General features: G+C 41.1%; 2 protein-coding genes across 2 annotated transcripts; one reads left to right on the top strand and one right to left on the bottom strand.

The window, feature by feature from the left end:
• Positions 1 to 41,031: 41,031 nt before the first annotated feature.
• ABCG8 (ATP binding cassette subfamily G member 8) lies at positions 41,032 to 81,578 on the bottom strand. Its single transcript, XM_082249840.1, has 13 exons — positions 81,459 to 81,578; positions 74,472 to 74,576; positions 74,156 to 74,306; positions 70,029 to 70,267; positions 66,868 to 67,000; positions 65,582 to 65,851; positions 63,723 to 63,885; positions 61,380 to 61,475; positions 47,886 to 48,085; positions 46,712 to 46,788; positions 45,118 to 45,385; positions 43,599 to 43,726; positions 41,032 to 41,315 (listed from the first exon to the last, which is right to left on the bottom strand). Exons 1-13 carry the CDS (start codon positions 81,516 to 81,518, stop codon positions 41,178 to 41,180), a joined length of 2,028 nt encoding a protein of 675 aa, XP_082105966.1. The 5' UTR covers positions 81,519 to 81,578; the 3' UTR covers positions 41,032 to 41,177.
• Positions 81,579 to 81,782: 204 nt separating this feature from the next.
• ABCG5 (ATP binding cassette subfamily G member 5) lies at positions 81,783 to 143,051 on the top strand. Its single transcript, XM_082249841.1, has 14 exons — positions 81,783 to 81,889; positions 83,413 to 83,565; positions 89,350 to 89,471; positions 90,670 to 90,806; positions 91,402 to 91,500; positions 99,456 to 99,588; positions 101,325 to 101,464; positions 109,659 to 109,788; positions 114,917 to 115,130; positions 118,976 to 119,181; positions 125,665 to 125,803; positions 125,891 to 126,076; positions 141,264 to 141,376; positions 142,241 to 143,051. Exons 2-14 carry the CDS (start codon positions 83,471 to 83,473, stop codon positions 142,432 to 142,434), a joined length of 1,908 nt encoding a protein of 635 aa, XP_082105967.1. The 5' UTR covers positions 81,783 to 81,889; positions 83,413 to 83,470; the 3' UTR covers positions 142,435 to 143,051.
• Positions 143,052 to 144,179: the final 1,128 nt, after the last annotated feature.

The raw sequence follows: 144,179 nt of genomic DNA, 5'->3' as shown, positions 1-144,179 counted from the left end.
TTCCTAGCGGTATTCCCGAGTGTGACTCGGGGTAAGATTTTAGTGCCAAAAGTGGTAACCCCGAGTCACACTCGGGGTAGCGCTAAGAAGATCGCTGGATGCTGGAGGAGGTTTTACTTACCTTTTCTCCGGGATCCAGCGAAGACTGCGGGCGGTGTGCAGTGGCGGAGCTTCCTCCCGATCGTCTGCGAGCCCCGGCTTCCGTCTCCGGCGACGTGACGTCCGCCGGGGGGTGGAACCGGCGGCAAATTCAAATGTAAAATGCACCAAACACACTGATACCGTTCAAAATAAAATAAAATCACATTACATTGCCCCCCAGTGCCCTTTCCTGCAGTTTTACTGTACTTTTTATGTAAATATATGTATATATATATATATATATATACAGTATATATATATATATATATATATATATATATATATATATACACATATACATTATATATATATATATATATATATATATATATATATATATACACACACATATATATATATATATATATATATATATATATACATATATATGTATATATATATATATATATATATATATATATATATATATATATATATATATATATGTATATATATATATATATATATATATATATATATATATATATATGTATATATATATACACGTAATTCTTGTGAATGAGCAGCCCAAACCAACTGTATACATTATATATATATATATATATATATATATATATATATATATATATATATATATAATATATGTATACATACATACATATATATATATATATATATATATATATATAATATAATAAATAATATAATAATATAATAAATGTATACAGTTGGTTTGGACTGCTCATTCACAAGAATTACATGCAAAATAATGGTACCGCTTTCAGCACCTAAAATCCAAAAGAATCATACCGCCAGGGAGGTTAAGCAGCCAAATCCTCCTGGGCTTAAGTGGTTAAAGCGCAAAAACCAAAAATCGCAGAGGTGATCAAATACCACCAAAAGGAAGTTCTATTTGTGGGAAAAAAAGGACATCAATTTTATTTCGGTACAGCGTCGCACGACCGCGCAATTGCCGGTTAACCTCCTTAGCGCTCTGTTTCAGGTTCCGAATGCAGACAAAAGTTTGGGCCTATTTCGTCCCTGAAATAGAAAACAGGGACACACCGGACCCCCCTGCTACAAGCCGCATCCGTATTAGGTGTTCACCCAGCCTAAAGAAGTATTATGAGTCACTGGGAGAAATAATAGTAGCTGCAGGAGTGGAAGAAGTGTAGGAATGAGGACCCCTTCTTCTTTATAACACAGGAGAGATCATGGACATACAGGAAAGGCTAAAACTGGATTTATGCCATGAACCTTTCCATAGAATGTAGTTATATTCTTAAAGTTGAACTACATGCATTTGAGCACCACAAACCAAAAACACTATCTCATTAATTTTTATTATTCAAAGCAAACTCCCCTATTCATCCTTTGTTTTGTTAAAAAAATCACTTTAAAAAAAAAAAAAAGCACTTCTGGCTGTGGCCATCTTGAGGAAGGGCAGATGATTCATGTAGCATTTACTTCTTGGAATCCCTCTGCCTTTAGCTTAGCTATGCAGGCAGGAGGGTGTGCTTAGCTGAGAGAGCCCATCTTCCCTCCTGAAGACTCCTGGGATGTATGACATCATTTGCTTAGGCCTGGAAACCAGGAAGCAGATGAAAAAATGTAAAAAAAAAAGTTTAAAGCAAGTAAATATGATTTACTGTCCTACCTATTTACTAATGCTAGCAGCAAAAGGATTAAAAATAGTCGAGTGGAATATGAAAGTGAAGTTCCGCTTTAGGCACTGCTACTGGGACTGTGACCATCTGGTATTTTGCCTCAGATTGGAGAATTTTGGAGAGGCTTTAAATGGTACTGTGTAAGGACTTCAACACATAAATTATAAAAAATATATTTTTATTACAACAATTTTATTAAAACACATATAAAACAACAGTTATGCCTCAATAGGGCACTAAGACAGCTCTCTAATAACTGGACAATGGTACAGTGAAGGTAAAAGGCTGATACTTATAACCTATCACATAGCATGTATCCAGATCTTCTCAACAAACTCCACTTCTTCAGGAGTTTTATAAAGCAGGCAAATTTATCTGTGAGTAAAGAACAACAAACATTGTAACAAAACATACAGTAAATAAACAGACATAAAAAATAAATGTAGCCATGTATTTAGTCATAGAGAACCACAGAGGCCTTCCGTAAAACATGTTGAGAAGATCTGAATACATGCAAAGTGATAGGTTATATATATTAGCCTCTTGTTATCACTGTACCACTGTCCAGTTATTAGTGAGCTGTCGTAGTGCCCTATTGAGCCAAAACTGTTGTTTTATATGTGTTTTAATGAAATTTTAATAATGAAAACATATATTTTGTTATCATTTATGTGGTAAAGTACTTATACAGTACCATTAAAATCCATGATAGCCTCTCCAAAATTCTCTATAACGATTCTAGGACATAGGTACTCTACTGCAATACTTTTTGGCACATATTTTTTATATATACATTATCTCTCAAAAGTGAGTACACCCTTCACATTTTTGTAAATATTTTATTATATCTTTTCATATGACATCACTGAAGAAATGACACTTTGTTACAATGTAAAGTAGTGAGTGTACAGCTTGTATAACAGTGTAAACTTTCTATCCCTTTAAAATAACTCAACACACAGCCATTACTGTCTAATTCGCTGGCAACAAAAGTGAGTACACCCCTAAGTCACAATTTCCAAACTGGGCCCAAAGTGTCAACATTTTGTGTGGCCACCATTATTTTCCAGCACTGCCTTAACCCTCTTGGGCATGGAGTTCACCAGAGCTTCACAGGTTGCCACTGGAGTCCTCTACCACTCCTCCATGATGACATCACAGAGCTGGTGGATGTTGGAGACCTTGCGCTCCTCCACCTTCCATTTGAGGATGCCCCACAGATGCTCAATAGGGTTTAGGTCTGGAGACATAGTTGGCCAGTCCATCACTTTACCCTCAGCTTCTTTAGCAAGGCAGTGGTTGTTTTAGAGATGTGTTTGGGGTTGTTATCATGTTGGAATACTGCCCTGCGGCGCAGTCTCCGAAGGGAGGGGATCATGCTCTGCTTCAGTATGTCACAGTACATGTTGGTATTCATGGTTTCCTCAATGAACTGTAGCTCCCCAGAGCCGGCACCACTCATGCAGCCTCAGACCATAACACTCCCACCACCATGCTGGACTATAGGCAAGACACACTTGTCTTTGTACTCCTCACCTGGTTGCAGCCACATGCTTGACACCATCTGAACCAAATAAGTTTATCTTGGTCTCATCAGACCACAGGACATGGCTCCAGTAATCCATAACCTTAGTCTGCTTGTCTTCAGCAAACTGTTTGCAGGCTTTCTTGTGTATCATCTTCAGAAGAGGCTTCCTTCTGGGATGACAGCCATGCAGATCAATTTGATGCAGTGTGCGGCATATGGTCTGAGCACTGACAGACTGACCCCCCACCCCTTCAACCTCTGCAGCAATGCTGGCAGCACTCATACATCTATTTCCCAAAGACAACCTCTGGATATGACGCTGATCACAGGCACTCAACTTCTTTGGTTGACCATGACAAGGCCTGTTCTGAGTGGAACCTGTCCTGTTAAACTGCTGTATGGTCTTGGCCACAGTGCTGCAGCTCAGTTTCAGGGTCTTGGCAATCTTCTTATAGCCTAGGCCATCTTTATGTAGAGCAACAATTCTTTTTTTCAGATCCTCAGAGAGTTTTTTGCCATGAGATGCCATGTTGAACTTCCAGTGACCAGTATGAGAGAGTGAGAGCGATAACACCAAAGTTAACACACCTGCTCCCCATTCACTCCTGAGACCTCGTAACACTAACAAGTCACATGACACTGGGGAGGGAAAATGGCTGATTGGGCCCAATTTGGACATTTTCACTTGGGGGTGTACTCACTTTTTTTGCCAGTGGTTTAGACATTAATGGCTGCGTGTTGAGTTATTTTGAGGGGACAGCAAATTTACACTGTTATACAAGCTGTACACTCACTACTTAAATTGTAGCAAAGTGTTATTTCTTCAGGGTTGTCACATGAAAAGATATAATAAAATATTTACAGAAATGTGAGGGGCGTACTCACTTTTGTGAGATACTGTATTTTGCTTCAGATTGTTAATAGCCACTTTTTAAAAACATGATTTTACCCTTAGGAAACCCTTCAGAATATTTTTATTAGCAAATCACTACTCACAATGTTTACATCTACAGCTCATGTTTCATTGGTGTGATCTGAAAGTTGTAGATATAACAATAAATGAAATAATTTTAAAAAATCCGCTGTACAGTACATAGTCTGACACCTAGAGCAGATTATGATTTTAACAACCCCCCCCCCCCCCCCCCCCCCGCTTTATTTGACATGGTGGGAAATTAGTAGAACGCTTTTTACATTGGTGGTCAGTGGGAGGAATTCTCCTTAAGCAGGCCATACACGTTTCGAATATCGTACGATTTATCGTGCGATAAACGCAAGCGGCACTCGTGCACATCATCGAGTATACCATCAATGTGATGCGAAAATCATACGACAAAACACTAGTTTATTCTGCCAGTATAGGAAGTGATGCAATGTTGTCTTGACCTTTTAACCACACCTCCACTGGGCACTCCCCCTACAGTTAAAACTCGGATCGTGTCATTTGCGAACAGAGCAATCATTCGCCACAGCATACGACTATTCTCAGAAATAAAATGCCATTCAAGAGGTATAATAGGAATCAGAAAATGGCAGCAATGGTTATTGCATTGATTGCTTTGGAGGAGGAGAAGAAAAATAAGAAAAATAGAAGGAAGAGCAGAGTGTGGGCCAAAGACTGGCTCATGCAACGAGAGCAATTTTCCCATGTCAACCTGCTAACAAACCTCAGAGAAAATAATCCTGAGGATTACTGTAATTATTTGCGGATGACCCAGCAGTCCTTTGACATGCTATTAGCTCTTGTGCAGCCACATATCACCAAAAAGGACACCTGCATGAGAAAATCTATTAGTGCAGAGGAGAGGCTCATGGCAACCCTGCGTTTTTTGGCAACAGGCAGGTCTTATGAAGACCTGAAGTTCACCACTGGAATCTCTGCACAATCATTGGGAAGAATCATACCTGAGACGTGTGAGGCCATAGTGAAGGTGCTCCAGCCACAGTATTTAAAGGTAATTATAAAAAGTAAAACTTTAATTTATAAGAATATTACTGCAAACATAAGTCTAATTTTGTGAGTACATCAATTTTATTAAAAAATATTTAACTTCCTGTACACGGTTGTCTGAAAAAGTTTATATTTTCTTAAAACAATACATACCCATTTCCAAATCATCATTATGAAAATATAACATTATTATACAACTAGAAAAAAAAGTTCGTCGAGACAAACTTTAAGTTGGCTTGAGAAAGCTTGACCAGAAAGTTTGAAAAGTTTACATCGATCGATCGATAGAAAAGGTTTGAAGATCGATCGATAGAAAGAAAAGGTTTGAAGATCGATCGATAGATAGAAAAGGTTTGAAGATCGATCGATCGATAGAAAAGGTTTGAAGATCGATCGTTCGATAGAAAAGGTCGGAAGATCGATCGATCGATCGAAAAGGTTTGAAGATCGATCAGTAGATAGATAGATAGATTAGATGAGTTTGAATGAGTTTACATTGATTAGCATCAAAGCTTCATTGAGTCTAATGGGATTTGGAGCTTGGGTCATCTGAACATCCTGTCAATGAAAGTCTATGGGCATTTTTTGGGTTTTTAATTTTAATTTTTAGGAAAACCGTAACTCAAACCAGTCTGAAAAGATATAGCACACCGAGTCAGAACAGTATGAAGGTCTGTGCCGAGTTTGGAGTATGTAGCTTGAACGGTCTAGGAGGAGTTAGTGTCCAAAAATTTACCGCTAAGAAAAATAAGAAGAAGAAGAAGAAGAAGAAGAAGAAGAAGAATAATAAGTTTAAATACAATATTAGAAAGTTGGCTTTTGCAAGCCAACTTAATAACCAATAAAAAAGGAACAAATACACGAAAGAAATGCAATAATATTGAGCAACATATCTAGAAGTTTTTTTACAGATTGGTGTATTGGGGGCCATGAAACCAAGAACCTTGATGTGGTTCAGGACACACTGACCAGCTTGGGGTTCCCTGTGATTGAGACATAGTTGGGTGCCAATATTGGCCAGATGTTACAGGTGGAGCAGATGTTACAGGTGGAGCAGATGTTACAGGTGTAGCAGATGGTACAGGTGGAGCAGATGTTACAGATGGAGCAGATGGTACAGGTGGAGCAGATGTTACAGGTGGAGCAGATGGTACAGGTGGAGCAGATGTTACAGGTGGAGCAGAGGGTACAGGTGGAGCAGATGGTACAGGTGGAGCAGATGTTACAGGTGGAGCAGATGGTACAGGTGGAGCAGATGGTACAGGTGGAGCAGATGTTACAGGTGGAGCAGATGGTACAGGTGGAGCAGATGGTACAGGTGTAGCAGGTGGTACAGGTGTAGATGTACATCCCTGATACCCTATTATATCTGTGTTATGTGTAAGATTGCCCTTTAGACCAATGGCAATCATTTTATGCATTAAAGCTTCAAAAATGTCTCGTTGCTCCATGGACATTCTACGTAATTTATGTGCAACAAGATGACCCACAGCATCACATTCATCATCTTTCTGCTTCATGATGCATCCTTCAGCAAACTGGCAGTATCGTAGTCGAGATTTCTCTTCTTTCCTCTTTGAGTTCTCTGTGTTGATGTTCCTGGCTGCTCTGATACTGGGCTTGGTGTATCCTATATAAAATGAAAATAATTAATATTAAAATATGATCAAGAATTATCATTATAACATTTTTTTTTTTTTTCTATCTTGCCAACAGTTTCCTTCTAAATCTGAAGAATGGAAAGAAGTTGCCAAAGAATTCCAGGACATGTGGAATTTCCCCAATTGTGGTGGCGCAATTGATGGGAAACATGTGAGAATTACACCACCAGCACATTCAGGATCCTATTTTTATAACTATAAAGGGTTCTTCAGCATAATTCTAATGCCAATTGTGAATGCCAAATATGAATTTATGTACTTGGATATAGGCAAAAATGGAAGAAACTCCGATGGAGGTGTGATAGAGCGCAGTCCATTTATGCATCGATTAAAAGAAGGAATGTTGCATCTTCCATCTTCCAGTGAGACAGTTGAGGGCCTTAATTTTATGTTCATTGGGGACGATGCATTTGCCTTACATGAACACCTTTTGAAACCCTATCCCTTGCGCAATTTAACTGCTCCCCAGAAAATCTTTAATTATAGATTGTCTAGGGCGAGAACGGTGGTAGAAAATGCATTTGCGATCATGGCCAGCAGATTCAGAATTTTCCACACCGCCATTAATGTAACAGTGGAAAAAGTTGACATAATAGTGGAGTGCTGCTGTATGTTACACAATTATTTAAGAAGCACAACTGTGTCATATATGCCATCAACTGCAGTTGATATAGAAGACCTTACCAGTGGGACAATTGTGCCAGGTGATTGGCGAAATGACAGCAGCGGCATTGTAAATTTAGCTCCTGCAAGGCCTAGGCTACCAACTGCAAATGCACGGCAAAATCGCATTCATTACACAGATTATTTTATGGGTAGTGGTGCAGTTGCATGGCAGGATCGCATATAATCATATGTATTATCTTTTGTAAGAATTTACTTGCTCTAAATAAAGACAGCTTAATAAATCATATACAATATATGAGTGTTGTGTATTCTAGTTTTTGTTACATTCTACTATAACTGTCCCATGAGGCAGAAGGACCCCTGACCCTATAGTTGTTTCATTGGGCCCTCCAACCCCCCCCCCCCCCAAAGAAAAAACATTGTGAATAAAACGAAAATTTGGATATACCTGTGTCTGAGTCAGTGTCTGAGTCAGTGTCTGAGTCAGTGTCTGAGTCTGTGTCTGTGACATTTCCTCTGCTTCTGGGTCAGATATTAAACTGGAGTCTGATGCAGCACTTGCTGGCAGAGTGCAATGGGACTCTCTTGGATCATCGGTGTCAGCGAGAAACATCAGGTCTTTGAAGTACCACAAACGTGGGACATAGACATCATCAGCCCCTGCTCCAGATTTCTTGGAAGCTTGTATTTTTTTAAACTCCTTTTTAAAAACGGTGCGCAAGTTAGCAATCTTGTGCTTAACATATAGGTCAGTTGGATCTTTGCAAACCTCTTTACATAGCTCCTTTAGTTCTTTGATGGCCTCATCACGCTTAGATCTATTTGAATAATCCCTGGATTTAACATCCCATAAGCAAGAAAATTCTCTGTATTTATCAATGAATTGGGGAAGGAACTCAGTAGATGTGAATGTGAGAGGCATTTTCCTTTAAAAAAAAAAAATATATATATATATTTTACTAATGGCACTTTTCCACTGCAAGTATCGGCTAGTACCGGCTCGGCTCTACTCGGCCCTGCTTGGCCCGGTTTGCTTTTCCACTGCTGGTACCGCCTGGTATAGTGTCGGAACGGTTCGGTACGGTACGGTATAGGTTTGCTTTTCCACTAAAGTAGTACTAAAGTTAAGTGGGTGGGATAACAACGGGGTGGGTGGGATTCTCTGACCAATCAGTGGCTAGTAGTGACTGCATGCAAAGGATTGTGGGATATGGTACCAGTTTGGTATCTGTTGGAACCACAATCGAGTAAGTACTGTTTTTTCAGAGCCGTACCGTACCGTACCATTCGGTTCCATGCAGTGGAAAAGCAAACCTATACCGTACCGTACCGAACCGTTCCGACCCTATACCATGCGGTACCAGCAGTGGAAAAGCACAAAAGCGTGCCGAACCGGTACGGTTCCATGCAGTGGAAAAGCGCCATAAGTTACCTTGCAAAGCCTTGTTATACATGTGTAAAATAGAACACATAATGATTTTGCACATTAATAATGACAAAATAAGAACAATAAATAATACTGAAGACACTAGAACTAACAAGATATGAAAGTTTCATGCAGCCTGTTCATATAATGGATGAGCCATGTGCCATGAATTGTGACTCAGAAAAGTTTGCACAGGAGTGAGGTCTAATTTATATCCTTTTCTAACAGCTCCTATACTGCAAAAGGACTTCTATCGGTCATAAAATTGCATATATTAACATTAAAACACATTATTTCATTCGAAAAAAGTAAAATATGCAATGGAGAGTCAGCATTTTGAACTTACCTCAGGGATGTGTGTTCCGCGTTTTCTGCGCGAATATACTTTCCTACGTCCCGAAAAGTCGCTGCATATTCGTGCAATGCGCACGTGCGTTATATACCATGTACAGGCCCCGCCTCTTCTTTCTTTCGGGGCCTTGTTGGAGAACTCATGGCAGAGGAACAAGACATGGCAGCTTCTCAGAGCGAAAGATCTGGGACAGATGAGGAGCAGCAAATCGTGGAGGTGGAAGAAGGTCACCAGACAACCATAGTGACAAGCCCTAGGAAGAAGAAAGCCACCAACATGTCTTTGGAGGAGATGGTGGACATGGTGAACATTCTTCAAAAGAAGGATTATGACTGTCGCAAGCAAGTCTACCCTAAAAAAAATGTCAGAAAAGATGAAATTCTGGAGAAAGTTATACGTGTCCTACAGAAAAACCATGGTGTTGAACGCACTAAAGATCAAGTGAGAAAACGCTGGTCTGACTTAAAATCCAGAGAATCCCATCAGCTCAGGAAAATCAATAAAATAATTCAAAAAAGTAAGTATAAACTTTTAAACAAGAATGTATGATGTTCTTGGGTTTTACTGTGTGAGTGTATGTTCTGTATATGCCATGTGACATGTGCATGCAAAGAGTGCATACTACACACAGCTTGCATCATTGGAATTTTCTATGCATATCTATAGTGTATTTTTGTCTTCTATACAGAAATAATATGCATAGTTTGATTGCATTTAAATATATGTATAGTATTTGAATTTAAATACATGTATTTATTAATTTTCAAAGGACATTATAGAAAGGCACATGCAGAGGCGGGAAAAGAACAGCAGACAAGTGCACAGTCTGAGGTGACGACTGACACAACACTGATATGTCTCACACCAGTTGAAGGCAGTGATTGGAGCAGCATTGCCACCAGTTCAGATACATAACCAAATGTCACATAAACGTATGCTCATTAGAACATGTTTATACTGTAATTTTTATGATTTTTCATGTTTTCTTATAGGCTTTACAATGTCTACTGCTGGCAGTTCTTCATTCACATCTGCATCTGCAAACCGCATGATTGCTGATTTAATGCAAATCAATTCAGATATTGAGAAAGTTTGCACTAAAATGAAATCGTTTCAAGGCAGGATTTCTGATGTGATAGACCAATTAGCAAAGGTTTAAATAGTATTGATAAAAACTTTTTCTTTGTTATGCCATGTTTCGTTATGGCACTTTATAAATGAAAACTGGTTGTTATAAAGTAGGGGCCCATTCACACTGTCCGCATGCACCCACGTACTCCATTCTGCTGAAAGGGGGGTCCACCCCCAAATCCCTTATGAGCAGGTGTCTGACAGCTCTTTCTCTGCTCTTTGTGCAGAGTCAGAGCTGTCAGAACCCCACCGTTCTCTTTTGGGGAATCTGATGATAATGGACCACCTGTCCATTTTCATCATATCTATCCGATCCGCCTGACAGATGGAAATTCTAATTTCCATCTGTCAGGCTTTGATCGAGTCGGATAGCAGCAGATGTCAGTGGACATGTTTCCACTGACATTCGCTGCCCTATGGGGATGCATGGAACATTCCAATGAGGTCCGCCTGACAACATGACAGGCAAATCTCATTGGATTGTGTGAAAGGGCCCTTGCTCTGACTTGCACTTTATTAAAAATACAATTGCACTATGTGACTGTTTTTGTACTTTTGTACTGTTAAATTTTGGATGTATGTACATATTTAATAAGTATATTGATGGACATCTGTACAAGCTTTTAATATCCTAAATAGGGAAATGTTTGTGTGCTGGACATGCGCAACTACACTTTTTGTTTCTTGTTCATCAATAAATTGATGGTTATTTAAAAATTGGTTTCAAGTGTCTTTATTTCATGCATTATGTGATATCAACTGTATACACAGCTATTGATCTTTATGATAGTATAGACAAGGACATTCTCATAAAAATAATCTACTGTTAAAATGACAATTAGGATAACCATATGTTATTAATGACAAACAATATTGGAACATATACATCCTGCAGAAAGAAAACTTGCTCTACCATTTATTCTGCAGCTGTACAACAATGCAGTGGGTCCTTTTGTTGAAAAAAGGTGTTAAAAGTCAATTTGCAAAAAACATACTTTTGTGTTTACACTTTTCATGCACACATATTGGCCTCTTAGCAGAGTTTGCTTGAACCTATAATATTTGATGTATTGCGGTTTTTCTGACGAACAGTCGTCCGTGTTGATATTCTTTTTATTTACCTTCCGGGTCGTTCTTTTCGGAGTCATGCGCAGTTGTGTGTTGTTCTGTGGAATCGAACGACTCAACCACTAATGATACGAAAATTGGACAAATTTCGCATAAAAACCCAACATGTTGGATATGTGAATTTTTGCTGTCGTACGAAAATCGCATGTTTTACATACCACACTAACAATACGAAAATCGTTCGATAACACTTGCATTTACGATTTTCGGACGATATTCGCATCGTCTATGGCCTGCATTATTGAAATTCTCACATTCTCATGCTTTTTACATTGGTGGTCAATGGGAGGAATTCTCCTTAGACTGTGGTCGGTAAGAGGTGTATCCTTTACTTTGGTGGTCATTGGGAAGAATGCTACTTACATTGATGGTCAGTGCAAAGAATGCCCCTCGCATTGCTGGTCAGCGAGAGTAATGCTTCTTACATTGGTGGTCACTGGGAAGAGTGCTCCTTACACTATGGTCAGTAAAAGGTGTATCCCCTACATTGGTGGTCAGTGAAAAAAATGCTCCTTACATTGGTGATCAGTGATAAGAATGCCCCTTGCATTGGTGGTTAGTGGGAAGAGAGCCCGTTATATTGATGGCCAGTGGGAAGAGTGTTCTTTACACTGCAGTCAGTAGGAGGTGTATACCTTACATTGGTGGTCAGCGGGAAGAATGCCCCTTACATTGGTTGTCAGTGGTAAGAATGCCCCCTACATTGGAGGTCAGTGGGAGGAATGCCTCTTACATTGGTGGTCATTGGGAAGAGTACCTTTGCATTGGTGGTCGGTGGACAGAATGGTCCTTACATTGGAGGTCAGTGGGAAAAATGCTCCTTACATTGGTGGTCATTGGGAAGAATGCCCCTTACATTGGTGGTCATTGGGAAAAATATCCCTTGCATTGGTGGTCAGTGGATAGAATGCTCCTTACATTGATGGTCAGAAGATACAATGCTCCTTACAGTGATGTCCGCAGATAGAGTGCTCCTTACATTGATGGTCAGCAGATACAATGCTCCTTACATTGATGGTCCGCGGATAGAAGGCTTCTTACATTGATGGTCATCAGATATGATGCTTCTTACATTGATGGTCTGCGGATAGAATGCTCCTTACAGTGATGGTCAGCAGATACAATGCTCCTTACATTGATGGTCAGCAGATTCAATGCTCCTTACATTGATGGTCCGCGGCTAGAATGCTCATTACATTGATAGTCGTCGGATATGATGCTTCTTACGTTGATGGTCTGTGGACAGAATGCTCCTTACAGTGATGGTCAGCGGATACAATGCTCCTTACATTGATGGTCAGTGGATACAATGCTCCTTACATTGATGGTCATTGGATAGAATGCTTCTTACATTGATGGTCAGTGGATACAATGCTCCTTATATTGATGGTCTGTGGATAAAATGCTTCTTACATTGGTGTTTATTGGGAAGAATTTCCCTTACATTGGAGGTCAATGGGAAGAATTCCCCCTTGCATTGGTGGTCAGTGCATAAAATGCTCCTTACATTGATGGTCAGTGGATAGAATGCTCCTTACATTGATGGTCAGTGGATAGAATGCTCCTTACATTGATGGTCAGTGGATAGAATGCTCCTTACATTGATGGTCAGTGGATAGAATGCTCCTTACATTGGTGTTTATTGGGAAGAATGCCGCTTACATTGGTGGTCAGCTGAAAGAATATCCCTCATATTGGTGGCCAGTGGAAGAAATCTGCTTACAATGTTGGTCAGTGAGAGGAATTCACGCTATATTGGGTGTCCTTTTGACAATTGACTAAAAAAAAAAAAAAATCAGTGGTTATTACCTACGTTGAGAGAAAGGTTCCACTTGTCCCATGTCACTGGCTCTGTTGACTAAAGGTGTTGTACATTTTAACACACGCAGGAGACAGGTCAGCCTCCATGGCCGCCTTACCTCTTGACACCCAGCCTGGCAAGGAGAGAATACAAGTGAAAAATACAAAAATAGTTAACCCTTGAGGGACCAGTCTGCACTATTATAGCAGATAAAGAGTAAAGATTCCCTTTAATGGCCCAATATTACCAAAGGATACATCTTTGTATGCTAAGCATGCTTTCATGTTTTTGTAGTTTTGTTTTGTCATCTTCTGCTCGTATTTTTGTGTGACCCCCCCACCAGCACACACACACCTTTCTCTATACACCAGGACATCAAACCCACAACAAAACACCACTTCTTGCCATGTTTATGGAAAGAGAATTAGACAAATTGATTTGACTTCCGAACTCCGCAAAAGTTTTAACCTACTTTCTATTCAGGCTGACAATTTACCGTTTGAATGAATGCATGCATTACACTTCAATTAAATGATCAAAACAGCAAACGTACATATAGTTAAAAGCACATTCTTATTATGAGCCTCATAAAAATACTGTCTCAGTCATATGTTTTTAAAAGGTCTATTAGATAGCTCGTCTTGCAAAATACATTCTCTCCCTTAGACGGGCCATTCAACTGGTAATTGCAAATGATGATAACAATTCGAAATCTGTAATATATTTCAGATAAAATTGTAATTTTCTGAATTACATCTATTGTTAATTTCACTGAGCGATGCAGCCAACAAACAAAGAAGAGCCTATAATTTCAGATCTAATTATAATACATTTGTATTGAGCTTTTATTTTAAGACTTTTTCCAATGACACGTATATTCCGTGAATTACCTGGACTCCTGCTGGCCTGCCATTCTCCGATGGTAATGGTGAGATTTCATTCAATATAAGTCCAAAGAGAGCACAATCAGAACACTAGAGAGGGTTAAGCTGAGAAAATATGTGAAATGTGACATTAACCTGCATTTCTAAAAGAAGAAAAAGAAAGGGTCGACGTCAAATTGAAGCAAAGAGATTTTTTTTTAAAGATACTTGCGCAAAGGGAAAAAAAAATATTTGCTTCTCGTCTTTCTTTTAAAATATTTAAGAGTGTGCCAATTTGCAAGAGATTAGACTCCTTCCCAGAAGTATATTTCTGAGCAATTAATTCACTTTTATTAGAACTGTTTTTCAGGGCCATGATCTTAAAGTATAACTGGAGTATTATGAACAATGGCAGGTTTAGGGTTAGGGTTGGGCCTACTGCAAAAGTCAATTTCAGATTGTAAATATAGAGCAGTTATAGTGTGCACTAACTGGCCAGTAGGGCAAACAAAGTTGGGATGGGGGCTTGACTTGGGCCCTTTGGTGGCATTCTTTACATCGGTGCCTATAATGAAAAAGTGACTCTCATGGCTATCGTCCATGAAGTATATACAAAATAGAAAAAAAGAAAAATCAGACTATATAGGCCAAATAGGGAGTACAAACCATATAAAACCATTCAATGTTTACGTCCAAAAACACATTAACGATATCCCGCAACCCTTGCCCCAAATCTGCTAACACATGATCTACCCATCTTCCACCTCCAGAGGGTCCCCTCTTTCCTACCCCCTACCCTCCTCCCCTCCATGCCCCTACTCCCTTTCCCTCTATCTCTCTACCCCCCTTTCACCTACCCCCTTCCCTACCTCCCTGTCTCCCCTTCCCATCCCAACCTTCTCTGGGTACTCTCCTCTACTGACCCCGTATTTTTGGTCTTGCCGCTATGGATTATAACTCTACTCTTAGACCCCCACTCTCCTAACATGACTGTTCCCCCTATAGCCTACCTCCGGTTGTGTTGCCTTCACCCTATATCACAGTATGTTCCCATTAGGGGTGCCATGGGGTGTTTGGCAATGCTTAAACCTCCATTCCTCACTTCCAGATCAGTTGCTCCAATTCTATATGCATGTTACAATTGTTCTGGTCTACACACCTTCTCTGACATTGCCTGTTTTTTGACCATATGTGGAAGACTAACTGTTCCATTATAATACAGCATAGGTCTGTCTGTTTTTTATTTCCTACTGTTTTGTTCATACTTGTAAACCTTTTTGTTTCTTTTACGATTGCATGCGCTTTCAGTGCTATTGTTGTTATGTATGCTCTGCAATCTTTTCAATAAAATATTGAAAAAGAAAACCTCATAGTTTCCTTTATATAGGTATGTTGATGTCCACTCTCCTAGCCTTTCCATATGCCCCATTGCCCACCCAGGGAATAGTACTTACGCTGGTGTTAGTCTGGTGTTGAGATACACCCCACATATCATAAGAACGTGTAATAGTGTATAATTGTATACAGTTATTTTTTGAATGTTATCTCTTTTTTTAGGCAACTGTGGTTTGTTTTCATGCGTCCTGATGAAGCTATTTCTAGCTAAACACTTTGACTATGAAAATATTCATACATGCACATTTATCCTTTATGTGGTATTTATTGCTACATTACTAAATATGGTTAACTCAACTTATGAGCAAACACAATGCATTTGGCTTTTTAATTATAAACCAACATAACATATGTATGGTATATTAGATTGATTCTTCAATAAAATGTAATTGTTTTAAATGGTTGTGTCCTCCTTATCTGATTTTTCTTTTTTTATATTTTGTTTTTAAATTGCTGGTCAACGTTTTGCAATGTTGAGGAGGGGAATACTCATCATTCTTCCAGTCAACCATCACCTGCAATGCACAGTGACATTCAGAAGTGAGATCCAAAACCAGAAGTGAATTGACATCTGAACAGCAGGACCCTTGTTGCTGTATCACCGGGAATGGTGAGAAGACACTGCTGCCATGTTGCTGCTAGCAGAGACTTAGAACATGGAGATCACCCATCTAGCTAGCAATGTTATTTACTGCATGCAGACTTTTTTGGAACTTTACTCATGTGCACCACCATAAAGATTGGGCCCCGACACTAGCCAGTTGAAGAACAAGAGCTAATGACTGCTCACTCAGATAGCCGCTTCACAAGAACTTTGCCTATTGTCCATAGTAAGAGGTACCTCTTTAGGAAATCTTACATTTCATTGCTGCTATTCATATAGAGTGCACTGTAAAGTGGATATAGCCTACTGTTTTCAGAAGAATTATCAGATTATTGATTATCATTGCTGCATTACTTATTTCTGATTTTGCGGATTATCAGGTTTACTCGAATTTAGCTGCATAGAATTCCATGCTGCTATAGCCTAGTAAACATACTGTTTGGTGATCTGTTATTGACCTAATCCTTTACTTACTCATTTATGCACATACTGCTATTTACTGGAACCCATGATACCGAAAGCTTAGTTGTGTGCAGGGTATCTATATTTGTATTCCCAGTAGCACTGCAGTATCCATTTGCCAAACCTAGTTGTCAGTGGGGCTGAGGTTGTTCTCAGAGTCGAGGCAAATGCACATAAAACCCAATCCACCAAGCAGCTCATGCAGGGGTAGCACTACATATGCATTATGGTAATGCAGGGCAAAACATGCACTTTACCACTCGTGTTAATTTCATTGGCGAAAACATTTTCAGCAAATAAATTAACACTATTATAGTTTACTAAAATAGGACTAAAACTAAAATAATTCAGATGGCTAAAAATTCAACTCTACATGCAAAATGATATTTTAATCAAAAATATTAAAATAAATTGAAATTTGATGTCAAAATTACCATTGCACTAAAACTTAAGAAAAAATAGGGGGCATCTACTAAGCTGCTGAAAGAAAAAAAAATTTAGAAAAATGCATTTTTTTTTCTAAATATTTAATGTTGGTAATATATTCAGGCTATATGTGCAATTGCATTAAAGCCAATAGAGTTTACAGTTTTTTATATTTTAAAATTGCACTTCTGTTTGTCAAAAGTAATATTGACAAACAGAACTAAATCTGTGTCTGTAGTGCATGTTCAAACATTTACGTGATTGTAAATGATCACCTTGTAAAACAATCCAGCTTAAAATAGAAATGAAAGGAAAAACATTTTTGTATAGATACAAAAAACATTATAAGTAACTTTTTTGCCTTTTTTTTTAAGTGATTGAATTCTCTCTGTTCTCAGCTGCATAAGAACTGGGGGAGGAGAAGCAGCATTACACTGAGCTTGCCAGTGAATGGCTGTGCAGCGGGGGGGGGGGGGGGGGTCAGGACAAGTCTGATAATTGGAGGAGAGCAGGCTGAGTTCCCAGCACAGCTAGAGAACTGACCACAATGTGCTCCCCTGCTTAGTGTGGTCAGTTTTATTAGGAAAGCAGAGGAAATGGCAGGAACACCAAGGATTTCACACAAAGGAAGCAATACAAAGAGAACAGAATACTTTATAATACAAGTACATGGTACAGCAGGCACATATCAGGAATATGAAGTGTTGGGGTACTAACAAACACTTTAATACCATAAATATTACATGATATTAGATTTTTACTGAGTTTGGCAATTCTAGAGAAATGCATAAATAATGCATTACAATTTACCTAGACACATTTGATTTTAGTCGACTAAAATGTACTGGAGATTTTAGTTGACTAAAATACAACTAAAACAATTCAGATGGCTAAAATACGACTAAAGCTAAACTAGCATTTTATTCAAAGGACTATCACTAAAACTAAATTGATATTTGATGTAAAAATTAATACTGGTTACCACAAAGCATAGTTTGGTGACTGCATACAGGACCTTGAAAGTGAGAAGGAATCTGGTTGCCAAAGAACACAAGGTTACTCCTGCCTTTGGACAGTATTTTATCATTTTATCATTATCATTTTGAACCTGAAAATCTCAATCCAGAAACCTAATTGTTTTATTGTTCCAAGCATGTATTCATTAAATTTTGCTCCCCAATCAAGATAGACTTTCCTTCAGGGCCAAGTGCAGTTGATAATTGCTCCACTAGAAAATTGCAATATTATGACAACAATCAAGAGCAATTTAAGGTGAAGGCATTGATAACAATGCCAAGAGGGTCATCTCTTATTTACTTGCACTATCTCACTTGCCATTGCGACATGGTTTACATTGGCAGGACTGCATGACCGCTTACAGTTCACTCTGAAGCACACCATAGACTGTGATTAACTTTTACACCCTGTAAAACCAAGTTATGTTGTAACTGCTCTTCAATATCAAATCTATAGTAATAGAGTTTACAAATATCCTTTCATATCAGTAAGCAGTATAAAAGTAATGTTCTACAGTAACCTCTTGGAGGTTTAAATAAACCTCTAAAATTATTACAATGTGTGAGACTTAACCACGAACATAGCTGCTTGCAAATAAAGGAAATACACAACCCTTAAAAAGCAAAAAAAAATTTAAAAAATTGCAGCGCTAAAAATCATTCATATGAAAGACTATGAACACACTTAACGAACATATCTCAGGCCTTGTAGAAAATATGGTAAAAACATTAGTCATGAATACTGCGAGTTTCCTTCAAGACACAGCTGACTTTCTGAACAAGCTCAACAATATACAACAATTACCACCAAATACACTTCTAGTCACTATTGATGTAGAATCTCGGTACAGTAACATCCCTCACAAGGATAGGTTGGCTGCACGTCACAGATTCTTATCATCCTCACCAAACCACAAGTACAGTGCTGAGGATGTTACACAGCTCATCAAATTCATTCTTACACACAATTAGTTCACTTTCAACAATGACATCTATTTCCAGTGTATGGGTACTGTTATGGGAAGTAAAGTGGCACCCCAATATGCAAACTTTTTTATGGCTGATATGGAGGACAAATTCCTGAACAGCATACAACAAAAGCCATGCAGATATTATCACTATATCGATGATATCTTCATCATATAGACAGAAGGTGAAGAAAATCTTAAACAGTTTTTCTTATTGATCAACACCTTTTACCCATCTATCAAACCAAAATTGGGTTATTCTAACAGGCATGTCAACTTCCTTGACACCACAGTATACATCAGGGATGACAAGCTTCACACTTCAATATACAGGAAACCGACTGACCAATGCAGCACAGCTCCAGTTTTCACCCCCAACACTAAACAGGCCATTTTACACAGCCAGGCCATCAGATAGCACCGAATATGTTCAGACCCAGACGACAGACATAAACATCTCAGAACACTAGTAGACTCCTTCCGTAAGAAAGGTTACAAAGACAAAACCATCAACACCAGCATAAACATGAAAACCCGAAGAGAAACTCTTCTCCAATACAAAGAAAAAACAACAAATAACCGTGTACCTCTAGTCACCACATAAAATCCAGCACTAGAAGGGATAAAAAAGATAATCAAAGATTTACAACCCATCATAACAGAGGATGAAACTCTGAAAGGAATATTCCAACAACCCCCAATACTGGCTTTCAGACAACCACCCAACCTCAGACATAAACTAATCAGCAGGAAACTTCCTTCTAATTATGGAGTCACAAATAACGGAAGCAAACCCCGCAATAAAAAATGCTGCAAACTGTGCAACCAGATCAATCTGTCTAAAAGTGTCACACACACACAAATGGGACCTTCAATATCACAGGATCATACAGCAGTACCTCCAGTAATGTCGTTTACCTCATCCAATGCAAAAGATGTAGCAAAGGATCTTATGTAGGTGAAACAGGACAGAAATTGCAAGCGAGGATGAATTTGCACAGACATACCATCAAGGAACATAAAGAAGATAGTCTGCATACCTGTGGGACATCATTTCTCACAACCAGACAACACTATGGAAGACCTCAATGTTTTAGTTCTTAAAGGGAATTTCAGAACTATCCAGGAAAGGAAAACTTTTGAAATAAGAATGATTCTTCTATTTGACACAAAAACATTTAGATATGGGTTTCCTTACTCATTATTCTACAGTTTTACAACCCCCTCTGTAACTATGCCCCCCCCCAGTCTAAAGCTCTCTCTCTCTGTCTTATCTCACTAACTATGCTAGTTTTATTACCATTGCCAGGTACATTTGTATATGTATGTTTGGTTTTCTCTTTTTTTTTCCTTTGGCTTAGAGATTTATTTATTTTTTCTTCAAATTCTTTATTTAGTCAAACAAGTGCATAGAAAAGACAGTCAAAACGTACGTACAAACATGAGGTGGATTTGCGTCCAATGTAGCAAAAAGAAGGCAGGGCCCTCTGGAATCGAGAAATCTGTAGATTTCCGGGAGATTTGTTACACCTCCTTCCAATAATGTAGTAGCCTGGGGCAGCTCCAGAAAATATGGAGCATGGCCCCCAGCTCCTCTTGGCATCTCCAACAAGGGTCCGAAGCCTTTGGGAAATATTTGCGTAGAGCTGTCGGAGTATAGTACCAGTGATTCAACAATTTGTAATTGGTTTCTGGTGTAGATGGGGGACTTCAAGGTGAGGTGGATGATGTTTTGCAGTTGGGCGGGCACAAATGATCTATTGAGAGTCTTCTCCCATTTAGTAATGCCCGTTATGGTATCATAACCTGATGGGACAATGATAAGGGAGTACATCTTGGAGAGGGTGCATGAGAGAGAGCCAGAATTTGAACAATATTTTTCAAATACTGTTTTTTGACGGTAAAAAAGATGTTGGACCCGAGATTGTTTTTTTTTACCATTCTGCTAAAACTTTTGTGAATCAGTACTGCTTGGACCTTGATGAAGGGGACATACCCCGAAAGCTTGTCCTGAAAAATTGTATGTTAGTGCAAATAAAAAAAGTATCACAGACAGTACTCAAATGAAAGACTAAATAGTGATAAATATAAAGTATCACAAAGGTTCATAAATGACCACTCACCAGATTCAAATGCTGTCTCAACCAAGAGAACAGTACACATGCATAATGCAAAAAATTGCAGATACTGTAGATCCTCTAGTGTTGTCACTATGATACATCGTTTTGATTTTGGTTGCATGTGACATTATGTGGAGGAGGTAACAACGATTGACACCACTAGAAGATTTTTGCATTATATGTGTGTGCTTGGTTGAGACAGCATTTGGATCTGGTGAGTGGTAATTTCTCTCATTTTGTTTATCCAAGAAATTACTGCACTTTTAACGACTATAACTGTGGACTGTGGACTTTACTGATACACTATTTTAATTTGATTAGACTATTTGGTTGTTTTTTGGTCACATTCCTTCTCTTATCCCTTTTTAGTCTTTTTTTTTAATGATTTTTAACGCTGCAATTTTTTGTATTTTTAAATAAAGATCTACTTCAGGGATTCTTAACCTGGGGTTTCCGTTTGAAGTTATCTGAAGCATATATGGAGGACAGGACTGCTAAATAATATAAAATAAAATTAAACAAAGATTTGCTGCATTATTAATTGGTTGCCGACCAGCGGCCGCCTATTTACTGCGGCAATGTGGCTCTCCTGCGCAAACCGACGTAGGGCTACATTGGTCGCGAGCAGGAAGCTAGGGGGCGGCAGCGGGGAAGCCGATGCACGGGTCAGGCGGCTCCGATTGCCGCCTGACACCGGCTATCGTTCCCCGCTGAGACAGAAGAACGGTCAGCTGTTGTCTTCTATATAAGATCACAGGTCTCTATGGTCATTTCAGAAGCCACGCCCCCCCCCCCCCACAGCTAGAATCACTCCCCTAGGCTCACATTTAACCCTTTGATCACCCACAATGTTAACCCCTTCCCTGACAGTGTCATTATTACAGTAACAGTGCATATTTTTAGCACTGATTACTGTAGTAATGTCACTGGTCCCCCCAAAAGTGTAAAAAATGTCAGTTATGGGTCCGATCTGTCCGCCGCAATGTCGCAGTCCTGCTAAAAATTGCAGATCCCCGCTATTACTAGTAAAAAAAAAAAAATTATAAAAATTACATAAATCTTTCCCGTAGTTAGTAGACGCGATAATTTTTGCGCAAACCAATCAAAATATGCTTATTGCGATTTTTTACCAAAAATATGTAGCAGAAAACAAATTGGCCTAAAATGTTAAAAAAAAATTCAATTTTTTTTGAGAATGTTATATAGCAGAATGTAAAAAATATTGTTTTATTTCTGAATTGTCGCTTTTTTTTTTGTTTATAGCGCAAAAAATAAAAATCGCACAGGTGATTAGATACCACCAAAAGAAAGCTCTATTTGTGGGAAAAAAAAGAACATCAATTTCATTTGGGTACAGCATAGCACCACTGCGCAATTGTCTGTTAAAGTAACGCAATGCCGAAATTGCAAAATATGGCCTGGTCATTAAGGGGGAAAATCTTCCGGTCCAGAAGTGGTTAAAGTGGATGTAAACCACCACATATACCCAGTGAAGTGAATAGCCTCAGATTATACACAGAGATGAAACAAATCCTCCTACATTAAGTTTTCTTTGTATATCTGCTGTCTTCCCCTGTTTAAACCCTTTGAAAAGTGCAGATCGTGTTAAAAAATCTTTCTTCCTCTTTCAGCAGCACATAGGGGTGGGTGGGGTGTAATTTCACTGTCTGAGAGTTGATTAAAGGAAAGGGACACACCCCCCTCCACATAGGCAGATTAATGAAGAAACATTTTTATAAGTGAAGTGCGCTCTCATAAAATATAAATCACTAAGGAAAAAAATATATATACATGTAAACATAAAGTGCAAAATCATACATAACACATATATCCAATTAACGGATAGCAATATGTGACAACATATGTAGAACCAAGGTGCAAAGGAAATGCAAATAAATGCTCAGAATAAAGTTCCAAAAAAAGCTAATATTCCAACATAGTCCAAATAGTATGATTTTGAATGGTGCTAAGATCTAGTTCCTTCAAAGTGCTGCATGCATCACCCCCATGCTCAAATAGTGAATTAGCTGCTTACCAGACCCAATAGGTCAATGAGCGTGTAAACTGTTAGGGATTCAATCCATGGTACTGCAAACGGACACCGTCTCTGAGGTCATGGATGAATATATGAAGCAAAAAGGAGGACTAATAGTGCATTATCCCTTAAAAATCATAGTTTATTGTAAAAGAAAACACTTACAAACAGACGTGGAGATATAGCACTGTTCTAGTGGTAGCGCGGCAATGCGGTTCGTGCGTGCTGACGTCACGGCTGTCTCCATCCGATGGGTTTCCCCTTATAAGGCATCAACTGGGATTGGAGCTTGAGCCACGAGGTCATCACCATAGCTTATATAACGGAAAATGGCAAACCACAATTCATACTAATTAGAATTAAAAATATATATATATAAAAACAGCAATGAGATTATTTAAAGGATAAACTAATCCCAAAAAGGTATAACCCCTGTGGGGATACATGATAAAAAACATTAAAAAACATTGAAAAACATAAAAAATTAAAACAAATGGTATATTTACATATAAAATGAAATTAAATATATAGGGCAGTATGCAAACGATTATTGTATATTACTGACTCCTTGCAAAATCACATAAAGGTGGTTTTTACAAAAATATTTTTGCCTCATATCTCATAGATTATTAAAAGGTATTTTTCTAAACAATTCCTTCTAAGAAATTTTCTCCAAAAATTTTCAAGTATAATCAACCAATAGTGAAAATGGACTCAAGGAGAGTAGAAATCGAATACTTTCCATTACTATGTTTACGATTCAGTAAACACAACGGTAAAAAACAAAAAAAGGACTAAGGAAAAATTGAAAAATGAAACTAAAAATGTTGGAAATGAAATAGTTAGTGTCATACCTAATGTCATAACCAACTGGTTCGTCTAGTAAGGATCTCATTTACTTATTGTTACTAAAAGAGTTGATATCCCACTCTACATTGAGTCCATGTGGGCGATAACACTGTAAATTAAAAAATTAAAGATTCACCGCGTTCCTCTCCTAGAGAGATTTCTCGTAATATTACTCCCTCGCCAGTGTGGCATATATTTTTCAATGGCAACTACTTCCAATGAGGTAGGACCTTTGTAGTGACATCTGGTGAAGTGCTTGGACAGACTATGGCCAGCAAAACCCTTTCTAATATTGGACAGATGTTTATCCACCCTAATGGCTAAGGTGCGTATAGTTCTCCCCACATATTGAAAACCACATTTGCAGCGAAGTAGATAAACAACTCCGTGGGTATGACAGGTTATAAAACTTGTGATCTTAAATTCTTTAGATGTAACAGATGACCTAGAGGAGGAAGTTTTCAGATTCCTAGAGTTAAGGCAAATGTTACACCTTCAGCATGGGTAAAAACCTTTAGATTGCCGAACATCACCCGTTGTATGAGTTTATCCACTATATTAGGGGCAACCATATCCCTTAAAGTGTGTGAGTTTCTAAAGATAAAGTTTGGTTTCTCAGGGAGGGTAGGTCCCACTCCCAACACATGATCACTTTTCAAAACCTTCCAATGTTTATTAATAACCTTATTACCCATCTATATTGGTTCGAGAATGTTGTCACAAATGCAGTGTCAAACCTGGGGTTATTGTCATTTCTTCCCTTACAAATTAGTAAATCTTTTCAATCCAGTTTGGCAACAAATGATGAATGATAAATCGTTCCAATTCACTTGGGTCATACCCCTTCTGCAAAAATCTATCTTTCAATGTACTGGCCTGCTCTTGATAATCTTTTCAATTTAGAACAGTTGCGACTTATTCGTGTGAATTGGCCTTTGGGTATAGATGTTAACCAAGAAGAGTGATGACAACTGTCCAATTAAATTAAGCCAAGGTAGACAAGGTAGTTGTGGCAACCAGAAGCTTTCAGAAGCTCCCGTGATACTTCCACCGTCCCGCCCGGCTTCCTGTTCATCTCCTCGGCGTCACTTCCGGTGACGTCATTCATGCGCCATTTACGGTCCTCACGGAGGACTCGGCTACGGAGAACGCATTGGCCCCGGTTCAGTGCAGCGGCCGCACACAGGACCGTGTGAGCCTCTACCATTGGATGCTGATAATTACCATCAGGGAGCACCTTTCTTCATTTTGGGTTACCCGATGTCATTGGATTCCCACAATTACCACCAGGGATCCCCACAGCACCCCAAGGAGACTGGGAGGTTTCAGGGATTGGTTTGGAAGTACATTTATTTATTTTAATCCTTTTGTGTTTATTAAACCTTTAAGGCTCACTATGAGACTATTTTTGGGGTCATCATTTATACTTGATTAACCACATGTGCACACAAGAGCGCCATCCTTCTTTTTTGTTTCAATTAAAAAATGTTTTAGTTACAAAACTATTGCCCTTCCTCGAAAAAAACAAATCCAAATAACTCATAGATTCAAAATTCCAAACTGTAATAGCTCTAAGATGAAACGCTTCTCTTTAACGGGAACCTTTTCACTCAACCCCAGAAAATATTCTACAGCTTCATATCCTCTTTGATGTGGAATAACAGTATATAAAGAGGCTACATCAGCGGTCACCAATAAAATATCCCCCTCTACTATATTATGTGATAATTCATTAATACACTGGGTCCTGTCCTTAAGATAGGCAGAAGTGCCACTCACCATTGGCTGTAAGAAAAAGTCAATGTGTTTCCCTATCCGGGAAGTGACTGAATCTATGCCACTCATTTTGGGTCTACCAGGGGGGCTATCTAGACTTTTATGAACTTTTAGCAGATAATAAATAATCTCTTGGGGCTTGTGGTATGAAAAATTATTTTTCTTTTTTATCTATAATCCCCTCCTTATATCCTCTGACGATAACTCGTTCTAGTTGGAATTCAAATGAATTAGTGGGATCTTTTTTTAATATTTCACACGTGTTAATATCTGACAAGAGATTAGACATCTCTTGCAGATAATCTTCCTTATTAGCCAAAACGATCCCACCCCCCTTGTAAGCTGGGCAGATAACCAAATTATTTTGATCACCTAGGGTCTTTACCCCTGACATAAGATCTCCCTGGGCTCTTTGTTTAAAACGAGCCTCTTCCAGGTCTTTAATTACGATATCCTTACAAATATTGACATTCCCACCTTTATGTGGATTAAATAAAGAGGCATTCCGCAAGCCCGTATGAGCATAAGGGTTGTCTTGATTGGAAACATAGTTCCTTTCAGCAGCATTTAACATGAAATGTCTTTTAATATTCAGCTTCCTAATGAACTTATGCACTTCAATAAAGGTTTCAAATTTATTTAAAGCTTCCTTCCTTATCTCCCTCTAAGCTCACTCCTTGACACAAATTTTGAGCTTATGTTATCTCATGAGCAAGTATTTTAAATTATAGAGTGTATATGAGTGTATATACACCCCTTCACGTGCAAGTGACTTACTCTCTCTCTCCCATGTGACTTTGCTATCAAATAACCATGGGGTAGTAGTCCATAGCAGTGTGTGAGCTCAAGTCAGGTTGGACCTTACTCATGGCTTCCATTTCATTGTCATGGTACAGGAATCGGGAAAGGTAAGAATATGTTGCTGGGGGTGGGGACAATAAGTAAACCTTTTATGTTGCTATGCATGGACAAAGGAAATGTTCGCTTTACTGTGGACCTTCACTGTATCTGAGCAATACCAACCAACATTGCTATTTCCCGTTATATCCTACTAGTTATGTTGGGCTATCGGCTTCCTTAAAAGCAATACTATTATTACGCTTTGGATTATATATATTTATAATTACATATTATACCCAATATGCCGACCCCATTGTACCTTTCCAATTACCCATTTTATTCCCCTTCCCCTCTATATATATTGCTATGTAATTCATTTTTAATATTCAATGCAAACTCCCCCATCCATCCATGTCTCCATGCTGAATTTTGCTGAGAAATCACTTTGAAAAACAGCCCCTAGAATTTTTGGCTGTGGCCATCTTCAGTAAAGGCAGATGATTCATGTAGCATTTACTTCCTGGACTCCATCTGCCCTTAGCTCAACGCATGCAGGCAGGAGGGTGCGCTTAGCTGAAAACAACTCCTTCTCCCCTCCTGAAGACTCCTGGGATGTATGCCAGCACTAATGTGAGAGTAAAGCGTTTGCTGTAAATAAAGAGTCCACCAGTGAGTCAATTCATTGAAATGCCAATGACCACACTCCCCATGAGAGTAGGATGTTTTGGTTGAGTAATATACTTTGCCTGGTCCAGGAGTATTATAAGCAGCTCAAGTCTCTTCGGTAAAATGGGTCTCCCTAAGGCCAGCAAGGGCAGGATGGAACTTACGGAGACAGGAGGTGATCATAGTGAGTTTCAGGGGATTATTCACTCTGTGGACATTTTCCTTGTCACTATTGATGTAGCTGTCATGAGTTGTGAGGAAAGTGTACCAATGGGCGAGTAACTGCACTTGTGGGAGACCCACAAATAAAGGATGGAAGCTGCCACAAAGATCATAGTCTGCGTTGGTGAGGCAAGACCCCCCAAAGCCTACTCCATGAGATGCTCCAGGCTGCAGTCGCACAATTACATCAAGAACAATGCAGGGTCAATAGCAGTGGTGTATTTAGGTTTTGTCCTGCCCTAGGCTTTACTAAACGAGTGCACCCCAGAATTTAAATATGACCCACCCCTTCCTGTAAAGGCCACACCACTTCCTGTTTATGACCCGCCCTGTCATCTGTAAACCACAGACCACAACCACAGTCTATCAGTGCCCTTTAGCGTAGCCTCATCTGTTCCCATAAGTTCCGCCTCATCAGTGCAGCCTCATCAGTACAGCCCCATCAGTGGCCACCAGTGCAGCCTATCAGTGCATCACATCAGTGGCCATCAGCGCAGCCTCATCAGTGCTGCCGTATTTTTTTCATGCGGGAGCCAAGAGAAGGCTTTTTTTTTACATGCGGGAGCAGAGTTTTTGCTGCCCCCCCTTGCAAAATGCCGCCCTAGGCCTGGGCCTTGTCGGCCTAGGCCAAGATACAGCACTGGTCAATAGCCTTGCATTGTTTGTAAGGACATTAAAGGTCCTCCCACAACCTGGAGCAGAGAAGAGCACCGGAGCCTGCCAGAACCAGTTGTAAGGTAAGTATTACACCTTATTTCTCTACCCCTAGACCTAACAAGTATTTATTGCTTGCATGTGGAAAAGTGGTGGGAGGGAGCACTGCAAAGATAGTTTTTTTTTGTAATTCCTGGAATTGGGCTTTAATAATTTCTAAATCACTGTAACTGTATGCAGATCAAGAACGCTGAAAAACAAAAATTCCTTGTATGTACACCAATTCCAGGTTTCAAAGTATTAAAACCAAAGATCACAATGACAGCTATTCTCCAAAGTAGATGTCAACAATTACCTACATTTTCTCATGAAAGGTTTATTTTATAGAAAGTAAATATTGTACTGTGTATTTTTTCATTTTTTTATTTTTAGGTTGTAAATGGTAGAAATATTTTTTATCAGGTTTATATTGGTTTACAACCATGCCGTGTTGTATAATAGACAAGCATCTTTTACCAAGGTCGGTAATAAAACATATCACAGCCTCAATATTAAAAAAAAAAAAAAAAAAAAAAAAAAAGTTACCTGAACTTACGCTTTGTGATGATAATGAGTAATTACCGAGAAAGTAGGTGAAATTTTTCGATAAAGAGGTTTAGTTAGGTTTGTGGTGATCATTTTTACACTTTCCACTTAAAGGGTCTAAACACCCTAAATTTTAAACAATTAAAATGTATCTAAACCCATGAACAAAAATGTAAAATGTTTTAGCTTACCAGTCCCTGGATGTGATGGCTGCATTCCTTTTCTTTTTTTTCAGACTAAAATATTTTCTACAAGTAGAGAAAAATACCTGTTGGTCCTGATAGAAATTCAGTGTCCTTGTAACTTCTTGTGCACTGAGCTGAAATCTCTAATGTTGTTAGCAAACTATCTTGTGTGAACTACACAACCCCTCCTCTCCATGTAATTGAGATGACAGGAGGGGAGGATATAATGCAGTCCTAACAATCACATGTTAGCAGGGCTCCTATTCACTGTCAGCAATGACCATGCTAGGCCCTTTCACCGTTTCCCTGCAAAGGAACGAGATAAGATACAAACACCTGTAAGGTGGAAGAATTTTGGCATCTTATATCCTTCTGGTATGGGGCCCACCTCCAGAAATAAGAAATGTCCACTTTTTCAGCTTTTTAAATGTTTATACTGTAGCAGAAACATAATGTACAGTTCTTGGCCTAAACACCCTTCACCTCCTCCTCTTAAGTCCCACCACCAGTAGCTCTCCCTAGTTCAGGTTCAGCCTTAACATACAATTGTCACCCAACTCTTCCGGTGTTCTCATAGTAGGTTCCCATAGGCTCTTCCAGCTCTAGAATATAGGGGACTAAGCTCACCTCACCAACCATATTCACCCAGGGGAGGGGTTTCCTTAAATGGGGTACTAACCCTTGCTCACAATCATGTTTTAACCCCCACCCAACTGCAAGTGTAAACAAAGCTTAAGGCTCCGTTCACATGTTAGCGTATGGATCGCGGGCAGAACCGCCACGATTCCGCCCGCGATCCGGAGATTATTGCAAATCGCGGGACGCCCGTTGATTTGCAATAGCCCCCCAAACGCCGAGCGATGTTGCCGCGATTTCCGCCTGCCGAATCGCGGTAACATCGACGCAATACGCTCCAAAGAAGCTCTTGTACTTTTTTGGTTGTAATGCGTCCCGCGATTTTTTTTGCGCGATGTTACCGCGATTCGGCAGGCGGAAATCGCGGCAACATCGCTCAGCGTTTGGGGGGCTATTGCAAATCAACGGGCAACGCACAGGCGTCCCGCGATTTGCAATAATCTCCGGATCGTGAGCGGAATCGCGGCGGTTCTGCCCGCGATCCATACGCTAACATGTGAACGGAGCCTTAGAGTCACAATCTTTGCACCACAGTCCCTTTCAGAAACTCCTGTTGAGTACCCAAAGTCCATATACACAATCCTATAGGTAGCTTTGGAACATAAAACAAACTAGCTACTATGTAACAGTTTTATAAGGTTACAACACTAATATAATGTGCTACTTGTATGTTCAAAGTACAGAAATGTTGTTGTAAGCCACTAAGGTTACTCCAGTTACTTACTGTAAAGGTAACTTTATGACCGAGGTTACTGTAGGTCATATAGCAACAAACTCTTGGCTTATTCTACAGTAAGTAGAAATTAAAATAAGGGAACATCTTCTGATGAAATACAGGGTCCTTATTTTATTGTTTCACTGGAAGGATTGTGATGTCATTATTGCCGAGGTGCTACAGCTACAGGCAGAAACAACTGAGGGCAAAGTAAATATATTTATTCTAATATTTTTTTCCAGAGTTTTTTTTTTCTTATTACAATTTAACCAGTTCCCGCCCGCGCTATAGCACGAAAGACGGCTACAACGTGGGCTCTAATTTCCGGGAGGCTGTCTTTAAATGGCCTCCCAGTAACAGGCTCCCCGCGCGCTCGCATCGGGGGAAATCTGTGGCGGTCGTGTCCCTTGGACACAGCCAATCACTGATCGTGGTGGATGGCCAATCACAGCGGCCATTTGCCACGCGATCGGAACATCCAATGAGAGATGATCTCAAATGTAAATATATGAGATCATCTCTCATTGCCAGCTCTCCTTCCGGCTCACAGAGACTGCGTGTGAGGAAGAGGAGAGCCGATCAGCGGCTCTTCTCATAGGGGACACAGAGAAATGTAATCAGGGCACTGATCACCAGTGCCCTGATTAAACAAGAGGGAAATAAAATGCCATAACTGCCCACCATCAGTGCCCACAGTGCCTGCCATCAGTGCCCCCCATCAGTGCCCACAATCAGTGCCCATAGTGCTGCCAGTCAGTGCCCATCAGTGCCTACTCATCTAGGCACTGATGGGCACTGACTAGCAGCACTATGGGCACTGAGTGTGGGCACTGATGGTGCTGCCCATCAGTGCTTATCAGTGCCGCCCATCAGTGCTTATCAGTGCCGCCCATCAGTGCTCATCAGTGCCACCCGTCAGTGTCCATCAGTGCCACCCATCAGTGTCCATCAGTGCCGCCCGTCAGTGCCGCCTCTCAGTGCCCAGCAGTGCCACCTCTCAGTGCCCAGCAGTGCCATCTATCAGTGCTCATCAGTGCCTCCTATCAGTGCTCATCAGTGCCGCCTATCAGTGCCACCTATCAGTGCTCATCAGTGTGGCATATTAGTACCTCCTCATCAGTGCCACCTCATCAGTGTCCATAAGTGCCACCTCATCAGTGCCCATAAGTGCCACCTCATCAGTGCAGCCTATCAGTGCCTATCAGTGCCGCCTCATCAGCGCACATCAGTGAAGGAGAAAAATTTATTTATTTTCAAAATTTACTCACAGAAAATAAGAAAAACTTTTTTTTTTCCAAAATTTTCTGTCTTTTTTATTTTTTTTTTGTAAGAAATAAAAAACCCAGTGGTGATTACATACCACCAAAAGAAAGCTCTATTTGTGTGAAAAAAATGACAAACATTTCATATGGGTACAGTGTAGCATGACCGCGCAATTGTCATTCAAAACGTGAGAGCGCTGAAAGCTGAAAATTGGCCTGGGCAGGAAGGGGGTGAAAGTGCACTGTAGGCAAGTGGTTAATAGTGGCCGTGGGTGGATCAGAGCGGCCACACGCGGCGACCCTCTCAGCCTTCCTACATTGGGCATTGAACGAATTTTCCATCCTCCCTCGTCCTGCATTTGGGCACACTGTCACCACCTCCTCACAGCCCAGAGTACAGCACAGCTGCCCCACGCTGCTGCATCGTCCCTGACTGGTTCCATGCCTTCTACAGCATGCTGGATGGTCACCCATTTGTGAGTCTTTAATCCCTCATTTGGCTTCACCAGTGCAGAATAAGGGGGTATTTTTGCATAAGGTATACTGCTGTCTTATACCAATGATTAATATTTATGGAACTACTTTTAAAATTAAACTTTTTATGTTTTATTCACCACACAGAGCTTGGCATCATTTATGACCACTATTGTTGTTGCCATCACCCATCACCTGTTGGGTTCTTATAGCGATTATATGTGGTTATTCTTTGATTGACTGTGTTCTGATGCTTTTTTTCCACATAGCTGCTTATTGACCCCCCAGGTGTTATTTGTCATTCACTATGGAGGGGGCACTGGTCCTGTTATATTAGCACCGGATCTATTCGTGTTTACAGTGGCTGTAGTAGTGGTGCCTACTACAGTGATTTCCAGCTTCCACATGGATCCCACAGATATGAAAGCTACATACAGTGGGTACGGAAAGTATTCAGACCCCCTTAAATTTTTCACTCTTTGTTATATTGCAGCCATTTGCTAAAATCATTTAAGTTCATTCTTCTTCCTCATGAATGTACACATAGCACCCCATACTGACAGAAAAACACAGAATTGTTGACATTGTTGCAGATTTATTAAAAAAGAAAAACTGAAATATCACATGGTCCTAAGTATTCAGACCCTTTGCTGTGACACTCATATATTTAACTCAGGTGCTTTCCATTTCTTCTGATCATCCTTGAGATGGTTCTACACCTTCATTTGAGTCCAGCTGTGTTTGATTATACTGATTGGACTTGATTAGGAAAGCCACACACCTGTCTATATAAGACCTTCCAGATCACAATGCATGTCAGAGCAAATGAGAATCATGAGGTCAAAGGAACTGCCTGAAGAGCTCAGAGACAGAATTGTGGCAAGGCACAGATCTGGCCAAGGTTACAAAAAGATTTCTGCTGCACTTAAGGTTCCTAAGAGCACAGTGGCCTCCATAATCCTCAAATGGAAGACGTTTGGGACGACCAGAACCCTTCCTAGAGCTGGCCGTCCGGCCAAACTGAGCTATCGGGGGAGAAGAGCCTTGGTGAGAGAGGTAAAGAAGAACCCAAAGATCACTGTGGCTGAGCTCCAGAGATGCAGTCAGGAGATGGGAGAAAGTTGTAGAAAGTCAACCATCACTGCAGCCCTCCACCAGTCGGGGCTTTATGGCAGAGTGGCCCGACGGAAGCCTCTCCTCAGTGTAAGACACATGAAAGCCCGCATGGAGTTTGCTAAAAAAAACACCTGAAGGACTCCAAGATGGTGAGAAATAAGATTCTCTGGTCTGATGAGACCAAAATAGAACTTTTTGGCCTTAATTCTAAGCGGTATGTGTGGAGAAAACCAGGCACTGCTCATCACCTGTCCAATACAGTCCCAACAGTGAAGCATGGTGGTGGCAGCATCATGCTGTGGGGGTGTTTTTCAGCTGCAGGGACAGGACGACTGGTTGCAATCGAGGGAAAGATGAATGCGGCCAAGTGCAGGGATATCCTGGACAAAAACCTTCTCCAGAGTGCTCTGGACCTCAGACTGGGCCGAAGGTTTACCTTCCAACAAGACAATGACCCTAAGCACACAGCTAAAATAACGAAGGAGTGGCTTCACAACAACTCCGTGACTGTTCTTGAATGGCCCAGCCAGAGCCCTGACTTAAACCCAATTGAGCATCTCTGGAGAGACCTAAAAATGGCTGTCCACCAACGTTTACCATCCAACCTGACAGAACTGGAGAGGATCTGCAAGGAGGAATGGCAGAGGATCCCCAAATCCAGGTGTGAAAGACTTGTTGCATCTTTCCCAAAAAGACTCCTGGCTGTATTAGATCAAAATGGGGCTTCTACTAAATACTGAGCAAAGGGTCTGAATACTTAGGACCATGTGATATTTCAGTTTTTCTTTTTTAATAAATCTGCAACAATGTCAACAATTCTGTGTTTTTCTGTCAGTATGGGGTGCTATGTGTACATTCATGAGGAAGAAGAATGAACTTAAATGATTTTAGCAAATGGCTGCAATATAACAAAGAGTGAAAAATGTAAGGGGGTCTGAATACTTTCCGTACCCACTGTACATACATTGTGCCAAGCTGGACCAATGTAACTATGCAAAATAGCCATACCTGGTCATGAATATTTATCTTAATCACCCAATCCCAATGGTTTGGGTGGATCTCCTGGGAGGAGGCCTGTGTATAGAATTGCTGTCAGGGCCTGGCCTCAGCATGAGCCATGTGTCGGGGACCCTAGATATCAAGCAAATTCTTTAATCATGCCTGAAATTGGACTAAAACAGACATAGAGGCCTGAAAAAGGTCTTGAGTTGGAGCTGCCATCCGGACCTTGGAAGAGGGATCTTTGCCCATGGGCTAAGGTATTTTTGTCTTCTTACAAAGGGGAAGAATCAGATTCGGAAGCAAGGAAACACTGAGGTTGGGTTCACACATATGTGTCCACGGGTTTGTGCCTGGGGTCTCGTGCGTCCTTGTTCACTGATTCAGGTGGGAATCAGGTCCGAATTTTTACCTGAACTTGCACCTGAATTGGACCAGAAGACACACAGGACCCTTTATCAATAGGGACCGCAGCCACCCAGGAGCTGTGTGAACCACCTCCATTGAGAGCCAGTCACACTCGCCTGTCATGCGAATTGGATCCAGGTAAAGCCGCATCCAATTAGCATACGTGTGAACCCGGCCTGACTGTCCCAAAAGGTCACAGAATAATCTGGCTATCTTTTGTTTATCAGCATCTGCCAGGAACCATAGCCCTGAGGCACATCTGTGCACATGTAGAATTGGGGGGCAAACATTACTCTAGCTGTGGCTAAAAAAATCTAAATGTGAGAGCAAGAAGGGAGAAGGCAGGGGAAAAGACAATGTTGTAACTTTTAGGCTCTCCTGCCTGTGATAGCCATGGGACAGGCAGGAGAACCCAAATATTTCCAACAACTCCCTAGAGATTCAGCGTTTTATACATTAAAATTAAGCTCCGAGCACAGAAACGTTTATTTAAAAATTTTCCTAAGAATCTACAGAGGATCAAAATCCATTTTGTGTGCACCAAATGCCTTCTAAACCTTGGAGGGGCAGAGACAAGACCAGTCACCCTGCACAAGAAGAGAGAGCAGCAGTGATCAGTCTTTATTAAAGGAAGCTCCTGCACAGAAGGAAAGTCTCACACTGGATTACTGCTTTAACCACTTCAGCCCCGAGAGGTTTTACCCCCTTAATGATCAGGCTGTTTTTTGTGATTCGGCACTGCGTTACTTTATTGGACAATTGCGTGGCCGTGCATCGCTGTACCCAAATAAAATGGATGTCCTTTTTTTCCCACAAACAGAGCTTTCTTTTGGTGGTATTTGATCACCTGTGCAATTTTTAGTTTTTTGCACTATAAACAAAAAAAAGCGACAATTCTGAAAAAGTTTTTCACATTCTGCTATATAACATTCCCAATACAAAAAAATATAAAAATCAAATTTTTTCATTATTTTAGGCCAAATTGCATTCTGCTACATATTTTTGATAAAAAAAATCCAAATAAGCGTATTTTGATTGGTTTGTGCAAAAGTTATTGCGTCTACAAACTAGGGGAAAGATTTATGTCATTTTAATGATTATTTTTTTTTGTTACTAGTAATGGCGGTAATTAGCGATATTTTAGCGGGACTGCGACAGTGCGGCGGACAAATCGGACCCCTAACTGACATTTTAAACATTTTTGGGGGGACCAGTGACATTACTACAGTAATCAGTGCTAAAAGTATGCACTGTTACTGTAACAATGACACTGGCAGGGAAGGGGTCAACTCAGGGGTGGTTATCTAACTGTGAGGGGGATGGGCTTGTGGAATCAACACAGAGACCTGTGATCCTAAATAGAAGGATCACAGGCGCTCTGTGCTGACTCCTGAGAGAACAACGGCAGACCGTCGTTCTCTCTCTCGACGGGCAGTCGGCAAGTATTTAAGGAAAAATATACACAATTATTGTATTTAGAAAATATTTTCTTATCCCGGAGTTCAGCTTTAAAGTGATTGTAAAGTCTCGTGTTCTTTTTTAAAATAACAAACATGTCATACTCACCTCCTGTATGCAGTTGGTTTGGCACAGAGCAGCCCAGGTCCTCCTCTTCTCGGGTCCCCCGCTGGCACTCCTGGCCCCTCCTTTCTGTTGAGTGCCCCCACAGCAAGCAGCTTGCTATGCGGGCACCCAAGACACGGAGCTGCCATTCGTCCCTGCCCCCTCACTCTCCTGATTGGCTAACTGACTTTGATTGACAGCAGCAGGAGCCAATGGTGCCACTGCTGTGTCTCGGCCACTCAGGAGGGAGAGTCCTGGACGGCCGAGGGACTTGTGGACATTGCTGGATAGAGAGGGGGCTCAGGTAAGTATTAGGGGGCTGCTACACACAGAAGGCTTTTTATCGTAATGCATAGAATGCATTAAGATAAAAAGCCTTCATACTTTACAACTCCTTTAACCCCTTTCTGCCGCCTGTACACATACATACCTGTGGCCTCACAGAAGTCGGTCTTTATCTATGGGTCACATATATGCATACCTGTGTTGGTGCTGTGAGTACAATGCACAGCATGCTCCCAGCACAGAGACTAGGGTCTCACCAAGAGCCCCAGGTTTCGTACTAAAGATTGGAAACCGGGAGTCCCGGTTCCCCATCATCTGATTACTGTTATAGCCTCTGACTGGCTACAACAACGATCAGTCATTATATATTCCACTCTTCTTGAATGTGTAAAAAAAAAACAAAAAGAATAATCACAATAATAATAATAATAATAATAATTATCATAAATCAAAGAAAAATTAGCTAGATCAGTGCTTCATCTAGGTAAGATTCAAATTTTTTTTTTTAATTAGTGTTAGTGTCAGTGTGAATGTTAGCGTGTTTTAGGTAAAAAAAAAAAAAAGCAAATAAAACAAAATGCACACTATTGTTTCCTGACCCCACTATGGATACAAACAACAAATAACATGCAAATATGTGGTATCGCTGCGATCGCCAGGAGGAGTTTTCCTTTGATAATAAAAAAAATTCAAAAAATATCTATTACCATTTACCACCAGATAAATGTAGTTGACACCTGTAAGAAGGGGAAACGCATCGGACGGAGCAACTGCGCTCATCACTCTCGCACGGTCCGCACTGCAGGTGGCCGTGTCTGTCATTTCGTGAATGCCCTAATATTATGTGTTTGATGTAAGCGCACTTTTTAGCAATAAATTTGGATTGTTTAAAGGTAATGCAGCTTCCTTTTTTGTACATGTTTTCACAGTTTATGGAGAGTACTTGTTGCCCTGCTATAAACCTTGGTTCTGGATCATGACAGATATTGGAATTTCACCTTGAGCCAAATAATTGATTTATATCCTGCTGCTTGTCCGCAGCCTTTTGGTAAGGGTCCTTTCACACGGAGCACCACCCGACGAGGTCCGTTCTCTGCTCGGCGGGGGATCGATCCGCCGATCCCCGCTGAGCAGGCGGATGACAGCTCCATCTCCGCTCTGTGTGCAGAGACAGAGCTGTCAGATCCCCGCTCTCCTCTATGGGGAGATCCGATAGGAACGGAACGCCAGTCCGTTCTCATCTGATCCCATCCGATCTAATCCTCCAGATGGATGGAAAATAGAGTTTCCATGTGTCCGGATTTCATGGACAGGATTGGAATCAGATAGCAGTGGGTGTCCGCTGGGTGTCCGCTGCCCCATTGGGATGCATGGAGCATCTGATCCACCTGAAAAACTGACAGGCGGATCGGATCGCCCATGTGAAAGGGGCCTAAAGCCTCGTACACACGCATCGATAGTTGGCCGACCGATCAGCCGTCTTTTGTCCAGAGTTGTGTTTTGTTGGTTGGAATGTGCCTAGACTGCACACAAATTTTCTCGGCCAACAAAAACCAACTTCAGAAGTGATGTCATGTGCTGGTTTACTTTCCGTGTGTTTTTTCTTCTCTAAGCATGCTCAGTCTTGCTCATCTGATTTTTGTCTGCCGAAATCTGTACTGACTGACGGAAAATCGGCCGTTCTGTTGACGGCCAACGAAAATTTTATAGCCTGCAGACCAGATTTTGTTCGGCCGAAAAGTCGGAGTCGGTTGTCAGAAGCACCATACTAACAAGCCGAAAATCGGCCGATCGGACGTTGGCCGAAAATTCACGGCCAACTATCGATGCGTGTGTACGAGGCATTAGTAACCATTATCTTATTCCACACTTGGGTGGATTTGTGAGCACCTGGAGAAGTTTATCTTAACCAGTTTACCGCTGAGTACCGTAGTACTACTGCGGCAAAGTGGCTCGTTATCGTCTGACGATGTAGACCTACGTCGCCAGACTCCTCCCCCTGTAGGCGGCGCTCGCGCGCCGCCGGAGGCGCGCTCCCGCTGTTTTCATTCACAGCGGGAGTCGGGCCAGGGGAGGAGCAGCGGCGATCGTCGCTGCTCTGCCCCGATCGTCGGGGAATCCAGTTTGGAGATCCGCCCGCCTGTGTAAACAGAGCGGGCGGATCTCCTCAGTGACAGGGAGTGACAGATCGGAGTGTTCAGCATAGCTGGACATCCGATCTGTCCCTGACTCACTCAGTCACCTCCCCCCCCCCACACGTCAGTAAGCACCAGGCATACATTAACCCCTCCCTCTCCAATAAAATTAACCCCTTCCTTGCCAGTGTCATTTTTACAGTAACAGTGCATATTTATAGCACTGATTACTGTAGTAATGTCACTGGTACCCCCAAAAGTGTCAAAAATGTCAGTCAAGGGTCGGATCTGTCCGCTGCAATGTTGCAGTCCCGCAAAAAAAAATCGCAGATCGCCGCCATTACTCGTTAAAAAAAAACACCAAAAATTACAGAAATCTTTCCCTTAGTTAGTAAACGCAATAACTTTTGCGCAAACCAATCAAAATACGCTTATTGTGATTTTTTTTCACCAAACATAGGTAGCAGAAAACAAATTGGCCAAAAATTTTAAAAAATTTTGATTTTTAAATTTTTTTGGGGGGGAATTTCATATAAAAAAATGTGAAAAATATTGTTATTTTTTCAAAATGCACGCTCTTTTTTTGTTTATAGCGCTAAAAGTAAAATTCGCACAGGTGATCAAATACCACCAAAAGAAAGCTCTGTTTGTGGGAAAAAAAGGATGTAAATTTCGTTTGGGTATGGCGTCGCACGACTGCGCAATTGTCAGTTAAAGTCGCACAGTGCCGAATCCCAAAAAGTGGCCTGGACGTAAGACAGCAAAATCCTCCGGTGGTAAAGTGGTTAAGTTAAGTAGGGGAAGGCTAGAACCCCTGTCAGCTTTTTATTGTTGTCTGGTTCTATGTTGCAGATTTTCCTCTCTGGTAAGACACACAAATACACAATAATGAAAAAAAGAGTATTTATTTTTTTTTGTAATTGTTGGCCTGCAACAACTATAGAATCATACTGCCCTCCTGTGGCAATTGGCTAAAATACATATGTAATGCTTTCTGCAATTCATCTATATATATATATATATATATATATATATATATATATATATATATATATATATATACATACACGTAATACAGATCTGTCCTTTCTAAATGAAAATATTTAAAATACAATGGTGTATTTTAAAAATACATCTTTGCTAATAAATGTCCAGCAAGTTGAAATATATATGCTTACTGTGTTTAGCAACATGAAAGTATAAGCAGCAGGGTGAGAAAGCATGAATGTAGATGGTGGTGCTACAAGTTTAGAGCAGAAACATTGCAGTAAATCACAATAAACAAGGTATTATTAAAAGATTCAAATACTCTTTCCGACTGAGAACTACATAATTGTAGGTAAGATAAAAAAAATTTAAAAACATTTTCCTAAAAAATCAGAACAAGGGACAGTTCCTACATTTATTGAGTGTGCCTTGTGCTGGTGCTGTCTGTCCTAGATGAAATTTTCCATATTCTTCCTCTCATCCCAACATCCCTGCAGTGGTAATTGTTGAGTGCTGTGGGGGTTAATAAAGCTGCTGGACTTAGGCATTGTAGGCGCTCATTGAAGAATGGCAACTATGTCCACCCTTTCTGCCCCCTTCCATTCATAAAGATGTACTATAGCTTCCATCAGTGATAGGAGCTCTATAAATTAGCTCTATGAGCAAATAAAAAATAATTGATAGGTCTGCCTCCATTCAAAGAGTGCTTTTAATTGATGGAAGCTACTGTACAGTTTCTTTGAATAGAAGAGGTGGGCGGAAGGAGCGGGCATAGTTGGTACTCTTTATGAGTGCATATGACAGATCATTTTTACCCCCCAAAGCACTGGAAGATTACCACTATGGGGTATGGGGGGATTCAGAGGATGGAAGACTTCAACTAGAACAGCTGGCACCAGTACAAGAATCTCATTCACGCTTCACTTTTGCTGATTTTTTTAAGGTTTTAATAAAATTAGGCTTTAAAAGGTTGGCCTACCCAAACATGATAAATTAGACCTGTTGGGTGGACTCATCCTCTCATATCTTATATATATATATATATATATATATATATATATATATGTGTGTGTGTGTGTATATATATATATATATATATTTGGGACTCCAAGGGTGAGATCCTCTTATCATAGTCCTGGTTGTTTTTGTGCCTACCCAGCAGTGTTGGGTGTTCCAGTTCTCTCTCATTGCATCCTCTACTAAATAGGATTAAATAAAAAATACCTCAACAGAAAGAGCAGGGACCTATTTTAAAAGATGTAAAATACATCTTTGTCTCAAGAACAGCCCTGCCCTGGTGAACAACCACAAATCGAAATCGAACTTTCATTGTTCCTCTAAGGGGCAGGATTGAAACTAACTGGTGATTGTCATGGAACACCTCTTAGAAAAGTCATATAGAGATTCCGACTTGTTCATAATAAGACTTCACTCTATCCTGCATATATCCCCATTGGACTATTGTCAAAGGTTGTCTCTTTCATCGTTGCTTCCCTGGCACACAATGCAGCATTCGTTTTTTATGTATACAAGTCCATAGAGGAAACTGATTGCCGATCACCAATCTTGGCTGGACTTTTGCTTAATGAACCGGAGGCTCAAGTAATACAGAAGAAGGAAACCAGCAATGATGCCAATGAGTGTAAGGTAGCTGGCGTAGAGTGGGTAAGTGTCCATCGCCATACTTTTCACAATCTATAAGGAAAAATAAAAACAATGCTCATTATCACCACTCATCCAAAATGACCATGTGGTTGTTCACTTATTTCAGTCTCATTTCTCATCTTTGAAGATCAAATCTACACAACATATTTACAGTCTCTAATATACTTGCTGCAAAGTTAATGTACATCAAGGTTCAGGTTGCATTCACACCTTCACCTAGCGGAAACAAGTGTCCCTACTCGCAATTTTGTTTTAGCGATTTGCACACAGTTTTGTGTGTCGCATAGGGCCAGTGAATGGGCTGCCCTATGTGTGTTTGTCGCCCAAAATGAAGCTCCTGTACCTTTTCGGGTGACAAGCTTCACTTGAGTTTTAAAGGTGCAGTTTGCCGCCATTCCAGCACGATCTAGTATGCAACTATGGCAACAGAATCACATTGCCTTTAGGGTGCCATTAAGGGATAATGGCATCCAATAAGCATTATGTCCTTGTGTATCGATAAGTGTGAACTGAGCCTTAAGGTTTAAATTCATGCAAAGCAAAACTTTTTTTTTAATTTCTAAATAGAGTGAGGGAGTTTAAAACTGTGGTCATGTTTTTATTGCTCAATGTCTGGGATTTGCTTTCTCTGTTTGTCCTGGTGATCATTGTATTTGGCCCAGAAGGTGATGGAAAATCCAAAATTTTAGGGTCGTAACAGGAACAAAAGAAGAGGGGAAATTTTCCAATGGGAACACTTGTCATGGTGACAACTATCCAAGACCTTATTTCCCTTTGCTTTGGAGAGATTTTCTCTCACCTGCTGATGGGTCTCTAGTTAAGAAAGTGAAGGAAAATCCTCATGAAGGGACACATACAGCAACAAAACACATAACAAGGGGCTTCACCAATACCAATATAAAATATAACAATTGGCTTCTCCTGTTGTTTCATAGCATGTGGAATCCAGAGGGCTCTCAGCAATAGAAAGCTTTAAAATGACTGATCATTGATTACCTTCCTGCACAGGGTCAATGGGGAAGGTGAAATGAAGACAGATACTGTGAAAATGGCCTTCACCCAATATGCATCCAGAGGCTGCAAGGCCAAAAATTTCACCATACAAGGTCTGTGGTTCACTCTCGTCCTTTTTGTCTCCGTGCCCCTAAATGACTTCCCTTGGGGTGATATTGAGCACTTTCAATCACCACCAGTGCTCATTATCACAAACCAAGATTTTTGGCTTGCTTGGTGCTCTCTGTATGATATGGTTGATTATTTATAAGAAGAAGAGAAAAGAAACACATCACCAACGATGCACCATTGCTGTCTATAAGGTGGATTGTAACATAAGTACAGTGGGTACTGGTGCATTTGAGGACAGGTAGATGTTAGACTACTTGTTATTCTTGAAGAGACATCAACCTTTCAATGGTCATGTAAAAAAATGCTGTCCACAAACAAAATGGCTGACTTTTTTTCCTTGCCCTTTATCTTTCCATAGCCTGACCCCAAAAATTGTATCAGGTGCCTAGCCTACAGTGTACAAGCTCTGAGAACAGTCTAGGAAGGTTCAAAAGGATGCCCTAAAGCAGGGGGTCTCTAAACATTTGCAAATTAATTTTTAAAACCTATGTGAATTAATAAATTTTACTTGGATCAGAGTCCCCATTAGCGTCCCACTTACATAAGATTTTTTTTATCACAGCAGGGTCCCCATCAGAGTCCCCCTTACATCAGTGTTTCCATCAGAATATCTCCTCACACCAGTGTCCGCATTGGAGTTCCGCTTTACATCAGGGTCCCCTTTACATTAGTGTCCCCATCAGAATTTCCCCTTATATCAGAATCCTCATCAGAGTCCCCCTTACATTAGGGTCTATAAACGGGTTGCCCCCTACACCAGTATTCTCATTGGAATTACTCCTTTACAAGGCAGGCATTTGGAGGCAGACCAGGTCTGGATGAAGGAAGTTCCGTCTTTCTATGAATGCTGGGGCAAATGCGTTATTGGTTGCTAGGCAATGAAACAGTGCAGTGGGGCGTTGGGCAGTACCTGCAGGTGGGGATGGGTGATGGGCATTTATCTGAATAATGTGCACTGAGCCTGAGGCCTGCTGTTGACAGCATATAAACTAGTGGCCTGTGGACTGTAGTTTGCAGACCCCTGTCTTAGAGTGAGGGAATCAACAGCAATTTCTGGCAGAAAAGCTAGCCGCTAACTTCTTCTGCCCTATATATATTTTTTTTCCACTTATACAGTGTATTTTGTTTTGGGATTATATGATCAAGTGAAAGAAAACTTCAAATATTTCAGCTAAGAAGATATCTTACCAATTCTCCAGGAATAGTGAGAGTGATATTTTGGGCCTGGACCTTGTATGTTGTACCCATAAATTGAACTTGCATGAGCCCGGCAAAGCTCCAATGCATGAAGGACACAAAGGAGATCCAGTAAGGGACTGCAAATAACACAAAGAAACATTTAAAAGACGGTGAGTCAAAAACATTTCTTATAAGAAATGACTTACTGTATAGCCAGCAGATAATAAAATTTATTGTACAAAAGAATTCCTTTACAAAAAGGAGCAAAATGTAGAGTTTTTGCTTTGCCACAATTTTGATGCAATGCATTAGAGTCAATGGGAAGGCAGAAATTTGGGCAGATTTTGTAAAAATGTTCTTCATCAAAAGTCCTTTCTGCTATTGAAGAGACTTTTTAATAAAGTGGAAAAAAGAAACCGCACAAAATTGCAATCTAAAATTGCAATCTAACAGAAATCGGAACTCAAAACTACTGTGTTATATTTATAAAATTAAGATATCAACCCTAGATTTACACAAATAAAATATTTATTGGGGAAAACAACACCCCTATTAAGGCTAGCTCTGTTCAATATCATTTGACAACCTGCAAGTTCTCCTTGTTGAATATAGTTAGATGGGGTACTAGGAGAGGTTGGGGTTAACTTTTTGTCAAATGGTAAATTCTTCAAGCTGCCCTGAACCCTCTCATAGGATATATGTAAACTCACCCTGTTATGAGTATAGGGAAAACGAGGGATCAGGCTGCATGCATAGAAATGGATTTCCCCAAGGCTACCAGGCATTCAATTATACTATCAGGAGTTGCCCTCTTGACAATGATCCCAGGGTCCATTTACAAAATGTAAAAAAGGCAGCTTGAGGCACTGCCTATTGGCAGCCCGGGTGGCCATCTCCCGCCACTGCCAGAGTACATCCCCCACCCTTCTTGATTTGGTTCAGATCCTCAATGACATTAGGGCAGACCCTAGTTGCAGAAGATAGTACAAATCCTGAACTTCCTGGACATGCTGGCAGGCCTTTAGTGACTCTATGGCTTTTCTTGCCCTTATCCTGCACTATATGTCCAACCTATCTGACTCCTAATTACTGCTGAGCATCTATAGAATGGCAATAATAGATCAACAATTCCCATTCTTTTTTGAACCTTTGGTATTTCTTCCATATTTCCTCTCTTCTCTTTTTTTATTAATGTTATTGTTCTTTTTTAGTTCATATCTAATGTCATGGCCTTCCATCAGTTAATTAGGACGTACTACTTGCAATCTCAGGATTTCTTTCTATTTGAATGTCATGTGACAATTTAGTTGCCATTACTAACATTGTTTGTTGTACATCTCAAAGTTCTCTTTAATTTTCTTGAATAATGAGTTAATTGACACAATTATATCATCAGGAATACAGTCATAAGTACTCTATACTTATCTGTTCCCAGTCCTCTATTTGTAGTTTTAACTGCCATTACTACCCTTAATTAAATAAGAGTAATGAATAATGATGTAAGTGTCCTCTAATTGTATAAACCTACTTGTCCAGAGATTCTCCAGCCTGATAATGAATCCTCCAGTCAGATAACTAGATGTGAAGATGGCATTACTGAGGAAGGAGGACATCTGTAGGGTGGGGAACGTTGCGGACATCCACAGGGCCATGGTACGGCTGCAGTAAACCACCAGCCACATGAGCAGGAAGTTCAGCAGAAAGCTTTCTGCTAAGGGGTTCAGGTTTGCCAGCCAGTATATGGGCACGCTGTAGAAAATAATAAAGACCATGTGTTCTGGGAGCTCACCAATGACCTGAAAGACAAAGTGGAGAACAGCTATTAGAAAACCTAGGACTTCATCATTTTGCTTTCCTAAAAAAGCTAGATATGATTCTTATAGACAGTATGATATAGGAAAGCCTAGGATCACCATTCACGTAAAAACAAGAGAAACTAAATAATTACTTCTGCAAAAAACAAATAGTCCATACACTTGTGGCTCAAATACAAAGATATGATACATCAAAAGAAAAAACCTTGTCCCATGCAGGGTTTAAAGTCCCTACCTGCTCCAGGGGTCCCAAAGAAGAGGTCTACACAGTTCAGCAACACCGCTTCATTGGGCCTTTCCAGCCCTCTCTTGGAAACTGAATATTCCCTACAGCAGTGGTCCTCAACCCTGGCCTACAGGGCCCACTAACAGGCCAGGTTTTAAGTATTACCTTGGGGAGATGCAGACTAGAATACTGCAATCACTGAGCAGCAAATGATATCACCTGGGATGTATTTCAGTTATCTTGCAAACCTGGCCTGTTAGTCCTACAGGACTAAAATACCTGTAATTGGAGGCTCTTTGCCACCCAAAATCTCTCTGAGCTTCTGAATTCCCGGTCTTCTACCAGGACTTAACAATCCTGGGAAAACAAAGTAATTTTCCCCCTTTTTTCTGAATCACCACGGAACCCCTCACCCCCGCATTGGTGAGAATCCCTGAGTACTCCCAACTACTTATTTTCAATCCTGTACAGCAGACAGAAGACAACATACACTGGGGATATGTATATTAATTGTAACAGGCTAAAGTGCAGAGGGTCCCAAATTATTTGACCCCCCTCCCTCCCTTGACATTTCATTCACAACATAATTAGAGGACTATTGTGATAGCACTTTGGTCATGTTACTATTGACCTGAGTATGCCTAAATCAGAGACTCCTTGTTTTTACAACATTTTTGGGAAATGAAAACTTTCTTTTCTACTAATCATGGGGAAATGTTACATTACTTCATTTGATATACTAGCCCCATTTAAATCCCATTCCATGCTACAAACTATAAACAGCGGAAGTATAAAGCATTTTCACCAAAATTGGTGTAACATTTAATAAACTTTATGCAAAACCAAAATTACTATTTTCGGGCTAGAATAAAGAAGGCTTAGAACTCCTGTTAGCTTACTGTCATCTGTTTTCACACTGGGAAGATTCACCGCCTCTGTTTGTCCTTATGACCGGGATAGAAACTGATGGCACAGGAGTTTAACTTGAAGACCTCTGAGAATCTTACTTGTCTTTTTAATATTGTCATTCGTAAAAAAAAAAAAAAAAAAAAAAAAAACAGGAACAATGGAGTTGAATTTACCTTAGCAAAAAAATAGGGAGTAATAGAAAACAATCCATCTTCCAGCTCATGGTAAAGCATAGCTCTTTCTGAATGACCTGAAACAAAGATATTTAGAATAATTGTTATTCTAGATTTTATATGTACAGAGCAGAGTTTACCATTTAATCTTTTTTTCCATCTTAATATCTAGTACTCTATAAATGTGGAAGGGTCAATCAACAAGATGTTTCCTATGCAAACAAAAAGGTAGTCACACCTCCAAATGCAAGCTCTGAGCCAGTAAACCATGTGAAATATACCAAAAAAAGCTGATGCATTTCACAGCTGGGCATTTAATTATACATGAGGGGCCTAGATGCTCTGTTTTAAGGGATAGAGCAATATATTTTTCTGTGGAATTTACAAAAAGATCCATGGTGCACCAGTTATATTTTTGGCCAGGTACCTTCTCTGGTAGGAAGGTCAGATTCCCAACCGCTCTTACCTCCCTATAGTAACACTTTCATTTAGTGCAGAATGTGTTGGGTGCTGCAAAACTACCCCCCACACTAGAGCTATGTAGGGAATTCACAAGGTTACCATGGAGCACAGTGATATTTCCCTATAAACCCTCTGCACCTGGTCATGTGATATCCAAGATCACACATCCAAGTACAAAGGTTCATGGGATAAAAGTTTCTCTACTCTGCTCCTTTGTATAAATGTATGTGTCTGGCCAGCAGAACACTGCACTAAATGCAAGTTTTATTGTGGAGCAATAAAGGGACATACAAAAAGCACCATGTATGGGGGGGGCAGGACCCAGAAGAAGGATGCTCATCTACACAAACCATACACCTGTATGTTCTTTTATCAGTTATATGTTTATATTGTTCCCCTTAGAACCCCCAAAATGCATTGGCTTGTTTCTTTTTCTATTTTTTTTGTTTCTTATACTATAGCGAAAACTATATCTTGGATTTTGACCCAATTTTTTGGTCTTCTCCCAAAGACATCTTTCTGTTTAAGAGCATCATAGACTAAGTCCCTGCACATCACTTCATCCATTAAAATATAATGGCTGCTTGTGATTCTCAACAATCTCCAACTTCCCAGTCAAGTTAAATTATAAATTCACTTCTTCATTTTCTTTTGTAAGAAAAAAATTAACTTGCTGGTATGATAATACCAACTGCTTACTCAAACTACTTACATTTTGCAACTACGTCTAGGACAACAGCAAAGGGCGTGAGTGAGCCTTTCATGAAGAGCAGCGCAACTGTATCTTGTATGGAGAGTGGATTTCCACCTTGTCCGTAATACAGAAACCCAATTAACAGCGCCATCAAAAGAGCCTCAATGCCATGAATAAGCAATGTTGTCAGATCCCGCAAATCATTTGAAACATGGCGACTAAAGAGGAGAAGAATACAAAAGGAAAAACTCTTACAAATCTTTACTAAACATCAAACTACAAGATGAAAACTGACATTCATAGGATAATTTCCTTTTTTGGAGAAAAAATACTCACACTACGAATAGAAGTTCGGGTATCACTTAAACTATATAAGTCCTATACGAATAACTGGTAATGGTGAAGAAATAAAGATATCTGATTGGGAACACACAATACGTAAAGATATCCGATTGGGAACACACAATATTTGCTTTAAAAAAAAATTACAAAAACACTTTTTTTTTTAAACAAGTATTGAGTGTTCTGTTGGTGCATGAAAAATCCCAATCCAAACTTTTTATTTCTGTTAAGTATAAATGGGATTGCGGCACCCTGGCAATAATCAGAACATTACAGAAAAAAATCTTTCCTGCACTTAGTTGTGGTGCTGAGGGTATGTTTCTTTATGTGTATGGTGCCAAAGGTTTTGCTAGCCTCACAGGACTTAGGAACACTGGAACAAACAACAAAAGAGAGGGCTCACCGAGCTTGTGCATTACCAACATAACAATTTTATTTTAAAAAGTAAAAAGGAATCTACTTACAAACGTGTAACAAATGTGGGCATTTACACTGAATGATTAAAATTAGCGTCCTGATCAGCAGTGCTTAGCCAGTGGTGTGGGAAGTTCTCGTAGTGTCCAAGGGCTTATGTGTTTCGAGGGCCAAGCCCTCTTCATCAGAGCCAAAGACAGTATGTATGATTCTACACCAACTTGTCAGGGTACCAGGAAACCAGACCACACGCAATGCAGGTAAAATAAAGCAGTTTATTGGCAAGCAACAATAAACGCACAGCAAGGGTGAGGAAGTGAGAGCAGGAACAAGCCGGGGTCAAGTCAAGAAGCCGGTAGTCATCTAAACCTGGATTGAGTTCAGAAGCAGGTAGTCTGTAGATGCGGGGTCGTCTGCGGATGCGAGGTCATCTGCCGTTGCGGGGTAAAGAGCCAGGAGAGTCATCAGCCAAGTCAGATCATACACGGAGGAACACAGGGAACAGAAGACTGCTAGCAGGGATGCACCTTGGAGCACAAATGCAAGGGCAAGGACTGCAACCCATCAGGTAATAGATATAGTCAGGTGTGCAGCATCATCCCTGTGCGACACCCAGGCAACAGGCAAGTGATGATAAAATCAGAGTTTATAAGGGGCAGGAGTCTGCACATGTCCAAGATGGCTGCCAACAGGAGGGCAAGGTAAGACCTTGGCACAATCTTTATATCATTCAGGCTGGATTAGTTACATAGTAGTTGAGGTTGAATAAAGACAACAGTCCATCCAGTTCAACCTGCGCAGGTGTGTGTGTGTGTCAGTGAATTCATTTCCCATTACCCTGAATGTTGTGATGTTTGAGATGCACGTCCAAGAGTCTTTTAAATGTAGCCATACTCCCCGCAGCTACCACCAATCGTGGAAGAGAGTTCCACAATCTTACTGCCCTTACTTTGAAAAAACCCTTACGTAGCTTAAGGTTAAACCGCCTCTCCTCTAATCTCATTGTGTGGCCATGTGTCCCCTTACACTCCTTGAAACTAAATCGTTTTTTTTCCTATGCTGAGATCACCATTGAGGCATTTGTAAATCGCTGTCATGTCCCCTCTCAGGTGTCTCTTCTCCAGGGGAATAAATTAAGCGCTTGCAAACGCTTCTTATAATTAAGGCCCTCCAACCCCCTAATTAGTTTAGTTGCCCTTTTTTGGACTCTCTCCAGTTCCAGCACATCCCTTCTGAGGATTGGTGACCAGAACTGGACAGAATACTCCAGATGTGGCTAGACCAGGGTTTTATTAAGGTGATTCACATATAAGCAAATTAAATGCCGCTTCCCCCACATCCAATTTGCATGACAGGTTAGTGTGAGAGGCTCTCAATGGAGCCAGTTCACACATGTCCAGGACGGCCATGGGACGGATTGCAGAAGATTCCTGTTAACATTTGGGTCCAGTTCATGTGCGAATTCAGGTAAAAATTTGGACCTTAACCACTTGCCGACTGCCTAACGACAATTTACGTCGGCAGTCAGCCCCTCACAGGCAAAGTGACGTAGATCTACGTCGCTAGCCTGTGAGGGTCTAGGGAGCGAGCGCGCGCCGCCGGAGGCACGCTCCCGCTCCCGCGTGGTCACGGACCCCCCCGCGCGTGTGACCGGCGGACCCGATGTCCGCCGGTCACTCTGCGATCGCCGCTGCAGAGGGAGAAAGTCAGGCGGCTAGTGTAAACAAGCCGCCTGTCATTCTCCCCTGTGTAGAAACTGTGATCACACAGTTCTACTATGTAGGACCGTTGATCCCTGTTTCTACAGCTCAACCCACAGCCAATCACAGTTAGAATCACGCCCCTAGGGACACACACAGCCCCTCCCTCTCAAATAAAGTTAACCCCTTCACTACCAGTGTCATTTTGCAGTAACAGTGCATACAGTATGTATAGCACTGATTACTTCAGTAATGTCACTGGTAACCCCAAAAGTGTCAAAAATGTCAGTCAAGGGTCCGATCTGTCCGCCGTAATGTCGCAGTGCCACAAAAAAAATTGCAGATCGCTGCCATTACGCGTTAAAAAAAAAAAACAACAAAAATGACAAAAATCTTTCCCTTTGTTAGTAAACGCAATAACTTTTGCGCAAACCAATCAAAATACGCTTTTTGCAATTTTTTTTACCAAACATAGGTAGCATAAAACAAATTGGCCGAAAATGTTAAAAAATTTTGATTTTTACATTTTTTGGGGGGGGGGAATTTCATATGAAAAAATGTGAAAAATATTGCTATTTTTGCAAAATTGACGCTCTTTTTTTGTTTATAGCGCATGATCAAAAAATCGCACAGGTGATCAAATACCACCAAAAGAAAGCTGTGTTTGTGGGAAAAAAAGGACGTCAAATTCGTTTAGGTACAGCGTTGCACGACCGCGCAATTGTCCGTTAAAGTCACGCAGTGCCGAATCGCAAAATACCCCCTGGTCAGGAAGGGGGTAAAATCTTCCGGGGCTTAAGTGTTTAATCACAGACATGCACTGGACCCCAGGCACGAACCCGCTGCCGCACATATGTGAAACTATTAGCCAAGGTATGTCAAGTCCACTCACCTCAAACGAGGTGGGGGTCAGGGGTGGGGCAAAGACCACGCGAGGTCATTGGTGTATAAATTAATATATGAAAATGATAAATAGAGAGAATATGATAATTTATGATAAAAATCTTTGCCACAACCGACCCGCTGACAAACAATGGGCTCAAAGATGCCCATAACAGTGTCGCAGACATGTGTACATAATGTTGTTTTAAAGGTAGCCTCCTAGATCTCCTTATGTAAGGGAATCTGGTGAGTTATGGAGGCTACCCTTACCACGGCCTCTTGGAGCCTATTGAAATTTTCAGTGGGTCGGTTGTGGAAATGACTATTATCATGAATTATCATCTTCTATCTATTTATCATTATATTTATCATTTTTATACATTCATTTATACACCAATGAGCTCATGTAAGGTCGGTGGACTTTACATATTTAGGCTAATAGCTTGAATGATATAAAGGTTGGTGTGGAATCATACATAGTAAAATTTGTAAAAAAAAAAGTATGTGCTCTTTCAGTGAAATTTAAACAGCCGTGTGCAATAAGTGTAGATATAAGGTTCACCAATAACCAATTATAACAAAAAAACAGCGCTAAAATAATAACAAATGGTCTACGAAAATGTGACCATAAACTGAATTTTGTCAAAACGACAAAAAAAAAACAGTTCCTATTGTTATGGGAGTAAAACATATAAAAAAAACTCTCTTTGGCTCTGATTAAGAGGGCTTGACCCTCAAAATACATACGCCTTTGGACACTATGAGAACTACCCATACCGCTGGCTGAGCAGTGCTGATCCGAGGGCTGTCTCGTCTGCATCCCTGTTATGCCCAGGTTTGTTACACGTTTGTAAGTAGATTACTGTTTACTTTTTAAAATAAAATTATGTTGGTAATGCACAAGGTCAGTGCATCTTCTTTTTTGTTGAATGATTACACCATTTTTTGAACAGTTAATGGCGATTACCCCAATTCTCTATAATTATTATACAGTATACTATATAAATTCTGACTTATTGTAAACATATAAATGGTCTCCTTAATATTGCTAACCATACAAAAACTTTACTACATACCAAATAGATCTTTAAAATATTTTAAAAGCATTTCCGTTTCTGCAACCTCATGGGAAGAAAATCTTTGAAAATTGATCATGTTTAATTTTGTAACCTAATTGTCCATTTGTTCAATTGTAATTATTTTTATTGCACATGTTTTATCCTTTCATCTCAGTCCTTTTCTAATATATTCCAATTGCTCTCTTATCTTGGAATTAAAGATATTACATAAAAGATCTTTTTATAAACGTTTGAAAACCTAAAAAATGTTTTAAATTATGTTGGATAAAAACCAATAAAAATGTTCTTTAAGCTACAATTTTTAAAAAAGTGGATGAAAGTGTTCGTTCAGCTGCAACTGTATTTTGCTTTGGACAGAGCAGGAGGGACCTAAACATTGTGGATTCTTTTTTTTAATACCAAGTGTTCTTGCTTTTTAACATTTGAAATCTTTCCCACTCTCTCCAAAACGAAAAAAAAAAAAAAAATGTACTTCAATTATGCTAAAAGCTAAACGTATGCCACGATTTTGTCTATGAAGCCAGCGGGAAGGTGAAACGCATTAGAGGGGAGTGACGTGGGAAGAGACAAACTGCATCCAACAGTTACACTAGGACTGGGCTGTCTGTTGGCGTGCGGTTGTCCATTTCCTACATAGGCAGTTATAGCATGTCTGGGCGAGCTCTTACTGGATGCCAGCAACTGTTAGCAGTGGAGTCACTGGACTTGTACATGTTGGTGCTTTGAGCAGTGCTCCATGGGTTGCTTTGGGGTCACAGTAAAGCCAGACTTAGTTTATTTCATTTTGAATAGACCTCAACATTTTGAGTTATCACCACAAAAGGAATAAAGGGGAAATCTGACAATGGGGACATCTTTTTGGTGACAACGGTCCAAGAATGGATTTTGAGTGATCTCCTCTGCCTGTTGTATCTACAGAAAATAAAATCATGGGAAATTAGATATATTTTTGTACATTTATGGAGATGTGTTAGTGGAATTAGTGGATGCTAACCACTTGCCGACCGCCACACGACTATCTACGTCGGCAGTCAGCCCCGGCCAGGCAGAGTAACGTAGGGCTATGTCGGCACTTCCCGCCGGTCCTGTGCGCGCTCCCGCGCCCCTCCGCCGCTGCCGATGGCTGGATTGGGTTCAGAACTGATCAGTCATCAGGTCCAGGCCAATAATTTTTGGCCTGGACCTGTAGATTGGTTCGGCCCAATCAGAATCAGAAATGTAAACACAGGCTCAGAAAAGATGTGCCCTCCTCTCCCATGATCCTTTTCGGATTCATCTCGAGAGGAGAGCACATCTAACTGTAAGTAACTGCACAAGCACACACTTGTACACTTAGATAGGCACATTTAACCCCTGATCGCCCCCCCCCAGTTAACCTCTACATTCCCTGTCACAACACACACTGTATACAGCATATAGCATTTTCCTATATACCTGTATAAGTGTGATTTGTGAACAGGTGTAGCGCTTGCGACCCCCCTTTTTCACTTAAAAAACCCACCACCCCCCCAATAAAGATTTAACCCCCTGATCCCCCCTGATAACCTCTACACCCCCTGTCACAACACACACTGTATACAGTATATAGCATTTTCCTATATACCCGTATAAGTGTGATTTGTGAACAGGCGTAGCGCTTGCGGCCCTCCCTTTTTCACTTAAAATACCCGCCACCCCCCCAATAAAGATTTACCTCCCTGATCCCCCCTGATCACCCCCAGTTAACCCCTCCCCCTGTCACATTGCACACTAATACAAAGGTAATATACTGTGTTTTTGTATTTTGTATTAGTGTGTTTGTGACCTGAATTAGCGCTAGCGACTTAGTTTCTGTCCCAAAGGAGGTTTAGGGTCCCCGCCACCCCCCCAATAAAGATTTAACCCCCTGATCCCCCCTGATAACCCCTACACCCCCTGTCACAACACACACTGTATACAGTATATAGCATTTTCCTATATACCCGTATAAGTGTGATTTGTGAACAGGTGTAGCGCTTGCGGCCCTCCCTTTTTCACTTAAAATACCCGCCACCCCCCCCAATAAAGATTTAACTCCCTGATCCCCCCTGATCACCCCCAGTTAACCCCTCCCCCCTGTCACATTACACACTAATACAAAGGTAATATACTGTGTTTTTGTATTTTGTATTAGTGTGTTTGTGAACTGAATTAGCGCTAGCGACTTAGTTTCTGTCCCAAAGGAGGTTTAGGGTCCCCGCCACCCCCCAATAAAGATTTAACCCCCTGATCCCCCCCTGATCACCCCTACACCCCCTGTCACAACACACACTGTATACAGCATATAGACTTTTCTATAAACCCGTATAAGTGTGACTTGTGACCAGGTTTAGCGCTTGCCACCGTTCCTTTTATACTTAGGATACCAGTCACCCCCTCCCAATAAAGATTTAACCCCCTGATCCCCCCCTGATCACATCCAGTTAACCCCTTCCCCCCTGTCACATTGCACACTAATACACACATAATATACTGTTTTTACTGTATTTTGTATTAGTGTGATTGTGACTTGAGTTTGCGCTAGCGAGTTAGTTTCTATCCCAAAGGAGGTTTAGGGTCCCCGCCACCCCGCCAATAAAGATTTAACCCCCTGATTCCCCCCTGATCACCCCCAGTTAACCCCTTCCGTGCCCTGTCACAGTGTCACTAATAATAGTGTACAGTTTTTTTTCTGATCACTATTATTAGTGACACAGGTGACATTAGTGTTAGTGGCAGTCAAAAAAAGCGCAGATCCCCGGTGCATAGTTAGAAATAACCCCTTGATTACCGCACACACACACACACACGCACATACACTTCCATTACTAGTATAGTCTTTGAACAGATCAATATCTGATCTGATCAGAACTATACTAGCGCCCCCATAGTTTAGGGTTCCCAAAACGTGGTGTTTGCACGATCAGCACTGATTCCCGCCAGCACCTGCGTTTAACCCTTTCACTCAGGCAAGTGTAGTAATCAATAGATTACTGTCACTTACAAAAAAACAAAAAAACGCTGTGTTAGCAGAGTCAGGCACTTGAAATATTCCTTGACAACCAGGTGCTTTTATTACCCGTGAGTCGCACTACTGTACCGGTAAATTTAGTTACCAAAATGACCAAACGTTGGTACAGTGGTGAAGAGGTATATAGTATAATGGCCATGTCAGATGATAGCGATGGGGAAGCTACACTGGAAGAATCAGGGTCAGTATACGAACCTGATGACGGCAGTGGCTCTCTGACAGATAGCTCCAACGACGGATGGGTCCCTGTTAGACCCAGGCGTACCCGACCCCATTATGGAGTTGTTGAGATGCAGGAATCGCAGGGTGCTCGTATGGAGCAGAGTGTGGTTACTAGTGCCGCTCATCCTTCTGGCGACCTAGCAAGCGCCAGCAGCCTAGTACACCCTGGACCTAGTACAACCAGCACTGCAGTAACACTTGGTGACGTGGCGAGTCCCATAAGTGCAGTTGAAGCTGGTGCGGTGGCTAGCACGAGTAGTGGCCCGCAGCCATCGCGTATCCGAAGGCCCGTAGAGCCCATAGTGCCCTCCCTTATGCGCTGGCATATCCCAATTGGCAACCCACTGATTCTACAGCGCCAGTACTTTCCCCATTCACTGCCCAACCTGGAATCCACGTGGAGACAGCTGGTTTTACGCCCCTGAACTTTTTTGAGCTGTTCTTCACGCAAGATCTTTTCAGATCTATTGTGGATCAATCAAATTTATATGCACAACAATTCATCGCCGCCAACCCAAATTCACCCCTTGCCAGACCATTCGGCTGGAAATCAATAATGGTTTCCGAATTTAAAATCTTTCTGGGCATAACCAAACAGAGTGAATTGCGGCTATATTGGTCCACTAGCCCACTTCACCATATGCGCATGTACTCTGCCTCCATGTCCAGGGGGAGATATGAGCAAATTCTGCGATTTATGCATTTCAGCGACAATGAAATCTGTCGTCCTCGGGGAGACCCTGCATATGATCGGCTCCACAAAATTCGGCCCCTCATAGACCACTTCAATCAGCGGTTTGCAGCCTTGTTTACTCCCGAACAAGTTGTCTGCGTTGACGAGTCCCTGATTAAATTTACTGGCCACCTTGCTATGAAACAGTACCTCCTCAGCAAGCGTGCCAAGTACGGGGTCAAGCTGTATAAACTGTGTGACAGGGCCACATGCTATACAGTTAGTTTCCGGGTCTATGAGGGAAAAGATAGCACTGTGGAGCCCCCCAACTGCCCAGACTACATAGGGAGCAGCGGCAAAATTGTTTGGGACTTGGTGTCACCCTTATCCGGAAAGGGGTACCATTTGTACGTGGACAACTTTTACACAAACGTGCCACTATTTAGTCACCTGCTTGAATTACAAATTGGCGCATGTGGCACCGTGCGACCTAATCGCCGGGGCTTCCCCCAATGGCTTGTAACATCCCGTCTTAGTCGGGGGGCGAGAGCCTGCTTGAAAACGGACAAATTGCTTGCGGTGAAGTGGAGGGATACACGGGATGTTTTCGTTCTGTCCTCCCTTCACGCAGACACGACGATCCAAATTCCTACGGCAACTGGCGTTATGGAGAAACCCCTCTGTGTCCACGAATATAACCTTAATATGGGAGGGGTGGACCTTAACGATCAGCTTTTGGCACCGTATTTAGTTGCCCGTAAAGCCAGACGCTGGTACAAAAAAGTGTCTGTTTATTTATTCCAATTGGCTATGCTGAACGCCTTTGTCCTATACAGGGCGTCAGGACGAACTGGATCCTTCCGGGAATTCCAGGAAGAGATCATCCTTGCCTACCTGTACCCAGGAGGCATGCCTGCCCAACTTCCCCTTCCAGATGCAGTGAGCCGGCTGCATGAGAGGCATTTTTCACATGTCCTCCCGAGTACCCCTACCCAAAGACAACCCCAAAGAAGATGTCGTGTCTGTAGCAGGCGCGGATTTAGGCGTGACATTTGTTATTATTGTCCCAAATGTCCTGACCAACCTGGTCTCTGCATTGGGGAATGTTTTGAGCGCTACCATACACTAGTGGAGTTTTAGTGTAGGGTACAGCACGACACAGTGTAGGGCACACAAACACAGGGTCTCAAAAGATGTTGGATGTCCATCGACATTTTGAGAGACCCAAGCTGGAAAATCACAGTCCCAAATCGAGAAACAACAGTTAGAAAAATAAAAGAATCCAAAAACAGTTGTTTTGTCAGTCATTTTATATGTTCTTCTACTCTTCCTACTGTACATTTAATGTAATTTGTTTGTTTTTCATTCTTTTGTGACCTGTTTCTCTTGCAGGTACTCGTCGGCTGCCACATTGATTTTATATATTCTGACACAAACAGCGTTTGCGCTCAGCATATATGGATACCTTTGCTGACAGTAGCTGTGGTGATTTTCTGATTTCAGCACTGCAGTTAAAATCCTATTTTGGTATAGATGGAGTAGTGTCGTGTATACCCATAATTAAATTAAGTGGGTGGATGTTTGGACAGTTAATGGTGGGTAATACTACACATTATTCCTGTGCTGATTTCTGATAGGTTCTCTTTTTTTTCGTTCAGCCCACAGGCTGCATGAAAAAAAAAAAAAACCTACACTACAGTATATGCCAAACAAGGACCATCAATGTACTGGTATGTTGCTGGACTTTGAGTGGTTATACCAGGATGATGCCTGCAGATTTAGGCATCATCTTGGTATCGTTTTTTACAGCCAGCGGTCGGCTTACATGTAAAAGCAATCCTAGCAGGTAATTGGCCTCTAGACTGCTTTTACATGCAGTAGGAGTATGCGGCATAACATCATCTTTTAAATTTTACCAAACAAATTGGAATTATATAGTGTATTTGTGCAATAAATTAAAAAAATATATATTTTTTCGCAGAAATTGCGTTTGGAAAATCTGTGCGCAAATACAGTGTGACAAAAAAATTTGCAACATCCACCATTTTATTCTATAGGGCCTCTGCTTTAAAGAAATATATAATGTTTGGGGGTTCAAAGTAATTTTCTCGTAAAAAAAAATATTTTTTCATGTAAACAAAAAGTCACAGAAAAGGCTTATTTTTCAAGTGGTTAGAAGAGTGGGTGATGTGTGGATAAGATTGAGCATAAAATGCCGGGACAGTTCAAACACCCCCCAAATGACCCCTTTTTGAAAAGTAGACACCCAAAGCTATTTGCTGATAGGCATACTGAGTCCATGGAGTATTTTATATTTTGCCCTAAGTTTCGGGAAGATGACAATTTGTTTTTTCTTTTTTTTTTTTTTTTACAGAAAGTTGTCACTAAATGATATATTGCTCACACATGCCATGGGTAAATGTGAAATGACACCCCAAAATACATTCTGCTGTTTCTCCTGAGTACAGGGATACCACATGTGTGAGACTTTTTGGGAGCCTAGCTGTGTACGCGATCCCGAAAACCAATCCCCATCTTCAGGTTTTCTAATGGCGTAAATTGCTGATTTTACCACTGCGCTACCTGTCACAGTTTCAGAGGCCCTGAAATTTCAAGATAGCACAAAACCCCCCCAAATGACCCCATTTTGCAAAGTAGACACTCCAAGCTATTAGCTGAGAGCCATGATAAGTCCATGGAATAGTTTATATTTTGCCACAAGTTTCGGGAAAGTTATTATTTTTTGTTTTTTTACACAAAGTTGTCAGTAAATGATATAATGCTCTCACATGCCATGGGTATATGTGAAATGACACCCCAAAATACATTCTGCTGCTTCTCCTGAGTACAGGGATACCCCATGTGTGAGACTTTTTGGCAGTTTAGCCGCGTACAGGACCCGGAAAACCAATCCGCACCTTCTGGCTTTCTAAGGGCGTAAATTGTTGATCTCACTCCTTACTACCTATCACACTTTTGAAGTCCATGAAATGCCATGATGGCACAAAACCCCCCCAAATGACCCCATTTTGCAAAGTAGACACTCCAATCTATTTGCTGAGAGGCATGGTGAGTATTTTGCAGCTCTCATTTTTTTTTTGGAAAATGAAGAATAAACAGGAAAATGCATTTTGTTTCCTCTTTTTTCAATTTCCAAAACTTTGTGACAAAAAGTGAGATCTGCAAAACACTCAACATGCCTCTCTACGAATAGCTTAGGGTGTCTACTTTCCAAAAAGGGGTCATTTGGGGGGGGGGGGGGGGGTTGTGCTGTCTTGGCATTTTATGGCCTCCGAAACTGTGATAGGTAGTCAGGAGTGAAATCAACAATTTACGCCCTTGGAAAGCCTGAAAATGGGGATTGGATTTGGGGTCCTGTACTCGGCTAGACGGCAAAAAAGTCTCACACATGGGGTATCCCTGTACTCAGAAGAAGCAGCAGAATGTATTTTAGGGTGTCATTTCACATATACCCATGGCATGTGTGAGCAATATATCATTTATTGACAACTTTGTGTAAAAAAAAAATATATATATATATATTTACCGGAACTTGTGGCAAAATATAAAATATTCCATGGACTCACCTTCCCTTTTCAGCAAATAGCTTGGGGTGTCTACTTTCCAAAATGGGGTCATTTGGGGGGGGGGGGGTTTGTGCTAGCTTGGAATTTTAGGGCCTCCGAAACTGTGATAGGTAGTCAGGAGTGAAATCAACAATTTACGCCCTTAGAAACTGTGGCAGGTAGTGCAGAGGTGACATGCACAATTTACGCCATTAGAAAACCTGAGAGTGTTGATTGGTTTTGCGGTCCTGTACACAGCTAGGCTCCCAAAAATGGGGCACCCCCATACTCAGGAGAAGCGGCAGAATGTATTTTGGGGTGTCATTCCACATATACCCATGTCATGTGTGAGAAATTTATCTTTTAGTGACAACGTTGTGTAAAAAAATAAAAAATAAAAAAAAAATTGTGATTTTCCCAAAACTTGTGGCAAAATATAAAATATTCCATGGACTCACCATGCCTCTCAGCAAACAGCTTGGTGTGTCTACTTTCCAAAATGGGGTCATTTGGGGGGGGGGGGGTTTTGTGGTATCTTGACATTTCAGGGCCTCCTAAACTGTTATAGGTAGTGAGAGAATGCAATGAAAAATGTACGCCCTTTGAAATTCTGATGGTGGTGATTTGTTTTCGGGCTCCCGTACACTGCTAGGCTCCCAAAAAGTCTCACATATGTGGTATCCCTGTACTCAGGAGAAGCAGCAGAATATATTTTGGGGTGTAATTACACATATACCCATGGCATGTGTGAGCAATATATCATTTCAATGACAACTTTGTGTAAAAAAAAAAAAAAATTTTTTTTTTTAGTCATTTTTCAAACACCTGTGACAAAAAAATGAAATATTCAATGAGCTCAACATGCCTCTCAGAACATTCCTTAGGATGTCTACTTTCCATAAAGTGTTATTTTGTGGGGGGGAGGTTTTGTAGTGCCCTGCCATTTTAGAACTTCATGAAATGAGATAGGCAGTCAGGAATTAAAGCTGCGTAAATTTCAGTATTTACACCATAGTTTGTAGACGCTATATCTTTTGCGCAAACCAATCAAAATACGCTCATTTAATTTTTTTTGTTAAAGACATGTAGCTAAATATATTTTGGCCAAAAAAAATGACATAAATTGAGTATATTGGATATTTTTTAAAAGACGAAGTTGAAAATGTAATTTTTTCGCAAAATTTTTGCTATTTTTTTTGTAATATCGCAAAAAATAAAAAAGGTGGTGATCAAATACCACCAAAAGAAAGCTCTGTTTGTGGGAAAAAAAGGACGTAAATTTTGTTTGGGTACAGCATTGCATGACCGCGCAATTGTCAGTTAAAGTCACGAAGTTGAAAAAAGGGGTCTGGTCAGGAAGGGGGTAAAATCTTCCAGGGCTTAAGTGGTTAAACCTCACATCATTATACAGTTACATAGTTAGTCAGCTTGAAAAAAGACACAAGTCCATGTGGTTCAACCAACAAAAAGAAAAAAAAACAGGATTGAAAACCCAACCATACAATCCTATATACACAATCCTGTACTATATCTTATTAATATATTTGAGCAACATTTTAGGGAACTCAAAATATGAATATATTGTTTATAATCCAAAGTTACATACCTTATCAGTACTGAGAATTGGTGAAATCCTTTAGGTAACTCATCCTTTTCATGTTTATCGATAGTAATTGCTTTATCCATTGGAGGGATTGGCATGCTAACAGAGAAAAAAAGAGGAAACAGAAAATAAGTTTGCTCAGAGAACTAGGCATAGTTAATGCAAATTGTGAACACAACCCTTGATACCCTATTACAATCGTAATGTCTCAATATTACTGGCTTGAAAATTCTTCCAATTAACAACTTTAATTTTTATTATGAAAATTATTGTTATTATTATTTCATATTGCAATGTGGTGAAAATAGACCAACACTCTGGAGTCAGATCTAGATCCTGATTTTATGGAAAGGCCACATGCCATAGCTTGGGCAATCAAAGTTTAGCGCAGCAGCAGACAGAGCTTAGTTGATTATCCAGTCTTGTTAGTTAAGGGCCACACACACTTGCATGGAAATACATCTTAAAGGGCAAGTAAACTTTCAAACAAAGCTGCATACTTACTGTTTCTTGCAGCCTACTGGCCTTCATCTTCCTCCCACTGTCCACATGTGCGCAATGACTCCCTATACACTTTTAATGGACCATCTGTTGAGTGACTCCTGGCTTGGAAATCAGCTCCAAAGGGGTCTACAGGATTCTATTGTGTATGCATGGACAGTGAGACAAAGATTCAAGCTGGCAGGATAGCAAGTGGTAAGCCCTGTAGCAGACATTTACCTGCAAGAATGTAAGTCATTTTACAGTTGGGTGGGGGAGGGTATGTTTGTTAAGCATTGTTGGTAGCTGCAAGTAGGTTTAATTTCAGGCAGGAGGGGATGATATACAGTGGGGAAATTAATTATTTGATCCCTGCAGACTTTGTACGTTTGCCCACTTACAAAGAAATGGAGGGTCTATATTTTTTTTTTTATCAAAGGTGTATTTTAAATGCTCAAGACAGAATATCAACCAAAAATCCAGCAAAAACACATGATACAAATGTTATCAATTGAGTTGCAGTGCAATGAGTAAAATATTGTATGGTATGGATATCAGCGCTGCTCTTATTTACAAAAATGATTCCTCCCAGTGAATAAATAAACAATGAATAATACACACTAAAATGATTGTGTATAGACAGTGAAAGATAAATGAACAATGTCACTTTCTAAAAATGATGTGTTTCTTATAAAAGGCTGCTGCTGATATAAAGGTGGTGTGTTCCTTTAAAATAGACAGCGTGTGTATCAGCGCTGCTCTAAAATAAATAAATAATTCTGTGATAAATATGAAAAAAAAAGTGATAAATATAAAGTGCCAAGTGCAAAATTAAATAATGAACAATTCATAAAATAGCAATAAATATGAATAAATAAATGTTCAACAATTCATGAATGACAAATATGCAAAATATAGTCCTTGTGATAATATAGATATAAATCAATTGATTGAAGTGCCAGTACTAGAAATCAGGATAATATGTGAGTCACACTGTTCTCCCCTCCTGTGTCCCCACTCACCAATTAAATGGGGAAATTGAGCATAAGTTGTTGTTCAGCATTAAGGATCTTTGCATGTCATTTTTCTTCTTGGTATGCTAATATTATATGGAAGGTCTTCGGAGTAATAACTCCCAAGTTAGGATATATGTAATTAAAGAGAGATCTCTATAGCGTAAACATGTAAGTTTATTCAAAAGGTTAAAACAATCCACTTACATAAAGGTTTGAGACAATCTGCTTCTCCTGATAGTGTGGTGGGCACCGCTTCCGCATGCGTTCCAACCACCAGAAGTGGCGTCAGACGGTAAGTTTCTGCTTTACGCGTTCCGTCCCTCCCACTGGGCGTCATCTGAGTAAAATAGGTATTTGATCCCCTAGCAAAACATGACTTAGGACTTGGTGGAGAAACCCATGTTGGCAATCACAGAAGTAAGATGTTTCTTGTAGTTAGTGACCAGGTTTGCTCACAAGTACTAAGTCATGTTTTGTTTTGCTTGGAGGTCAAATACTTATATTACTCACTGAACTGCAACTCAGTTTATAACATTTGTTTTATGTGATTTTTTTCTGGATTTTTGGTTGATCTTCTGTCTATCATTTAAAATACACCTATGATAAAAATTATAGACTCTTCATTTTATAAGTGGGCAAACTTACAAAATCTGCAGGGGGTCAAAAAATAATTTCCCCCATAGTTAAGAATATTGAACTTGGTATAGACATTTAACCAGTGTTAGCTAAAGCCACTCTCACGCTATCATATAAAGCAGCCAAAACACAGGAGGACAGCCAATGCAACTCAACAGGCCTGCAACTGAAGGCCATAACTGGACAGCCAGAAACTTCAAATACACAAACATACCGAGTCTCACTGGAGGTTCGTTCTTTGTTTTCATCTTGGACCTTCCACAGAAAATCATCAAAATCCTTGACTTTTTGTTGGAAAATATCAGCCAGAGATCTGGTTCTCTCCAAGCATTCCATCTCCTGATCTCTGGATCGCTGGTCAATGCTGGTGAGATCAACTAATAAAGAGTAAGAGGGATATCACTGTACACAAGGTGTCAGGGCACACTCATATAGTCAAAGGGGTTGAAGGCAAGAAGGCTGTTCACTTTGCAAGGTAATTTTCCCCAAAGCTTAGCGAAGGAGGTGAAGCTCTGCTGACTTCCATCATCTAATCATTTACAAGCAAAAATTCTGTTTTTTTATTTTTTTTTTATTTGCCTTGTATGTGATTGGGTATTATGAGCAAAGTGAAATATCATCACAGTCACTAAGTTCTTGGTAAATTCCCTTGCAAAGTGCAACATCCCTTGCAAAGCAAACAGTCAAGTTGTCTTTAGTCAAATAACCCCAGAATATTTTTGTAACAGGAAAATTCAAACAGACAGTTTTCAAATTACTGTTTGGAGTCAACCCCCCCCCCATACATTTCTTGTTTAAAGTTAGTGATATGTTTCAACAGTCATCTAACTATGTTCAAGTTCAGTTACAGTGGATATAAACCCTCACATAACCCAATGAAGTGAACAACCTCAGATGATACACAGAGATGAAACCAATCCTACTACATACTGTAAGTTTTACTTGCATATCTGCTGTCTTCAGCTTTCTATATTCTTTAGAAAGTGCACAGTGTGTTAGAAATGTTTCTTCCTGTTTCAGCATTGGGAGCAGAGTCTAGGCATACACTGTGTTTGAGCTGATTGGAGGAAAGGCACAACCCCCCTCCTCTACAAAGGCAGAGGAACGAAGAAACTTACAGAGCTGCCTGTACTGTGAATAGACAAGCTCTCTGCTTATCTGTTTCTAAGTCCCTTCCCTGACACAAATTTCTAGCTGCTTTTATCTCCTGTGTCGGAGAACTTGTAAGACGTTATCATGCTGATAACAGAGGAACGGAGCAGCAGAAAGATACAGGACTTAGGGCTTTGGAGAGAGTCAAGTAAACACTACAGATCTATGTGCCCAGGTCAGATTTCATGAATTCACTTTAGGATCGACTCTCAGTTGGAAACAGAAACTCTCACCTTTGCGTATTGAGCTATGTCAGCCAAATATGCTTAAAAATACAATCTACTGTGTTTTTTTTTACCTGACAGGTCGCCCCAGTGTGAACGGGGTCTAAGGAGGTTAATTGGGGACCATTTGTGACACAAAAACAGATGTAGGATACTTGATAGGATTTCCTCTAACTCTAAGGAGCCATTTAAAGACAATTGCACCAATTTCGCCTCCCCCAGTTGACTCTATACCATTTTTCCAACTTCTGGGGTAATAAAATCTCTTCATAAACTTTGACCACCTTTAATTGACTCTAGCATATTGGAGAAGGGTTCAAATCAGTTTTAGGTATATATTGCTATTGGTGTCCCTGTCCAAAGATTTCTCCTTCTTCCTGTCCTACTGACACTTTATCCCACCCTGATTTATGTGGTATCATCTAGATAAGAAGTGAGGGAGATCTCCTCCAGACACAGAAAGCAGAAAGAATGACATTTCTTCTAACCTTTTTCACTCAAGTAAGTTTTTTGCTGTTTTTTGACTCCACTGTTTTTTTGTCTCTCCCCCAGCCCCGATGGCAGGGAGTGGAAATCTCTTTAAGGTTCAAAAGTCTTTTAAAACGCTAACGAATGGGGGCTTGCATTGTACTGTGGAATAAATCATCTGTATTCTAGCAGCCAAAACTGAATTGATGAAGATTGTAAATTGACGTACCATAGAAATCGGCAGGGTTGCTGTATCTTGGGCATGGATAGCCTATAGAAGTGAAATACTGCACCATGTCTTTTGCTGTTCCAGAATAGATTGTGGCTCCTGATGATAGTAGGAGAACCAAGTCAAAAAGTTGGAATATGTCAGAGCGGGGCTGATGGATTGACAATAGAACCAAACGGTTTCCCCTGGCGAGCCTGGACAAGGTTATTACAAGATTGTGAGCGGTAAAACTGTCCAAGCCAGAGGTAGGTTCATCAAGAATCAAGATGCCTGCAAGACAAAAGAGGAATGAACTGAAAGTGGTTGGGGTTGGAGGTTTTTGAGATGGTAAAAGAATACTGATGATCCTTAGTATACAAACTTTTAAAATGCACTTCTGAGATAATTGGGTTGATTTACTAAAGGTAAATAGGCAGTTGACTGCAAGGGAATTTTCACTTTCCAAGGGAATTTCCCCTTAGCTTATTGATGGAGGTAAGGCTCTGCTTGCTGACTTTAATCATCCTATCATGTACGAGCAAAATACTGTTGTTTTTTTTCTATTTCCTTGCATGTGATTGGGTTTTCTCTGCAAATAGAATTTCACCACATTCACTAAGGAAAAGGCTCCTTGCAAATTTAAAAAAATAACTTTAAAAGTGAACAGCCTAGCTGAATTTTGTAAACCAACCACAATGACTTCAATGCTTCTGCTTTAAATTTTGAAGCTGGATTGCTCTACAGTGTTTGCAGCTACAAAAGCCAATGGAGGCTTGTTTTAAGGCTCATTTATTGTTGTCACTGTGAAGGAATTTTCACTTTGCAAGGGAAATTGGAGGGTTTTTTTTTGTTTACTATTTTAATTGTACTTGCATGTGATTGCAAAGTGAATTTTCCCAGTTTCATTAAGCTAAGAGAAAAAGTCCCTTGCAGAATGAACAACCTGATTGCTTTAAGTAAATCGACCTTAAAGGTTTCAATGGTTTTGTTGTAAAATTTGAAGACTGATTGTTCTACAGTGGCTTTGATGCTTTTTCTGTGAATTTTAAAAGTGGATTCCTCTACAGTGCCTGCAGCTTAAAGCAAATCAATCCCAATGGCTTTAATACATTTGCTGTGAATTTTAAAGACTGATTGCTCTACAGTGCCTGCAGCTACAAAAGTCAGTGAGGGCTTGTTTTAAAGAATATTTACTATTGGCTTGAAATGTGTAATTACTTGAATGTCCATAAGTTGACAACGGATTCACTTTAAAGCAGTAGCTGGTTCATAACTGGTAACATAATTGCTAACCTGTAACTTCTTACCAGGGTTCCAAAGAAGTTGGACGGCGATGCTGACTCTTCTCCTCTCTCCTCCAGACACTCCTCGTGTGTACTCATTCCCCACTTTAGTGTTTGCACATTGCCGTAACCTGAGCTCTGCTATAACGTCTTCCACCTTGCAAGAAATTAAAATATCATGTTCACAAGCAGCACTTAGGGGTTTAAGTTAAAGTTACCCTAGAAAAAAAAACTTTTTTAGTTTTAGATAAAGTGTGGAAGTGGTAAACCCCCTGGCAGGTTTTTATTGATCTTTGTTTCCCCGTTGGGGTGATTCTGTCTCTCTGCTAGCTCTGGTGCTCATTGTCAGTGGGTCAGATTTTAGTGTAAATTTCAAAATGTTATGGTTATGTTTAAAATGCAGTGCAGATTACTGCCCTGGTTTAAACAAGTCCTTTGAGTCTGAAGGGGACAGATTTTATTCTAAAGCTAAAAATGTGTTAATTTTATTTTATTTTTTTGCTATGCAGCACCAGGGACATAACTTACCTTCAATGAAGTGTGTCCCATGTCCAGCTGGCTGCTGCATAGCATAGACATTTTCTCCCAACTGCAGAAAGGTCCTTCCCAAAGCACAGATTGTCTGGTACTGCTGGGGTTAACTAAACTTCAGCTTTAAACCCGAAGCAATATTTAGATAACTTAGCCTTGTCAGGAGATTCTGCAAAACGAACATTGTAGTAGGAAAGAGAAGCTCTGGACTACTAGGTGTGCTTGTGGAGATGAATACACCGATGGTCCCTGTGGATGTGTAGGCAGCTCTCATGTCCCAAAGAGTCTTAGTCTTTATAGAATTGTGAACTAAAGGTGAGGCTTGAAAGCACCACTCCACTCATATGTGTCCAAAATAATCTTTATTTGATTTAATTAAAAACACCCATCGTGTTCCAGGGGTTCCCCTTCATCAGGGCTGCAAAATAAGGGGCTAATGGCTGAACTAAGATGATATGTCTGTGTTACAAACATTAGAGACAGACCTGTATAGCTTCAGTTTCAGCTCATATTAACATTGAAGTTGTGTTTTATACATTGCACAACTTATAGGCTTGACCAAAGTTCATGCAGGATGCTGTATTGAACTCGTGGGTTGCACAAATCATAAGGAAAAAAGCTTCTTCACAAGCACACCTAAGTATAGGTATAGTCAGGGACATATCTATTGGGGGGAAAACAAGGAGTTTGCCTTGGGTAGCATTTTTGTCAGGGGGGGGGGGTCCCCAGGCTCCCTCTCCTTGCCACTTCACCCTGCTGCAATGATTGCCTGCCCTCGCACACCCGATTTTCTGCAGCTGTCAGCTTCCCTCCTCTGCCCTCCTGCCAACTTTGGGAGCTGCAGGGCAGCCATAGAGGGGTGTGTTTGGCCAAACAGACCCCCGCCCCTGTTGATTAGACCCCCCCTTCACTGCCCCCTACCTCAGTAAGTGCTGGGTACCCCCTCACACCGAAGCTACTGGCTGGCTCTCCCTCCTCCCTCCTCCTACCGGCTGCAGGGGCTGCTGCTAGTGTGGGATAGATGGAGAGCGGGGGGGGGGGGGGGGGGGAGCTTGTAAACATGTTTTTACCAGCTCCCTTCCTTTCCTGAAAGAATGCAAACAGCGATCACAGTACTGATTGCTTCTGTATTCATTAATCACTGACATATAGTAAATTGTGTTTAATATTTGTCAGTTTGTGAATTAAATATACACCGTTTACTATATTTCATTTTATGAATGAACATGAGTGTCTATACAGACCCCCTATCTCATTCTATATAGTGCAGCTCAGGCTCAGTCCCTTTCTCTGTCTCAAAAAAGAGACATTAGAGGTCTGTTTAGATGTAATGTCTCAAAAAAAAAAAAAATAGACATTAGAGGTCTGTTTAGACCCCTGATGTCTCTCCAAACCCTCCCCCCCCCCCCCCCCCAAAAAAAAAATAAGCTAAATGCATAAATTACATAAATAATATAAAATGTAAAAAATACAATTTTACCCCCAAAAAAAAGTTGTAAAAAAACATTAAAAAAAAAAAAATAGTAAGAGCCCTTTCACATGGACGGGCTCCACATAAAGTGAATCTGACTGCCAAGCAGCTGATCTGTCCTCTATGCTCTCCTCTACTCCATCTCCATCTGACTGCCATCCAATCCAATTTGCCAGACAGGTGAGGAATAGACCCCCTATCCATCTGTTTTTGGTGGACAGGATCAGATTGAATGGCGGCGGGTGTCAACGGACAGGAAGGGATGAGACAAATTTAGATAGGGGGTGCCCGATTTTAGGCTTGCCCAGGGCAGCACAAAACCAAAATACACCACTGGGTACAGTCTTGTCTATTATTCACCTAAAGCAATAGGCATCACAAGCTGCGGGCACTCCTTGATAAAAGATCCTACAAAGTAATTAAACATCAGCCTGTGATGCCTTTTGTTTTATGTCAAAAAATGACAAGACTTTAACTATACCTAGGTGTGCTGGCGAAGATTCTTATTACTAATTTTACTGAACAAAAATAAAGTTCTAGAAAACTGTCAGAAATCATATGCCAGGAATCATTTCTACCTTCACATCTCCATGACCACAAGTGTTAAAGGATATTTAAACCCAAGAACAAAATTTTACTATATTGGCGCTTATCAGTTTTTAGTTGTGGTGGCTACATTTCAAAGAACATTTTTAGCAAGCACAGAAGATACCTGTTGATCTTGCCAGAAATGCTGTGTCCTTGTCATGTGTCCTCTGAAATTAACAAAAAGCACAAACATCCATCCAAGCTGTCTTCTATAAACTACTGATTCCCCTCTCTCCATGAAGTGGAGAGGAGATGACTAGAAAAAGACATATTTGTAGGCCAGATCAGGGGAGCAGCTTGGAAGGAAGCCATGGTTCCTCCATTGATACAGTGCATACGTGTAGCCACCCAGGGACAGGAAGTGTTTCATTCAGAAGTTTGCCACATAAATATAAAATATAAAAATGGAAAAAAAAAAGGGAATACAGCCACCACATCTATGGACTGGTAGGCTGCAATATATTACATTTTGTACATCTAATATATAAAAAGGTAAAAAACAAAAAAAATGTAGTCTGTTAATGCAGCTAAAATTAAAGAACGTACATAGCTGAATACACTTAAATGGTTGTATTCACGTAAATTTGCTGCTCACCCGCTTTTGCCGCTGCTCATCTGAGAAGGATTTAGGGAGGCGGAGTTTGGCTATAAATGACAGCGTTTCTCGGACAGTGAGATGCGGCAACAATTGATCATCCTGACGGACATGAGCAACGCACTTCTTCACTAAATTCCTTGTGGTTAGTTTCCCATTAATGAGAATTTGTCCTGATTTAATCTTCCCACCTTCATCCTTACATGTAATGATGTCTAAAAGAGTTGTCCTTCCACACCCTAAACCAAAGAAAAAATAATTTAAATATATTTACAAAAAATTCTCTTTGTCTTGCAGCAAAAAAAAAAAAAGAACGATAGCAAATGCCTGGAAGAAACACTCTTTATCTTTCTCTGTAATGCAAATTAGAGTAAAAAAAGATTAAATGAAAAAACGTAATCTCTAAAAGTAATAAAAACTGACCAAAACATTACAAATGGTGACTTCAGGCCCAAATGCACAGGGTTCAGAGTATGCTGGCATCCAAGCAAATAAATAAAACCAACAAACACTTGAAAAGCTGTCTCTATGAATCCTGTACCCTATTAACTAATAACTCAAATATCCAAAAACCATCTATGTGACAGTATTCACCGTCACTGGAATTTAAAGACAGATAAGTAATGGTTTGGATTGCTTCATATTTGTCAGCAATATCTCCATATAGAAATATTAAGATTTATTCCCATTTGCCATGAAATCTGTAACTCCTAAATGCTGTGTATATTACATATCTTTCAATGTCCGAAAGGTTTTCCTTTTGTTTGTGTATTGGGAGGGAATGTGGATTGCCCTGTCTCATTGTTAAGTGCTAATGACTTCTCATTGTTCTGTCTGTCTGCCTTAAGAGAAATGTATTATGGGATGTATAAAGATATGTGGATTGGATGCTAAGGGGGGGGGGGGGGGTTGTCCCACATTGTATATTTTTGTGTACACTCTATGAGAGTGTAAAACTCTGCTCCTGTTGGATGGTGGGTGAATTTTCGTCCAATCTTCATCAAGGTCCACCTGGGTGGTAACCTTGTGGGTGAAAACTGTATATAAGTCTTGTTCAATAAAGTTGTTCTAGAGTTAGTTCTTCACCCTCAATCTAGAGCCTTGTCTCTTATTGGGGGAATCTGCTGCAAGGGATTGCTATGGTTCTCCGTACTCCCTTAGAGAATCACTAAGCTCTTGTAAGAGCTAGTGTAAGAGCTTGTTCGTGCGGCACTCTCTGGGGAAAGGAGGTTCGCCCACAGGAACCTGGAGCCTTGTCGTAGATCCAGGGTGGGTAGGAGATTGCGAGACCCTAACCAAGCTGCGGCAGTTCGTGGGGTCTGAAGTGGTTACGGTGTCTGGTGGAGTGCTTGGAGCTCCTCGGGAAGCACTAGGAGCATCTGTCAACGGAGGTACCCGGTTAGGGTTGCCCTGTTTAGTTACACTATCCTTATCAATGCACTCGGTATATATACTCTATATACAGTATATAATATACAGTATCTCATAAAAGTGAGTACACCCCTCACATTTTTTGTAAATCTTTTATTATATATTTTCATGTGACAACACTGAAGAAATGACACTTTGCTACAATGTAAATTAGTGAGTGTACAGCTTGTATAACAGTGTAAATCTGCTGTCCCCTCAAAATAACTCAACACCCAGCCATTAATGTCTAAACCGCTGGCAACAAAAGTGAGTAAACCCCTAAGTGAACATGTCTAAATTGGGCCCAATTAGCCATTTTCTCTCCCCGGTGTCATGTGACTCGTTAGTGTTACAAGGTCTCAGGTGTGAATGGGGAGCAGGTGTGTTAAATTTGGTGTTATCGCTCTCACTCTCTCATACTGATCACTGGAAGTTCAACATGGCACCTCATGGCAAAGAACTCTCTGAGGATCTGAAAAAAAGAATTGTTGCTCTACATCAGTGGTTCTTAGCTCCTGTCCTCAGGACCCACTAACAGGCCAAATTTTAAGTATTACCTTGGGGAGATGTAGACAAGAACAATGCAATCACTGAGCAGCAAATTATATCACCTGTGATGTATTTCAGTTATCTTGCAAACCTGGCTTGTTAGTGTGCCCTGATGACAGGAGTTGAGAACCACTGCTCTACATAAAGATGGCCTAGGCTTTAAGAAGATTGCCAAGACCCTGAAACTGAGCTGCAGCATGGTGGCCAGAACCATACAGTGGTTTACCAGGACAGATTCTACTCAGAACAAGCCTCGGAATGGTCGACCAAAGTAGTTGAGTGCATGTGCTCAGCGTCATATCCAGCGGTTGTCTTTGGGAAATAGATGTATGAGTGCTGCCAGCATTGCTGCGGAGGTTGAATGGGTGGGGAGTCAGCCTGTCAGTGCTCAGACCATACGCCGCACACTACATCAAATTGGTCTGCATGGCTGTCGTCCCAGAAGGAAGTCTCTTCTAAAAATGATGCCCACAAACAGTTTGCTGAAGACAAGCAGACTAAGGACATGGATTACTGGAACCATGTCCTGTGGTCTGATGAGACCAAGATAAATTTATTTGGTTCAGATGGTGTCAAGCGTGTGTGGCGTCAAACAGGTGAGGAGTACAAAGACAAGTGTGTCTTGCCTTCAGTCAAGTATGGTGGTGGGAGTGTCATGGTCTGGGGCTGCATGAGTGCTGCCGACACTGGGGAGCTACAGTTCATTAAGGGAACCATGAATGCCAACATGTACCTTGACATACTGAAGCAGAGCATGATCCCCTCCCTTCAGAGACTGGGCCGCAGGGCAGTATTCCAACATGACAAGTGTAATTACTTCAGTGTTGTCACATAAAAAGATCAAGATCTTATAGCTGAGTAGAATATTGTGCTGTTATAGACTGGGATTGAGGGTCCCCCATCCTATAGGGTGAGGAAGAAGGACAGCTGGAAAGTCAACTTAAAAATATAGTAGTGAGAAACATTTTAGAATCATGTGTTAGAAAAGGACTACCAGTAGCTAAGTGTGGCGGATTCCAAAAATAGATGTCACAATCCAGTAAAAAATATTACGAGGTAACATCCGTGCAATGCTCGAGTTGCCCATTCGTAGCAGATCCCCATGCGGTCCTCTCTAGTGCAAATGGTGGTTCTTTCCCATTCAGACAGCTGATAAATAACCAGACTAAATTTGCGATTTATGTCATCCTTTGTACCTCTTGTAACCTACAATATGTAGGGAGGACCACCAGGCAACTGTATGTTCAAACGAGGGGCCACTAGTTAAATGTTACCATTTAAAAAACTGCAAATGTGGCAAGATGCTTTCTGCATTGCACATATCCAATTTGCAATCCCTCAGGGTACAGATCATAGAAAGGGGGGATCCCCCTAAAACGGGAGGTCATCGTCGCTCAGTTCTCAGTAGAAGAGAAGTTTTTGGGATTTCTAAGTTGGATAGTCAAATCCCTAAAGGCATTAAATCATAAATGGGACATAATGCACTATTATGTATGAGGTACATGTGCTCTTTCCCTTAAAACAAGAACCATGGTTATAATAAACAAAATCTTTATATCTATTTTGCTGTTTCAGTAACTTGCAGTCGTTTTTCTTGATCTACCTTATTAACATAATCAGTTTTAACCACCTGTATGAAGTTTCTTCCTGTCTCAAAGTAGTGACTCTTTTATCTGTCTGCTGTCCATTATTCTACATGTATGTTTAATTGATTAGAATTTTTAAAAAACATAACGTTGAAAAAAAAATCTAGAAATACATTACGTTTTTCACAGAAAAAAAAATTTCAAGTAAAAATGTGATATCTTACTGAGAATGAGAATCATTTAATAATAAAAGCTGTCTGCCTATATTCCTGGACCACTGTGGAAAACTTACAGACCTCTGTCATTCTATCTCCTGCACTTAATACATGACAACAAGTTACATTTAAATTAAATTATATCTTATTTGTAAAATCAATTTGACTTGCCTGCCTTAAATTATGAAACTTGTCTGAAATGTGCCAAATGTTGGAATTAAAAATGCTGAAAAGTGGGGAAGGATAGACACAAGAATAGGCAGGAAGGATGTAATGAAGGAATGAAAGAAGGCAGACAAGAAGGATGTAATAATATCATATTTAAAAAAAAAACAAAAACAAAAAAAAAACAAAAGAACCTCTTTACCTGAATTCCCGATGACTGCTAACATTTGTCCACTACTGACTCTCACATTTAGGTTTGTCATAGCCGCAGTTTCGGATCCTTTGTTCCATTCCCAGGGCATTTTAAACTCAGCAAGCTTTTCATACCATGGAATCTGAGCACTTAAATTAACCTTGAAAAAACATATTTTACACATTTTTGAGAATTGTTCAGTTACCTGAACGTGTTAATTATTAAAAAGTACAGATATTTAAAATGTAGTGCCCCTGTGCTTTATATAACAGGTTCACAATGTCCGATATGGTAAAGTATATTACTCTTTTCCCCACATCCTTACCTGATAGCTCAAATCTTTAACTTCAAGGACATTTGGTGGTCCATAGTATGTAAAATACAAGCTATTGTCCGCTTCAGGCACAAATAAGTCCGGGACTATGTCTGACTGCAAAGGAAAACAGGCATATGTTGGTCCAAAAACTTTCTTAAATAAAGGGCACTAGGAAAAATAAAATAACATTTTACATTTAAACTCAAGAACAAACTTGTAATATACAGTCAGGTCCATAAATATTGGGACATCGACACAATTCTAATCTTTTTGGCTCTATACACCACCACAATGGATTTGAAATTAAACAAACAAGATGTGCTTTATCTGCAGACTTTCAGCTTTAATTTGAGGGTATTTACATCCAAAACAGGTGAACGGTGTAGGAATTACAACAGTTTGTATATGTGCCTCCCACTTTTTAAGGGACCAAAAGCAATGGGACAATTGGCTGCTCAGCTGTTCCATGGCCAGGTGTGTGTTATTCCCTCATTATCCCATTTACAAGGAGCAGATAAAAGGCCCAGAGTTCATTTCAAGTGTGCTATTTGCATTTGGAATCTGTTGCTGTCAACTCTAAATATGAGATCCAAAGAGCTGTCACTATCAGTGAAGCAAGCCATCATTAGGCTGAAAAAAAAAAACAAAACAAACCCATCAGAGAGATAGCAAAAACATTAGGTGTGGCCAAATCAACTGTTTGGAACATCCTTAAAAAGAAAGAACGCAACGGTGAGCTCAGCAACATCAAAATACCCGGAAGACCACGGAAAACAACTGTGGTGGATGACCAAAAAATTCCCTTCACACCCTTCACAACAGTTGGCCAGATCAAGAACACTCTCCAGGAGGTAGGTGTATGTACAGTATGTCAAAGTCAACAATCAAGGGAAGACTTCACCAGAGTGAATACAGAGGGTTCACCACAAGATGTAAACCATTGGAGAGCCTCAAAAACAGGAAGGCCAGATTAGAGTTTGCCAAACAACATAAAAAAAAGCCTTCACACTTCTGGAACAACATCCTATGGACAGATGAGACCAAGATCAACTTGTACCAGAGTGATGGGAAGAGAAGAGAATAGTATGGAGAAGGAAAGGAACTGCTCATGTTTCAAAGCATACCACCTCATCAGTGAAGCATAGTGATGGTAGTGTCATGGCGTGGGCATGTATGGCTGCCAATGGAAATGGTTCTCTTGTATTTATTGATGATGTGACTGCTGACAAAAGCAGCAGGATGAATTCTGAAGTGTTTCAGGCAATATTATCTGCTCATATTCAGCCCAATGCTTCAGAACTCATTGGACGGCGCTTCACAGTGCAAATGGACAATGACCCGAAGCATACTGTGAAAGCAACCAAAGAGTTTTTTAAGGGAAAGAAGTGGAATGTTATGCAATGGCCAAGTCAATCACCTGACCTGAATCAGATTGAGCATGCATTTCACTTGCTGAAGGCAAAACTGAAGGGAAAATGCCCCAAAAACAAGCAGGAAATGAAGACAGTTGCAGTAGAGGCCTGGCAGAGCATCACCAGGGATAAAGTCCAGTGTCTGGTGATGTCTATGCGTTCCAGACTTCAGGCTCTAATTGACTGCAAAGGATTTGCAACCAAGTATAAAAAAGTGAAAGTTTAATTTATGATTGTTAATCTGTCCCATTACTTTTGGCCCCTAAAAAGTGGGAGGCACATATACATACTGTTGTAATTCCGACACCGTTCACCTGATTTGGATGTAAATACCCTCAAATTAAAGCTGAAAGTCTGCATTTAAAGCACATCTTGTTTGTTTAATTTCAAATGCATTGTGGTGGAGTATAGAGCCAAAAAGATTAGAATTGTGTCGATGTCCCAATATTTATGGACCTGACTGTATTGTAGAGTACCACTCCTTTGATGTGGAGGCTGAATTCGTTTTTTTTTTTTTCCAGATTTTGTCATCTTTATTTTCACCTGTTGATCCTGCCATTCACATTTAATGTCCTACCTAGATCAACAATGCTCGTTCACTCACTGTACTATATCTATGGTGTAGCAGCATTGTAGTCTTAGGCTGTTCTGATTTGGACTACAAAACACTTCCATAAAACATCTCCATAAAATAGAGTAATGCATGCCATGAATTATGTATATTTTTTTCTTTCCACCAAGGCTGAAGTACAGAAAACTGCTTGATTCCCCCATCAACAGTCAGTGTTGACAGGGGAATCCCTCCCACAGTGCTGTTGTATTCTGCCGGTGCGGAGAGCAAGGAGCCTTCGCCACCTGCAGAGTACAGCTATAGCTTACGATAGTGATCGGATCGGCCAAAAAAAAAAAAAACAAACAAACAAGCTGGTTGCACTGATGTTGGTTGATAAATCTGCTTCAGCACAACCAGCCTGCCCATAGATTAATCAGAATTCAAACCAGATTTGAATTTTGATCCATCTATGGCCAGCTTGATGGAGGGTGGATTGGGAAAAGATGGGGGGAGGGTTATGGCAGGTGACAAGAAGTTTCCCATGTCACAAACAACCATTGGCAATTATAGTAGTGTTTGAACTGCTAAAAAAGTGCAAAATGTGACAATAAATAGGTGTTTGTTTATCAATGCCAGAGATCTGCCAAGCAAAAAAGGAATGTTGGAAGCCTTGGTGCATGAGGAGAACTATGATTTAATTGGGATTTCTGAATCTTGGCTTCATTCTTCTCATGCTCTCTTTCAATTAAAGAGGGTAAAACAAAAAGGTGGCTGTGTCTGCCTATATGTGAGAAGTGATCTCAAAGCGCATATGAAAAAGGACCTTGTTAATGGAGAATGTGTGGATGCTGAAGAATTATGAGTGAAGCTGTATATGGGTGTTGGTTTTTCAAAGTTAATTGTTGGAGTTTGTTACAGGCCATCCAGTGTTAATGAGGAGATGGGGACTCAGCTCCTTGCACAGATAGAAAGGGATGCAAGGGGGGCTTTAGCTGTCCTGAAATTGACAGGAGTCATGGCACTGCAGGGAAAGTAGAAGGATGGAAATGTATAAACCTATAACAAGGCGATTTTAATAAAGAACATCTGGGTAGCAGTTACCAAAACACGATTTTATTTAATATTAGCTGTAAAATACATGCACATAAATAGAAAGATAAAAACACTTCATTTAAGAGAACACATTTTCCAAGGCTTAGGGCAGCTCTCTAAGATTTAGACTGGGAATTAATGCTGTTATTAAAGAACAGAAATGGGAATGTTTTTTAAATCAACTGTATGCAAATACCCTGTAAAATATTATCTCATGTGCCCAAGTTTAAAATGCTAAAAATCAAACCTATGTGGCTCATGCACAAAGTTAAAAAAAACTATAAATGCTAAGAATAAAAAGAACATTTAAAAAATATAGAAATGAAGAAACACTATCATCATTTAAGAGTTAGAAAGAATATAATAGAATATGTAAAAATCAAAAAAATCAAAGCCACAAAAACTGAATACAAACGACAGGTTGCAAAAGAAAGTAGGACAACCCCCCAAAATTGTTCAAATATATTCATATTAAAAAGGTCAGGTCTGAGCATGTAGGCCCTTTATAAGATAATTTTGAGTAGGTGACAAAGAAGACAAATCTATGAAATACTTTCTTCAGCTCTGTATAAACAAAGGAAAATGTGGGAGCTCAGGTTTTTCATTGGGGCAGGACTGAAATAGCCCCTGATGATCCACAATGGCTCAAAATGTATATGGTCCAGAAACACTTTGACAGAATAAAGGTGAATAAAGCACCTGTACCAGATGGCATACACCCACAGGTCCTCGAATAGTTAAGTTCTGTATTTCTAAGCCTTTTTTTCTGAATTTTAGAGACTCTTTACTGACTGGCATAGTACCACTGGATTGTCGTAAGGCCAACTTGGTGCTCATATTTAAGAAGGAATCAAAGTATTTACCAAGTAAATACAGACTGGCTAGTTTAACTTCTATAGTCAGGAAGATACTTGTGATTTTGATATCCCCTCATAGAAGAGTTTTTACTAGAAAGAAATATTTATGCAATAGTCAGCACGTATTCATTAAAGACCAAAGTTGTCAAAAAAATCTGATTTATTTTATGAGGTAAGAAAAAGCTTAGACAAAGGAGTGGCTGTGAACGTAGTATATTTAGATTTGAAAAACGTTTGACACAGTTCCCCACACAGGGCTATGGACCATGCTTTATTGTTCTTTTTTCCTTTGAATTAACTGTGTGTATAGGATTGTGTATATGGAGGTTTTCTATTTAGTTTTTTTTCTGTTGGTTGAACTAGATGGACTAGTATCTTTTTTCAGCCTGACTAACTATGTAACTATGTAACAAGCTTTCTAATAGGATCAATAAGACTTTTTGTGTACGTATGCAGCAGGTTGGATGCGGGTCACAAGGAGGTCAACTGCTGGTGAAATGTACCTGACAATGAATTCTGAATGATCTCAGAAGCATATTAAACTGATGGCATCAACACAAGCCTAAAGCCCATTGAAACCGGCTCTTTTTTTTTTGGGAAGCCTGAAATCCACTTTTTTGTAATAAAGATCCAATAAAATTGTTATATACAAACATATAGGCTACTGAAGTTTTATTATTTAATATTTAATATTTTCCTGCCTGACTTCTCACTTTTACGTTCCACTATGACAATGTACTGTAACACACAACAATTTGTACATTGTTGTGCCTTTAATTTAAAATGGTGCTCAATGAACAACTACATAAGGGCATGACTGCGCTCTATAACATACATGCCATACATTTTGATGCACTGCATTAAAAAGATTGAATTTGTTGCTCAGCATTGCCAGATTATTTTAAATTAATGGGCTTTCTTAATGCAACACAAAATAGTGCACATTAACAAAACGCAACAGATCCCTATTGTGTGAAATTGCTCTTAAAGTAAAGTTGGAAGTCAAGGAATCCCAAGCAACCTCTGTGGGGAACACTAGGGTTCCACTTACCCTGATTACATAGTTACATAGTAGTTGAGGTTGAATAAAGACAATAGTCCATCCAGTTCAACCTGTGTAGGTGTGTGTGAGGACATATTCATTTCACATACCCCTGAATGTTTTGATTTTGGAGATGTATGTCCAAGAGTCTTTTAAAAGTAGCCATACTCCCCGCAGTTACTACCATTTGTAGAAGAGAGTTCCACAATCTTATTGCCCTTACTGTAAAAAAACCCTTTGCGTAGCCTGAGGTTAAATCACTTCTCCTCTAATCGCATTGTATGGCCTTGTGTCCTCTTGCACTCCTTGCAACTGAATCGTTTTTTTTTTCTATGCTGAGATCGCCGTTGAGGTATTTGTTATTCGCTATCATGTCCCCTCTCAGGCATCTCTTCTCTAGGGAGAATAAATCGAGCGCTTGTAAATGCTTCTCATTATTTAGGTCCTCCAATCCCCTAATTAGCTTAGTTGCCCTTCTTTGAACTCTTTCCAGTTCCAGCACATCCTTTCTGAGGATTGGGAACCAGAACTGGACAGAATACTCCAGGTGTAGCCAGACTAGAGTTTTATAAAGTGGGAGGATTATAGATTTATCTCTAGAATATATCCCCTTCCTTATGCATGCCAATATTCTGCTGGCTTTGGCAGCTGCAGCTTGACATTGAATACGATTGCTTAGTCTATCCTCTACCAAGACTCCCAGATCTTTCTCCATTCTTGATTCCCCCCAGAGGTTCCCCCCCTAATGCGTATGGTTGAGAATGGCTGCTCTAGAGATGGCACACGCCTCCAAAGCAATATAGACTAGTACTGTGCATGTGATACCAAAATGTCATATATATTAGTTTAATCAAAGAGGTACGTTCATTATTGAATCAACAAGAACAGTCTCATGAGATACTAAGTAACATGCACAGTGGGAATTCACCATCCATATGGCTCATTGAAATGGATAAATGCAGCCAATAATGCCTTGCTAATGTTGCCACCTTAACGCAAAGTTTTCTGATTATTCTGCTTTTTTGTGATAAGCTAATTTCATTACCCAGCAGCAAATGTACAACATTTTTTACATCTAACTTAACATTGTGTTCGTATTGCTTAGCAAAAAGCAAAGTAGGGATAGACTGACACGGAGTCAAATTCCCCACTGACTTTGTAAATCTTTTTCAAGCTCCAGCAGTGATGAGACCTATAAGTCAGAGTTTCAGGCTCTGCTTCATCCCAACACACAGAGACTAACTTTTCCTGAGGCAGCATTCTCCATAAAGCAACATCAAAAGTTCTACAGTGAGAGTAAGACCCTTTTGTAATAAGTGGTGGGTCAGGATCAGAACTCAGGTGAAGAGATAAAGACTGGGGAGAGCAACTTAAGGTTCACACATTTTTTATCTGTGATTGTTTTATACTAAAAATCTTTTGTTAAAGGGTTCAGAACTAACCCATCTGGGCATTTTTTGGTTCTCTTGGTAAAATGTCTGTGCGAAGTTTAGCGATGGCCATTATGAAAGATTCCCATTTGTGGATTTTTATTTTATCAAAATGAGTTGGAACACACAAAAGTAGGTGGGAACACCAAAAACTTCCAGGGGAGCTGGAAAAGATTTAGCAGAAAACTATGGCAGAGAAATCTTGGAAGTCAGAATATCCAAGACATATAAGACTTTAGGGATTGTGGACCTCTACTTGGACTTCAAACTTAAATCTTTAATTTTGTTTGTATAATATTATATTTAATTTTAATGTCCCTTCTAGTACTACTAATTACACTAAGAGTAATAAAATCCCTGCTTTGTAATAATGTTGTTATATTGATAAGCACTACTTCGTTTATCTAACCCCAATTGTAAACTTGTAAAACTCAGTGGTGACATCTCATAATATTGAATGCATTAACATCTACATAATTGAAATGTTTCCTTTTCTTTATTGCAAAATTAAATATCTAAAGGTAAGATGCCAGGAACTGACTCACCTAACTCAAATATCACTTTTGAGTGGACTTTCCATTTAATTGCAATAAAACAAAGGTGTACGTACCTTTACAGAAGGAAACCGAGTTTGCCTTTTTACCAGCTCAATGCCACTAGACCCTTCCATTTTCTCTTCTGGTCTAGTGGCACAAATCTTAGTCCTGTTGCCAGTGATTACAGTGTCTGAGTTGAGTTCAGCTCTCTCGGAGGGGGTCACTAAACTCTGACAGCTGCTTGCGCTGCATAGACACTAGTAGGTCATCCCAGCTCTGCTATATTAAACACTCCCTTTCTAAGGCAAATGTCAACTTATAAATTGCTTTGTCTATTTAGAGTCTAAAGTATTATCAGATAAGACAATTACACTTCCCAGCCAATTCCATGTTCATGAAAGATAAATGCTACTGCAGTGGAATAGAGTGAGTACAAGCTTTAGGAGTCTTCCCTGGGTGATTTCATGAAGACGGCAAAGGATTCCTTGCTTGACCACCTTTACAGGTGAGCCAAGGTGGTCATATTCCACAAGTTCAATGTGTTGAGTCATTGGGGGGGAGTTATGGGAGTTAGCTAGAGTTTTTTTCAGATGAAGTACACAGAACTCACACATTTGTTTGTGTTTGAGTAAAAAAAAAAAAAAAAAAATGACTAAATGTAAGATTTTTTTTAGCTGCATAGGCATAAGGGGTAACCTACCACCAGGTCTTCTGCAGGTTACTAAGCAGTGCTATACAATAACATGTGTGACATCAACAATAGTGCATGCTGCAATTTTGTGCATTAAATTGCACATGGGTGATTGTGCATGTTGCAGCTTTCTCCAATTAATTTACAGAGCTGGACATAGCTTTCTGTATGAATTACCCCTCATCATCTATCATGCACTCTAAACACAGGGAATTTTTTTAAACTGTCTTACAATACTTGGGCGATAGGGAAAAATTAAAGTACATCGACTCTGTTAACTTAGCCTAGACCATGCCTAATATGATTTCCATTAAAGAAACCATTTACAAACATATTTATGTTTTAATTTAATTCTTTAATAACTCAATCATTTGAATATTCTGTTCTTCAATTTTCCCATCGTTTTAGCATTACTATTATAATTGTGAAAATTCGAACCATAGTGGACTTCTATTATTATTTTTTTTTTTTTAAGACTGAATCAAAAAGGAGGCAATTAAGTTAAAAAAAAAATTGTATAATCTCTAGTTGGGTGTTGTAGAATCAATCATCTATAAGTGTGTTTGTTTTTCCCATTCCGTCTTTTGCAACAAATTTGACTGAATTAAGAGTTTTTTTAATGGCTGAATGTTCAGAGATTACATTCTGATGAAAAGAAAATGTTACACAATATAATTAAATACTGTGTGCATGTAATATAATATAATTGTGTGTTTGTAAAAAAATGATGTAATGTGTGGCCAGCATTATGTTAAAAGATATCATTATATTACATTTAGAGATTGGTTGGAGATGAGGGTCATTCATAGCTTGACTGCAAAACCAAAAAGGACATAGCAAATAAAGTAAGGAATGCGATACCTCTTAGTTGTAGTATGCTCAATCAGGGGAAGCAGAGTGATCTCTCTCCTTTTTTTAAGTCACCTGTATGCCCTTGGTTTGAGCATCCAAGCCTCTGTAGGTTCCTCTACACCTTCATATTTGATTTTTTTTTTCTCTATTTCCTTTAATTTTGCTTTCCTGGAGTTTATACTCTTCCTTCTGTTTTTGCCATAAAATTAATCAACTTTTTACATTTCCATTTAATATATGCTTATTTCTTAACCTGTCCTAACTATAGGTTCAGTATAAAAAACACAACCAGGCTTTTACTGTATTTAAAGTTTATATATAGTAAAATTATTATTATGTATGTAAAAATGATAATGCTACTTTTTAGACACTGAGTTGTACTTTTTAATTGTATTTTACGTTCTTTTTCTTTATTTCTATGCAACTTTTCAGCTTTGTTGTAAACCTAGCCATAGTACAGTACAGTGATAATGTTTTCTTTACAGGTGATTTGGGGTAGATTCCTGCAGAAAAATTGCTGGTTTGAGCAGTGCTAAAGGATTAATGGAGGGCACTGAAGATCCTCACACTGTTACAACAATTTCAGGAAAAGAAGCCAGCTGCAGTATAAGTGTACAAAACGTCTGCTACACAGTTAGGTGAGTAATTAGAAAATTATAATATAATATATTATATTATATTACACCAACTGCAAAACGGCTCCAGTAATTTCAGAGATTTTCTTGCAATGGGGACACAGCAAGAAAAACCCAGAAAAAAGTCTCTCCTACCCCTGCTGCTAATCAATGAATTGGTTGACTTGCTACATTTTAAATATGCCATGATAAAGACTGAGTATCATCATTTGGCCTGTCTGTGGTTTTATGTTTGGAATAACGTTTTAACTGGTATCATCGTAAAGGCCCGTACACACGATACGAAAATCGGAAGTAAAATTTCGTCTTATGAACGATCTGCCGATTTTCGGATTGTTAGTATAGGGCTTTCAACAGCCGATTACGAATTTTCGGATGACAAAAAATTAATGTGCAGGCTATAAAATTTTTATCGTACGTCAACACAACGTCCGATTTTCATTTAATTAGTAGAGTTTTCGTCCGAAAAAAATCGTAAGAGCAAGACTAGGCATGCTCAGAAACGAAAGAACACATACAAGACAATTCAACACATGACATCACTTCTGAAGTAGAATTCCGTCGTACAGGAATTTTCGTATCAAAGTAACCTCTTCACTTTCCATATGAGACTAGCATGCAAAAAAAACTAAAGAAAATTTGTCTGATAATCTGATTGTGTATACAAGGCTTAAGTGCCCATTCTGTGGTTCCATCTGACGCAGTAGTAGGTGGATCATACCCTTGGCATAAAGGATGACGTACTCTGCCGAGTGTCAGATTTTTCTCTTTACCACACTATCCTAATTCAAAAACAGAAAACAATGTTTTGGCTTCAAGCTGGGCTTTAACACAATCAGCTGCTTTTCTGTTAGACTAAAAGCATATCTACATTTAGGAACATAACTGGAAAATATTGTAGCTTACTGGTTCCTAGATGTGATGGTTGCATTCATTTTCTTTTTCAAGAGCATCTTCTGCAAATACAGAAAATACCCTTTGATCGTGCCAGCAATGCAGCATCCTTGTCGCTGACTGTGAGCTGAACTGAAAGCATAAATCTTGATAACATCTTTCTGTAAACTACTAATCCCCCCACCCGTCATGTAATGGAGATGAAGTGAGGCAAGTCTGACCTGTGTGACAGTCATGGCTCCCTCCATAGATACAGTGCAGTGTGTATATATAGCCCCTCAGGCCCCCCATTCACACCTGAGCAATTTTCTGCTTAAAGCTTGTAGCTCTGGGTACTACTTAACATCGCTTAGGTTGCACAGAGCGTTCCCTGATACCTCAAACACCTGCTGGTGTTGCCAGTCGGATGCCCCCACCTACGCTCACATGATATGGCACTGCCCGCCCCTGCAATCGTACTGGTATGCGGTTCTAGACTTTATTGCTAGCTTAACAATGGTCAGTATACCACCTAAGATCGAGATCTACAACCTGGGACTTGTCAATGCGTTGGCCCACTCTGTAGCTGTTCGCACCCTGTTAGGTCTCCTGCTTTTCTATGCAAGGAAACTGGTAGTGATGCGATGGTGAGAGACTGGGGCTCCCACTTTATCCCAGTGGAAAGCTCTGGTGAACTCAGTCATGCCACTGTACAAAGCAGTCTACACATACAGAGGTTGCCTCAATAAATTCACTAAGGTTTGGGGTTTGTGGCTGGAGGCGGAGGACACTACTGTCAACCAAGAACATGCTACTGCTACTGCACTTTGATCCTTTATTATTGCTGTTGCCCTTTGGCCCAGGAGGTGGCAAGGTCTTGCACTCGTTGGCCTATTGGTATTTGATGGACCCTTTTTCCCTATCCTTCCACTTTATAGTGAGGCATGCACATAATCTCCCCAAAGCAGAAGCCCATGGTTGGGGTTTTGTTTTAGTGGTTAAGTTCTTTATTTCTTTTTGTTATGATGTTTTGATTGAGCCAGGGTATGCCCGAAGGCTCTGTTTTTGTACCTTGTTTTTGGAAAATTAATAAAAAGAATTTTCAAAAAAAAAAAAAAAAGCTTGTAGCTCTAAAATGCTGGACAAGCCAAATCCCATTCATTTCAATGGCCCCTGTTTACATTTGAACATTCTGTTGCCTGAAGCTCAAAAAGTGCATGCGCTTCTTTTTGGCAGATAATTAGTGTTTAGAAGTGTTTTTGGCCCCATAGACTTCAATAGAAATACCTGACTAGAGCGTTTTACGAGCATTTTCTGCTCAAATAGCAGCTCTCCTCCCCTGTTTTCCTCTCCCTCTCCTCCCCCTAGTGCTTCCTACTGAACAAAAATGCCTGAAGCTGTAATGTACTTCTAAAACGCTTTAAAACGATTGTATAAAGGTGCAAAAAAGCTTAAAAAAACACTGGTAAATCGATACGCTTTTGTGTAAATGGCGCCTCAGGCACAGGAGGTGTGTTATTTGCAGGATTACCAGGTGAAAATAAGGGGGGAAAAAAGCTAAAACTAATGTGACCACCATATCTACAGACTAGTAAGCTGCATTATGTTACATTTTTGAGGGGTTTAAATATGCTTGAAGATGTACCAAGGTACGTTTTTAAACATGCTGTTATTCAAAGAGTTAACAGACCACTGCAGCTGTGAGCTTGGTACTGTTTTCTGCAGCCGGTGATCAGCTGTCATGTAGAAATGATCTTGAGGGGCTTCAGAACCGCCACTGCTCAACATGGTTCCCAGGCATTCCTGTTCATCCAGGGAACCCAGGCATCGGTAAACCACTTTAGAATGTTGAGCAAGAAGATCTCAATGAACACCCATTCCCCAATCTCCTCTGCAATGAATGAACCCACAAGTGATGAAATGCTTCTTTGCTTCTGGGTTCAGAGCTTTCATTTCCTGACTGCTGTAGCCATGGATGCAGCTATTCAAGCCCAATTTCTGCTTGGTTATCTGCACTGGAAGGCAGGGGAGACACCGGGGATCTAATAGACCCCAGATGTCTCTATGAAGAGTACCTCTCGCCTGCCCATACCGTCACATGGGGGCTTGTTAGCCCCCTTGTGATAGCAATAAAAATGTAATAAAAAAAATAAAAACATTTAAAAATACCCCTGCCCCCCCCCCCCTGCACATACATACCAATGCAAACACGTGCATTGGGACTGCACATATATGTAGACAGCAATTGTGCCAAACATGAGGCATATTGCCATGAACATCTGACAGAGAGAAATCATTCTAGGGATATAATTCATAATTACTTTGATAAGCTGTAAAGGATTTAAAAGCTTTACTTTTGATACATTTTAGGTACCATAGTTTTTTCCTCATTTCATGGCACATGCAAATTTGAGTCTTGACATGTTTAATATGTATTTAATTAATGCAACATCTTTCTTTATTTTACCAAAATAAAATAATGCATTTGATAAACAGTTGCACAAATATCATGCAACATAAATAATTGTAACTGCTAAAATTTTATTCTACAGGGCCTGTGCTTCAGAAAATATATAATTGTCTGTGGGGGGGGGGGGGGGGGGTTAAATTCATTTTTTAGAAAGAAAATGCTTAAGTAGAAGAGTGGTGCAACCTAAAACCTTTTTGTGTGTTTTGAATAAAGGGTAGGAAGGACTGCTGTCCCTCTACCTGTTAGGGTGGATTTACAGTGATATTGGCCACTAATGGCGCTTTTCCACTGCATGGAACCGAACTGTTCGGCTCGCTTTTGCGTTTTTCCACTGCATGGAACCGAACGGTACGGCTCTCTAAAACAGTACCACCTCGATTGTGGTTCCAAGAGGTACCATACCCGGTACCATATCCCACAATCCTTTGCATTCAGTCACTACTAGCCACTGATTGGTCAGAGAATCGTTGTTATCCCACCCACTTAACTTTAGTACTACTTTAGTGGAAAAGCAAACCTTACCAAACCGTACTGAACCGTTCCAACACCGTACCATGCGGTACCAGCAGTGGAAAAGCAAACCGGGCCAAGCAGGGCCGAGTAGAGCCGAGCCGGTACTTGCAGTGGAAAAGTGCCATAAGACAGGGAGTGAGAGTAAATCACTTCAATGGAGACAAATGCAGCAATATATTTTTTTTATAGAGTAAATGAATATGAACTTCTGTCTTGTTTTTATTGATTTTATTATAAACCTGATGAAGATTCCCTTTCCATACTTTCAAAATGAAAAATAAAATAGTGGCTGGTATTATACCTTAAATAATTGTGTTTTAAATTATGCATAAAGGTTTAGTATCTCTCATTTAGGAGGTTTAAACTATCAAACTCTCTCTATCTACTATTGCATCTTTAAATGGTGCTTTAGTTAACCTGGACTTTCACCCCTGGTTATGAACTAAGTTAACCTGTATATTTAAATGCCAGACACTTATCTATGTCCGTATATAACCCATAGTGGACAATGTTTTTTTTCAATAGAATATTCTGTTTCAAAGTGGTCCAGACATAACAACCCCCCCTGTTCTATTGGAATTTCCATGTTTTGAATACTTGTGGACTTTACCTATTACTTTTGCTTTATATTTCAAAGTTTAACTGTTTTCTTATCAGAAAATAGGATAAAGGACATAGGTCATATGGGCACCATTAATACTAACACTAACAGTTAAGCTGGATACACACTATCCAAATTTTGTGGTTAGATTTCCTTCAGATTTACCTTTTCTATGTAGTGCCTGCCAGATTGCATACAGATTGAAAGTGTTTAGGTTTGACCTCATATTATATGGTTTGGGTAAGTCTAATTAGATGCACCTAAAGGGAATGTAGTGTATATTTTTTTAGTGAGCAAATATTTGAAATTATTTTGACGTTAAATTTAAAAAAAAAGAAATGATTACTGTATTGTCATACATGGCATATACAACAATTTTACCAAACAATAGGTGTAACGTTAATTCTTTTTTAAATACATGTTGGCTTTATTCTTGTAATATAACAGAAATTGGTAGAGTAGCCACTAGAAAGAGCCCTACAATCTACAATCCATAAATAAATGTCCCTCAGTATGATCCAATATGCAGGATATACATTTGAAAATGTCCCCCCTTTGAAAACCAGCAGTCGACGTTGTGTACCGCTGGTGGTTGTCAATCTTGGTGATCTCCAGGGACCGGTGATTTATTGTTATATGATCACTATATCAGCTATAAACATAGTGATCCAATTCACACTAAATGATTAATAAAAAAAATTTGAAGACTTTGACCTGCAGATGAACATTGCCATTTTAAGACCGCAGTGGTATTTGCAGTGCTATCAGTTTGAATTGTAAGCGTAATTGTCCAATTATAAAAATGTTTAAAGCAATAGAAGAAAGCAAAAAATCATTTTTGCACATTATTAATTTACTTTTAATTATATGGGAAGTTTGGATTACACCTTTTTACCTGCTGCTGAATTCATAATTAGCTCTAACTCCACATTAAAACTTTTATATATGACCATTGGGAACAATGGGCATTTATCCTCCCTGCTCCGAGGATATCACCCAATTCCATGCAGATGTTCCCCAAGATTGCCGAACTCCTTTTCTATTTGTCAACTATGGTCATATCTCAGCAAATTTCCCATATGTGGTAAACCCAGGGGACTGACATGGTTAGTTTGGGGGTTTTAAAAAAATGGATAAAATATCCAAGATGGACTACTGGTTTATTAAAATTACAGATTTTTTTTTTTATCACATTTGCATATATGTGTGAGGTTCACTGGGTTAATATATACTCATGACCCCATTGTACCTAAAGGCCGCATGATAAACGTGTTTCAATTTATTGGCGATTATTTCCTGCTCAGCTATTGCTCCTTCATTCTTTTCTTAGAGAGCGAGTTGGGCCATGGTGGGATGTACAATCATATTACAACAAATGGACAAGGCAGATTTTAAGAAATGTGTCCTTTCATATGGAAAGCGGTCAGATTATGGCAATATTAGGAAATTCTGGTGAGTAGAAGATCGCCCCTTTTCCATTTGATGCTTAATAAACCTATACTGCCCTATAGTGCTATATATAGAGTTTAACGTATATCTAATGATCGCACTTTTTTATCGTTTTCAATAAATTAGAAGTGTTGAAACCTTTTTTTCATTAATGTATTTACTTTTTATTGCTGCTGCCTGTGTTCACGCAATGGGGATTCACCCTCCCTATTTGTTCCAGTAGTCATTGTTACAGCGATAGAATGTGGTGGAAAATTCAAAATGTTTTACCGGTCACTGAAACAGGAGGTGAATTGGGACATCTGTTCCAGTGACAATTTTTTAAATAATAATTTCAGCCCACTTTGGAGATATTTACCATGTTGGGTTTTGTGTTCTTAGAAAAGAAGTTCCCTGCAGATACACAAGAAAAATTGTGACCAAAGTTCTGACCATTGGCTAAAAAAAAAAAAAAAGTTTTGGCTTTAGTCGTGCTGTACATTAGGTATGACTTGTGAGTGTGGCTAATAGGTTAAGTTCTCCAACTTAAAGCGGTTGTAAACCCTATAAAAAAAAAAAATAAATAAATAAAAACCTGCAAGACAAAGGCATAATGAGCTAGTATGCATCGCATACTAGCCCATTATGTGTAACTTACCTTAAAACGAAGCCCCGACACGGACCCCCGGACATCGCTGCGGGCGCTGCCATGATCCCTCGCCGTCTCTTCCGGGTTCGGCGGCTCCGACGCGCTGATTGGCCGGAAGAGACGGCTCCGGCGCGATGATTGGCCGGAGCCGCGATGACGTCACTCCCGCGCATGCGCGCGGGAGTGATTTTTCCGGCAAGCTCTGGCAAACATAATTGAAGGTCCCCCCGGACCTTCAGAGCGCATGCGCCGCTCGCGCTAGCGGCTGCATGCACTGTAAATATCTCCAAAATCGTACCGATTTAGGAGATATTATTTGTACCTACAGGTAAGCCTTATTATAGGCTTACCTGTAGGTAAAAGTGTCAAAAAGCGGGATACTACCGCTTTAAATATTTAAACTAATTTTGACTTTTGTGTTTAGCAGAATTAAGGAATTTCATATGGTCACTGTTTTAAATAAAAAAAGTAAAAATTTCATGAGACGAAAAATGTATGAATGTAAAGAAGAAACGTGAGAATTGCTAGTTAGATGTCCTATTTAACAATAAAAAGTAATCCATTTTTTTTAAGGCTCTGGAAAGACAACACTTTTGGATGCTATCTCTGGGAGGATAGGAAGAAAAGGTACATTGCTCGGTGAGGTTTATGTAAATGGATCCCAGCTAAGGAAAGAACAATTTCAAGACTGTTTTTCATATGTCTTACAGGTATAGTACTATATTCTGAAAATTTGAAAAAATAAAAATAAAAATTCCTGCATTTTCCTTTTAGAGTCCATTGCACCCATTAAAAAACACCATAAACCATCTTATTTTGCCTTCCCTACTGACTTTAATGCATTTAACCATAAGGGCTGAAATTTCACCAAATTCTCACAATTTTCACAAATTTTTCATGGAAATCATAACTGTTAACTTTGCTTATACTTTAGCACATCTATACTCACAGAGATGCCAACACCTTTTGGGTTCAAAGATCTACAAAAAAACTTTTCAGGTTTTAGCAGTAGAAGTTTTTTTTAACTGTTTTTACAAAACAATTCTTATTTATTTTTTGTATTTTTTAATATATTTTGCTTTTCATTCCCATTCATTACTCTTTATGGTGGTTAGTTTCAGTTCACAAGTTTAGAAGAATAAAGAATGTAGAAATGTTGAAATATCATTACTCTCATAGACAGAAAGCAAAATTAGAAAATGCAAGTATATTCAATATACCCTTTCATATATAATAGTGTATGCTATTTAATATACAATATTTAGAAATGTATTCATGGGTTTATATTTTTTTTCCATTTTGCAGCATGACAGTCTGCTTGCTTACCTGACGGTTCGGGAAACCTTAACCTACACAGCATTGCTGGCACTTCAGAAACACTCTAAAGATGCCATAAAGAAGAAGGTTGGTTTCTGACAATGACCCTAAACAGTGGTAAAGTATACTGCATGTCTGCTTATACAGAGACAACTTGGATAGTGGGGGTATTTCAATGATGAAGCTGCTTTTAAGGTTCCTCCCTCTATACTGTAGCTGATGAATCCAAGTCCCAAGGGGGTTTATTAGAAATGTTTCACTCAAAGCTGCAGCTCTTCTTTTAGAATAATTTAATTTGTATAGATTTAAAAAAAAAAACCTAATGCCTTGCACCTCTAAGTGATACCAGCTTGGTATACAGGCTAAAGTACTAGTATCTGTGTTGTTAGAGGACCTCTGAGCTTGTGGGTTGCCTTCTATATTGGTAGCTTGTCATCCCTTGACTGGTGGTCCTTTGTCAAGAATGTTTTAGAAATCTAAAAGTAGATGCCAAATTCTGTGAATAGGAGAACATTGGTCAACTGAATTCATCTAGTAGGATGCTTAACAGCAAACCACATTTTTTCAACAATCAGAACATAAGATGTATAAAATCACAAGATCAATTATGGGACAGTTCCTGAACCTCCACTTCTTAATGTTTAATTTAAACAACATGTAAACCCTAATTCTGTTTTGTTTTTTTGTATGTTTGACATTATTCAGTACCTCAATGTATACAGTTGTTTAAATTATTTTTTTTAAGCAAATATTTATTTAATGAAATACTCGGGTGCATGGAGTGACCCGATCAGGTCCGCCTGAAAAACTGACAGGTGGATCTAATCTGAAAGCCTGTGTGAAAGGGGCCTAACAGATTTTCTTCCAAGATTGCTCTGTATTTGGCTCCATCCATCTTCCCATCAACTCTGAATAGCTTCCCTAACCCCGCTGAAGAAAAGCATCCCCACAACATGATGCTGCCACCACCATGTTTCACGGTGAGGATGGTGTGTTCAGGGTGATGTGCAGTGTTAGTTTTCTGCCACACATAGCTATTTGCTTTTAGGCCAAAAAGTTCAATTTTGGTCTCATCTGACCAGAGCACCTTCTTCCACATGTTTGCTGTGTCCCCCACATGGCTTTTCGCAAACTGCAAATGGGATTTCTTATGGCTTTCTTTCAACAATGGCTTTCTCTTCCATAAAGGCAGATTTGTGGAGTGTACGGCTAATAGTTGTCCTGTGGACAGATTCTCCCACCTGAGCTGTGGATCTCTGCAGCTCCTCCAGAGTTACCATGGGCCTCTTGGCTGCTTCTCTGATGAATGCTCTCCTTGTCCGGCCTGTCAGTTTAGGTGGACAGCCAGGTCTTGGTAGGTTTGCAGTTGTGCTATATACTCTTTCCATTTTCGGATGATGAATTGAACAGTGCTCCGTGAAAAGTTCAAAGCTTGGGATGTGTTTTTTATAACCTAACCCTGCTTTAAACATCTCCACAACTTCATCCCTTACCTGTCTGGTGTGTTATTTAGCCTTCATGATGCTGATTTTTCACTAAGGTTCTCTAACAAACCTTTAAGGGGTTCATAGAACAGCTGTATTTGTACCGTGGTTAAATTACGCACAGATGGACTCTATTTTTATTTTTTTTAATTATAAAAGTTTTATTGAAAAAATAAAGTACAGTACAGATCATAAAACATCGTGTACATGTAAAGCAGGAGAGATACAGTTCTATCAAGTATATCTGTACACACTTAGATGAACTCTATTTACTAACTAGATTACTTCTGAAGGCAATTGATTCCATTAGGTTTAAATTAGGGGTATTAGAATAAAGGGGGCTGAATACAAATGCACACCACACTATTCAGATATTTTTTTGTAAAATATCTTGAAAACCATTTATCATTTTCCTTCCACTTCACAATTCTGTGCCACTTTGTGTTGATCTATCACATACAATCCCAATAAAATTCATTTACATTTTTTGTTGTAACGTGACAAAATGTGAAAAATTTCAAGGGGCTTGAATACCTTTTCAAGGCACTGTAGCTGCTGACTTTTAATAAACATAAACATGACTGGAACTCCGCTTTAAATTCTGGCAGCAGATGGAATGTTGCCCTTGCTGCAGCAGGTTTTCAGTTATTGTTACTAGTATATGTAGCGTATTTTACTACAGTCTGTTACCACACACACAGCGGCCACATTCTTCAGTAATGGAAATAGTTCATTTGGGCCAGTTTGGCCCAAAATAACACTTTTTTTTTAAAATCTTTATTTATAAGCATATTGAAAACCCAATGATACATCCTGAGAAACAACAGGCTGTAGTACAATCCAATGACCGATGTGAGAAACAAGTCTCACTAGGATGGTGTCCAGGCAAGAGTAAATAGCATATAAAACCCAAAGACATAGTACATAGTATTTAGTACAATAACATTTAAAACCAAATAGTACAGAGGGTTGTGTGAAAAAGAAAGGAATAAATGATAATAAAGATCCAAGTGAGGGTCTAATGCCTTATCCTCCTGGTTCCAAACCAGACTGAGACGTACAGAGCCTGAGCACAGAGAAAAGCAAGAGAAAGAGGAGAAAGAGGTAGGAAATATGAAGAGGAAAGAACATAGGGTGGGGGAAAAACAGCACGTTCAACATTGAAAACCTTAATTCCCCCATGAAGTATCATGAAATTTGTGTTAAAAAATATATATAATAAAGTGTGCATATCACAATTCACATCCATGAAAAAAGGGCTTCACACCATCAGCTGTTGTGTTTGTCAGAGGTAGTGAAATAAATCCACAACGCTCAAGTCCCATAAAACTGAGAATAATTATCGTCACATGGATACCACCATTCCTCTGCTGATTTGATTTCCTGTATCCTAAGAAACCTCTCTCTCCTTGTGGGGGCTCCTGAGGATTTTCAATGCAGGGGTATCAGGCTCTTGCCAGCAATGAGGAGGTGGGGTATCACTGATCATTTCCAAATTAACTACTTAAAGTGATATGAAGGGTGTAGTTCTACTTTAGGACTTCTGGTCTTGTGATACTAAAGATGTGGGAAGAAAATGGCCAACACAAGAGAGCTGCCTGAGGGAGGCAGGAAGTAAAAATCCAGTTTTGATTAAGAGTTCCCCCCCCCCCCCCCAAGTTATTTTATTGGTTGCCTGAAGTTGCTTTTTTTAAGTCAATAAACTTTAGTTCATTTATAAAACCTTCTGCTTACAGTCCTTATTGGTATCAGCTGACTCTATAAGCTTTTCAGTAGATATATTGCTCTGATAAATCTATGAAACTTTTTCTGCGGAGGGGATCCACTCACGCTCTTATCGCAGTGATATTACTCAGCCAAAGGTCAATATGGAGAATGACAGATGGTGGAGTGGCACATCCTATAGTCAGGAAGGGAGTGTAGCAGTCATGTGATGATGTAAGTTACAATGTAAATGACTAATAAACCATACTTTGAATTCATAGTCATAAATGATAGTGTTAAAGGAAACATGGAGCAACATAGAGCAGTATTTCTTAACCTTTTTTCAGTCAAGGCACCCTTTAAAATGATGGACTATCTCATGGCACACTCTAAAATTCTGGACAGTCTTGAGGCACCCCATTCTAAAATGTGAAAAAATATTCTATGAGTTTTACATAACCTAGCAACATCCACACATGTAGGACACCTAACGTTTGAGGTGATTTATTCTTCCACATCCAATACACTTTTCCACATTGGTACTGACTAGTATTCCAATGTTTCTCTTCTCCCTCAGTTTTCTACATCACTCAGCTAATGTGACCCTAGCGCTGACAGAGAGGGGCAGGGGAGGGTCATTGGGCTTTAGGATGCTGGTGGCTAGAAAGTCATAATGGTGCACATTGAAAACCTGTGGCTTTGTGCAACTAAAAATCAGGTTTCATCTATCTGTATACTTGTATATATATTTGGGCCAACTTTTAGAGATATTGCCAAGGCACCCCTGAAGAAACCTCAAGGCACCCTGGTTTAAAAAAACAACACAGAACACAAGAGTGCTTGAAGACACACTTGTAGGTGAAATGGAGCTCTATTGGCAGTAGTCATTGGTAACTGTACAGAAACAGGCAGGAACTCCATGGTAGATGACATAAAACCAGTTTTTATTATGACAACTGCTGAAAAGTACAATTAAAATCATCTTTCGGCTTCCGGCTCCAGTTCATCGGCCATTCAGCCATGGAAATATTTTCATACCAGCCCCATAGCATTATTATACCAGCCCAACAGCATAATGGCATTATTTTCTTGTTCATAAAAGGGAAAACCATGCATTTTAAAGCACATGTGAAGAGTGTATTATAGGTAAGACCGATATGAAAGCATATAGGGCTTTATATATATATATATATATATATATATATATATATATATATATACTGTATAAGCAAATCCCGGTTAAAAGTGCCAACATGGTGCAGGAGGTGGTCATAGGCTGTGTGGGCACGGTACAGGATATGTCAGAGGCTGCAGACATGGTACAGGAGATAAAGAGCCTGCGGCATGATACAGGAAATGCAGGGGCTGCGGACATGGTACAGGAGATGCAGGGGCTGCGAGCATGGTACAAAAGATGAAGAGGCTGTGGACATGGAACAGGAGATACAGGGGCTGCAGACATGGTACAAGAAATGCAGGGGGTGCGGGCATGGTACAGGAGATGTCAGAGGCTGCATATATGGTACAGGAAATGCAGGGGCTGCAGGCATAATACAGGAGATGCAGGGACTGCAGACATGGTACAGGAGATGCAAGGGCTGCGGACATGGTACAAGAGATGCAGAGGCTGTGGAAATGGTACAGGTGATACAGAGGCTGCAGACACGGTACAGGAGATGCAGGGGTTTCAGACATGGTACAGGAGATGCAGGGGCTGCGGGCATGGTACAGGAGAGGAAGAAGCTGTGGGCATGGTGCAAGAGGTGCAGAGGCGAGTGCATACAGGCTTTCCAGAGCGGTGGCAGCGCATGCGCAGTGCGCACATGTTTGCCCGACCGCTGCTGATGTTCGGCCAGCCCCAGGGCAGGGGGAATTGCCGGCCTACTGGGAAATTTCCCGGTATCCCCGTAGGCCAGTCCAGCCCTATTGGCAAGGATGCAGACGTAGCCACAGTGACACAGTAAGGATTTCCATCTAGGCTGCCATCTAATGATTTTAATTGTATTTTTAAGCAGTTATAATAAAAACTGGTGTTTTATGTTATTTACTGTGGAGTTCCTGCCTGTCTCTTTACAGTTACCAATGACCACTGACAATTGGACTCCATTTCACCTACAAGCCTGTCTTTAAGCACTCTTGTGTTCTGTGTTGTTTTTTGGCCATTAACTCTCCTTCCCATGGAGGTGCTCCTGAGCAGCTAAGACTACCTATGCTGTGTTTTTTCACCATCATCTTCTGAGCAGGCCCCAGATATTTTTCTGTGGATTCACCCTGTTTGAAAAAGGCTGACTTAGAATTATATTTTCTGTCTTGTGCTGAGGGATACACCACAACTATCATTGGTGGCTGTCTTTCAAAATGCTAGTTGCCTGACCGTCTCTGTCTTCAATACTCTTGCGTATCTATGACCTGAGGCGTATATACATGAATCAAAGATGGAAATCAAAACTCCTGCCCTGCATACCTTCTCCAGGCGAGTGAATATTAAAGCCACCGGATCAATATAACAGCCAGGCAATCAATATTTCCATCAGAGGTTCACAGCATTGTAATTTATATCATGGCCATCATACTTTCTATTCACTGACCTGCAAAAGGGATGCTGCTAGTGAAGTCAGAGGAAAGTCAGTACTTTTGATCTGCATAGTGGTTTCTTTCCCTTTGTTTTAAATAATAAATGAAAGATGACATACAACCATTATACAGGTAAAGTGTTACTAAACCAGCACCCTGCATTTACTATATCTGGTCCCCCACAGTACACAGAACATGAAAATGCAATTATTTTAGTAAATATACCTTTTCTCATCAGCAGTATATAAAAGTCGTATGACTTCTATCAGTGTCTGGTTAAAGCTTGTAGGAGGAGTATTCATTCATTCTTCTCTGACTGTCATATGAGGCTGCCTTGTCTAACCCCTAAACCTCTCTCTGGACAGTGCTAATTTTGGTACTCTTTGCTAATCTTGATATAAAGGATTGTGTTGACCATGGCTGATACACGTATCCACAACCTTCTAACCTTGGGGCATGTCCACAAAATATGTTTCATATCATCCAGCTCTAGACAGCCTAGAGGGGAGGCAGCATGCAATCCTGGCGAGGGTGTAGTACCAATGGGACATGTCTTTAAAATAATTCTCCATAGCTAGTACCTTACCTAAGTTTTGAACAACGCATCCCACATTTTATTCCAAGTTTCCCGGGGTAAGGTGGTGCTGAAGTCGCTCTTCCATTGCAAATAATATGCCAGAGGTTGTGAATTGATATAACCAATAATAGATGAGTATAGAAAGGTTATTAGGCAATTTGTTGTCAGGTTTGATTGACATCTAAACTTGAATTTTGTTAAAGATGGGAGCCGATCATAATTCTTAGTCAATGATCGCACTAAATGGCGAATTTGCAGGTAGCGGAACATTGCATAGCATAAGACTCTCAAAGCTGTTGGAAGGAGTAATCCCCTGCCCTGTCAGGAGGGAGTGCACCATCGTGAAGCCATGGGCGCACCATCATTGAAAGCTCTGAGGGCTATCCGTCTCAGGAGGGAAGAGGGGCAGTTTAATATCTGCATGAGTGGCAGGTGGGGGGACATTAGGCCAGCTGAGTATTTAATTGAGTCCCAGAATGCTAAGGTATGTGTTAGCACTGGATAAGGGTTTTTGGGTCATAGCGAGGGTGGGATCCAAGGTTTAGAGGAAAGGGGATGGGATCAGTGTCTGCATACTGGTTTCAAGCAAGTCATTTACATAGATAATATTGAAATATTTGGATCAGCATAACAGAGAAGTAGCATATTCAGAGAAGAGCTCAGTAATGGCAGCCCATGTTTTTTACTTAATACTTTTATCCTTTAGGCTGACTATACAGAATTTAATTGTCAGCCTAAAGTTTTGGGAGTCACCGCAAAAGTTGGGTGACTGATGTTAAAGCTGAACTCCGGGCATTAAAAATGTATTTTAAATGTATTCCTAAATAGCCACACAGGATGTGTAGCATTCAGTCATATACTGTAAATATGACCACTGACAGGTAAAGTGAAAAACATTGATTACTTGGGGAAGAGATGGCACCAGAATGCAGTATGGAAAAAAGGCAAGCTGGTGGAGGCAATGTGATGCTTTGAGCAATATTCTTCTGGGAAACCTTGGTCCCTCCCATTCACGTGGATGTTACTTTGACATGTTCCATCTACCTAAACATTGTTGCTGACCAAGTACATCCTTTCGTGGAAACAGTATTTCCTGGTGGTAGTGATCTCTTTCAGCAGGATAATGTGCCCTGGGACACTGCAAAAATGGTTCAAGAATGGTTTAAGGACAAGTTTGAGATTTTAACTTGTCCTCCAAAATCTCCAGATTTCAATCCAGCTTCTGTGGGATGTGCAGGGAAAACAAGTCAGCTCCATGGAGCCCCCACCTTGCAACTTACAGGACTTAAGGTATCTGCTACTGATGACTTTGTACCAGATAGCACAGCATACCTTCAGAGGTCTAGTGGAGCCTCTGCCTTGAGGAGTCAGGGCAGTTTTGGCAGCACAATGGGGACAAAAGGGGGTTGGTTGAAAAAGATGGACCTACTCAACCTTATGTCATGTTATGGCTGTTGGTGTAAATCTGCTTTGTGTGAACCAAATGCCTTTGCAAACTAGATATTACCTCAGGTCATAAAGTGTTGGCAGCTAAATGGTTCATTAGGAAAAAAAATAGGAATTGCACCTGTTTAATATTTAATTTGGTGGAAGTACCTATCAGATGTAGGGTATGCTGTACCTGCTCTTATGTCTCATCTAACAACCCCCTCCCCCCCCTGTTATACTGGATATACAGTGTGTTCTTCCCCTATGTATTTCAGGTTGATTCAGTCATGGCAGAGCTGAGTCTCACTCATTCTGCAGACACAGTAATAGGAGGACGTGTTTTCAATGGCATTTCCAGTGGAGAAAGACGTCGGGTGTCCATAGCAGCCCAATTGATTCAGGACCCCAGTGAGTATATCGTTATATATTGCACCATTTCCTATATAAATATGGGACTTGCTGTTTCTGATTGAGGAGCAAACTCAGGGCTATTATCCTCATCCATGTTTTACTATCTAGTAAATCAGTAACTGGGACACTCAGTGCCTCTCTACACTTTTACGCTATCAAATTATAAGAGAGAATGAATATGGCTGTCTGCTCTCCATTGTACCCTACAGTATAATACAATACTGCAGCCAGAATTTTGCTCCTCATTCATACAATGCAGGCTGAGGTGTTGAGCCTACATGTATGAAGGGGCCACGAAATCTAGACTGTAGCATTGAGAACTCCATGATTGGAGGAGAGCCACTCGTGACTTTGACAGGTTATGTCCAATAGGTAAACAGAGTGGTAAGGCAGTGCTGGGAAGGTATCAATGAAAGGGAACCTGTCTCTTGTTCTGAAAGCTGAATTACAGGTATGGCTTTTCTAGCAGTTACCACCATCGGCCAATGTATGTAAGTATGCATCTGCCATACCTGTGGAAGATGGAAATCACTATAGTACTCTCCGCTACAAGGGTAATCACCGCTGACCTACAGCTGCCCTTCTGTATAGTGAACAAAGGGGATTGTTTGCTTTGGGGAGTGTAATTCACAGAATGCCAGGCATGCTCTGATTGGACTAGATGGAGGTTTTTACGTCACTGTCCCACCTTTCCATCTAGCCCAATCAGAGAAATACTTGCATGGATCGAGAAAAATGCAAGCGTTCTGTGAATTGTGCCCATGCAAAGCGATCCTTCCCTGTGTTCACTATGCAGCAGGGCAGCTGCATGGCACAGGACCCAGAAGACAGCAGCGATCACTGTAGAAGCGGCTTCCACAGGGATATTACAAGTATTGGATATGCACACTTATAAACATTGGTCCAAGGTCACCAATGTAACTATGTTAGGAAATCCAAACCGGGAATTTAGCTGTAATGGCCATATTTGTTAAAGAGGTTGTAAACCCGTTTAAAATTTTTTTTTTTTTTTTCACACCCTGCAAAAGAAAGACATAATGAGCTAGTATGCATCGCATATTAGCTCATTATGCAATACTTACCTCAGAACGAGCCCCCGCCGTGCCGCTCACTCACCTCTATGACGGGCGACATGTCTAGTCGCCCGTCTTCCGGGATCGCGGCATCCGGCCATCTGATTGGCCGGAGCCGCGGTGACGTCACTCCCGCGCACGCGCGCGGGAGCCGACAGTCACGGCACGGGGCTCTGAAGGAACGGCACGATCGGCCGTTCCTTCAGAGCGCATGCGCCAGTGACGTCACTGGCGACATGTAAGGTAAATATCTCCTAAACGGTACATGTTTAGGAGATATTTACAGTACCTATAGGTAAGCCTTATCATAGGCTTGCCTATAGGTACAAGTTGTAGAGGAGGGTTTACTTCCTCTTTAAGTGTAATTTGAGTAAGTGGGAATATAAAAAAAAAAAAAATATATATATATATATATATATATATATATATATAGCATATATATATTGCAGGCTAATACATTTGGAATCATGGCTGTGATAGATAGCCAGCAAAAGATAACCACCACTCATTGTTTGCAACAGTATTTTTTAGATTATGCTAATTGCGGCAGAGATTAAGGTAATCACACAACATAATATGGGGTATAATGAGTATCACTGCGCTGATTTCCATGCTTCACACTCCCTTTATTTCACTCACTGACTCCCCTGTCTCTCATAGAAATAATTTTACTCGATGAGCCAACTACCGGTTTGGATGCAATGACGGCCAATCATATCGCGTTACTGCTTTCTGAGCTGGCTCGAAAGGATAGGATAGTGATTATTTCCATACACCAGCCACGATCTGAACTGTTCAGAGTGAGTAAAAAACAATTGTACATTTCCTGCCCTGATTCTGCTCTACACCCTGATATTACTATGGGAAGTGTTATCCGGGAAAAGCAAAATCACATGGTGGCTAAACAACGGTTCTTTGCTATGTCTGCTTAATCATAACAATAATTTAGTTTGCTTTACCACCATTATTATTTGTATTTTGGCAAATATTTGCAGAACATTTCTCCATGGCAACAAACATAAAACGACAGTTAAAATCTTTTATTTCTGTTCTTTCTTTAGTTGAAATCCAAGCTAAAAAATATTGTTTAAATAAAAAAAGTAATATGTATACTTTCTTTATTTTTGATGTTCTTTGGTACAGTACATCTTACAGATCTGTGAAATAATCCAGTAAATTCTGTACTTTTCCTCTGTGTAGGAATTTCCTATAATAAAGACCAATCACTGCTTCTCTCTCCTCGTACAGGGTAACTGGTCTTGTCTCCGCCCCCTCCTGTAGCTTTTGTTTGTTGCCTGTAGTGGATGGACCTCCTGGGTCCCACCCACAGCTCTGTGCTCTATTTAGGCTAGTGATGGTCAGTTTTCTTGATACAGGATGCCTCAAGTGCGGCCCCTGACGTCACCAAAGGACTGCACATTAAATTCAGTGAATATTCAGTGCCAGAGACACACAACAGGATATACTCAAAAACTATGTGCATAATAGAAGAGATGCTCAAAGTAAGATTGCGGACATAATACAGGAGATGATCAGAGACTGTGGCATGATACTAGCTAGAGATTATCAGAAACTGTGGACATGATGCAAGAGATGGTCAATAAACTGTGGACGTAATAAAAGAGATGGTCAGAGACTGCAGACATGATACAGAGGATAGTCAGAGACTATGGACAAGCTGTAGGAGACTTTCAGAGACCATGAACATGCTAGAGTTGTTGGAACCTGTGGACATGCTTTAGGAGGCATCATAGACTGGAGATTTAGATTGCATTTACTGAGGGCAGATCATGTCAGACTAATCTGATTGAATTTTTTGACTATATTACCAATGTTTTGGACTAGGGTAGTGCTGCGGAGCATATCTTGATGCAGAGGCGTACCTAGGGTCTCCAGTGCCCTTGGCGAGGAACTGTATCGGCGCCCCCCCCCCCGAAAGAGGGAGAGGGGGGGTTTTAAAGAGAGAGGGGGGGGTTGACAGAGAGAGAGGGGGGGTGACAGAGAGAGAGAGGGGGGTGACAGGGAGAGAGGAGGGACAGAGAGAGAGGGGGTGACAGAGAGGGGGTGACAGAGAGAGAGGGGTGACAGCGAGAGAGGGAGGGTGACAGCGAGAGAGAGGGAGGGTGGCAGCGAGAGAGAGGGGGGTGACAGAGAGAGAGGGGGTGAGAGAGAGAGAGAGGGGGGGCGACAGAGAGAGAGAGAGTAGGGTGACCGAGAGAGAGGGGGGTTACAGAGAGAGAGGGAGGGTGACAGCGAGAGAGAGGGAGGGTGACAGTGAGAGAGAGGGGGGTGACAGAGAGAGAGAGGGGGGGCAGAGAGAGAGAGAGTAGGGTGACAGAGAGAGAGAGGGGGTTACAGAGAGAGAGAGGGGGTGACAGAGAGAAAGAGAGGGTGACACAGAGAGAGGGTGACACAGAGAGAGGCGGGTGACAGAGAGAGAGAGGGGGGTAATAGAAAGAGAGAGGGGTGACAGAGAGAGGGGGTGACAGAGAGAGGGGGGTGGCAGAGAGAGAGGGTGACAGAGAGAGAGAGAGAGAGAGGGGGGTGACATAGAGAGAGAGAGGGGGTGACAGAGAGAGCGGGAGTGACAGAGAGAGAGAAGGTGACAGAGAGAGAGAGGGGGGTGACAGAGAGAGAGAGAGGGGGACAGAGAGAGAGGGGGGTTACAGAAAGTGAAAAAGGGTGACAGAGAGAAAGCGGGGGTGACAGAGAGAGAGAGGGTGACAGAAAACAGAGGGGGTGAGAGAGAGAGAGAGAAAGAGAGAGAGATGGGGGTGATAGAGAGGGGGTAACAGAAAGAGAGGGGGGTGACAGAGAGAGGGGGGGTGACAGAGAGAGAGAGAGAGGGGGGGTGACAGAGAGAGAGGGGTTGACAGAGAGAGAGAGAGGGGTTGACAGAGAGAGAGAGGGGGTGACAGAGAGAGAGGGGGGTGACAGAGAGAGGGGGTGACAGGGAGAGAGAGAGAGGGGGGTGACAGAGAGAGGGGGGTGACAGAGCGAGAGAGAGGGAGGGGTCTTGATGTCAGCAAGGCATTTGATACAGTTCCACATAATGATCTAATACAAAAGTTGTACAAGCTTAACTCTTGGGTGGTTCAGTGGATATGTAGTTGGCTAAAGGATAGATACCAGAATGTGGTTGTAAAGGGGGTTCACTCAAAACAGAGACCAGTTACTAGTGGTGTACCACAAGGCTCTGTTCTAGGTCCTAATAAATATAAAAAAAATGCAGCCCCAATAAATCAGTAATATAAAACAATAAAGTGAATCTAAACCAGATAGTAGACCACCTGTTTTAGAGGTAGGCCAGCTTTCCACTTTAAGAAACAAATCAGTGTTTAACCCTCAGAATACTGATAACAAGTTTATTGAAGTGTTTCGGATATATGGTATCAGAAGATTTGAAGAATTTAAAGATCCATAAGACCCCTTATCCTCATTGGATTAAAAGAGGCATAGCTTAGATCTAGAGAATGATAAGGATGTGGTTATACATCCAGTTGATAAGGGGGCTGGATTAGTGGTTATGAGCAAGGCCTACTATAGGGAAGAGATGGAAAGACAGTTGTCAGATGATGCAATCTATTAGCTGCTGAACAGGAACCCTACTGTTCAATTTAAAGGGTAATTGGCAAATTTAATAGAGAGAGATTTGAAAAAGGATATATTAAATAAAAAAGAGGCACAATATCTGAACCCCTCAGCATGTAGGATCCCCATTATTTATTTTTTACCTAAAATTCATAAAGATGCAGTCATACCCCCAGGCAGGCCCATTATCAATGGGATTGAATCAGTCTGTTCAAGACTTGGTCAATATATTGATTTTTTTCTACAATCTCTAGTGTCTCAAACAGAATTCGATACCAAGGACACGAAACATATTATCCAATGTCTTGAAAAATTGGTACCGAGAACTGTATATTGGCTTCTGCCAATGTAGGTAAATTATACATGATAATAGGGCACCAAGCCCTAAAATTGACTAAATGGGCCTTACAGAATTTAGAGTTAACCCATCAACATAAAAAGTTTTTGTTAAAATGTTTGGATTTCTGTCTTAAGCATAATTATTTTTGGTATGACCATTAGTATTATTTACAGGTGAGAGGTGTTGCTATGGGCTCAAGGTTTGCCCCGAATGTAGCGAACCTCTTTATGGCCTGTTGGGAAAATTAGGAAATTCTAAGAGAACGTTCAATGGAACTTCTATGTTAGAGATGACCTGTTGTTAGTAAAGAAATGGGATCTTGCATCCTTTACTAGATTTAAGGATAGGATGAACAGAATAAATAGGAACATTAAATTATCATGGACAGTTAGTGATCAACAGGTAGTGTTTCTTGATTTGGAAATTTTTAAGGAGCAAGGTAGGCTATATACTGTAATCATTTTAAACCTACTGATAGGAACTTCTTTAGATAGTTGCCACCATAAAACATGGCTATGCAATATTCCCAAAGGTCAGTTTATTCGGATACGAAGGAATTGTTCTAAGGAATCTGACGATTTAGTACAATCGAAAATTCTGGGGAACAGATTCCTGGAAAAAGGCTATGTTAAAGAGACAATTTATTTAGGTAAAAAGAGAGGTATGTGAAATGAATAAGGGATCTTTGTTAGCGGAAAATAAAAAATGAGAGGTCAACAATTTTGAATATACTGTAAGTTTATTATGGACTTAAATGTCCAGCATAAACAAGTGGAAAAAATTATTATTAGACATTGGGAGGTTTTGAAAAAGGATAGATTACCTGGTCCAGTTTTACCTGCCAAACCAAAATTTATTTACAAGAAAGCACCCACCCTTAAAGTTTGGGTAGCCCCAGGAGTCATATATGCTCATATGACAAGGAAGGACGCACTTTTCTCCTTTATCATGGGTTTTCATGCCTGTGGTAGATTCTCAGCATGCCGGCACGCAGTAGGTAATATTAAAAAAGAGGAAGGAATTTACATCTAGAAGTACTGGCAGAAAGTATAAGATTAAGGATCCTATTACTTGTGCCACTATGGGTGTTATCTATATGCTGGAGTGTGGATGTGGGCTCCAGTATATAGGACGTACATATAGAGTGTCAGGGTAGGTGAACATGTTAAAAATATAAAAAAGGGGACTATCACGCACAATGTTTCTAAACACTTTAAATTAGTTCATAACAAAGCTCAATTGCGATTTTGGGGGATAGAAAAAGTAGAGAGACATTGGAGTAGGAGAAAATCCTATTGGATTTTTGAGGCCAAAGTTTTGTCGACAAGGGGTTTAAATGTTGAGTTTGATCTGAACTGTTTTATTAGTGACAAATAAAAAAAATATATTTTTTCCTTAGGGGAATAATATTGTTGGGATATTATAAATAAAATAATAAATATTTTAAATATTTAAAAAATATTTTTTATTTAGTGTTTTACCATGTATCTTATATATATTTTTATATGTATTTTAAATAATTGTTATGTTCAATAATGGATCTATTTATTTAGGTATTAGTTGATTATTTACTGATGAGGCGACCAAGAAGGGGGTAGAAGTGGGAAGGCTCTATTTCTATTTTTATTCACAATTTCAATCTTCATTTTGTTGTTTATGAATTGTGCCTCTCATATTGGTGACTCCCTTCCTTTTGGTATTACTGCATCCGATGTTGAGAGCACCGGAATATGGTGTTGTGGGGGAGTGATCAGCTAATATAGGGGTGGGCATTGTTGTTATGATGAGGTACATAATGGATGGGATGTTTTGCTGGCTCCACCCCTGCTGACAAAGTCTTTGTTTGACGTAATGTGTATGGGGGCAGAGCTTGCCCATGGACTCCACACCTTGGTCAGTCTCATGCAAGCTGTAAAGAGGAGCCTGTTCTAGCCCGCACTGCTGAAGTGCCTTGATTGTAAGTGGATCTTGTATATTGTATGATCAAATAAATCATTTTACAGAGAGCACTAGAGGGTGTCTTCCTTGTTTTTCATATCCTTGTGTAGCACCCTACAAGGTAGGTGCTAGGTAAAAGCATAATGGGCTTTGGCTGTCTAACAGCAGGACCATGATTTTAAGCTGGGCTGTCATGTGTCCCAGGTGTGACTGCTGAGAGGGGAGTCTCCCCACTGGCTCCATGAGAGGATTCTCATTGGGCAGTGGAGGAAACCCAATCAGTGGCTCATTCAGGCCTGTATCTACCCCAGAAGGCAGATTCTGCCGCAGAGGATTCTGGGAGTGGGTATAAGTTTGAGGGGAATGCATGACGCAGCATCTTTGGCAGGAAGCAGAGTCCCAGGAGGGAGGGTACGGCTGTCTCTCCTCCTGTCAAAAGGATTGGGTGTCTCAGATGGCCGCCTGAGAGTCCAGAGAGAGAGCTGAGCTGAGCTGCCGAGAGGACCAGTGGAGATAGAAGGGTTCAGTTCCAGGAAAGCATGCCAAGTTCCCGAGTACTGTGAATTGCCCCTGAGGTTCTGCCTGAAGTGTAGAGGGGATCACTCTGGTGAAGGTCCCAGCGATCCAGGAGCCAGCTAGTGTTAAAAGGGGGTGCCTAGTGAAGAGGACCCTGAAGTTTTAGAGGGCGTGCCTAGTGAAGAGGACTCTGAAGTGTTAGAGGGGTTGCCTAGTGAAGAGGACCCTGAAGTGTAGAGGGGCTGCCAGCGGTTGGGCCCTGAAGAGTTAAGTGTACAGTGTGAAGTGTACAGTGTTAAGGGTTGCAGCAGCACAAGCAGTTACAAGGAGCTACCTCAGTCCGTGAAGGGCTGGAGGGAGCTGTTCACCAGACTTTTGAGCTAAACAGAGTGTCAGGAGTCAAATGACTTACAGTCCGGGATCTTCTGAGTTAATCTGAGGATTAAAGTCGAAGTTTCAGCCCAGTTCAGCAGAACAGAATCTTTAAGCTCCAGGAAGCGTTGGCCGGCATTCAGCTGGCGTCAAGACAGCGCTAACAGGCATTTTTCTGTACAGTGTCCCAGTTGAACCTAGTTGAGCCAGAGGAGTATCCCACTCATTCCCTTCTCCCACCCCCATTACTAAATAAACAAAACAAACCAAAGATGCCAGAATGGTCATTGTCTCAGTTCCCACACTTGGGTTTTCAACTTAAATGTGTTGGAAGTGTTACCGGTAACGATGGCAGGACCATATCAGGCCCCATGCCTGGAAATATTGCTACACTTGTTTATACTGTGGAGCTGTGTATCCCGGAGTAAAGAGGAGGAAGGAGAGGAGTGATGGTTTACCCTATCTGACACCTCTAGGTGTAAAGCGTGTTTGACTCATTGGAATATATGAGTCAGACATTAAGGTGAGCTGCGTGTGAGCACAGATTGGAGTGCACCTTATCACCTGTTTATGTGGATTGATGCACCAACTGTCTATTGGCACGGCACGGAGTGATTTTTATGTCTAGTGTCTTATGACACATGCTTTATATGGACTTTATTTAATGTGTGTTTATGCACTTAATTGTTGACACATATTTTATGGATTTTCACATGGTTATTTATTTATTTATCTATCACTTATTGTATTCCCATGCACAAGAGTATATAGGTTGATATTATTGATTATTATTGATATCATGAATTATTACTCAATATTCATTTAATTGTTTTATATTACTGATTTATTGGCGCTGCATTATTTTTATATTTATTGGCTCTTTTGTGTTGAGTGGAAAACACTATATGTAAGCTGCCATTGGGTTCAGTTCAGTATATTTTTTTCGGGATTGCTCTGATTTAATTACTTATTTTCTCTGTACTAGGTCCTGATCTATTTACTCTATATGCAAGTGATATAACTAAAGTTTTGTTAGGGAAGTTATGTATTTTTGCTGATGATACAAAGGCGTGTAATAAGAGTGGTATCCCTGGAGGTGTCTGTAACATGGAACATTAATTTGGTATTGCTAGAAGATTAGTCAAAGCAATGGAAACTACAGTTCAATGGTTCTAAGTCTAAAATAATGCGCATGGGGAAAAATAATATTTTGAGAGAGTACAACATTGGGGGTAAAGTGTTGGCCAGCAATATAGAGGGAAAACTATTTGGGGGTACTTATTTCAGATAATTGTAAAATAAGCAAACAGTGTGATCAGGCAGTGAGGAAAGCAAATAGTAAACTAGGGTGCATTGCTAGAGGGATTACCAGCAGGAGGAAAGAGGTCCTGATTCCTCTTTATAGATTTTTATAACACTAGAGGGATCACAAGCAGGATCAAGGAGGTCCTGATTCCTCTCTATAGATATTTAGTGAGACGTCATTTAGAATACTGTGTCCAGCTCTGGAGACCTCACTTACAGAAAGATATTGATAAAATAGAACGAGTCCAGAGACGGGTAACAAAAATGGTGAAAGGTTTGGGGGATAAAACATATCGAGAGCGACTTTGGGACTTAACATGCACAGCCTGGAGGAAAGAAGGGAAAGGTGAGACACGATTGAAACCTTTAAATACATCGAGGGGCTGAATAAGGTTCAGGAGGGCAGTATTTTTAATATGAAACCAAAATCAAGAAAACAGCACATGACCTTAAACTAACTGGAGGAAAATTCAAAACCAATCTTAAAAAGTAATATTTTACTGAAAGGGTAGTTGATGCTTGGAATAAACTTCCAGCAGGGGTAGTAAGCCAGTCAACAGTAAATGGCTAATGGCAAACATGGTTGGGACAAACAGATCTATACTTAGACAAAAAAAAGTGAATGAAAAAAAAAAACAAAACTAACAAGACATGTAAAAAACAAAAAAACAAAATGGGCAGACTAGTAAAAGGACTACTTTGTCTTTTTTCTGCCATCGCTTTTCTGTTTTTCTATATATTACATGAGACTGCTAGAAATCATTTCTATAGCAGGGCCATAGGGAAACAGATAATTGTCTGCAGTGGCCTGAGGGCTGCACAAAAAGTGCCAAAAGATCTTCTTTAAACATTTTAAAAATTAGAGGAGGCTACAACTTCACTCATCAATATTTTCTCTTTTTGATGAACATTTCTGATTTTTAATTGAACAGATTTTTGATAAGATTGCTATCATGAGTTGCGGAGAGCTTGTTTTCTGTGGTAACCCCCAAGAAATGATTACATTTTTTGACGACTGTGGATACGAGTGTCCAGAACACTCCAACCCATTTGATTTTTTCGGTAAGAACAAAGTTTATGTATTTATTTATATATTTTAACATGTATTTGTATAGCACAAGATTTTAACATAGAACATTTACCAATTTACATTTCACCTAGACTCGGGTCCACATTTCTTCACGGCCAACATAAGCTGTGACATTCAGAGACCTTATTCTTGTACAATAACCTTAAACTGGAGACTCCTGCGCTGGGATTTTTGTCTAGGAAGGTTAGTCTTTCCTGGGGAGGATTCTATCACAGAAGAGTTGAGAATGCAAACAAAGGTTTAAAAGGGACCTAGATTCAGGCATCCTTATCCTTTGAAACAGTTTGGCACAGTTCTGGATGGTGCAGCTCATTCATGTAGGCATTCTGCAGCTCCCCCTTTTTTTTTTTTTTTTTTTACTGAGGTCCACTTTTCATCCATTGTGCAGTACTGTGCAGTTACCATAGTAGTGGAGGTGTGAGATAGAACCAGGCCAACCCTTCAGCATCTAGACCTCCTAATGACACACTAAGACCTCATTCACATTTATAATCAGGAGGTGTTAAAAACATACAGCTGGGATGCATATTTCTCTGATGTTCATTGATGGACACAGCTCCTGATCTTCTTAACCATTGAGTCATACTGCCCCCTACAGGAGTACTATAGGCAGAAAAAAAGACTGACTACGCACATGGGCAGTTCCAGGAGGAATACTCCCCCTCTCTGCTATAGGTACTCAGTTTTGTTATAAGCAGTTTCAGAAGAAATACAACTCCACAGAGGGGTGGGCGCTGTGCCTTCAATGAACATCAGAGAAATAGATTTTACGGTAAGTCAAAAATCCCATTTTCTCTTTTGTTCATTGACGGACACAGCTCCTAAACTTCTTAACCATTAGGACGTCCCAAAACAGTGCCAAACATGGGGAGTGGGAACAGCAAGAAAAAGTTCCCAAGGTTCAACCGTAGCCAACCAGGTAACAGGATCTCAACCAAAAAAACAACTGGAGCCCACCTAAAAACTTTAAACTCCCAAAGAGGGAACAGGCCTTCTAAACAGCAGCCTACAAAACCTTGCAGCCAAAAGAAGCATCGGCAGATGTCAACACATCCACTTTTTGAAATTTTGTAAAAGTGTGCACCGACTACCAGGTGGCTGCTTTGCAAACCTGCATCACTGACGCCAGATGATGGAAGGCTCAAGAAGCACTGAGCACCTTGTAGAGTGCACCTTGAAAGGAAAAGGCCTGAGTCACCGCCTGTCTGATCCATCTTAAAATGGTCGCAGAAGAAGCGGACAGTCCTTTCCGAGTCCCATCCATGAGCACAAATAGTGACTTCCTAAAAGACTCCGTAGCTGTCAGGTACACCCGGAGTTCCTGGAACCACATCCAGGGCATGCAACCCCACTTCTCCAGGATGGTTCGGCCTGGGACACAGGGAAGGCAACACAATGCCTTCAATCAAATAGAAATCAGAGACAACCTTTGGAAGGAACGACGGACAGGGGCGAAGAACCACCTTATCTCTTTGGACCACCAAGGAAGGTGAACAACAAGATAACACCATCAATTCTGACAACCTGCGTCCAGAGGTGATTGCCAACAAAAAGCCCACCTTCTGGGACAGCATAAGCAGGGGAATCTCCCAAGGATTTTCAAAGGGAGGCTTCTGGAGAACTGAGAGCACCAAGTTGAGATCCCAAAGCAGTAATAGAGACCGCACTGGAGGAGCCAAGTGTCGAACCCTCTGAAGAAAGGTACGCACCAGGGAGTGTGTGGCCAAAGGTCATTGAACGAAGACTGCTAAGGTTGACACCTGGCCCTTGATGGTGCTCAAAGCCAATGTCTGCCCAACCCCTCTGTTGAAGAAAGGTCAAGACCCGAGCCACCGAGAAAGAGCAAGAGTGAACCCCAAGAGACTCACACCACAAAATGTATGTTTTCCTTGTACGATAGTAGATCTTCCTAGAAGTAGACTTCCTGGCTTTTAACAGCATTGGAATCAGAACATGTACAATCCCCCCTTGAAGTACCAGGTCTTGCACTGTCCCAATGAGAGCCTGTAGACCCTCCAGGGACAGGCGCACAATGGATGGAAAGAATCTTTCCGGAGGGTAAGAACAAAACTCGATCTTGTAGCTGGACCGTATGACTTTGTGGACCCACTTGTCTTGTACCAAGGAAGTCCATGGGTCTGGGAACCAGCGAAGACGTCCCCCCACCCCAGGTACGGGTGAGGGCACACCTTCATGCTAAAGGAGCCTTGTCCACAGCTCTGGAGAATCCCGCTCTCGATTTTCCAGACCATGGTAGCTTGGATCCTCCCGAGGAGGCTTTTAAAGGCTTTGATCCCTTGTTGGCCGACCCTGAGGGACGACAAAACCTCTTGTGAGCCGAGAAGGACAGGCCACATCTACGACGAGGCTCCTTACCCTTACTAGCCTGCGGAAGAAAGGTACACTTCCCCACTGTGAGACCCTTAATGATGTCATCCAGGGTAGCTCCAAACAGGTGATCTCCTTGAAAAGGGAGATCAGTTAAGGCCTTTTTTAAAGTCTGGTCCGCAGACCAACATTTGAGCCAATAAAACATGACAAAGGACAACTGCCGAAACAGACAGTCTGGCAATCAGGGGAGCCACATCCAAAGAGGCATCACAGATAAACTTCAGCCCCCGAACCAACTTGTCCACCAGCTCAGCAAAGGTGGGGGGGGGGGGTGGGGCTGCTCTCCCTCCAAGTCATGGCGTAAAAGTTTAGAACAACTCAGTCAGAGTTTGTGACACCAGGGCAATAGTGAATATCGGCCTAAGTGCTGAACCAACAACTATGAACATATTACAAGCAACAGCTTCCGCCTTCATGTCAGCCAGATCCCCTTAAGGCCGGAGACTCTTCAACCGGAGTCATGGTTGCCTTGTTCAATCTGGAAACTGGGGGGTCCACCACCGGTGGAACAGTCCACTTTTCAAGAAGAGACTCTTCTAAAGGGTACCTTATTGCAAATGTTTTGGACGTCCCCAGTCTTTTGCGACAATCTTGTCAAAATAGGAGGGGAAGGGGAACACCTTTGTCACTCTAGACGGTTTGTGAGTGCCAAAGGGAACCAGTGCATCTGTCGCAGCTTCAGCTGCATACTCCATTCTTAGGTCTCGCGCACAGACACAATCAGTGCATCCACCAGCTCCTTTTCATGTGCGGCTACAGAAGTGGAGGAATCATCCTCCCTATCTGAGAATTTAGGACGCATGGTTGCAGACCCCGCAGGGTGAGCCACGTCCACGCCGGCTGAATAAGATTCAGGACCTGAAGAGACAGATGAGGCAGGGGAAGGTGGGGGGCACTTTTTGCTAGCCCGGCACCCAAAAGCTACCTCCACCAGGGACACAAAGGACTCCAGGACAGCTGTCAGAGCATCAATAAATGGTTGGGACCCGGAGTGCCTCCCAAAATCTGAGAGGGGTCAGGTGGGGAAACATGCTCCAAGGACTCCATGAGCAAGTAGGGGGACCCCCACAAAAAGTGCAAAACACTGCTAAGGGACACCGCCACCGTGCTGGCTGCACCATCTGGTCGCCAGCAACAGAGAACCCTTTGATCCTGCAGCTGAGAGAGAGAGGACCCCACCAGACTCACCAACCCACGGAATCCGCATTGGCAGCACCAGGGTAAACTGCACTCTACATGCGGCATCCAGGGAAAGAAGAGACCCAGAAGTCCGCACCAGGAGATAAGGAGGGGCTCCCACAGCCGAAATCACTGCCAGAAAGGCTCCACTGTCATGGCTGCTGCTATTTTCAATGCCAGACTATTGCAAAATGGCTCCTAGACTACAAAAGCATTGTCGTCGTGTATTACAGAATACAGGCCACAAAAAAAATGGCGGCCCCGTGTGGCACCATGAGGCTCTCAGGGACCCAGGAGGGATCCCTAGGCCTAAGGCAAGGCAAAGAAAAGAAGGGGGCATGGAAGGAGCCCCCACTAGGTACACCACAGCGGATCACCCCATCACTAGCACAGCACCCTGCCCCAGCTGGTAGGCCAGACCGCCACACTACCCAAAGTATAGGGGGAGAGGGTGGATGGGGGGAGGCTAGATGACCTACAGGGCCCCTAACAGGAAGGAGGGGAACCCAGGGGTCTGATTGTTCCATGGAGGGGCCACGTCCACCCCAAAACCCTTCAGGGGGAGAGGGGGGGCAGCTACTTACCATACCAGGAACTAGGCGGGCACCACTCCAGACAGAACCTTCTCTGCATCGAAATGGGGGGCTGTCAGCCAGGAGAAACGCTGCGACCCAGGCCGAGACCTGGTCGTATGCGACCTCGCAAGGCGTTTAACCTGCAGGCCAGCCCAGGTCTGGTGGGGCTATGTGGCAGCCAACCTAGCGTGGAGCTAAGGTCTGCATGCGCTCGCTGGTGGTGACTGGGTGACCACTGGATCTAGATTATCCAGCCCGTCGCCCAGTCTGGCAGTTGATTGTAGATCTCGCAGAAAAAAATAGAAAAATCTATCTAAAGGGAAAAAAATTGCCAGGACCAAAGATCCCAGCACAGAACTAGGTCCTTACTCCTGACTAGGTAGAAAAAAAACTACCTATAGCAGAGAGGAGGAGTATACCTCATAGGTGTGGTCAGTCTTTTTTTCTGCCTACAGTACTCCTGTAGGGGGCAGTATAACCCGATGTTTAAGAAGATCAGGAACTGTGTATGTTAAATAACATCTGATAAAAGAATTTTACGGTAAGTCAAAAATCCCATTTGTTTTTTCATTTTAGATAGAGTAAGGGAGGATTATAACCCCCATCTGTGTCCCATTGCAGAGATTTCCCTTTACTTGCTGTCACATAGCCACCCAGGAAGTGAGAGAAAATCCCTGCAAATTTGCATAGCCAAACTTCCTGTTTGGCTATGTGGTAGGATGTAAAGGGAAATCTCTGCAATGGGAAACAAATGGCAAAATAAATTCTGACAGGGGTTATAACCCTTCCTTACTCTATCTAAAATGAAAAAATACGTTTTTAGATCCACTTTAAGTCTGAGTTTAAGAAGCAGATTCACAGGAACTTACTGGAAGTCCAGAGCAGAAAGCTTCTATGTGTTTTCAGGTGAGCCCTGCTGTTGTTCTACATATAATTGTCTTTATTCTATCTCCAGTGGACCTTACGTCTGTTGACACCAGAACCAAAGAGCGTGAAATGGAGACATATGGCAGAGTACACACCATAGCCGAAGCCTACAGAGACTCCAATCAGTTTCAGAACACCTTGGAACTTATCGAAGCATCAAAGATGTCTAAAGTGAAGCAGAGCATCCCATTCAAAAAAAAGGAAGCCCCAAGCGAGTTGTCAAAACTTTTTGTTTTGCTCAGGTGAGAATGACATGGCTACTTGTAGAGTGTCCGGAGGTGAGGTTTCCTGCTTAGTAAAAGCCACAAGTTACAGACCCCTCTAATATGGCTTCTTTAGGTCTGTATGATGTGATCAGAGGACATTTGCTTACACAGCAAAGTGGCCATTGGAAGCTTTTTCCATTCAATCCAAAAGTTTGGTGAATATTTTCCAGTGGGCAATTACTGGACATTAAAATATAACTAAAGATTAAACTTTTTTAATTTTAGATAGAGTGAACAAGGTTTTACACACTTGTCAGACTTGTATATGAAAAAGGGAGATATAACTGTGCTAACTAATAAATACCAGCAGCAACTTAATTTGTGACAAACAAAAATATAGATGTAAAGGGCTAAGTTGCGCTAATTTGTGCTATATCGACAAGCGATCATCAAACAAAGCACAATGATTGATAAACACTTAAATGTCCTCAATGATATCAAAACATGTTATCCAGGTGACAGACACAGTCCAAATTCCAGAATCCCAGGGTCAGATGAATAAATCAGCATTCATATAGTCTCCTTACCAGAAAACTGAATAGAGTTCGCCCAAAAACTCAAATGAAGTTGAATCAACCAGCCTCAGATCAATGTGCTCAAATGTCCTCTCATTAGCAGATGGCGATCATATGTGGGAGAAAAATAGAGACTCCATAGCATAATATTGTTATGTACTCATATGTCACCCTGAGAAGTGCACACCATCACCAGAGCCAGATGACAGATATAGTAAAGCACCGACACCCTTGAGTCCCAAATGCTTACCAGATAATAGATGTAAATGGTGAAATAAAGAAAGGAAGTGGCACACAAAGAACCTCTCCCAACACCGCTGCCTCTTACCGGATCCTAATGGGTTAAAGCCAAACAATCCCTTAGGCGATCCTCAGAGCAGATGACACTGGAATGATCACTCCTGAACTGACTCCAATAGTGACTCCAGAGCAGTGCAGTATGTAAAACAAAAGGCGCGATATAGTGTAATACCACCACACTTTATTGTAGAAACAAAAGACAGCAACTTACAAAAATTAGAAGAGTCAAAGCAAGGATTGAAGTAAGCCGCCGGCCGGTCGGCTTCTCCGCCCGTCCTCTCCACTAGCGTCCGCACAAGCAGGTGACGTCAGCTCGGTCGCGGCGTGCTGACGTCACCTGCTTGTGCAGACGCTAGTGGAGAGGACGGGCGGAGAAGCCGACCGGCCGGCGGCTTACTTCAATCCTTGCTTTGACTCTTCTAATTTTTGTAAGTTGCTGTCTTTTGTTTCTACAATAAAGTGTGGTGGTATTACACTATATCGCGCCTTTTGTTTTACATACTGCACTGCTCTGGAGTTACTATTGGAGTCAGTTCAGGAGTGATCATTCCAGTGTCATCTGCTCTGAGGATCGCCTAAGGGATTGTTTGGCTTTAACCCATTAGGATCCGGTAAGAGGCAGCGGTGTTGGGAGAGGTTCTTTGTGTGCCACTTCCTTTCTTTATTTCACCATTTACATCTATTATCTGGTAAGCATTTGGGACTCAAGGGTGTCGGTGCTTTACTATATCTGTCATCTGGCTCTGGTGATGGTGTGCACTTCTCAGGGTGACATATGAGTACATAACAATATTATGCTATGGAGTCTCTATTTTTCTCCCACATATGATTGCCATCTGCTAATGAGAGGACATTTGAGCACATTGATCTGAGGCTGGTTGATTCAACTTCATTTGAGTTTTTGGGCGAACTCTATTCAGTTTTCTGGTAAGGAGACTATATGAATGCTGATTTATTCATCTGACCCTGGGATTCTGGAATTTGGACTGTGTCTGTCACCTGGATAACATGTTTTGATATCATTGAGGACATTTAAGTGTTTATCAATCATTGTGCTTTGTTTGATGATCGCTTGTCGATATAGCACAAATTAGCGCAACTTAGCCCTTTACAGACTTGTATATGCCCCCAAAAGGGAGATTCACCCTCTCTATTTGTCATGTTTACCGTTATAATAAAAGTAAAAGAAATCCAAAATTTTGGGTTGTCCACAGGACCGTAAAAAAGGGGAAATCTTTCAATGAGGACAATAGTTGTGGTGACAACCAGGGATTCCCTTACATTGAAATGATTTCCACTCACTTCCTGTTTTAGCTATGGCAGAGGAAGTAAAGGGAAATCTCCGCAATGGGACACAGATGGCAAAAAAAAAAAAAAACTGATAGGGGTTACAACCCTCCCTTACTGTATCCAAAATATTAATTAAAAAAATAATTGCCTACATTACTAGTTTAAGTGATTCTACTTCCTCACCTATCAATATTTCAGACAAACTTCTAAAGCTGCTGCATACAGCTTCTGGTTATGTTAAAGTCTGTTTAAGGTCAAAACATTTTTTTTTTAGATGTAGATAATGTTCACACATTAAAACCTCGAACAGGTTTTTAATACTATCTGGATCCCTACTGGAAAGACTCTACCCTTCTTTTTCTCATGGTGATCATTGACAGAAAATGATAGGTAAGCCAATGTTTTACAGTTTTCACCAGAACATGAATAGAGGTGGAAAATTGCCCAACGGTGACACCTATTTCAATGTCAAATAGTCAATAGGGATTCCCTCACTTTAGAGAGATTTCCTTTACTTCCTACTGGGTCTCCAGGACAGGGATGAAGAGAAATCTCCCCACTGGGACACAGACAGAATTAAAAAATGACCACTACTCTATCAAAAACTAAATCCAATCCAAAAACATTTTAGCTTTTTGATATACATCAATACAATGAATGAATGCCCTATTATTGGTGATAATATTTATTCCTTTCATATATGATGGGGACTTATTGTTCAGCAATGGGTGTGACATGAGGTGATAACTGAAGGAAAGTAGTAGCCTCTGTATGATTGTATGATTTCATAGCAAATGCAAGATTTTGGCCACCTTTTCACCTTCCATTCTGGTAGGGTTGAAGGTAGGTACAAGTTTGCCTCCAGCCTGTAGGTGGCACTGTGCCATTGTTACAGGGGGAGAGAAGTCTGATAAGGGAATTGTCACCTTATGTCTCTGACTCAGAGAAGCCACCTGCCTGATTGGGTGCTGAAGTCTCTTGAGATTTCAAGGTAAACCTTATAAATAGGGTCTCCAGTGTCATTCAGGAGAAGAGCACCTGTTGTAAGTGGTAGGTCAGGGACAGATACTCACTCACTATGGAAAGAAATCAGCACAGGGAGAGGTTCCTGGCTAGTAGGGTCAAAATAGGGACAATGCCTGCAGCAAAAAAAAACTACTATGTACCCAGAATAGTCAAGTGAGGCTCTTCCTAGCAGCGTTAGAGTGCAATCCCGATACGCTACAAACTATAAACCAGTGGGAGCCATCCTCCAGTAATACAGGCCAGAGTCTGATAACACCATGTAAATACATACACTTCTATAGCCTTATAACAGGGTCCTCAAGACTTGTCAACATCTATTATCACTAAACTGTATATTGGACTGTGTGTGATCTTTCCCTGACTGGGTACCCTCGGCCGAGGGCCTGCCTACAGGTTGCATTGCTGCACGTTACTATGTGTTGTGTTGAGGCAGCCCTTTCATTTGAATGGGCTGCCAATACATAAAAATTAACAAAAACACTGCACCTTTTTCAGATGCATCGCATGTCAATGCAATACTGTGCGTTGCAATGCCCTGCAATGTAGGTGCATTCATTTGTTTGGGGGGCGTTGAAAATAGATGGCACAAGAACGCACCAACACATGTATTATGTGTTGCCATGTGTTACAATAATAGGAATTTACAGAATTTCCCTGTTTTTACCTTACATTTATTTGATCCTTTTATAGGAGAACACTAAGAAATCTTTCTAGGAACAAGTCTGGGATCATTATGAGGCTCTCTCAGAATTTGATATTTGGCCTCTTCATCGCTTTTTTCCTCATTCGCTTAAAGAATGATGTGTTGGATGGAGCCATACAGGACAGAGTTGGGGTCTTTTACCAGTGTCTGGGTGGGACATCATACACCGGACTCCTTAATGCTGTGGCTTTATGTAAGTACTAAATGCTTAGAATTTACCTGGACATACCTTATCTAATCTCAGCAAACAATTGAAAAATGTACACTGATGTTTTGTTAGGCTTGGTTTACCATACAGGTGCTACCGAGTGTAGGCATGTTTCCATGTGTTGTGTGTAGGGCAACCTATTGATTTCAATGGGCTACCCTACACCCGGGAAACGTGGAAAAGAAGTCCTTGACTCTTTTCCAAAGCACACCACATTGAACCACATGGTCCTGTGGCACCATCAAGTTTGACACACGCGTTTGCAGATGCATGGGGGTGGCATCAACAATTAATGACACTGCTGTGCATCTGCTAAAGGGCAGTGCGTTTCTGTAAGTGTCAGGAAAGTGGGGATGTTGCGTGCTCTCGACATGCATAGATATGAACCTGCCCAAGATCAGATTTCTGCTATATCATCTCTCTAAGGTGTCTAACACCTCAGAGAGATGGTTTTGCAGAAATCTGATCATGGTATTATCTGGTCAGCCTCCCAGCAACAAGTATAATTCTAAGAAGAAGTTTGGTTCCTCAGGCCAAAAAGGAAAAAGTGGGATTTTATAGGCAAGTTTAAATATTATTCATTTTATTAAGAAGGATTACATATCAAGGTAAAAAAACAACAAAAGAGTAACATTGGTTACATAGGTAATAGGTATTCCACAGTATTACACAGTAGGTAATTTATGAACCATTTTACTTATTAAATGGTGATTCCTGGTTGTAGAACTAGGGTTCCGACGCGTTTCGGCATATATTGCCTTTGTCAAGGAAAAAACATCACCATTTGCTATAAAGTGAAAAAGTGAAAAAAACATAAAATTAGTGACTTGTTGTGAGAAATATATCAAAGCAAAACAAATAAACATCGTTTTTTCTTTTTGTGTACCTAGACTTCAGGAACATCTGTGCCCATGGGGAAGTGGGGGGAAAAAGAAGAGTTCAGGTCCTATGCCCCCCAAAGCTTGTTACTGGATCCTTGAGCCTATTGGTTTGAAAAAAGGGGGAGTGGGTTGGTTTGATGCAGGCATGAGTCATTTAGTGCCATGTTTAAGCTAATAAATTAGGATATCCCAAAATTTACCTCAAGTACACGATTAATTCCTCTTGGGGATGAGTAGAGTCCTGGGGTATGTGGGAAAACCCAGGCTTCTATGTGTAGCCACGGGTACTCCTGGTTTCCCTGGGAGAGTGGATAAAATTCCGGTATGTAAGGCGTGTACATAAAAGAGGCCTAGAGGTACAGTGGGTATGAGGCTGCACTTACGTTTGGAAAGGGGGAAAAAGGGGGAAAAGGACACTGGTATCCTCCAATTGGTCCCAGAGGTGTAAGCATGTGATCCTATATGAAAATAATGATATATAATATATAATATATAATAAAGGGAGGAGAGAGGGAATTGCCGAAATAATAATGTAATAAGGCTTACTGGAAGTTTTGAAGGAGAAGTCCTTAGGTTTGACAAATTCCGAGATCAGTGGAGGGATCTGACCCTCTTACCGAGGATGCAGGGTCACTGAATTTCTGTCTAGCAGAAAAAATACATCATTTAGTGTAATATGGGTGATATTTGGGTTTGGCCAGCAGGTGGCGCTGTGCCACAATTTGGCAACTTACTTTATAGGTGCTTGTCCTCTGCCACAGAAATATGGAACTCTGTCTGACAGAAGGAAGGAAAAGGATAACTAGTTTTGGTAAGTAAAAAATATTTTTAAGAGTGGCCAACAGATGGCGCTGTGATGTATCACAGCGCCATCTGTTGGCCACTCTTAAAAATATTTTTTACTTACCAAAACTAGTTATCCTTTTCCTTCCTTCTGTCAGACAGAGTTCCATATTTCTGTGGCAGAGGACAAGCACCTATAAAGTAAGTTGCCAAATTGTGGCACAGCGCCACCTGCTGGCCAAACCCAAATATCACCCATATTACACTAAATGATGTATTTTTTCTGCTAGACAGAAATTCAGTGACCCTGCATCCTCGGTAAGAGGGTCAGATCCCTCCACTGATCTCGGAATTTGTCAAACCTAAGGACTTCTCCTTCAAAACTTCCAGTAAGCCTTATTACATTATTATTTCGGCAATTCCCTCTCTCCTCCCTTTATTATATATTATATATTATATATCATTATTTTCATATAGGATCACATGCTTACACCTCTGGGACCAATTGGAGGATACCAGTGTCCTTTTCCCCCTTTTTCCCCCTTTCCAAACGTAAGTGCAGCCTCATACCCACTGTACCTCTAGGCCTCTTTTATGTACACGCCTTACATACCGGAATTTTATCCACTCTCCCAGGGAAACCAGGAGTACCCGTGGCTACACATAGAAGCCTGGGTTTTCCCACATACCCCAGGACTCTACTCATCCCCAAGAGGAATTAATCGTGTACTTGAGGTAAATTTTGGGATATCCTAATTTATTAGCTTAAACATGGCACTAAATGACTCATGCCTGCATCAAACCAACCCACTCCCCCTTTTTTCAAACCAATAGGCTCAAGGATCCAGTAACAAGCTTTGGGGGGCATAGGACCTGAACTCTTCTTTTTCCCCCCACTTCCCCATGGGCACAGATGTTCCTGAAGTCTAGGTACACAAAAAGAAAAAACGATGTTTATTTGTTTTGCTTTGATATATTTCTCACAACAAGTCACTAATTTTATGTTTTTTTCACTTTTTCACTTTATAGCAAATGGTGATGTTTTTTCCTTGACAAAGGCAATATATGCCGAAACGCGTCGGAACCCTAGTTCTACAACCAGGAATCACCATTTAATAAGTAAAATGGTTCATAAATTACCTACTGTGTAATACTGTGGAATACCTATTACCTATGTAACCAATGTTACTCTTTTGTTGTTTTTTTACCTTGATATGTAATCCTTCTTAATAAAATGAATAATATTTAAACTTGCCTATAAAATCCCACTTTTTCCTTTTTGGCCTGAGGAACCAAACTTCTTCTTCGAATTATCACAGGGATGATGGCAACAAATCCATCTCAGTTTTTATATCTCTAGAAAACCACCCCCGACAAGTATAATTCTATGCTGCCATACTTATCCCAAACATATAATGTACTTTAAAAGTGGATCTGAACTCAAAAAGTAAAAGGATTGGCTATGTTATGGGGAACCAAAATAAAGTGCATATAAATCATAGACATCCTAATCAATATACACAGGCAGCGCTATGACCTTAGTATCTACGGTCTTAATAGAAAGTCTCTGAATGGTGTGATAGACACATACACAAAGAGAAAGAGTCCAATATTGAAAAAAATCAATCGTTGGCAAAGTTCATGCGGGATCCCAGTGTGGGGTATATCTCCGATATGGAAACACAGCTGACTCTATGTCCCGCCACCACACCTCGTGCAAACACCCAAATTGGATACTCTTACCAGATCCCGCTAACAGGAGAGCCTCTACATATATTGCTGACACGTCTGGACCATCCCGATATCCCAGCTCTGAGAGCCCTGCTCGCGGCTAGAATCTCCTCATAGAACGTGGTGCATGGGAGGGAGTAAAAAATAAGCCCATAGAAAAGTACCGTTTGGATACAAATGCACCTCTTTATTAATTAGATTCTCCCGTTCACCCATTACACTCACATTTCAATTGAATAAAAAGCACATAGTATAAATGCTGGCACTGCGGACTCCGCCGGTCGCTTACAGGTCCTCCGTGCACTCGTTCCGGAAGTTGCCGATCTGTAGTGAAGCTGCCGTACAGCATGCCGTTGCCAAGGTGACCACGCAAGTCACCCCCCTAACGCGTTTCGTCAGAGGACTTCAACGGGGAACATTTAAAAGTTTACTTGTACATATGCAAAAAAATTGTCTTTTTGCTTGAATTCCTTCTGAAAAATAGCAGTACATTTTCAGGTATGTTAGCGTGCCTAGGCACTTCTGTACCTACAACCTCATAGTAGTTTAACTGCAGAGTGAGATCATCTAAGGCACTGCTGCTAGACTGCTAGTTTCACAAGATTTGCTGTGAGATTGGTGATTTCACTACTGGGTTGCTCACCATTCTCCTTGCTGGAGGCTCTGACATAAGGAAGCAAAGCCTTGCCTCTACCAAGGTGTTAACCTCCACTTAGAGACACAGAACAGAACAAGTAATGGAAGTCAGTAATAAGTCAGTACGGGAGAAAAGGTTAGCTGCAGGAAAACCACAGGCAATACCCGAAACTAGTCCTTAGTTTTAAAGTTTTATCCTTAATTTCCTGGTACAACAATTGCACAGGGTGTCCAAATATGACTATGCAGTCCAGGTGGCACCAGAGACTGGTGTTATTAAGGGCCGCACACACGAGCCAAATATTGGGCAGCATCGGTTGGTTTAATAGAAACCGGCCAACATTCGGCCCATGTGTATGGCAGCCGGTCCGAACATTCGGCTACTGTCGAAGGGGCATGATCAAAAAAGGTCTGCTGATTGGCACCCAATCAGCGGACTAAGCCAATGGCTGAGATCGCTGACTGGTGTGTTCTGGTGAGGGGGCCGCCCCCCTGTCAGAACACAGTAACTCAGCAGGCGAGATCGATGTACTAACATTGGATAGTTAGTACAGCGGCTCCTCCCAAGCTCTTCAGTTTTTTTTTATTCAGCCCGCTGAGCTGAAGGAAAAGAAAAACTGCTAGTGTGTACACGGCTTTAGTAATCATCGGTCAGTAACATGGCTGGACTGGTCCTGAGTTAGGTCACTTGTTGAAGGGTAGGGCTGTTACTCAGGTCTGCCAGCACAGAGCACAAGAGTGGGAGTGCAGGAACAGCATTTTTACTGAGATAAACTGAGAAGGTATTTTAAAGAAGCAGTATGACCAAATCTCTTTTGCCCCTACTTCTCCTGTGGGTCGTAGGAGTGCACTTAGTTCTGCACTCCTGTGACCCAGACTTAGGTGACAGTGGGCTAAAGTCCGCTGTTGGTTGACATCACAGAGCCAGTCTAGGATCTGCAGGGATCCTGTCAATAATGTCAGGATCCACCCAGATGTCTGGTCAGGCAGCTGGCCCAGCCTGTCAGTGCTCCATTGAGAGCCTAAACCAGCCACTCCCAACCCCACCCCAGCTTGGCGCTCCAGTGAGCCCTGAAGGGGCAGATCACAGAGCCGATGACTGACAGTCACCACTCTGTGCTCAGAGCGGATCTAAGAACTGAGTGATCAGTCTTTTATTGCTCAGTTCTCTTTGTAGAGATGGCAGGGGACAGCTGCAGCATTGAATCAATGCTGAAGCCACCCAGGTAAGTATGTATTGTTTGTTTTTTTATAATTCCACACTTCTCTTACATACAAGTTCTCTTACATACATTCTCTTACTTACAAGTACATATACTGCGGCGGTCAGCCCCGGCCAGGCAAAGTGACGTACCGGTACGTCACTAGCCTGGGAGCCAATAGCGGGCGAGCGCGCGCCGCCGGAGGCGCGCTCCCGCCCCGGCTCGTTCACGGACACCTCCGTGCGTGTGACCGGCGGACCCGATGTCCGCCGGTCACTCGCGATCGTCCAAAGTGAAGGGAGAAAGGCAGGCGGCTAATGTAAACAAAGCCGCCTGTCATTCTTCCCTGTGTAAAAGCACTGATCTAACGGTCCTGCTATGTAGGACTGTTGATCTGTGCTGTTACACACACAGCCACATCCCTGCACAGTTAGAAGCATGCCCCTAGGGACACACTTAACCCCTCCTTCTCCAATAAAGTGAACCCCTTCCCTGCCAGTGTCATTTTTACAGTAACAGTGCATATGTATAGCACTGATTACTGTAGTAATGTCACTGGTAACCCCAAAAGTATCAAAAATGTCAGTCAAGGGTCCGATCTGTCCGCCGCAATGTCGCAGTACCGCAAAAAAAATCGCAGATCGCCATTACTCATTAAAAAAAGAAACAACAAAAATGACAAAAATCTTTCCCTTAGTAAACGCAATAACTTTTGCGCAAACCAATCAAAATACGCTTATTGTGATTTTTTTACCAAAAATAGGTAGCAGAAAACAAATTGGTTAAAAATTTAAAAAAATTTTGATTTTTACATTTTTTTTTTTTTTTAGGAATTTCATATAAAAAAATGTGAAAAATATTGTTATTTTTGCAAAATTGTTGCTCTTTTTTTGATTATAACGCATGATGAAAAAAATCGCACAGGTGATCAAATACCACCAAAAGAAAGCTCTATTTGTGGGGAAAAAAAGGACATCAAATTTGTTTAGGTACAGCGTCGCACGACCGCGCAATTGTCCGTTAAAGTCACGCAGTGCCGAATCGCAAAATACCCCCTGGTCAGAAAGGGGGTAAAATCTTCCAGGGCTTAAGTGGTTAAGGCATTTCTAAGCAAAGATCTTTCACAAATCATAAAATATAGAGGTACAGCCATATAATGATATTAAATGGTGTGAGACTTCAATTGGATTGTAACTAGATAGAAATGATTATTCTCTTTTTTCTTTTTGCTTTAGTCCCAGCCCTGCGTGCCATCGGTGACCAGGAAAGCAAGGATGGCTTATACCAGAAGTGGCAAATGCTTCTAGCTTACATCCTCCACATTGTGCCATTCAGCTTTCTCAGTGTTGTGATATTTGCAGCTTTTATATATTGGTATGTTTATGATTCCCCATTACATGTATAAATTAACAAGATCATTCCCATGCAGGGCTCACTTTTATGTGCCTATATTTATTACAGGGTTGTAGGACTAAACCCAGAGCTGATAAGATTTGGATGTTTCATTGCAATCACCCTGCCTCCGCACCTCATGGGGGAACTACTTACCCTTGCAGTTCTTGGTTTAGTGAATAATCCCAACATCGTCAATGCTGGAGTGGCTCTGCTCAACATTGCGGGGATCCTTGTGGGGTCAGGACTACTAAGGTGAGATCCTTGCTGTAGATTGGTGTGGTTTTCACAATATAAATTCTGCTTGCTATTGCATCTCATGTAATTCATGGTCTTTTTTGGTTCATATTCTTGCTGGCACACATGATCTAGGTTAATGCCTCACTAGGTAATAAGACCAAGACCAGGATAACAATACCAGAAATTCCACCTTAAAAAGAAGCCAGCATTGTGTGTGCTCATATTTCAGTCCTCACTGGTTCCCTTTAACACCAGGTTGCCTGTAGTATGTATATTAACCACTTCTGAACCGGAAGATTTGCCCCCCTTAGGCCACATCTTGAGATTCGGCACTGCGTTACTTTAACAGACAATTGCGTGGTCATGCGATGCTGTACCCAAATAAAATTGGTGTCCTTTTTTTTGCCACAAATAGAGCTTTCTTTTGGTGGTATTTGATCACCTGTGCGATTTTTTGGCGCTAACCAAAAAAAGAGTGACAATTTTGAAAAAAAAAACAATATTTTTCACATTATGCTATATAACATTCCCAATTTGTTTTCTGCTACATATTTCTGGTAAAAAAAAAATTGCAATAAGCGTATTTTGATTGGTTTGCGCAAAGGTTATTGCGTCTACTAACTATGGGAAAGATTTGTCATTTTTATTGTTTTTTTTTACTAGTAATGGCGGCGATCTGCATTTTTTTGCGGGTCTGCGACATTGCGGCGGACAGATCGGACCCCTGACTGACATTTTTGACACTTTTGGGGGGACCAGTGACATTACTACAGTAATCAGTGCTAAAAATATGCACTGTTACTGTAATAATGACACTGACAGGGAAGGGGTTACCCCGGGGGTGATAAAGGGGTTAAATGGGAGCCTAGGGGAGTGATTCTAACTGTGAGCAGGGGGGGCGTGGCTTGTGAAATGATCATAGAAACATGTCATCCTATATAGAAGGATCACATGAGCTCTGTGATCATTTCAGGGAGAAGGACGGTCGGCTGTGTTTACCACAGCTGACCGTCCTTCTCTCTCTATCAGCGGGGAGCGATCGTGGGTGTCAGGCGGCAATCGGAGCTGCCTGACACATGCATCAGCTTCCCCGCTGACGATCGGGGGTGAGACCGTGCCGTCGGCAGCGCGCGCTCGCCCCCAAGCAAATGGCGTACCCATGCGTGGTTTTGCCTGGGAGAGCCACTCTGCCGCCGTATATACAGTATGCGGTCGGCAAGTGGTTAAAGGGTATCTTTACTGCATCTGAGCACCACAAACCAAAATCACTATTTGATTAATTTCAATATTCAAAGCAAATTCCCCCCCCCCCCCCCCCCCATCCATCCATGTCTCTATGCTTTGTTTTGTTGAGATATCTCTTTGAAAAACACCCCCTAGCATTTCTGGCTATGGCCATCCTGAGTAAGATGATTCATGCATTTACTTCCTGTAATCCATCTGTCCCTTAGCTCAGGCAGGCATACAGGAGTGTGTGCTTAGCTGAGAAAACCCATCCTCCCCTCCTGAAGACTCTGGGATGTATGACATCATTTGCCAAGACAAGAAACCAGGAAGTAGTTGAAGAAATGAAAAAAAAAGTTTAAAACAATTAAATATTATATATTTTCTTATCTATTAATGCGAGCAGCATGAGGATTACAAAAAAAATATTGTTAATTGGGAGAGTGAAGTTCCACTTTAATATAATTAGGCATTGAAACTCGTGCTCCAAGCATGTGTAATATACATTCTGTTTCAAAACTAGGAGCATGCAGCTGTACATACTTCTAGTTCTAAGACCATGCTGTCATTGAAAGCTGCTTTTCTACAGTAACAATCAGCAACCAATCAGAATGGTTCCAAATCATGTGTCATCATTTTACAAACAAACCTGATGCTTACAGATGTTCCTGTGCCTCAAACCGAGAGAGAGACACTGTGACAGCTTAGGCCAGAAGGCTACAGTGCAATAAAGTGTTATTTAATAAAAAAAAAAAAAAAAAAAAAAACAAGTTTCTACATGTGTAACATAAATAATGCAATTTTTGTTAAGCAAAAACGAAAACAGCGGTTAGATTGGAGAAAGAAAAGGAGAGAGAAAAGTGAAGACGTTCCTCATCTACACAGCAAAAACTCTTTGTAAATAAAGTATCTTCAAGGAGAATTCTGAATGGAATTAACTCCAAAAGGACTTTTTCAAATTGGTCAGCAACTTTTTTTTGTCCCCCCATCCTCCATTTAAACATCATATTTCATTAATAGAAGCTATTGTATGGCTTCTTTGAATGGAGGAGCTGGGCAGAAAGGGAGGACATAGTCAGTGCCAGGACAAGGTCTTCACATACTATGTTGCTCAGGCAGGGGTTGCTCAGTTTGGCGAGCATGCAAAACTGAGCAACCCCTGCCACCCCCCCCTAAGATGTATCAGCGTTATGTGTCGACAAATATCTCCCACAAAAACACTGAGCATTAATCCGCATGCTTACCGCCTATATAGCCCCTCCTCCCAGTACAAAGCCACCCCCTGCTGAATTCCCCCCAAATCTTTGTGCTTAAATTCAATCCTCCTAGCTTAAATCCTCCACCCCTAAAAATTCTCCAACTAGTACATCTTCCCCCCCCCCCACTTCAAATCCCCCCCCCCGCATAAATTCCTCCCAAATACCCCCTCCTAGCACACATCTTCTTCTACCCCCCTTCCAGCACAAATCTCCCTAAATTAGCACTCTTAGCACTCCCCCTCCCAAATTTCCCCTCATAAGACAATGCATATCCCCTGCCACCCCCCAAATTCCCCCTCCAACACAAATCCCCCCCCCACCTTCTTAAGATGCCTGTCTACCTCACATGATACCACAGTGCCCAGGGCAGCAGCCCCTCCTGCCCACTCCTTATCCCTGCCCTGGGCATAGTCTGGCATTCTTGATGATTATCTGTTAAAGCTCACTCAATTCTATTACCTACTGCAGCATCGGAAGATTAAGATAGTGGGGGTTGGGGGCCGGAGGACAAAGATTCTAATGAAAGCCAGAGCCAGCAGCACAAGGTACACATTGGCTTATTAGTAATTAATGTCCCTTGGACTGTTTTTTTTTTTTATTTCAACTTAACTTTTTCTGGTTCAAACATTTTATTGGAGAACAAAGTAAACAGGTAACGACAATTGGTAAACAGAGTGACAAGATGAGTACAAGCCAGATGCGCTAACAAAATAACGGCTACAATAACCATGGGTCAAACTTAGGAGTAGGTGGATAAGAGGCAACCAGGGGGGCTGTGGCCAGGACTCTGCGACTGGCTTAGCCAACCCACAGGCACCCCATAAAGGGAACACTCTGTGCCCAGGTGGGGAGGCGCGGACAAGCAGCAGGGGAAGCAAGGGTGAACAAAGTCCAATAGCTCAGTAGCACGTGAGAAGGGATAGATGGGTGTGATAATCCACATGGTAATGCAACTAGACAGGGGAAACAGGGGTTACAATAAGTAAAACCAGGAAAAGCAGGCTAAACCAGGGAGCCTGCGAGGTGCACTCTGTAGTTCTTGACAGGCTCAAACAGGTGTTTTGTTGGTGCCAGAACAAATCACGTAGAGAGGTGGAGCAGGGAAGGTTCAACATAACTTTTTAAACAAAAAAATGACCAGCATCAGTGTATGACTCACTTTTTTAGTCCCTTGTACAGAATTCATCAGTGAACTAAGAGCTGCCATCATGGAACATGAAGTTCACACTGTCACAAGGGGTGACTCCAAATTCTTCACAGATGCAGAGCAGGAAGAAACAATAGTCATCCTCCATGTTGGTCTTAGCTATGCTAATCTGGGTGGGTGTGTCAACCCATGTAAAGCAGTACACCCTTCCTAAGCCCCCCAAACCTCTTTAACTTCAGCCAAAATATTTATTTAGATATAGTGGTGAAGGGTTAGAGGCTTTGTCCGTTTTTTTTTTTTTTTTTGTCCATAATGGGAGAATTTCCTCACACTTCCAGCAGAGAGACAGACGAAACATCGTAGCGCGAGGATAGGTAAGAAGATCTGGCAGTAGATATGTCTCTGCCTTTTTGTGTAGGCAAAGAATGCTCCCCCATTTTTTTACAGGTCAAAAAACAAATGCCTTAAGATATGGGCCACACCCCTGCATAATGTACAAAAATAAAGACAGAAAAAGATGGGGTTTTGAGGGCCCAAATGAGGTGGTCAAATGTTCAACGCCACACAATAATGAGTTTAAAATACATATTTATTGGGTATTACATAAAAAGCATGAAAAAACATACCTATGAGACACATATACATCTAACAAATATATATATATATAAAAAAAAGAAAGGTATAAAATTGGAGAACACAGGCTAGGTAACCGGACAGTGAAATATAAGTCAGAAAAGGATGGATAAGGTCCCTGTACAGCCAACGCGTTTCGCTTGACTTCGCTTCTTCAGGGCTTAAGAGACCAGAGAACCAGCTAGTGTTCCCAAGTAATGCGGACCTGTGGGCCAGCAGATATTCACGGATTGCAGGTGTATAGTAGACATGGACCATATATCCAAATTAAAGTGACAATCACCTTATAAGGCGAATCAGTGCATATACTATACAGGTATCTATATGCTTCTATATGATATGTATATTTAATCTTTATTATATCGTATAGGTCCAAATGCACTAGTATATAATTATTCAGACACCACCATGGAGAAAGGATATATAACTTCCTTAGTATTAACCACTTAACCACTTAAGCCCCGGAAGATTTTACCCCCATTCCGACCAGGGGGTATTTTGCGATTCGGCACTGAGTGAATTTAACGGACAATTGCGCGGTCGTGCGACGCTGTACCTAAAGGAATTTGACGTCCTTTTTTTCCCACAAACAGAGCTTTCTTTTGGTGGTATTTGATCACCTGTGCGATTTTTTGATCACGCGCTATAAACAAAAAAAGAGCGTCAATTTTGCAAAAATAGCAATATTTTTCACATTTTTTTATATGAAATTCCCCCCCAAAAAAATGTAAAAATCAAAATTTTTAAAAATTTTCGGCCAATTTGTTTTATGCTACCTATGTTTGGTAAAAAAAATCGCAAAAAGCGTATTTTGATTGGTTTGCGCAAAAGTTATCGTGTTTACTAACAAAGGGAAAGATTTTTGTCATTTTTGTTGTTTTTTTTTTTAACGCGTAATGGCGGCGATCTGCGATTTTTTTTTGCGGTACTGCGACATTGCGGCGGACAGATCGGACCCTTGACTGACATTTTTGACACTTTTGGGGTTACCAGTGACATTTCTACAGTAATCAGTGCTATACATATGCACTGTTACTGTAAAAATACACTGGTAGTGAAGGGGTTAACTTTATTTGGAAGGGAGGGGCTGTGTGTGTCCCTAGGGGCGTGGTTTCTACTGTGATTGGCTGTGGCTCTAGCTGTAAGGACACTGATCAACGGATCTACATACTAGATCCGTTTTATCAGTGTCTTTGCAGCGAGGAGAATGACAGGCAGTTTGTTTACACAAGCTGCCTGACATTCTCCCTCTCCCCCGCCGATCGCCGAGTGGCCGGCGGACATCGGGTCCGCTGGTCACACGCGCGGGGGGGGTCCGTGACCACGCGGGAGCGGGGGCGCGCGCTCGCTCCCTAGACCCTCACAAGCAAGCAACGTAGCCCTACGTTAGTTTGCCTGTGAGGGGCTGACCGCCGACGTAGATAGTCGTGCGGCGGTCGGCAAGTGGTTAAGCCCCGGAAGATTTTACCCCCATTTCGACCAGGGGGTATTTTACGACTCGGCACTGCGTGACTTTAACTGACAATTGTGCGGTCATGCAATGTGGTACCCAAACGAAATTTACGTCCTTTTTTTCCCACAAACAGAGCTTTCTTTTGGTGGTATTTGATCACCTCTGCGCTTTTTATTTTTTGCGATATTAATAAAAAAAGAGCGAAAATTTTGCAAAAAAATGACATTTTCAACTTTGTCTTTTAAAAAATATCCAATATACTCAATTTATGTATTTTTTTTTGGCCAAAATATATTTAGCTACATGTCTTTGACAAAAAAAAATTCAATGAGCGTATTTTTATTGGTTTGCGCAAAAGTTATAGCATCTACAAACTATGGTGTAAATACTGAAATTTGCGCAGCTTTAATTTTTGACTGCCTATCTCATTTAATGAAGTGCTAAAATGGCAGGGCAGTACAAAACCCCCCCAAACTACCACTTTTTGGAAAGTAGACATCCTAAGGAATGTTCTGAGAGGCATGTTGAGCTCATTGAATATTTCATTTTTTTGTCACAGGTGTTTGAAAAATGACTAAAAAATTTTTTTTTTTTTTTTACACAAAGTTGTCATTGAAATGATATATTGCTCACACATGCCATGGGTATATGTGTAATTACACCCCAAAATATATTCTGCTGCTTCTCCTGAGTACAGGGATACCACATATGTGAGACTTTTTTGGGAGCCTAGCTGTGTACGGGACCACAAAAACAAATCCCCACCATCAGAATTTCAAAGGGCGTACATTTTTCATTGCATTTTCTCACTACCTCTAACGGTTTAGGAGGCCCTGAAATGTCAAGATAGCACAAACCCCCCCCCAAATGACCCCATTTTGGAAAGTAGACACCCCAAGCTGTTTGCTGAGAGGCATGGTGAGTCCATGGAATATTTTATATTTTACCACAAGTTTTGGGAAAATTACTATTTTTTTTTTTTTACACAACGTTGTCACTAAAAGATAAAATTCTCACACATTACATGCGTATATGTGGAATGACACCCCAAAATACATTCTGCCACTTCTCCTGAGTATGGGGATGCCCCATGTGTGGGACTTTTTGGGAGCCTAGCTGTGTACAGGACCGCGAAAACCAATCAACACTCCCAGGTTTTCTAATGGCGTAAATTGTGCATGTCACCTCTGCACTACCTGTCACAGTTTCGGAGGCCCTAAAATTCCAAGATAGCACAAACCCCCCCCAAATGACCCCATTTTGGAAAGTAGACTCCCCAAGCTATTTGCTGAGAGGCATGGTGAGTCCATGGAATATTTTATATTCTGCCACAAGTTCCGGGAAATACATATATATATATTTTTTTTTTCACAAAGTTGTCAGTAAATGAAATATTGCTCACACATGCCATGGGTATATGTGAAATGACACCCCAAAATACATTCTGCTGCTTCTCCTGAGTACAGGGATACCCCATGTGTGAGACTTTTTTGCAGTCTAGCCGAGTACAGGTCCCCGAAAACCAGTCCCCGCTTTCAGGCTTTCCAAGGGCGTAAATTGTTGATTTCACTCCTGACTACCTATCACAGTTTCGGAGGCCCTAAAATTCCAAGATAGCACAAAACCCCCCCAAATCACCCCATTTTGGAAAGTAGACACCGAGCTATTTGCTGAGAGGCATGGTGAGTCCATGGAATATTTTATATTTTGCCACAAGTTCCGGGAAATATATATATATATTTTTTTTTTTTACACAAAGTTGTCAGTAAATGATATATTGCTCACACATGCCATGGGTATATGTGAACTGACACCCCAAAATACATTCTGCTGCTTCTCCTGAGTACAGGGATACCCCATGTGTGAGACTTTTTTGCAGTCTAGCCGAGTACAGGACCCCGAAAACCAATCATCGCCTTCAGGCTTTCCAAGGGCGTAAATTGTTGATTTCACTCCTGACTACCTATCACAGTTTTGGAGGCCATGAAATGCCAAGACAGCACAACCCCCCCCCCCCCCCCCCCAAATGACCCCTTTTCGGAAAGTAGACACCCTGAGCTATTTGCAGAGAGGCATGTTGAGTGTTTTGCAAATCTCACTTTTTGTCACAAAGTTTTGGAAATTGAAAAAAGAGGAAAAAAAATGCATTTTCCTGTTTTTTCTTCATTTTCCAAAAAAAAATGAGAGCTGCAAAATACTCACCATGCCTCTCAGCAAATAGATTGGAGTGTCTACTTTGCAAAATGGGGTCATTTGGGGGGGGGGGGGGGGTGTGCAATCTTGGCTTTTTATGGACTTCAAAAGTGTGATAGGTAGTAAGGAGTGTGATCAACAATTTACGCCCTTAGAAAGCCAAAAGGTGCGCATTGGTTTTCCGTGTCCTGTACGCGGCTAGACTGGCAAAAAGTCTCACACATGGGGTATCATTTTACTCAGGAGAAGCAGAAGAATGTATTTTGGGGTGTCATTTCACATATACCCATGGCCTGTGTGAGCAATATATCATTTACTGACAACTTTGTGTAAAAAAAAAAAAAAAAAATTTTCCCGAAACTTGTGGCAAAATATAAACTATTCCATGGACTCACCATGCTTCTCAGCCAGTAGCTTGGAGTGTCTACTTTGCAAAATGGGGTCATTTGGGGGGGTTTTGTGCTATCTTGAAATTTCAGGGCCCCTGAAACTGTGACAGGTAGTCAGGGGTAAAATCAGCAATTTACGCCATTAGAAAACCTGAAGATGTGGACTGGTTGTCGGGGTCGCGTACACAGCTAGGCTCCCAAAAAGTCTCACACATGTGGTATCCCTGTACTCAGGAGAAGCAAAAGAATGTATTTTGGAGTGTCATTTCACATATTCCCATGGCATGCATGAGCAATATATCATTTAGTGACAACTTTCTGTAAAAAAACAAAAAAAAAAAAAAAATAATAATTTTCCCGAAACTTGTGGCAAAATATAAAATGGACTCACCATGCCTCTCAGAAAAAAAGCTTTGGGTGTCTACTTTTCAAAAAGGGGTCATTTGGGGGGTGTTTGAACTGTCCCGGCATTTTATGCTCAATCTTAGCCACACATCACCCACTCTTCTAACCACTTGAAAACCAAGCCTTTTCTGTGCCTTTTTGTTTACATGAAAAAATATATTTTTTTTACTAGAAAATTACTTTGAACCCCCAAATATTATATATTTTTTTAAAGCAGAGGCCCTATAGAATAAAATGGTGGATGTTGAAAATTTTTTTGTCACACGGTATTTGCGCACAGATTTTCCAAACGCAATTTTTGCGAAAAAAAATACATTTTTTTAAATTTATTGCACAAATACACTATATAATTCCAATTTTTTTGGTAAAATTTAAAAGATGATCTTATGCCGAGTTCATAGACACCTAACATGACATGCTTTAAAAATTGCGCATGCCTGCGCAGCGGCAAAAACATACGTACATTTTTAAAAACCTTTAAAAGTCTCTACAGGTTACCACTTTAGACTTACAGAGGAGGTCTACTGCAAGAATTACTGCACTCGATCTGGCGATCGCGGCGATACCTCACATGCATGCTGCAATTGCGGTTTACATATGACACTAGACCACCGCTTGCGTGCGCCATTGCGCGCAAGCACCGGGGGAAAGGGGGGGGGGCTCAATTTTTTTTTTCTTTTGCTTTTGTATGTTATTTTGACACCTTTCCTTTCATTTTTTTTTTTTTAAATCATTTTTATTGTTATCATAGTGAATTTAAATATCCCCTATGATAGCAATCTGTGGTGACAGGTACTCTTTTTAAAAAAAATTGGGGTCTTTTAGACTCTAGATCTCTCCTCTGACCTTAACGCATCTGACCACACCAAAATTGGTGTGATAAAATACTTTCCCAATTTCCCAATGGCCCTGTTTATTTCTGGCGAAACAGAAGTCATAAAATGCTCGTAGCCTCCGGCATCTTAGGCCATAGAGATGATTGGAGCCATTCTCATCTCCAATTAGCTCTATGGTTAGATAATTGAACCACCGGCTGCACTCTCGGGTTAACCGGTGGGACAGGAGAGCCCGAGAAAAACCACGGAAGGCTGCGGAAGGCGGCGGTGGGGGGGGGGAGGCCCCTCCCACTGCATGTAAAAGCAGTCTAGCGGCCAATTACCTGCTAGGATTGCTTTTACATGTAAGCCGACCGCTGGCTGTAAAAAACGATACCAAGATGATGCCTAAATCTGCAGGCATCATCCTGGTATAACCACTCAAAGTCCAGCAACGTACCAGTACATTGCTGGTCCTTGTTTGGCATATAGGTTTTTTTTTTTTTCATGCAGCCTGTGGGCTGAACGGAAAAAAAGAGAACCTATCAGAAATCAGCACAGGAATAATGCGTAGTATTACTCATCATTAACCGCCCAAACAACCACCCACAGAATTTAATGATGGGTATACACGACACTATCCACGTATACCAAAATAGGATTTTAACTGCAGTGCTGAAATCAGAAAATCACCACAGCTGCTATCAGCAAAGGTATCCATATATGCTGAGCGCAAACACTGTTTGTGTCAGAATATATAAAATCAATGCGTGGTAGCCGACGAGTACCTGCAAGAGAAACAGGTCACAAAAGAATGAATAAACAAAAAGTACATTAAAAAAAGTACAGTAGGAAGAGTAGAAGGACATGTAAAATGACTGACAACAACAGTTTTTGGATCTTCATCATTAACCGCCCAAACAACCACCCACTGAATTTAATGATGGGTATACACGGCACTATCCACGTATACCAAAATAGGATTTTAACTGCAGTGCTGAAATCAGAAAATCACCACAGCTGCTATCAGCAAAGGTATCCATATATGCTGAGCGCAAACGCTGTTTGTGTCAGAATATATAAAATCAATGCGTGGTAGCCGACGAGTACCTGCAAGAGAAACAGGTCACAAAAGAATGAAAAAACAAACAAAGGACATTGAAAAAAGTACAGTAGGAAGGAGTAGAAGGACATATAAAATTACTGACACCACAACAGTTTTTGGATCTTTTTATTTTTCTTTCTAACTGTTCCTTTATTTCTTGATTTGGGACTGCGATCTTCTCTTCCAGCTTGGGTCTCTCAAAATGTCGATGGACATCAAACATCCTTCGAGACCCTGTGTTTGTGTGCCCTACACTGTGTCGTGCTGTACCCTACGCTAATAATCCACTAGTGTATGGTAGCGCTAGAAACATTCCCCGATGCAGAGACGAGGTTGGTCAGGACATTTGGGACAATAATAGCGGGTGTTACGCCTAAATCCGCGCTTGCTACAGACACGACATCTTCTTTGGGGCCATCTTTGGGTAGGGGTACTCGGGAGGACATGTGAAAAATGCCTCTCATGCAGCCGGCTCACTGCATCTGGAAGGGGAAGTTGGGCAGGCATGCCTCCTGGGTACAGGTAGGCAAGGATGATCTCTTCCTGGAATTCCCGGAAAGATCCAGTTCGTCCTGACGCCCTGTATAGGACAAAGGCGTTCAGCATAGCCAATTGGTATAGGTAAACAGACACTTTTTTGTACCAGCGTCTGGCTTTACGGGCAACTAAATACGGCGCCAAAAGCTGGTCGTTAAGGTCCACCCCTCCCATATTAAGGTTATATTCGTGGACACAGAGGGGTTTCTCCATAACGCCAGTTGCCGTAGGAATTTGGATCGTCGTGTCTGGGTGAAGGGAGGACAGAACATAAACATCCCGTGTATCCTTCCACTTCACCGCAAGCAATTTGTCCGTTTTCAAGCAGGCTCTCGCCCCCCGACTAAGACAGGAATCTACAAGTCGTTGGGGGAAGCCCCGGCGATTAGGTCGCACGGTGCCACATGCGCCAATTTGTAAATCGAGAAGGTGACTAAATAGTGGCACGCTTGTGTAAAAGTTGTCCACGTACAAATGGTACCCCTTTCCGGATAAGGGTGACACCAAGTCCCAAACAATCTTACCGCTGCTCCCTATGTAGTCTGGGCAGTTGGGGGGCTCCACACAGCTATCTTTTCCCTCATAGACCCGGAAACTAACTGTATAGCCTGTGGCCCTGTCACAGAGCTTGTACAGCTTGACCCCGTACTTGGCACGCTTGCTGGGGAGGTACTGTTTCATAGCAAGGCGGCCAGTAAATTTAATCAGGGACTCGTCAACGCAGACAACTTGTTCGGGGGTAAACAAGGCTGCAAACCGCTGATTGAAGTGGTCTATGAGGGGCCGAATTTTGTGGAGCCGATCGTATGCAGGGTCTCTCCGAGGACGACAGATTTCATTGTCGCTGAAATGCATAAATCGCAGAATTTGCTCATATCTCGCCCTGGACATGGAGGCAGAGTACATGCGCATATGGTGAACTGGGCTAGTGGACCAATATAGCCGCAATTCACTCTGTTTAGTTATGCCCATGTGGAGGGAAAGGCCCAGAAAGATTTTAAATTCGGAAACCGTTATAGGTTTCCAGCCGAATCGTCTGGCAAGGTGCGAATTTGGGTTGGCGGCGATGAATTGTTGTGCATATAAATTTGATTGATCCACAATAGATCTGTAAAGATCTTCCGTGAAGAACAGCTCAAAAAAGTTCAGGGGCGTAAAACCAGCTGTCTCCACGTGGATTCCAGGTTGGGCGGTGAATGGGGGAAGTACTGGCGCTGTAGAATCAGTGGGTTGCCAATTAGGAAATGCCAGCGCATCAGGGAGGGCACTATGGGCTCTACGGGCCTGTCTTCGAATACGCGGTGGCTGCGGGCCACTACTTGTGCTAGCCACCGCACCAGCTTCAAATGCACTTAGGGGACTCGCCACGTCACCAGGTCTTACTGCAGTGCTGGTTGTACTAGGTCCAGGGTGTACTAGGCCACTGGCGCTTGCCAGGTCGTCAGAAGGATGAGCGGCACTAGTAACCACACTCTGCTCCATACGAGCACCCTGCGATTCCTGCATCTCAACAACTTCAGAATGGGGTCGGGTACGCCTGGGTCTAACAGGGACCCATCTGTCGTCGGAGCTATCTGTCAGGGAGCCGCTGCCGTCATCAGGTTCATATACTGACACTAATTCGGTCATTGTAGCTTCCCCATCGCTATCAGATGACACGGTCAGCATATAACTGAGAACCTCTTCATCACTGTACGAACGTTTAGACATTTTGGTAACTAAATTTACCCGTACAGTGATGCGACTCACAGGTAATAAAAGCACCTGGTTGTCGAAGACCATTTCAAGCGCTACCAAAAAAACTGCTAATGCTAGCAGGGATCAGGCCTGACTCTGCTAACACAGCGGTTTTGTGTCTTGTGTTTTTTTGCAAGTGACAGTAATCTATTGATTACTACACTTGCCTGGGTGAAAGGGTTAAACGCACGTGCTGGCCGGAATCAGTACTGATCGTGCAAACACCGCGTTTTGGGAACCCTAAACTATGGGGGCGCTAGTATAGTTCTGATCAGATCAGATATTGATCTGTTCAAACACTATACTAGAAATGGAAGTGTATGTGCGTGCGTGTGTGTGTGGTAATCAAGGGGTTACTTCTAAACTATGCGCCGGGGATCTGGGGGGGGGGGGGTGGCGGGGACCCTAAACCTCCTTTGGGAGAGAAACTAGCTCGCTAGCGCAACCTCAAGTCACAATGACACCAATACAAAATACAGTAAAAACAGTATATTATGTGTGTATTAGTGCTAATGTGACAGAGGGTGTAGGGGTTAACGGAATGTGATCAGGGGGGGAATCAGGGGTTTAAATCTTTATTGGAAGGGGCTGGCGGGTATCCTAAGGATAAAAGGAACGGTGGCAAGCGCTAAACCTGGTCACAAGTCACACTTATAAGGGTATATAGAAAATGCTATATACTGTATACAGTGTGTGTTGTGGCAGGGGGTGTACGGGTGATCAGGCGGGGGTCAGGGGGTTAAATCTTTATTGGGCGGGTGGGGGGGACCCTAAACCTCCTTGGGACAGAAACGTAGTCGCCTGTGCTAATTCTGATCACAATCACACTAATACAAATATACAAAAACACTGTATATTACGTTTGTATTAGTGCTGATGTGACAGAGGGTGTAGGGGTTAACTAGCGGTGATCAGGGGGGGATCAGGGGGGATCAGGGGCTTAAATCTTTATTAGGGGGGGGGGGTGGCGGGTAATTCAAGTGGAAAAGGGGGTACCGCAAGCGCTAGACCTGACCACAAATCACACTTATACGGGTATATAGCAAAATGCTATATACTGTATACGGTGTGTGTTATGGCAGGGGGTGTAGGGGTGATCAGGGGGGGGGTCAGGGGCTTAAATCTTTATTGGGCGGGTGGCGGGGACCCTAAACCTTCTTGGGACAGAAACTTAGTCGCCTGCGCTAATTCTGATCACAATGACACTAATACAAAAATACCGTATATTGCGTTTGTATTAGTGCTGATGTGACAGAGGGTGTAGGGGTTAACGGCGGTGATCAGGGGGGGGGGGGTCAGGGGAGATCAGTGGGTTAAATCTTTATTGGGGGGGTGGGGGGTAATTTGAGTGGAAAAGGGGGGGGTCGCAAGTGCTACACCTGTTCACAAATCACACTTATACAGGTATATAGGTAAATGCTATATGCTGTATATAGTGTGTGTTGTGTCAGGTGCTGTAGGGGTTAATCGGGGGGGGGGGCGATCGGGGGTGAAATGTGCCTATCTAACTGTGTGTGGGTGTGCTTGATGCAGTACTCACAGTAAGATGTGCTCTCCTCTCACGCTGGATCCAAAAAGACCGTTGTGGGGGGAGGACACATCTCCTCTAAGCCTGTGTTTACATTTCACAGGCTTAGAGTGACATTTGATTGGGCAGGACCGATCAACAGGTCCAGACCAAAAATGATTGGCCTGGACCTGATGACTGATCGGTTCTGAACCCAATCGAGCCATCGGTGGCGGCGGGGGCGCGCGGGAGCGCGCACAGGGCCGGCAAAAAGTGCTGACGTAGGCCTACGTCAGTTTGCCTGGCCGGGGCTGAGTGCCGACGTAGATCGTCGTGCGCCGGTCGTAAAGTGGTTAAGATGTGTACAATGGATTAGGCAGGTAGTTATATGGATGGTAATCCCAGGCACCCAGGTACTCTCATGGTCACATAGGTAGGGAGGAGTAGTCAAAGAGTATTATATTCAATAGTCCCAAGTATCCTTCTCATGGGGGGAAGTATATCCTATATTTTTGTCTCCGGTCGCATATCCTGCCATTTTTTTACAGGCTTTACATAAACAGGAATTGAGGGAAAAACTCCCCAGTGGAGGTCAAAGACCGAAATAAAAAACTGATAGATATGTAAATTCCTTCCCATTATATTTAGAAAAATTTAGGCTTTAACTTAGGACAACTAATGATGCTACACCAATCATCTGCGCTATCTGCATCTCCTAACTATCCTGACAATATATTTTAACTTTGCCTACATATCTTTAAGCAAATTGACCTTTATTTTCCTTTGCCACTTGTTTAGGAGTTTACAAGAAATGCCTCGGGTTTTTCAACTATTAAGCTACATTACATATCAGAGGTATTGCTGTGAATTATTGATAGTCAACGAGTTCTATGACCTGAATTTTACTTGTGGTAAGTTATGATAACTTCTATTAAAGTGCATGGGTGATAGGAGGGACAGGGAAAGGAGATGCAGAGAAGCAAAAAGAAATTACGCCGGTTTAGGTGATGAAAATCCCAAAGTTAGTGGATAAGTAGCAGAAAAGGGAGGGAGAAGTGGAAAAGGAGCTAGAAAAGAGTAAAAGCAAAGAAAAAAGAGGTAAAGAAAATGTAGTATGGAGAAAAGGGTGAAGGAACGGGGACTTGGCCGAGTGCATCCAATTCACAGGTTACATCACACATTAAATAGAAATAAAGATCTGTCAAATTTGAGATCAACTATAGAGATTTGGTGAGCAAACCGGAGAAAAAGATCAATGCTAAGATGAAAATTAGGTCTTTTCAGCCCTAGTTCCATCTTCTGAATTAGACTAGAGTAAATCTGTAAAGATTGCATTCATCCAAAACAAATGTTTTCCTCTTGGTTGGGTGTTATTCTGTATATTCATCCACAAGAACCAGGTTTTATTGCTTGGTAAATCCAATAGTAAAATGTCCATGCCAGAGAGAATTCCAAGCTCTGTTTTGCCAACAAAGCTATTAAAGAGCCAAAACAAACTCTCCAAAGTAGGACAACCTTTAACTACAGAATCTGTAGTACCCATCAATATGACTGTGGGGAAAAAGGTAAAACTATACGTAAGGAGGTTTCTCAAAGCTACAGACTCCAGGAGAAATAAGAAGCCATTGGAAAATTCAACTAATCTTCATTGAGCCAAAATATTGGTTTTAGATATTTTAAAAACACAATGAAAGAAATACAATCACCATCTACAAGTTTCATAGAACAGTGTTTCAAATACATGTAGATCATTGTTTTTTTTTTTTTATTCATAGGTGGTTCAAGCAATATAACAGGACCCACATCACAATGTCCATTTACTAAAGGCAATGACTTCATTGAGATCACCTACCCAGGAGCCACATCCAGGATCACATTTGACTTTCTGATGCTTTATGCCTTTGTCCCTGCAATGATCATTGGCTGTGTGATAAGTTTTAAATTTAGAGACATTCTGATGCGCCGATAGGAAGCTGATAGGAACTCAATCCAGAAGTCTACTGACTATGACGGGTTGGTTCAGCCGGTTATCATGTCAAAATAAACTTTGTGTTTGTATTGTCCAAGACCATGGCATAAGTGTGTTATCCTAACTTATATTTTCTGTAAGTGTGTGGGTCTCTGACAATTTCTGAATTTTGGGAACCTCTCACAATCTTTCAGGAGTTAGCAAGCCTTGATATTAGTGTTCACCTGCAAGAACACTTTGTGGTGATCCCCAGGAACGGGGCTCTAACAGAGACATTATTCCTGTTTTGGACTGCCTCCCACCTGTCAAGCAATACAAACAACAATGGACCAATGATTCTACTGCTGGTAAAAAGGGCATTTTGTGTATGTACTCCTAGGGTTACCAACTGTAGATGTCTAATGCATCTCGGGGCGAGGGTTGAGGTCCATCCCAAAACAATGACCTGTAAGCTGCATTTTATTACAATGCAGAAATACACAACCAAAGCATCTATTTAACATTACAATGAGCCCACCTTGAACTCCAAACTGTAATATTACTAATAGACGTTATGTACAGACATTTAGAAAGCAAAGTATATATAAAGCTTAAGTAACATATTCTGCAATATTAGGTTCATACCACATGCGATTTTGGTGAAATCATACATTTTGTATCATAAATGACTTGAATGCTATGGGATTTACCTGCTAAAGTATGCAGAAGTCCCCATGATGCAATCTCTATGTGATTATTCAGATCCAATATAATGAAAGGTGCCAACCTGCAGGAAAAAAGTTACCTTTTGTGGGGTGAGAGATCACATGACCGCATTGATGCTTAATGAACAGATGTCCAGCATCCTCAACGACTTCCATGCTTCCTTAAAACCATGGCTGTCATATGCCTTTCCTTTCCTGCCCCAGCCAACTTGGGCCACCTAAGACGGACAGTCTCGATGCTCCAAAGCCCTCATTTCCCCCCCTTCTCACAGCTTCCAACCTTCCGTGCCTTTCTCTCCTAGTCTTCCTTGTCCTTTTTCTGTCTCCCCACTTGTTAGGTGCACGATTCCCTTTTCAATAGCGTCAACTTCTTTTATAACTTCCCTCTGGTTTCTGCTCTGTCCCCTTTTTTTCCCCCTTAGATCTGTGTAGGCTGCACCACTGTATGGATATTGACACGCCCAGGGGATGCCCTGTTGTTTTGCGCAAACCTCTCCAGGAACCTCTGGCCTTTATGGCTTCTTGACTATGCCTATTTACTGCTGTTGTGTCGTTCTCGGTTTTTCTTTTTATATATATTGTCTCATTTTTGCCTTTCCTTGCAATCGAACCCTTGTAATAAATGTTAAAGCTTGTCCCTGCATGGGCGGAACCTGTTAACTACGTGGTAAAACCAAATAAACATTATTGAAACAGAAAGATACCAACCTGATGATACTCCTGTTGGTATCTGATATGGTCCTGAACACACAAATATTCCAGAAGATGGAAAGTTTTAGCCAATTCAGCTTTCACACTTAACTAAACCCTTATGGAGCAGAGCAATTTTTAGATTTTTGCTATGGGCATGTTTAATCAGCAATGACTTTTTCATTACTTTAGTTATACATATGTTGTTTTCTACTCGTAAATAAACCTGAAAATGCACTTTTTTAAATTTGGCAATTAAAAAAAAATGGTTACTGTAGATAACAAGTACAAATTTTGTTCTATATATTGTATAATGAAACTATGACTCTAGCACAAAGCACATAAAAAATA

This window comes from Pelophylax lessonae (assembly GCF_965119305.1).
Source record: "Pelophylax lessonae genome assembly, chromosome: 3".
Classification (NCBI taxonomy): domain Eukaryota; kingdom Metazoa; phylum Chordata; class Amphibia; order Anura; family Ranidae; genus Pelophylax; species Pelophylax lessonae.
The sequence above is the reverse complement of the archived record's forward strand: the minus strand, read 5'-3'. Positions and strand labels throughout refer to the sequence as shown.

Excerpts from the sequence above, each read along its gene's own strand:
- ABCG8 (XM_082249840.1), bottom strand. The coding sequence starts at position 81,518 with ATGGAAGGGTCTAGTGGCATTGAGCTGGTAAAAAGGCAAACTCGGTTT. Across the intron at positions 61,476-63,722 it reads CGAACCTCCAGTGAGACTCG|CATGCCAATCCCTCCAATGG; the intron begins GTATGTTTGTGT and ends TTTCTCTGTTAG. Across the intron at positions 41,316-43,598 it reads TCACTATTCCTGGAGAATTG|ATTGTGAAAAGTATGGCGAT; the intron begins GTAAGATATCTT and ends TTTTCCTTATAG.
- ABCG5 (XM_082249841.1), top strand. The coding sequence starts at position 83,471 with ATGGAGGGCACTGAAGATCCTCACACTGTTACAACAATTTCAGGAAAA. Across the intron at positions 89,472-90,669 it reads GGCAATATTAGGAAATTCTG|GCTCTGGAAAGACAACACTT; the intron begins GTGAGTAGAAGA and ends ATTTTTTTTAAG. Across the intron at positions 119,182-125,664 it reads CCTTAATGCTGTGGCTTTAT|TCCCAGCCCTGCGTGCCATC; the intron begins GTAAGTACTAAA and ends TTTTTGCTTTAG.